Here is a 118851-nt window from a genome sequence, read left to right on the forward strand (position 1 = left end):
TCGGTGGCAGAGCTGGGATCAGAGCCCAGGCATCCGGCTCCAGCATCCATGCTTCCAGTCAGACGGATCCAACCAGTGCTGCCTCCGCAGCGGGCTTGGAAGACTGGGTTAATCTGTGGGAGTTCTCATTCTTCCAGCAGATCAAGAAAGCCATAACATGGCAGGTATCAAATGACAGGTCAAGGGCGGGGCCTTGCCTCCTAGGTGATTAGAAGCCCCTCCATGCCTCACTGCACACAGTAGGTGTTGATTTCTCTGAGCAGACGGTGACAGGAGGGTGCCATGCTCTGGGCAGAATGGACCAGAATTGGGAGAAGACAAGTTTTTCCTTACTGTAGCTTGAACGTAGACAGATACTTTCATGTTTTCTTCTGGATTACAGAGGTAACACAGGTACAAAAACAAAACCACAGAGGATATTAGCGATCATCCCAAATCGTTCCTTGCTTTGTAGGAACAGGAGCCCATCTCTGAGGACACCCTCAGAGACTGGATTTAGGGCCCACCCCTGGATTTAGATGGACCTTGAACCATGGACAACTTGAGCGCCTGGGTGACTCAGCTGGTTAAGCGACTGCCTTTGGCTCAGGTCATGATCCCAGGGTCCTGGGTTCAAGTCCCACATCACGCTCCCCCTGCTCTATGGGGAGCCTGCTTCTCCTTCTCCCTCTGCCTGCCACTGCCCCCCTGCTTGCGCACTCTGTCTGGTGCTCTCTCCCTCTCTGTCAAATAAATACATAAAATCTTTTTTTTTTTTTTAAAGATTTATTTATTTATTTATTTGACAGACAGAGACCGCAAGTAGGCAGAGAGGCAGGCAGAGAGAGAGGAGGAAGCAGGCTCCCTGCCGAGCGGAAAGCCTGATGCGGGGCTCGATCCCAGGACTCTGAGATCACGACCTGAGCTGAAGGTAGAGGCTTTAACCCACTGAACCACCCAGGAGCCCCAATACATAAAATCTTTAAAAAAAAAAATCCAGGATGATTCTCTCAAAATCCTTAATTACATCTGCACTGGCCCTATTTCCAAATAAGCTCACATTCACAGATATTGGGGGTTGGCACTTGAACATATCTTTTGGGGGGATACATTTTGACTTACCACAGTCTACCCACTCCAAGATCCATCAGTAAGGGATGGGTTATATAAATTTAGATACATTCATATAATGGAATACTAGATTTGGGGGGGGAAATGGAAAAAAAAGCTCTTTATAGGGGCACCTGGGTGGCTCAGTCGGCCTTCAGATTGGGTAATGATCCCAGGGTCCTGGGATTGAACCGCAACCGCAGAGGGCTCTCTGCTCAGTGGGGAGCCTGCTTCTCCTCCTCCCTTCGCTTGCTGCTCCCCCTGCTTGTGCTTGCTCTGTTTGTCAAATAAATCTTAAAAAAAAAAAAAGCTCTTTATATAGTTGAAAGGCTGAGCTATATCAAGGGTAGGCAGCAAGGTACAGAATACGGCGTAGATAGAATATGCTCTTTTGCATAAAAGGGAAGGGAAAGCTTTATGAGCATAAAATATCTCTGGAAAGATACACAGGAAATAGCACCCCACAAGTTGCCTACACGAGAGACTGGGTGCCTGGGAGACAGAGATGCTGGATACCAGGAGATACTTTTGTAACTTTCTGAATCTGAACCATGTAAATAAACCATCTTTTCAAAGAAAGGAAGAAAGGGTGCCTGGGTGGCTCAGTGGGTTAAGCCTCTGCCTTTGGCTCAGGTCATAATCTCAGGGTCCTGGGATTGAGTCCTGCTTTGGGCTCTCTGCTCAGCAGGGAGCCTGCTTCCCCCTCCCCCCCTCCTCCCACCCCCCACCCACCTGCCTCTCTGCCTACTTGTGATCTCTCTCTCTCTGGGTCAAATAAATAAATAAAATCTTTAAAAAAAAAAAAAGGAAGAAAAAAATCTACATTTAAAAGGTCATTTGTTATATCAACACTCAAAGATACAGAGCAGAATGAGCATTTTAGTATCTTCTCATCTTATTATATATATAAGCAGTAAATAAATTTTATTTTTTTACAGATAGGGGCTTATTCTGTCTAGTGTTCTGAAACATGTCACTTAATAACTTATAACCATTTCTCCAGGCATTGAATGTTCTTCTCTAACATTTGGAATGATTTCATAGTTTTCCATTAAAGAAACCACCCAAGATTAGGTATGTTAGTGCTGGACCTTTCAGTCTTTCTCATTTTTTGCTATCCAAGTTGGATCTTATAGAAAGACTTTGCAAGTTACCTTTAAGATATCCAGTGAAACCAGTCAATCAGAATGCCTCGTCCTCTAAGCCTCCTGGTTAATGTGGTTTTACGGATGGTGGGCAGAGTCCAACCCAGCCCAGCACCCGGATTTGGCAGGCAGTTGGCCCTAGCAACCCTGGGGTGGCAATTCCAGTGGCTTGTTTTCCAGTTACCTGAGCTGCAGATTTAGAACCCTCTGCAGTGAGCAGGTGAGCCCCCGGCACGACTCCCTTCGGGTGACTGATCTTGGGGTTGCTGGGCCGAGCACCGTCTGGTTTTCGGGCTGGGTGACCAGTGGGCAGCAGTTCTGGGAACTCAGATGACCACTGGCCAGTCTGAGCTGAGCAGAGCCACTGACTCGGCACAGAGAGGGGGGCCAGAGGTACGTATGTGACTCCCCGCAGCAGGGTCCTGTGGGCTCTGGGATAAGAGGGTCAGGAGAGAGTCACTGTGCTTGCTGTCCCTTCCAAAGTCTCGCATCAGGTTGCATGGTATAGAGGAAAGAAGGTGGGGCTGAAAGCTACTGAACTCCCTGCTGTGTATCGTTGAGCAAGTGACTGTATGTACCTCTCTGAGTCTCAGTTTCCTCATCTGTAAAATAGAAATAATCCTAGAACCTGCTTCGTAGCCTAGATCCTGTGTCACAGAGCATCCAGAGGGGACGGAGGATAGCATGAGAAAATGGAAGCCAAAGCAGCCAGCACAGTGTAGTACACAGCCGGTGTAGGCTGCGTTCAAGGTGCGCGTGCTGGTGACCAAGGGACACCTGGCGGAGGCAATAGGAGGTCCGTTGGAAGGAGGGACAGGGATGGGGGCACTGGGAGGAGCACGCTGGTGTGAGGGCTCTGCAAGGACACGAGGATCAGCAGTGGACTGCGGAGGCCATGAGCCTGTCAGGGCCTGGGTAGGGACCCCGCAAGTCAGGGGACTCCAGACAGGGTGACACAGACCTGGGCCATGCTGGGGTGCCTAGGAGCCAGCTGTGCTTACTGGCAGACGTCAGCCAGCCCTCTCCTTTGTGCTCTTCCTCTCCCAACCTCACAGCTCCACCTCCCCAACCCCAAACCCTAGGGATTGACCCAAACCTTTCTGAACTCATAGCTCGTAGCCCTGGCCCAGGCCACAGCCTCACTTGTGCGGTCCCAGGGCCGTCAGGGCTAGAATGCCACGTTGGCAGCCTCAAATGTCGTTTCTCAGATACAAAACCCAGGCTCTTCTTTCACAAAGAGAAAACTCCTACTCACCCCCTCCTGCCCATCTATTGACTGTTTTCCAAATATAAAATCATCAAGTTAGGAGCACCTGGGTGGTTCAGATGGTTAAGCATCTGCCTTCAGCTCAGCTCCTGATGCCAGGGTCCTGGGATCGAGCCCCACCATGGGGCTGCCTGCTCAGCTCAAGCTCGCTTCTCCCTCTTCCTCTCCTTCTGCCACTCCCCCTGCTTGTGCTCTCTGTCATATAAAAAATAAAATCCTTTGAAAAATCATAAAACTAAACATGCTTTTTCAAACCAACCGCACCCCTCTCTCCGCCCTAGATTTTCAGACCTGCCCCCCACTTTGAAAACGGGTGATTTGATTCAATGCTTTGGAGAGCAGAGCGAGATTGAGCCTCAGTAGGCAGATAGAATCTACAGATCACAGCTTAGTTCCCAACGCATGGTTTCCTCAGAGGGCCTGTGAAGCTGGAGACTCTTGATTCCAGGGTTGTGAGTTTGCTACCCACTTTCCGCGCAGAGATTTCAAAGAAAAAAAAAAAAAAGAAAAGGCACGGTTTCCTCTGTGGTCTGATCCCTATCCCAATTGGGCAAGGCACATGAGTTTGAACCAAAGAGTGGGTAGCAGATGGGTTCTGCCATTTCACAGATGAACAAACTGAGGCCAGGGTGCCTCAGGCAAGGTTGCAGGGCGATCAGGAAAACGTTCTCCTGCAGTCATCAAAGCCTTAGTACTGTTATTGTGGGCTCTGAAGGCGCGGGGCGATGGGGCGGGGATTGCCCTCAGTCTGGCTGGCGACAGGCAGAGGCCAGAGCTTGAGTTTTAGACCTTCAAGGCCGGGCCAGGGAATATAAGCGAGACCACAGCGGGATTCTGCCCCTGAGTGTGGGGGCATTTTCTGTTAGGCAACAGGAGAGAATAATCCCTGTTTGCTGGATTGTCCGGGGCCCCAAGTGAGACCGCGCTGGAAAAGCCCTCAACCCAGTCCCCGCCGCCAGCTAGCGCTCCATAGTTTGAGAGCGCTGCCTGGGTCAGGTCTGCCGCCACCACGGGGCCCAGGGACCCGACGCGCCCTTCTCGCCGGGCTACGCGGGAACGCGGGCGGGCACTGGCACGGGTCCCTCCTGCGAAACGGCCTTCGGCTCCGCCCCGCCTTGGACACGCCCTTAGGCACGCCCCTGCCCTCAGTCCCCGCCCCCGCCAATGCTCCGCCCCGCCCTGCCCCGCCCGGCCCGTGCGGCGGCGGCGGCGGTGGCGGCGGCGGCGGCGGCGCGCAAAGGTAGGAGACCGCGGGCGCGCGCTTCGGCGGACGAAGGCCGCAGGGCTGAAGTGGAGGCGCGCGCGGGCGGGAAGGCGGGAGCGCGCCAGTGGGCGGGCCGGAGCCGTTGTCCCAGGGCCCTTGGGAAACCCTGTGCGGTCGCCTTGTCCCCGCGCCCCCGGCTCTGCGGGCATCCTGCCTGCCCTCCGCTCCAGACCCTGTCCCGGCTCTCGCGGGCTGGGGGCCGGGCGCGGCGGGGGCCTGCCAGGCTTGGCGGCCTGAGGTCCCGGCGGGCGCCCCCGTGACGCGTCCCCTCGTCCCTCCGGCTGGACCGCCGCCGGAGGCCCTTCCCCCCGTCCCCACAACAGGAGCTCCCGCGCTGCGGCTTCCTGTGGGCCCGACACCGTCCCTGCGGTCCTCGCGCGGGAAGGGATTTCGCCCTCGTGGCGACCCGACGGCGTGCAGAGTAGCCTGCAGGCCCAGAATGGTCAATTGAGTTGCCGAAGATGGCACAGTCTGAGCAGGGGATCTGGGCCCTCCTTGGGTTTCTCAGCGCCGGGTCTAGGGTTGGCGTTTTGAACGGGCTCCGTCGTGATTTGTATGCAAACGCAACAGGACTGTGTTCGGGCCAGATGTCTGTTCCCTTGGTGGCCAATCTCCCCAGCTCCCCCTGGAACTGGGACTTGTCTGGGGGACTGGGACATTGTGGGACAGGGTCTGTCACGGTACCTTCTGTCTGTTTTCATCGGAGATTTCCTCTTTTCCTTAGCTGGGCTCGCAACAGGTGCTTAATAAATAAACACGTCTGTGTTAGGAGCAGAGGGAGGCTGAGGCCAGGCTGGGCTCCTTAGTCCGGAGCAGGGTTCAGAAAATACCTCAGGAGTCAGAACCCATCGATCCTGAGGCTTTGCCTAACTTAGCTCTTCTTCTCCCCAGGCTTTCTCTCAAGCCCTGAGGATGAGGGCCAGCCCTTGGACACTAGGCACCCTTCCCACTCGGGGGTCCATCAGGTTTTTACGCTAAGTTCCTGGGATGCAGCAGGTGCTGGCCATGTGTTCCCTGGGGGTTGTTCTGGGATCCCAGTCCTGTGGGTGACATCGTTTATGGCCAGGACTTGCCCAATGTGACCCCCCGCAAAGCTCAGGAGAATTGTTTCTTTTTCTTTAATTTCTTTCATTTAGTTTCCTATATTATTACTTGTTTCAACATTCATTCATTCAACAGCTGTTCATGGAGCATTGGCTGTGGAGACAGCACTGAACAAAGCCAACTTGGTCCCTGTCCCTGGAGGAGATAGACAACATACATGTTAGATAGACAACATCCATGCCTGGCTACAGGCAGGCACCACTTGAGCTGGTATTTTTGAGTCAAGGTCTGGTTGACAAGCAGGAATCGGCCATGCAGAGGAGGGAAGAGCATGGCAGGCAGAAAAGGTGGCAGGTGCAAAGATCCTGAGGTGGGAGCATGCCTGGTGTGTTTTGATGAGAATCAAGGCCAGCATGGCTAGGGTGGCGTGAGCAGTGGGGGAGCGGGAAGAGGATGGTGAGGTGGGAGAGGGGGACTGAGGCCAGATCCGGCAAGCCTTGTATGCTGTGGCGGCACTTTGAATTTTGTTATTTTGAGTGTGATAGGAGGCTGTGTGTGTGTGTGTGTGCGTGTGTGTGTGGCGGGGGCATTGAGCAGAAGAGGGATGTGATCTCCATTGCTTGAGAATATACTGGAACTAAGGGACAAGAGTGGAAGCCAGCAACCTATGAAGAGCCGTCTCAGGGGCGCCTGGGTGGCTCAGTGGGTTAAGCTGCTGCCTTCGGCTCAGGTCATGATCTCAGGGTCCTGGGATCGAGTTCCGCATCGGGCTCTCTGCTCGGCAGGGAGCCTGCTTCCTCCTCTCTCTCTCTCTGCCTGCCTCTCTGCCTACTTGTAATCTCTCTCTGTCAAATAAATAAATAAAATCTTAAAAAACAAAAAACAAACAAACAAAAAAGAGCCGTCTCAGTGGTGCAAGCAAAAGATGGCGGCAGCTTATATTACACACACCCGAGACTCCTGGTGGTGCTTGGCACACAGTAAGCACAACATAACGGGAGCCATTGCTGTTATTGTCCAAAACTTTGGAACCAGGCATGCCTGGGTCTCACATGTGGCTCCAGCTCTTCATGTTGGTACCTTGGAGCAAGTTACTTAACTTCGCTGAGCCTTAGTGTTGTCATCTGTAAAGCGGGTAGAACAGTATCGGCATGACACAGCTGTCAAGAAGGTTAAAACAGGGGGCGCCTGGGTGGCTCAATCGTTAAGTGTCTGCCTTAGGCTTGGGTCATAATCCCAGGGTCCTGGGGTCTAGCCCTGCATCGGGCTCCCTGCTCAGTGGGAAGCCTGCTTCTCCCTCTCCCTCTCCCCCTGCTTGTGTTCCTGCTCTTACTGTGTCTCTGTCAAATAAATAAATAAAACCTTAAAAAAATAAAAAAAGGTTAAAACAGGTATGTACAGATGCAAAGTTATGGGCAGAGGGCTGGGCTCATGGTTGGCTCAATGTTTTTGTTATAATTTCTAGTCAGGATAGGAGAGTAAAGGCATAAGTGAGTAACAACATGGTGTGTTTGAAACTCAGGAATAATCTCTGAGGGACTTTTTGGCTGATTCCTGCCAGTGGATCTGGCAAACAGCTGGCTGGGAGGGTGGGCCAGAGCCCAGCCGGGGTGGGGAGGGAACAAGTGCAAAGAGTGTCTCCTCTGTATTTATTTGCCAAACCATGGCTGAGGTATGCCACTGTGTACCAGGCACAAGGTTCTAGAATAGATATTGGGAAAAACCAGTAACACCAGTGGTAGTAATGATCGAGCCAGCACTCACGCACTATTTAACAACATGTAATCATTAAGGTGATACCAGCTGATGTGACAGTGAGACCCCGAAGTCCCAGAGGCTTAACAGAAGTTTATTTCTCATTCATGGAAAGCGCTGGCGAGTGTTTGGCAGGTGACTTTCTACATGGCGACCCACGGACCCAGACCCCTCCAGCTGGTGGCTCTGGCATCCCCTAGGACCTCAGCATTATTTCCTTCCAGCTGCTGGACAGGGCAGGAGCTTAAACAGTCCCTCCTGCAAGGTTTTCATGGGCAGATCTGAAGTGGCACACATTCTACTTTGATTCTGCTGACCAGAACGTGTCACGTGGCCATATCTGACAGCAAGGGAGTCCCATTTTCTAAGAAGAATTGGAAGTATGTTTTGGTGAACACATAGCAGTCTCTGCCACACCACGTCCAAGTACACAGCTAGGCATGGACCACCTTATTGAATCCTCATGATAGAAATAGGCACCATTATCATCCCATTTTACAGATGAGGAAACTGAGGCTCAAAGAGGTGAAGTCACTGGCCCAGGTGGCACAGCTGGTGGGGAAGGATAGCCAAGACTGGGGTTGGATGCTGAAACTATAATGTCCAGATTTTTCCTATGAGGAAGTTAATCATTTGCTTCGAGGTTTGGCTGCAGATTCGGAAGACCTGCCTGCGCACACAGGGTTTAGATGTGATTTCTTGGCATCTAGAGAACCCAGTCAGACTCTAGGGGGAGAACTCTGGACAGAGCCCAGGGTTCTGGCATCCTGCTCCCTTCCCCTGATCCCTTAGGGCACTGGCTGGGGGAAGGCACAGAATAATGGCCAGTTCACTAAGCACATCTGGGGTGCCTCTGTGCCAAGTTGGGCAAGTGGGGGGGTGGAGGTCCTGGTCTAGGGGGTGTTTGTGATCCACCCCTGCTCTGGTTATGGGTGTGCAGCCTATAGAGGGGACTTCTGGAGGGTGTCTGGAGGTGGGAAAATGGGAGTCCTAAAGTTTTATAGTGACAGCTCTCTGCCCCTGGCCCAGTTCACTTTTGCCTGAATTTGGCCTTGCTTGCATAGCAACTTGATGGCGCTTACCTTTTTGGCCTGGTGCCCTGTTTCCTGGTTTTCCATTTGCAGAATGGATTTCCTAGTTGAGGGTGAGAGGTGAAGCCTGACCCCGACTAATGTGCACTTATATTGCACCTGCTGCATTCCCCAGTCTGACCTAGAGAGAGTAATAGAGTCTTTTTTTTTTTTTTAAGATTTTATTTATTTATTTGACAGAGATCACACGCAGGCAGAGAGAGAGAGATGGGGCTCGATCCCAGGACCCTGAGATCATGACCTGAGCCAAAGGCAGAGGCTTTAATCCACTGAGCCACTCAGGTGCCATGAGAGTAATAGAGTCTTAAAGGGAAAATGCCTGGCCTCGCCTTGGAGCATTTACAGGGTGGTGGGGTCTGCCTGGCCCAAGTGGAATGAGCTCTGGGCTTACCACTTCCCTGTGGCATGTCACTTTGAATGGGTGAGGCTCTAACCTCTCTAAGCCTTGGTTTTCTCACCTGGAAATGGGTTGAGGTAGGGACTTAATGAGGTAATGCAACTCTGCCTCCTCTGGGACATGGCACTTAGAGGGGCCGCAGGGAGCAGGAGTGATGCTAATGAAAACAGGACGGAAGCTGCCATCTGCTCACTGCTCACTCCGTGCCCACTGGGGGTCGATCCCCCTTAACCTTTCAACCCACATGATCCTCAGTGACTGTGTGGCCCAGGCTCTCAGTCCCATTTTAGAGATGGAGGAACTGAGGCTCAGAGAGAACCTTGTCCAAGGTCATACTTCCGAGGAGTGGAAGCGCTGGGACTCCCAGGTGACCACAGACATGCCGCTTAGTCCAGGCAGCTTCCCTGCCGGCAGGGCAGGAACTATGGGACGGGTGACCGGACCTCCGGCCCTGGGGTAGAGGGACAGGCCATGTTGGATTTTCAAATGAGTGCACTTGTTATTTATTGAATGCTCGCTATGAACCCGGCACTGAGTCACACGCTCTTTGTGCCCACATGGTTTTTGGTTGAATCTCCCAGACAACTCCGTGAGATGGGTGCCAATCATTCTCTGCATCTTACTAGGGAACGGTGAGGCTCAGAGAGGCAAAGTTGCTTTCTCAAAAGTACACAGCCTGTGTGCGTGTGCGCGGGGAGAGGCGGTGAGGGGATGGGGGGATTCAGATCGCTGGGTGTGGGCGATTCCAGAGCCTGCGATCCTTACCCGGAACCTCTTGTGAGAAAACGTCATCCCAGCGCCCTGGGAATAAGGGTTTAGCAAACCACGTGACCCCTGTCTGGGTCAGCAAAGAAGGTCTAAGACTGGCCTTTCCCGCCTCCTGATGCTGACCCCACTGCCTGGGCTTGGAGGGCTCTAGGACCCAGCAGCTGGGGAGGGTGGACAGTGTGTGTGTGTGTGTGTGTGTGTGTGTGTGTGTGTGTGTATGGGAGGGGTAGATCCTTGGCTCCAGGGCCCTCCTCCCCCTTCTCTCCTCACTTTTCTCGCCCACCTCCTCCCCTCTTTCCTCCCCTCCCCCTCTCCTTGCCAGCTCCTCCTCCTCTTCCCTCCCCTCCTCTCCGTTCCCGGCCCCTCCCCCTCTCTCAGCCCCTCCCACCTCAGTGGTCACATGGGGGCACCGCGGGATTTAAGCCTAATCTGCCCTGTGCTCAGCACAACGGTCTGGCTGTGGGATGGGCAAGCTGAGCTGGTCTCTGGGGCCCTGGAGAAGGGCCTGGAGGGGGGTGCCCACAGCTTGCCCCCCATGAGTTTGGGGCTGGAGGAACCTTTGGAGGCCCAGCTGGCACTGGAGACGGTTATCCAGGTGGGTCCTGAGGCCTGGGCCCACCCCGTCTAAGGCAGGGGAGCCTGGGTCTAGAAGGAGTGGGGGAGCGGTAGATGCCTCTTGGGGTCCTGGGGTGGGATAGGTGGGTTTGGGGTGCACAGGGGCCCCAGCTTGCCGCTCCCAGCCGGGCTGGGGGTAGAGCAGCTGTTCAGGGCTCAGCGGCTGTGGCTCCCCTATTCCAAGGTCCCATGGGAAAAAGGGCATCCCTGCTCCCAGACTGAAGGGTTGAAGTGACTTCTGCTAGCACAGTGGGATCTTCATCCATGTGGGGTTGGAACTGGACGGCCGCCCCCGACACTGCTGGCCCGATGGGTTTTATGAGTGGGCCATGCGTTTGGTTCACTTCTCTAGGCCTCCGTGGGGGCTCTTTCCCTGGGCAGGGGGCACACAGTCTTCCCATGGGGGCTGTTGGCCACTCTGACTCCCTGGCTTTCCTCCATCTGGGAGGTTTCCTGAGGGTTTCCTGGGCACCCACATCTTGGGCTGCGGGACTTTGTTCCTCTCCCACCAGACCAGGGAGCCCAGCGTCCCAAATCCCCTTCAGAGCTTCTCTCCCCCTGCCCTTCCCACCAGACCCTGGAGAGCGGCGTCCTGAGAGCAGGCCAGGAGGAGGGCCTGGGCGTGCAGGACCCGGCCCAGGACTCTCCCAGGACCGCCGGCCTGCCTGCCCGCATCAGAGAGATTGTCACCCGCCACCTCTCCCAGCCTGAGAGCCAAGGTGCCACTCTTCTTTCAACTTCCACAGACATTGCCTGCCTCTCCCCCCTCCTCATAGCCCCCTTCCCGTGGTCAGTGGCAATGGTGACTCACCGCGAGGCAGACACAACCCTGTGATGGAGGGACCCATTTCACAGATGAGGAAATAGAGGCTCAGAGGTATATTTGCCCAGAGTTGTTCCCCATGTGGTGCTCCTAGGCACCCCATCTGGTAGCCCATAGCGAAGATTTAGACCCAAACACCACATTCTCTCCCAGGGATGGTGTGAGCTGCCTGACCCTGAGACTACAGGGGAGGGCAGCTCAGCTCAGCTCAGGGCTTTGCAGAAGTCCGAAGGGTGGTACTGACCATTCCCTGCCCAGGCAGAGAGGCTGATGGGCCCTTGTTCTTCCCGGTGGGTGGCATCCTCAGCCTCCTAAGCGGTTTGAGAGTCTGGGAAGGGCGCCCTCCGAGCTGTGTTTGCAGCTCTCCTTTTCTTGGTGGTGTTGCTGCTGGTGTTCTGGCTGCAGTCCTTGTCCAAGCTCAACCTCCTTGGGAGGAACAGAGATGTTGGGGTCCCTAGGAGCCCCAGGCAGGGAGAGACTCAGAGAGCCCTTACCTCAGTCTGGAAGAGCCTAGAGGCTTGTGGTGTGTTGGCGTGTGTCCAGTTCTCCTGGGATGGAAGGGGAGCCCACAGGATGGGGGGGTGAGGGGGCACATCCACTTCTTCCTTTGGCTCTTCCTCCCTTTTCCTCCTCCTTTTTCCTCTTCCTCCTCCTCCCAGCGTGACCCATACTATCTTAAGCCCTGGCTTCAGAAGCTACATGAAGCCCTTCCCTTAAGCGAGGCCTCCCGGCACTCCTGGTCGGGTCTGGTTACCGTTCCACTCATTTGCAGAGCAGCAAAACTGAGGCCCAGAGAAGAGTAACAGTTGGAGAAAGAAGGAGCTAGTCCCTGCCTCCTAGACCAAGCCTCTCTCCGCACATTCCGGGCCTGCTGGGGCCACCCTTGCGCTGCGGTCGCGTCGGCTCTGAGGCTCGCTCCGGGGATGGATGTAGGGGGAGGATGTCCCGCTGCACCCCAGGGGAAGCCAACCTCATGCCTGCTGTCCCTCTCCAGCCCCGCTGCCCGCCCCGGAGATGGCATCCGTGCGCTCACTGCAGGAGGAAAACCAGCTGCTGCAGCAGGAGCTGTCCCGCGTGGAGGACCTGCTCGCCCAGAGCCGTGCGGAGCGCGACGAGCTGGCCATCAAGTACAATGCGGTCAGCGAGAGGGTGGGTGCTGCCTGCGGCCCGGGAGCTGGGCCCGGTGCTCCTCCGATACGAGGGCCTGGAGACAGCCGGGCCGGGCCGGGGCACTGGGCTGAAGGTGGGCCCGGAGTCAGGCTGGCCTGGGTGTCGATTGTGGCTCTGCCAGCGTGAGTGGCCTTGAGCAAATCCCTGTGCCCTCATGGTCTGTTTTCTGTCTTGGGGATGCTAGTGTGATGTGGGCTTGTGAGGAGTCGACCAGCTGATGGAGTCCAGTGCCTATAGCCAGGGAGTTTCATGCCTGCCTGTCCCACACCTGCTTGAGGTGGGGGGCACAGAGAGTGAGGACCCTGCTACCCCTCCAGTGTCTGGACATCCCTCTGTGCTCCCATGTACATGGGTCTTGGGGTTCGGCCAGCGGCGGCCGGACACTGAGGCAGGCAGGCTGGAGTAGGCACGGGCAGCGTTCCGCCGGCCCTCTGGGGCGGCCGCGGACCTTCAGCCGCTCCCAGTGGGGATGAGACCTCGCCAAGGAAGGAAGGAGAAGCCAGGCCAGCCTCCAAGTGCAGACAGGACTCCCATTCCCCAGGCACCTGTCCCCAGGGCCCAGGCCGGGACTGCGCGTTTTGGGTGCCTTGTTTTCTCTGGGCCCCCAGGCTAGTGAGAGGGGACACCAGGGAGTAGGAGCTGGTGGCTGGGAGTTGGTGAGAGTGTTGCCGGAGGGAGGGCGTGTCTAGGTGGGAGACGTGGGGGTGGTACCAGTCATCCCAGTAACTACGGTTTACTGACTCCCTCTGGGCCTGGCGCTTGCTGGGTGCTTCACAGTCGCTGCACCAAGAGAGCAGGCTCCGAGAGGGACAGCGCCGGGCTTGGGGTCACACAGCCTGTGAAGGCTTGGGCTGTTGACCCCCAGCTCGGGGCTGTGCTTTGCCGTTTTGTTTTCTGAGTGTAGGAAGAGACAACTGTGCTGGGAGTTCCAGGGGGGGCAGTTGGAAAGCTGGAAGGTCCTCCGACAGAGCCCCCTGTGCGCTAGGCAGAGCCAGGTTAGCCGAGGCTCCCCAGGCTGGGCCTGTCCCATGGGGGCTTGCCTAATTGCACTGGGAAGAGGGGCACACGTTTATGTGTGTGGTTGTGGGGGGTGCAAATGTCTTGGCGTTGGCCTGCCTGGACAGGCCCCCGACTTGTTGAGACTTGCGGAGGAGCAGGGTGGGGGGCCCAGAGTGGCCCCTAGCACAGGCGACAGTGTGGAGCTAGTGTTCCCAGGTTTTCAGGGGGTGCAGAGGTGGGGGCTGGCCCAAGTGCCCTGTTGTTGTGGGTGACGGGGCCTCGAGCCAGCCCTCCTCCAGTTTAGGCCCCTCTCATCTTTTGGCCACTGGCTCAGTGCCAGGCCCCTGGGGGACTATCTCTTAAATGCCAGCTTCTGACCGACAATGAAGTGGGCGCGGCACCCCCTCATTGGCAGGGGAAGAAAAGGAGAGATGGGAGGTGGCAGGTTTCTCTTCTGCTGAGACACAGCTGCTGCAGCTGAGGCTGCCTTGGTCCAGAAGATTCCCTCGTGTGGCTGGGCAGTCCCCTGAACAGCACCCTGAGGGAGCCGGGCGTCTCGCTTTTCTGGGTGTGAGGTGGTGTGAGTGAGGCGCCCCACCTGCAGGCAGGGTTTGGGTGAGAGCGCCCTCCATGCCTGTCCTGGGGCGTGGGCTCCCAGAGGACGTCGGAGCCTGGAGATCTCCCATGACAGATGCAGAAGCAGGCCCAAAGTGGGGGCTTGATAGGGTCGGTGGTGGAGCTGGGTTAAGGGCCTTGGTCCAGGGCTCTGCGGTCCTGTGACATTCTGTCCCTTCTGCCCTTGTTCCCGTGGTGCAGGTGGCAGGGCCAGACCTTGTGGCCGTAACTGTTACATGTGGGCTGTTTGGAGGCCCGTCAGTGAGGTTGTTCTGGCCCTTTCTTTCTTTTTCTTTTTTTTTTTTTTTTGTTCTGGCCCTTTCAATCCTATGCCATCCCTGGGAAAAGGTAGTGGAGGCAAGGTCAGGATCTGTGTCCTGTTGACTGCATGTAGGGAAACTGAGGCAGGGGCTCCCCGTGGCCTCCTCTCAGGTCAGAAGGAGAGCTTCATGGTCCCTGTGGAGGCCCCCTCCATCTTCCTGTCCCTGAGGAGCAGCTGTTGGGCAAGGCAGCTGGGAATGGGAAGGAAGGCGTGGCACGCCCCCTGGGCTCCCCCAGTGTCCATGGCAACCTGGACCCAGTGAATGAATGGCGGGTAGTAGGCAGCGGTTGCTAAGGGAGACAGTAAACTTCTTTCATCCTTAGCTTGGTGACCCCCTCTTTCGCTTTTGAATTACAAGTTAAACTGAAAGGCTGTTTTGTGAGGGGTAAAGTTTGTGCGAAGGGGCGAGGTGTGGCCGGGAGTGGCCAGGGCCTGGCTGTGAGCTGTGGTGAGAGCCGGTGGAACACCCTGCGACTGCCTGAACCCCCCCAAAATCACAGCAAATAGTGCCTGCTTCACACAGATGTGCAAACACACAGAGCAGGCCCCGATCAGACCCCACCTGGACACACAGAGATGTCACCTGGAAACACAAGTCCCCCATCGTGATACACACTGATTCGTGGACCACCCAGACGCACCACCCAGCCACACCACCGAGCTGCCCTGTCCCGCAGACAGCACAATGCATGGCCTCCCGTCTCGTGGACACACAGAGCCAGACAGAGGTACGCTGCATACCTGCTCTTGTGCAGAGTTGCTGATACACATGCTGCCAACACACGTGGAGCCCAGACACGCTCCCCAGCCCCACCCACTTACAGATCTGCCTCCAGACATAAAAACACATGAACAGGGGTGCCTGGGCAGCTCAGTTGGTTAAGCGTCTGCCTTCGGCTCAGGTCACAATCCCAGGGTCCTGGGATCGAGCCCCACATCGGGCTTCCCGCTCAGCGGGCAGCCTGCTTCCTCCTTTCCTCTCATTCTCTCTTTCTCTCTCACTATCTCTGTCTTGTTCTCCCAAATAAATAAATAAAATCTTTGAAGAAACAACAACAACATGTGAACACATGGGCGCTCACTGGGGTCCCTGTGAAGGCCTAGCTACAAAGACACACAAGGTCCCCTGTGGAGACAAATGACAAAGCACAGCCAGCGAGCTGCGCCCCCGATGGGCAACACACGTGGGATCTCAGTGCCACCGTACTCCGAGGGAGACACTGTGCCTGCCACCCTGGTCACAGGCCTGCAGCCCACCTTCCAGGCAGCAGCCCTCAAGCACTGCCCACCCGCCCCTCTTTATGGGTGGCACCCCAGTGGCCATGGTCGCCCTGCTCCGGCACTGACCCCAGCACACAGGGTGGGGTGGGCAGAGAGCAGGTGGTCGGTGGCTCGTCGAGGGACTCCTGGGCGTACTGGGTAGATGTAGGCCCAGAAGGCTGGCCTGGCCTGGCCTGGTCCCATTCATTAGCCCCGCGTGACAGCAGTTGCCCTTGCTGTTGGCGCCCCTGGGACTTGGTGTGGGAGGGCATGTGAGTGGCATGCCAGGCGCTGGGGAGGTAGATGGTGAGTGTGGGCCTGGGTCAGAATCAGCCAGGCTGGGCTGTCTTCCTCTTGGTTCTCCCTGGGCCTCGTCACACTTCTCTCCGCTCCCCCCTCCCTTCCCCAACAGCTTGAGGAGGCTGAAGGGCCCCCTGGGACCAGCGGGTGCCTAAAGGGTTAGGAGGCTCTGCCAGAGCAACGATGACAACAGTGCACACGCACCCAGGCATCCAGCTTGTGCTCACAGGGTCTGCTAATGAAGGGGCTGCCAGCTGCCCGGGGGCGGAGCAGGGCGCTGACAGCAGCTTTCCATAGACACCTGCCCTGTGCTAGAGTGGGTGCCTCTTACAGAGCGCTGTGTATGTGGGGATGGGGGCGTGGTGGGGAGCCCACCCGTGTCACCTCGGTATGTTTGAGACTGCCACTGTGCCTTCTGTGTGTGCGTGTCTCTAAGCTCAGATATGCATGCATATATTTTTGCCTCTGTTTGAAAGTATTCAGATGTGCTCATGCGATGAATTCATGATTCAACAAGCATGCCACTGCCACTCTCCTGGGTCTAAGATATGGTAGAGAACAAAAATCTGGCTTTTCCTGAGCTCACCTTGGGTGGAGGTTGGGGGACAGGGGCCTGTTGCTAATAACCCCCCACAGCTGGGTTAGGTGTTCAGCCCAGAGGCTCATGGTGCCCCCAGGCAAGAGCACAGAGGGCCTGTCAGGTTCCCCTCCCTGCCAACCCTCAGCAACTTTGTGTTTTGCATGCGCGTGTTCATGGGCCCGCCTGCATGTGTCCACCGTGCCTGATCTGTGTGTCCATGCGTGCCCAGCCTGTGTGCCTGCACAGCTGCGTTACCCTGTGCACGTGAGCGCTCCACCCTGGGCTTGCCCACGTATGCCTGAGGGCCTGTGGGTCTGGGCCCAACCTGGCATCCTCTGCAGAGTTCCGTGCCTGCCTTCCCCGGAGGCCCGGGCCTCTCACCCAGGGACCTTCCCTGCAGCTGGAGCAGGCTGTGCAGCTGGAGTCTGGGGAGCTGGAAGCGCCCGAGCCCAGGGGGCTGGTGCGGCAGAGCGTGGAGCTGCGGAGGCAGCTGCAGGAGGAGCAGGCCTCCTACCGGCGCAAGCTGCAGGCCTACCAGGAGGGCCAGCAGCGGCAGGCCCAGCTTGTGCAGCGGCTGCAGGCCAAGGTCAGGGCCACCCACTCCTGCTCCTGTCCCCCTCCCCCACCTTGCTTTGCTCTGCCCCTATCCCCTGGGGCTAACCTTCCACTCCGCACCTGTCCACAGACCCTCCAGTACAGGAAGAAGTGCTCGGAGCTGGAGCAGCAGCTGGTGGAGAGATCCACAGAGCTGGAGCAGCAGCGGCTGAGGGTGGGTGCCAGCGGGGGGCAAAGTAGCCCCTTCCCTCTGCTGGCCCAGGCTCATGCCCACTTATCCCGCCCAGGACACGGAGCACAGCCATGACCTGGAGAGTGCCCTTGTCCGTCTGGAGGAGGAGCAGCAGAGGTGGGGTGCGGCTGCGAGGGCGCAGGGCTGGCAGGGCTGTCTCTCCTGCCATGGGCCCACCAGTCCCTTTTGGACCCCCCAGGAGTGCCAGCCTGGCCCAGGTGAACTCCATGCTCCGAGAGCAGCTGGACCAGGCGAACTCAGCCAACCAGGCTCTGAGCGAGGACATACGCAAGGTGACCGCCGACTGGACACGCTGTCGGAAGGAGCTGGAGCAGCGGGAGGCGGCGTGGAGGCGTGAGGAAGAGGTGGGCATGGGGGTGCTGGGAGGCCAGTGGGGCCTCAGGGGCCCAGCCTGACCTGAGAGGTCAGTAGAGGGGTCCCTGCTGGTGGGTGAGCCCTTTAGCAGAAGTAAATAGTTGCTATGGTAAGAGCTGGCCTTGCTCAGCCCATACCACGGGCCCGGCGCGCATTTTCTCCTCTGTTCCTCACAATAACTGTGCGTGGTGAGTGCTGTCACGCTCATTTTAAAGAGAGGTTACGTAACCTGCCCACAGTGAGGCAGGGATGCCGCTGGTGGTAGGATATCTCTCTCTTTTTTTTTCTTTGACAGAGAGAGAGGTCACAAGTAGGCAGAAAGGCAGGCAGAAAGAGGGGGAAGGGGGCTCTCTGGGAGCCCGGTATGGGGCTCGATCCCGGGATCCTGAGATCATGACCTGAGCTGAAGGCACAGGCTTTAACCCACCGAGACGCCCAGACGCCCTCTCCAGCACTTTACGACCTTTGCGCTGCCTCCTGCCCCTGGAGGCGTTGCAACCCCGATTCCCTGTGCGGGAGGGAGGCGTGGGATCCCGAGCGGTACAGCCTCCAGTTCCCTTGTATGCTGGCCTGGGGCGCTGGCTCGGGGCGGGGGGGGGGGAGACCCACGTCCCGGTCCCGGGACCACCGATCTGAGTTGTGGGAGGAGGCGGGGCCGCGGCGGGGGCGGGGCCGCGGCAGGGGCGGGGCCGCGGCGGGGGCGGGGCTGTCCGCGGAGGGGGCGGGCCGGCCCTCACGCAGCACGCCTTCCCTCCAGTCCTTCAACACCTACTTCAGCAATGAGCACAGCCGTCTGCTCCTCCTCTGGAGGCAGGTTGTGGGGGTCCGACGGCTGGTCAGCGAGGTGAAGATGTCCACCGAGAGGTGAGTGAGGCCCGGGTGGCGGAGGGGCGGCCTGGGGAGACGCTGCGGCAGCTGGGAGACAGCCCCGCTTTTTGAGTTGGATTCAACTCAGCTCAGTTGAACTTCAGTCCAGCCCGACACACCTACTGTGTGCCAGGCTCTGTGGAAATGCAGAGACAACTAGTAATGTGAACGCCTACCACTCCTGGCAGTCAGCATTTGCTGGGTGTTTACAGTGAGCTAGGCTCTTTGGCCATTTTGTTTCTTCCGAGATCTACTGCGTCCCTGGGAGGTAGGAACTATAATCCCCATTTTACAGATGAGGGCACCGAGGCTCAGAGGGGTAGAGTGACCTTCCCAAGGTCACACAGCAGTAAGTAAGTGGCTGAGTCAGGATTTATAGCTCCTGCTTTTAATCCGCTGGACTGTTCAGCTTCTGCTACAGGACTTCACAGGCTCTAGTGATGCAAAGATACGGACCCCCAAAATTCTAGACTGAGGAAGTGAGTGGTGAGTGACATGGAAATAGAACAGAGAATATCCCAGATTCTAAGGAGGTTGGGAGGGTTGGGGAGGTCAAAGAAACAGTTCATAGAGGAGGTGGAATTTGCACTGACCTCAAGGGCTAGGTAGGATTTTAACCAGCAGAGCCAGGGGCACTCCAGGCAGAGAGAAGAGTGGGAGCGGAGGCTTGGAGGTAGGAGGCCATGGCAGTCGATGGGGCTGAAGCAAAAAGCAGGGGAAGGGAGGAGGTCAGGCTGGGAGAGCCTCAAAGGGCCACATCAGCAAGGGAGTGTGTCCTGCTTAATCTTTGAGCAGGTGAGACTGTGGGAGAGCTGAGGCAGGCCAACCCCTTCCTTTCCCTTTCTGCATTAAAATTTTGTTTAATTAATGATCTTATGTTAAAGTCATCGGATATTCAGTGTCCAGATTTCCAGTTGACACATTAGTGTCATAGATGATTCACTCTTTTTTTTTTTTTTTTTAAGATTTTACTTGTTTATTTGACAGAGAGAGACACAGCGAGAGAGGGAACCCAGGCAGGGGGAGTGGGAGAGAGGGAAATGGGCTTCCTGAGGAGCAGGGAGCCGGGCATGGGGCTCGATCCCAAGACCCTAGGATCATGACCTGAGCCGAAAGTAGACACTTAATGACTGAGCCACCCAGGCGCCCCAAGTCACTTGTTTTTATAATTTGTTTGAATTAGAACCCATAGATGCTCACCAACTGTGACTGGCTGACTTGTGTTTTAAGTCTTTTCATTTATTCGTGTAGGAAACTGGGATAGTTGGGGGGCGCCTGGCTGGCTCAGTCAGCTTGTCCCCTCTATTTCCTGTCAGTTGGATGTGAAATTTAATTTTCTTTTTTAAGATTTTACTTATTTATTTATTTATTTATTTAATTTTTTTTTTTAAAGATTTTATTTATTTATTTGAGAGACAGTGAGAAAGAGCATGAGCGAGGAGAAGGTCAGAGGGAGAAGCAGACTCCCCATGGAGCTGGGAACCTGATGTGGGACTCGATCCCAGCAGTCAGGGATCGTGACCTGAGCCGAAGGCAGTCATCCAACCAACTGAGCCACCCAGGCGTCCCAAGATTTTACTTATTTATTTGAGAGAGAGAGAGATAGTGAGAGAGAGCAGGAGCAGGGAGGAGGGGCGGAGGGAGAAGGAGAAGCAGGTTCACCGCTGAGCAGGGAGCCCAAGGCAGGGCCTGATCTCAGAACCCCAGGATCATGAGCTGAGCCGAAGACTAAGATGCTTAACAAACTGAGCCATCCAGCCACCCCTGGATTTAATTCTTTTTTTTTTTTTTTTAAAGATTTTATTTATTTATTTATTTGACAGACAGAGATCACAGATAGGCAGAGAGATAGGCAGAGAGAGGAGGAAGCCGTCTCCCTGCTGAGCAGAGTGGCCGATGTGGGGCTTGATCCCAGGACCCTGGGGTCATGACCTGAGCTGAAGGCAGAGACTTTAACCGACTGAGCCACCCAGGCGCCCCTGGATTTAATTCTTGATCAGATTCAGGTCTGGGTTTCAGGTACCACTTTACTTAGTTTCAATTTAAGATTAAATTTTTTAAAGCTTCATTGAGATATGGAGCCTCTGAGTGGCTCAGTTAAGCATCCAGCTCTTGGGTTTGGCTTAGGTCATGATCTCAGGGTTGTGAGCTGGGGCCCCATGTTGGGCCCCATGCTTGGTGTGGAGTTGGCTTGGGACTCTCTCTGCTCCCCCCACCTCAATAAATGAATAAATCTTTTAAAAAATAAAAATTTAACGTTTTACTTTTGAACAACTCACATATTCACACGGTTCAAACTTCAAAAGGGTGTACAGTGAAAAGTCTCCCCGGTCTCCATTTCTCTGGTCCAGATGCTTCCCTCCCTCCCTGGAGACAAGTGATATGACCAATTTCCTTCATGACCTTCCAGGCTTATTTTATTCAAGCAAATACAGCAGATCACACACATACACACACACACACACACTCTCTCTCTCTCTCTTTCTCTCCCTCCCCTCCCCCTTTGCTCCATACTCTTGGTGGAATTTCATCTTTGTGTTCTTGAAGATTCTGTCTTCACCTAATAGCTATAAGTGGGAGGTGGCTCCATATCAATGGCTTCCCCATTTTTCTTGGCTACAGTATTCGCCGAGGGGATATACCAAATTTATTTAATAGTAGCCCTCTTTTGGGGCGCCTGGGTGGCTTAGTTGGTTAAGCATCTGCTTTCAACTCAGGTCACGATCCTGGGGTCCTGGGATGGAGCCCCACTTCCGGCTCCCTGCTCAGCAGGGAGTATGTTTCTCCCTCTCCCTTTGCCCCCTCCTTTTTTGTATTCTCTCTCTGTGTGTCTCAAATAAATAAATAAAAATTTTAAAAAAGTGGTAGCCCTCTTGATGCACATTTAGTCTCTCCCCAGTATTTCTTCCATGAGCAGTGCTACAGGGGATCACCTTGTGCACAGGTCCCCTTCCTTGCATTGGGGCCATATCTGTAGGATCAGCTCTTATGGGTATAGTCGGTGGGTCAAATAGCCTATCCACTTATAATTGTCAGAACTCTTCCTAATTGCCCTGTGTCGTGGTTACACCCACTTACCCTCCTGCCGCAGGGCCTGTTTCTCCACAGTCTCACCTGCATTGTGTGTTATGTGACTTTTCTTTTTTCTTTTTTTGCCAACCTGTTAGTGACATCCCACTGTAGCATCCTGGGATAGTTTTAATTTATCCTTGGGAGCTTGCCCGCATCCCATGCCTATCCCGTGTTCTCTCCACCAGAGACCTGCTGCATTTGGGAGGGGAGCTGGCCCGGACCTCAAGAGCCATCCAGGAGGCGGACCTGGGGCTGAGCACCGGCCTGCAGCTGGCTGAGAGCCGGGCCGAGGCGGCCCTGGAGAAGCAGGCGCTGCTGCAGCTACAGCTGGACGAGCAGCTGCGGGACAAGGTGCTCCAGGAGAAGGAGCTGGCCCAGCTGCAGGTGCAGAGCAACCTGGACAAGGCCAATCTCAGTGCCAGGTGGGTGCCTGGTGGGCAGCCCAGGAGGTGGGCTGCCCCGAGCAGGGGGCTTCTGGGGATGCAGCGAGGAGCGGAGCCTGTTCACTGGCCACAGGCCTCTCTCCCTAGTCTGCCCCAGTCACCCCCTTTGTGACAGAGGGAGAGACTGAGTTTGGGGGGGCTCTTGCCCAGGGCACATTAATGAGCAGTTTAGCTGCTGATGCTAGAACTTGGGCTCCTCGCTCCAGACACCTGGGCGAGTCCCAGTGGTAAAGCAAATGGCAACCTCCTTCTCCTTTATAGAGGATCAGCCTGAGCCGCAGAGGGGAGGGACTCGCTCAAGGTCACACAGCCAGGGACACGGATGCTAGGGTCTCTCCCTGAGGTTTGGGAAGGCATGAAGGACACAGAGCTGGTGGGTTTGAGGAGAAGGTGGGGCGCGTCTTCCCTTCACCTCGGTTACTGCCCTTCCTCCAGAGTGACCGAGCTGGCCCTGACAGTGGAGCGCCTTCAGAACCAGAATCTGGAGAAGGATCGGGTCAACAAGGCCCTGAGCGAGAAGCTTGAGGCCCTGGTGAGATGTGGCTGCCCCTGAGATGTGGAGGATGAGATCGAGAGATAGACCAGAGCCCTGGATGAGGGTCATGCTTGCTTGGGCCACTCTTAGCATCCTGGGTAGGCTCAGTTTCATCCCTCATTCACTGACCCCTTAGTGCGTGCCAGGCTTGGTGCGAGCCCCTAGTGCGAGCCCCTAGTGCGTGCCAGGCTTGGTGGTGAGTGTGTTCGCCTCCTTCATCCTGTTTCATCCTCTCAGCAGCCCTGTAGCTTGATTCCCATTATACAGATGAGGGAGCTGAGGCCAAGGGGAAGTACTTGCCTAGTCTCAGAGCCAATGAGGTGGGGCTTGAACATATGCCTGTGCCCTGCTAGCCCAGGGCTCCTTTTCTCGGAGCTCGGCTGCCTTCCCCCGAGAGGGACACCCTTCAAGGGTATTGCTGGGTTGGTTGGTCATCCTTCTGTGTGGGGCCTGGCCTGGGTTCTTTTTTTTTTTTCTTTTCTTTTAAAGATTTTATTTATGTATTAGGGAGAGACAACACAAGCAGGGGGTGTGACAGATAGAGGGAGAAGGAGAAGCACGCTCCCCTTGGAGCAGGGAGCCTGATGTGGGGCTTGATCCCAGGGTTCTGGGATCATGACCTGAGCCAAAGGCAGATGCTTAACCAGCTAAGCCACCCAGGTGTCCCATGGCCTGAGCCTATGTCCGGCTCTCCTCCAATAGTCTGTGTGACCCGTATGGCGACACAGTGCCCCTCTGGGCCTGGACTGTTCAGTGGGGGCCCTGGGCCTGCTACAGGGTCTACCAAGTGCTGGCCTGTGGTCATGGCCTTAGAGATCTCCTGATGGGCAGGGCCTCCAGGAAGGGAGAGGACAGGGAAGCTTCAGGCTGGGCATAGAGCCTGACCACCGTTTCTTTGTCTCCCCGACATCACTCCAGGAATCCCTGCGGCTCCAGGAGCAGGCGGCCCTGGAGACAGAGGACGGAGAGGGTTTGCAGCAGACCCTGAGGGACCTGGCACAGGTGTGAGGTGGGAGGGAGCCTTGTACAGGGCGGGGCTCGGCCTGCCCGGAGCACCGCCGCTCTGGTGGCCTTGAGCTGAACTGCGAGTGGTTGGGGGCCCTGGGGACCCCTGTTGGACACCCCTGCTGGCTGAGCCTGGACTCTACCCTGAGGGGAGCCCCAGCCTGAGAGGGGAAGCCCATCGGTGAGAACGGCCCGATCACGGCTGGGTGATACATGGGAGACCTCACCGGGGTGCCGAGGGCTGTGAGCCAGGAATCGGGAAGACCTGTGGGAAGCTTGGAATGTGCTGCTGAGTGTGCAAAGAAGCCGGACACCTGGCCCCGGGACCCCACTGCCTCGCCTGGGCCAGCTAATCCGTGGCCCCCTCCTCAGTGGTCACCCTACCCCACCTCAGGCGGTGCTGTCGGACATGGAGAGTGGGGTCCAGCTAAGCGGCTCTGAGCGCACGGCGGATGCATCGGACGGCAGCCTGCGGGGGCTCTCGGGCCCCAGGACCCCCTCCCCGCCGCGGCGTTCCTCGCCGGCCCGCGGCCGATCCCCGCGCCGAGGCCCATCCCCAGCCTGCTCTGACTCCTCCACACTCGCCCTGATCCACTCGGCCCTGCACAAGCGCCAGCTGCAGATTCAGGTCGGAGGGGCCCCAGGGCCATCCAGGGCGGTGCCAGAGTCCTGGGGGTTGGGCTTTGGGCCACTCAGGGCGGAGCCAGTGCCCTGGGGGTGGAGCCAGAGTTCCGGGGGAGGAGCCCGGGCCTGAGTCCTGGAGTAGAGCCAGAGCCCTGAGAACAAGCAACTGAGTCAGGACCCATGGAAGTGACCCAGAGCGAGGAGGCAGATCTGAGCCCAGAGTGGGAGGTACTTGGGCAGAGGGCGGCGGAGCCTGGGGCAGAGCTAGAGCGCTGGTAGAATGGAGATTACTGGACAGACAGAGCCAGGACCCGGGAACCGGGAAAAGGCCGGGTGGGGGCGGGGGGCGGGAATCAATCTAGGATCAGAAGAGCTGGAGAACTAGGGACAGCGAGGAGTCTGGGGGAGAGTCAGAACCCGGATGCAAAGGGGAGGGGCCTGGGAGCCCCGGGGTAGTCAGAATCCGGGAGAGGACAGAGTGTGCTTGGTGGTTTGTGTGGGGCTTAAGTCAGAGTGGCCAAGGAAATGGAGGCTCCGAGCCATGGAAGAGCGCTCTAAAGGGCAGTGGGGGCACAGTAACCGGGAGTGGAAACCTAGTGTCGGGCCTTAGCCCCCCTCTCCTGGCCCAGGCCTGGGCTGCAGAGTGGACTGGTTGAGCGGAGTAGGGGGCTCCCCCGGACTCAGCGGTTCCCATGTCACAGGACATCCGTGGGCGCTATGAGGCCAGCCAGGACCTCCTGGGCGCCCTGCGGAAGCAGCTCAGTGACAGCGAGAGTGAGCGCCGCGGCCTGGAGGAGCAGCTGCAGCGTCTGCGGGACGAGACCAGTGGGGCCACCCAGGCTCACGAGGATGCCCAGCGTGAGGCCCAGCGTCTGCGGAGCACCGTGGACCTTCTGAGCAGGTGCCTGAGAGGTCAGAGGTGGGGGCCCGGATCTCATGCCAGCCCGATCCTATAAGCACGTGGTCATCACTGGCCCTGTATGTCTGTTAAAATTCAATTAAGCATTATGGGGGCTCCTGGGTGGCTCCATCGGCCAAGCATCTGCCTTTGGCTCAGATCATGATCCTGGAGTCCTGGGATTGAGTCCCGTGTGGGGCTCCCTGCTTCGCCCGGGGTCTGCTGCCCCCTGTGCCCTTTCCCCTGCTTGTGCTTTAGTAAATAAATACATAAAATCTTATCTTTAAAAAGATCTTACATATTTATTTGACAGAGAGAGCAAGAGCACAAGTTGGGAGACAGGAGAGCAGGAAGCAGGCTCGCCCCTGAGCGGCAAGCCCGATGTGGGGCTCCATCCCAGGACTCAGGGATCATGACCTGAGCCCAAGGCAGATGCTTAACCGACTGAGCCACTCAGGTGCCCCCAGTTAATCATTTTATTTTATTTTATTTTTTATTTTTTATTTATTTTTTTTTAAAGATTTTATTTATTTATTTGACAGAGAGAAATCACAAGTAGATGGAGAGGCAGGCAGAGAGAGAGAGAGAGGGAAGCAGGCTCCCCGCTGAGCAGAGAGCCCGATGCGGGCCTCGATCCCAGGACCCTGAGATCATGACCTGAGCCGAAGGCAGCGGCCCAACCCACTGAGCCACCCAGGCGCCCAACCAGTTAATCATTTTATTTTATTTTATTATTATTTTTTTTTTATTTATCAGAGAGAGAGAGGGGGAGAGAGCGAACACAGGCAGACAGAATGGCAGGCAGAGGCAGAGGGAGAAGCAGGCTCCCTGCTGAGCAAGGAGCCCGATGTGGGACTCGATCCCAGGACGCTGGGATCATGACCTGAGCCGAAGGCAGCTGCTTAACCAACTGAGCCACCCAGGCGTCCCCAGTTAATCATTTTAAAAAGTAAAAGTTTAGTCCTTCAGTTGTCCTCGCCACATTTTAAGTGCTCGATAGCCACACACAGCCATAGAACGTTTCGATCATCTCAGAGAGTTCTATGGACAGTGCTAAGAAATTACCTGCTCTTACCTGCCTGGTTATTTTTGTGTTTTGTTGTTGTGGTTTGCTGTGTCTCTTCATAAATGTAACCGCAGAGTAAAAATTTCCAAAAATGAAGGGAAAATAAAGACGTGGGCCCTCGTTGCAGCCTAACCCATGAATGCACTAGTTCTGCTTCCTGTGGTGCTTCTGGGTAGTGAGGCAGAGGACGCTCCCCATACACCTGCCGGGTGCCAGGCTCAGTTCCAAGTGCATTACGTGTCTTAGCCCAGTTAGTCTCCCCATCAGACTCACGCCGTTCGGAGCTGTGACTGTCCCGAGCTTGAGAAACTTGTCCAAGCTGACACAGGGGTGTGGCTGGGGGTAGAACTTGGAATTCACGTCCTTCTGGAAGCAAAACCAGAGCTTCCCATGCCTTGGAAGGAGGGCATTTCTGTAGTCGTGTACACAGTGAGCACCTCACTTTGCATTGTGCTGTTTTGATGTTGTGCTGTGTGGTTTTTCTCACGTCCTGCCGACCTTAGTGTCTAGTACACACCCAGGTTGTCACTTCGAGTGAAGAGGTAGGGGCCACGGAGACGATGCCAGCAGTCAGTCCTCAGCTTGAGCTGAAAACCCCAGCTGGCTAGGAAGGAGGGGTGACAGACACACTCCCCACCCCCGCTTTGTTGTGACTGCTGGAACTCGGGGAGAAGGCAGCACTCTGAAAATCTCCAGAGTTCCCGGTTGCTGCCCTGTCCCTCCACTGCTGGCTCCCACATGCTGCCGGCCTGTGCAGCAGGAAGGGTGGCATCTGGGCACACCGAGCTCTGTCTCCAGAATCGTGGGGCTTGGGAGGGTGGAAGAGCTGTAGGGGTATCTCCTTGTCCAATGGACTGGCACTGCCTGCGGGTCCCAGGAGCCTGGCCCGGCCTCTTCAACCTGGTGGGGTTGTTGGAAATAATGCCAGTGCCTCCATCCATCCTGCTGGGCCTCTGAGCTGGGGGGGTTGGCTGTTGGGATGTCGCCCTGGGGAAGAGTCGGCTCCAGGGAGATGTGGATGAAGTGAGTCACCCATGGAGGGGAGCAGGGAAGGCTTCCTGGAGGCACATGCCTTAGAGGTCGGAGGCTGTGGCTGAGGCTAGGCCCGCAGCTTGGCCTCCCTCCCTGGGGAAAGCAGCCCCAGTGTCCCTGACAGCACTCCCGGCTCTGGTCCTGCAGGGAGAAGGACAGCCTGGCCTGCAGCCTGCAGGCAGCCCAGCAGCAGGCCGAGGAACTGCGGCAGGAGCGGGAGAAGCTGCAGGCGGCCCAGGAGGAGCTGAGGCGCCAGCGGGACCGGCTGGAGGAGGAGCGGGAGGACACCGCGCAGGACAGCACGCAGGCTCGCAGGGAGCTGGAGCGCAGGTCAGTGGCTCTTCTTGGTCTCCTGCCAGGGCCACTGAAACAGACCGTGGGGCTCCCAATGGTGTTCCTGGGGGCTGGGGTCGGTGGGGGCAGACCCACGCCCCCTGCTGTCTGGAGGAATCTCCACGGCACCCCTCTGAGGTGAGGCCTTCCGACCAGCCCCATTTCAGGCAACAGGCTCAGACATAGACTCACTTCCTGGGATCAGAAGACCACTGTGAGGTAGGGGTGGGGGTGGTGACAACAGTCAGAGTTCAGATGACCGTGGTAATAGTCATATTGTAAATGGCAAGTTACAGGAATAGTGTTAATAATAATATTACCAAGTGCCAGACACATTTTAAGCGCCGACGTTCCCTTGTTCAGGCCTCATGGTAACTGTGATGTAGGACCTGTCACTGTCCCCATTTTGTGGGTGGTGAAACTGAGGCACAGAAGGGTCATGTAATTTGACCAAGGTCCCACAGCTAGTTAGTAGAAGAGCCAGGATTTGAACCCAGGCATTCTGCCTTCAGCGTTAACCTCTTCACCGTGCACGCCCTGCTTTCTCCTCTGAGGCGTAAGTCGTGGTGCTGGTTAGTACCTCGTGGTACTCGGTATCATTCACGTTTCTACCGGCTGTTGGAGGGGAGGTATGTCAGGCACTGTTCTAAGCACTTCGTGTTCAGTAGGTCCTGTATCCTTAAAACAGCTTCATGAGGGAGCTGTTACCCCATTTTGCAGATGTGAAAACCGGGGTCCAGAGTCACAGAGCCCGAAGCAGAGGGTTTGGCTGTTCTTTTGAGTAAGGCTCTGGCCTCCAGGGCTCCTGTCTTAGGCCCGGCCGGCACCCTCTGTCCCACAGCCACAGACAGCTAGAGCAGCTGGAAGGGAAGCGCTCGGGGCTGGCGAAGGAGCTGGTGGCCGTGAGGGAAGCGCTGAGCTCTGCCACGCTGCAGCGGGACATGCTGCAGGCGGAGAAGGCCGAGGTGGCCGAGGCGCTGACCAAGGTGGGACCCTCGGGGTGGCACCACCACTAACCCGTCCCTCCCCCAGGGCCCTAGGCCTTCTCACTCTGGCCGCAGACTGACCCCGGCGCCAGGCTGGCCTCGGGCTGAGCCCTGACTGCAGGCTGACCTCACACCCCAGCCACAAGTGACCTGCCCTCTATTCATGGTCCTGTCCTTGCCTTTCGACACGCTCCTGGGCCAGTACCTGTTTTTCAGGTCAGCCCGTCCCATCTCCAGATGCAGGTCCTGGGGACTGTGGGAGCCAGGCGTGCTGTCCTTGGTGGGTGCCTGCCCACCCCATAGTCTGGGTCCTGATAGTGCCCCCCTAGACCCCAGTCTGAGGGACCCTCTGGCCCTGGCCCTGCCCTGCACGACCTGGGGTCCACCTGCTCCCACACAGCTTTGCCATGTGTGGCTTTTGCGTAACTTCGAAGGCAGCAGGCCTTCCTCACTGGTAGTTTTCCGTCTCATGTCATGTCTTCTCTCACCCCCCCGACCCCACCATCTCGGAGGGGCCCCCTCTCTCTGCCTCTTGTGCCACCCCACACTCCTGCCTCCATCTGTCTACCTTCTCCCATCTCCCCGTCTCCGCACGTCTTTTCCTGCTTTTCCCCGGCTCCCTTCTCTCTCCGCCTCTCCCCTCTGACCATCCCTGGCCGCCCTGGCCCGGCAGGCGGAGGCCGGCCGCGTGGAGCTCGAGCTCTCGGTGACCAAGCTGAGAGTAGAGGAGGCCTCGCTCCGGGACTCCTTGTCCAAGCTGAGCGCCCTCAACGAGAGCCTCGCACAGGACAAGCTGGGTCTGAACCGCCTTGTCGCCCAGGTAGGCTGGTGCCAGCGGGCGCCCCCACCCCGGTGCCTCCCTCCTTGTACACCTCTAGCCCTGCACCTGTCTTGGTCACTGCCCCTCTGTCCACACGCCCGAGGGACCACCCTTTCTCCCCATGGGCCCTCCCCTGGGCTGGTTGGGGTGGGTGAGTGGTGCAGAGGAGGGGGCATCCTTGGTCCTGGGTGGGACCCCCTTCCATAGGTGGAGGGGCTGAGCCGACCTGCTCCTTCTGCTGCCACCCGGCTGCCGCAGCTCGAAGAGGAGAAGGCCGCCCTGTTGGGCCGGCAGCGGCAGGTGGAGCAGGAGGCCTCCTTGGCGAGGGAGGAGCAGGAGCGGCTGGAGCAGCTGCGGCTGGAGCAGGAGGTGGAGCAGCAGGGCCTGGAGGGCTCCCTGCGGGTGGCGGAGCAGGCCCGGGAGGCCCTGGAGTTCCAGCTTCCCTCGTTGCGCCAGGAGCGCTCCCGGCTGCAGGAGCAGCTGGCCCAGGTGGGTGTGGGGGCGGGGCGAGGGGGGAGCAGGTGGGAGGGGCTTTCAGGCTCCCAGCCCCCTGCGTCAGGTGCTGGCGTAACTCCCAGGCCTAGGAGCTTGATTCTGGGTTTATATCCAGCCCTCCCTTTCCTAGCTGGGAGCCTTGGGCAAGCTACCCAACCTCCTTATGCCGCAGTGTCCCCCTCTGTAACATGGGGCTAACAGTTCTCATCACAAAGGACTGTTCTGAAGTGTGCACCGTGTAAGTACTTGGTAGATGGAGACCTCACTGCTCAGTAAGAATTCACGATATGATACCAGATAGAGAATTTTTGAATTGGAATCTTAGACTGTAGAACACAGCTGGAAGGCACCTTAGGGCTTTAGGGATCCAGGGGCTAGGGGACTGGGGTTCCTGGGAAGGGGCTCTAGGGGATGGGCCATGGGGCATCCCCTAGATGGGGAGCAGGGCTCCAGGTCTCCACTCCGAGTCTGTTTTGTATATTCAGCTCCTCCAGAAACTTACCCCCAAACTGCGTGAGGACGCTTATGTGCTTTGGTACAAGTGTACGTTGTGGGTCCAGAGAGGGCTGTGACTTGTCCCAGGCACACATAGCACGTTGGGGTCCAGCCTGAGCTTGAACCCAGGTCTCCCACCTGCCTGGCCAGGGCGGGGTTGGGCTCAGGCTTGGAGTGCTGCTTGGTGAGCAGCTGGGAGATTTGGGGAGTGGTGCTCATAGTGCCCGGGGTTGGGGGGCAGCTCTCCCGGCAGCTGAGCGGGCGGGAGCACGAGCTGGAGCAGGCACGGAGGGAGACCCAGCGGCAGGTGGAGGCGCTGGAGAGGGCGGCCCGGGAGAAGGAGGCGCTAGCCAAGGAGCGGGCTGGCCTGGCGGTGCAGCTGGCAGCTGCTGAGCGAGAAGGCCGGACCCTGTCGGAGGAGGCCACTCGCTTACGGTAAGGCCCTTGGGCTCACTACCACCCTGGGGGTCTGCCCGGGGCCGCACTGTGACCAGCCACACCCTGGCATTGGTCTGCAGGGATGGTTACTTAGGACCCAGGCTTGCCAGCATGTCCTAGCTAGGGGCCCTGGCTTCCTCAGGGAGCGTGGGCCTGGCTGAGCAGGTAGGTTGGCACCTGGCCCACGGCTGGCCACGCCCCGGGAGTCACCGTTTCCTGGGGCCTGGGAAGCTGAGTCCCAAGGCCTCGGATTGTGTGTGCTGCAGCCTGGAGAAGGAAGCCCTGGAGAGTAGCCTGTTTGAGGTGCAGCGGCAGCTGGCGCAGCTTGAGGCCCGCCGGGAGCAGCTGGAAACCGACGGCCAGGCCCTGCTGCTGGCCAAGGAAGCCCTCACCGGTATGGGGGGGGTCCTGAGTTGGGGGTGGGGAACTCCAGGCTCCAGCCCAGGCTGTAACCTGTCGGGTCCTGGGGTCACCAGAAGTTGGGAGCACTGGCTTTGGAGTCTGGCTGACCTGAGTTCCAGTCCTGCTGCTGCCACTTAGATCCGAGCTTTCTCTGGCAAGCCTCCTCCCTCTCTGGGCCACAGGTTTCTCATCTGACAGTGAGCAGTGCTAACACTCACCTTCTAAGGCTGTTGCTAGGATGAGGCGAGAAAAGCACGGGAAGACCTTGGCACAGTGCCTGGCTTGGCCAGCGGTGGCTGTTTCTCGTCACCAGGGCACTTAGAGAGGTCTGAGTTCTCTGCAGAGCCGTGGACTCTCTCAGCCCAACCCCCTGCACAGCCCTGCTTCCCTCCACGTTCCCTGTCCAGTATCTGAACTCAGGGCTTCCTCTTGCTCAATAAGCCTTGACTAGGCATCTGCTTGGGCCACAAAAATTAGCTTTCCCGTCCGCATCTCCCTGGGCCAGACAGAACCAGGAAGGGAAATGCCGACAGAGGCTCTGGCGGGCTTCCTACCCAGGAGGTGGCTTTTAGATTGTCCACAGTGGGGGTGGCTTCCCCATGGTCACATCCATTGGTGCTGACAGCCCACCAAGCGCGTTTGTAGCCATCAGTCATGCGAGGAGATGCTGTATGGAAAGCTGTTCGGCTTTGGAGAATTGCCTGTTTCCTCTGAGCCTCCACTCCCTCCTCTGTAGGTTGGGCACGAGGTCAGCTACCCGAGTGTTACAGTGAATCTGCAGTGAGAGTAGCTCCCACGGGCTCACCCAAGAGTCTGAGCCCTCGTAAGCACTCAGTCCTTTATGGGGGTGATTGTATTTTGCTAACCTCCCTATCGAGGGAGTCTTCCCCTCATGTCATTTCTTTCCTTTGATGCCATCCTGGCTAGATAGGGAGGGGGGCGGGGCCAGTGGAATCATGTGGCAGATGGGGAATCGGGCCCAGGGAGGGTGAGAAGCTTCTCCAAGGCAGCTCAGCTTAGATCCCAGGTGGAGCCTCTCCGCTCTGGGATTCCGCCCACATGGCTCATCTGGCTTGAGTCTGCTGGCCCACAGGGAGGTTCTGACCCGGGCGTGTCACCTCCTCCTGTCCCTCCTGTGCAGGGGAGCTGGCAGGCCTACGGCAACAGATGACAATTACAGAGCAGAAGGCAGCTCTGGACAAGGAGCTGATGGCACAGAAGCTGGTGCAGGCTGAGCGGGAGGCCCAGGCTTCTCTCCGGGAGCAGCGGACGGCCCACGAGGAGGACTTGCAACGACTTCAGCGCGAGAAGGTTTGGGCAGTTGGTTGGGGCAGGCAGGGCTCTGAACCCATGTCTCCTCTGTGGCCTCAGAGAACTTATTCTTCTCACTCTGCATCGGTCCCCAACTCTGTGAAATGGAATTTCATCTCTGTTCCAGAGACCCTAGGGGCAGCTGAGAGAAGCCACTGGTTATGCCTTCTCAAACGCACGGTTGCCCAGGCCCCACATCGGGTTCAGCCCTAGCGAGCCTGATGCAGGTGATCCAGAGCCACAGTTGGGAAATGCTGACCTAACATACAGTAGGAAAGCATATTCATTTGCTAAGAAGTGCTGTCTGCCTATGAAAGACCACTCTGGAACCTGAGCACATAGAAGGACATAGAGCCAGGTTACTAGAAGACAGAACAGTGCTATCTAAGAACACTGGTTCTAGAATTTCATTGCCTGGGTTGGGACCTGATCTTGGCCACATCCTGGTTAGGTTCCCGGAAGGGCCTTCACGATCTGTAACAGTGGGGACAATGATGCTGTAGAGTATTGTGAGGATGAGGCGGGGTCATCCATAGAAAGTGTTTAGCATAGTGACTGGCATTTCATAAGTTCTCCACTATTATTATGGTCCTGAGATACCGTCCAGAGCAGGCCTTGGGGCAGGGCTGCATCTCACTTCTTGGATTGGGGCAGGTATGCATCTCACTTCTCCTGCAGGGGGCAGCAAATCACTCGCAGAAGGAGCACTTGTGTCTACTTTTCACTAATTGGTGGGGCCTAGGGCTGGGGGCCAGATACCTGCCTGGGACCCCGAGGGGGCCTATCTTTCTCTCTGGGTTCTACCTACACACCCGCCCACCCTCTAGGGAGCCAAACTCCTGTGTCCTCTCTGACTCCTCCTGTGCCTTCTGACTTGGCCTCCCTTTTTTTTTTTTTTTTTTAAAGATTTTATTTATTTATTTGACAGAGAGATTGAGAGAAAGAGAGAGATCACAAGCAGGTAGAGAGGCGGGCAGAAAGAGAGGGGGAAGCAGGCTCCCCACCGAGCAGAGAGCCCAATTCGGGGCTCAATCTCAGGACCTGGAGATCATGACCTGAGCCAAAGGCAGAGGCTTAACCCACTGAGCCACCCAGGTGCCCCCTGACTTGACCTCTTAATGTCATCAAATCTGCACTCGTCAGGCCAGCTGTTCTGCTGTCCCTGGTCACCTTTGTCCCTCACAGCGCACCCAGCTCCTCTCTACCAGAGCCCCAATCCCTGTCCCTCTTCCATAGCTTTGAACAACTCCTTAGTCCCAAATTCGGATACTCCTCGTCACCCTGACTTGAGGTTCTCTATTGCCCTGACTGTTCTCAGAATTGGCCAACGTCTCCTTACAGCCCACAGGGCCTGGTCTGGCCTGGCTGCTGCCTGTGACTCTGGTTCCTTTGCTCACTGTGTCCTCTCATAGTACAAGCTCCAGGGACCTTAAACAGTGCATCAGCTTCTCTCTAGCCTCCAGGCCATCTCTGGGGCTGGACTCTGGGCCTGGGGCTCTGTTTCTTTTCTCTCTTGACCTGGTTGACCACTGCCCATCTCTCCTTCGGGAAATGTTCTCTGACCCCCAGGCCAGGGCTGCTGCCACTCCCTGGGGCTTGCACAGCCCTGGTGTGTCCCCGTCACAGCCCTGATCACTCACCCCACCTTGTAGTTACCGGGTCACGGGCCCTGCCCCTCAGGGTCTGGGCTACAAGTGGATCTTGCTGCCTGGGCCGAACCTTGGGGGGGGTCACAGGTGCCTGGGTCTTGCCCACAGGAGGCAGCCTGGCGGGAGCTGGAGGCCGAGCGGGCCCAGCTGCAGAACCAGCTGCAGCGGGAGCGGGAGGAGCTGCTGGCGCGGCTGGAGGCGGAGAAGGAGGAGCTGAGCGAAGAGATCGCGGCCCTGCAGCAGGAGCGGGACGAGGGCCTCCTCCTGGCCGAGAGTGAGAAGCAGCAGGTTCGTGAGCCCTGGTGTGGCCTCCGCGGCTGCCTGAGGCAGCCCCTGTTCTGGAGCCAGTCCCTCCTCAGCCACCCAGCAGCTAGGAGCTAGGAGTCCCTCTCTGGGTCTCAGGGTCTTCGCCTGCAGGATGGGGGGCTCAAGGGGCATGTGTGAAGCATTGCTGAGTCCCGTGGTCAGCCACGCCTGGTGCATGGTGGGAACTCACCAAGTGGTGCTGCCTTCGTGACGCCATGAGCCCTTGCTCCAGGAAAGCGGACCCACAGTCCGCCATCCCTTCTGCCACAGTGGGCTGGCCTGGGTGCCCCCAGATCTGAGCAGTCCCCGTGAAGCCCACATGTATCAGTGGACCCTCCTTGGAGAACGAACTCCTATCTTACCCATAATGTCGTGATGGAGTCAGGCTAGATAGCATCCGTCTCCTCATTAGCCGTGTCCCCCTGAGCAAGTCATTTACCTCTTGAGTCAGTTTCCTCATCTGTAAGAGGGGAGTGGTGAAGGGCCAGGATTGTTGCGGCCAGTTAGGGAGATTTCTAAGTTGTGTCCATGTCCAGACCTACTATATGGCTGTTGTGCCCTTTTCTGGGGCCATAGAAGGGGTGTGTCTGCACTGCTGCCCTGGGTCCACCTGCAGTGACCCAGACGAGGTACCAAGCCCGCAGTGGGCACATTTCCCCGGGGAGGGTGGGGGCAAGGCCCGAGCATGCCCCCATGACCAGCCAAGCTCCAAGCCTCTTTGCTCCCTGCCTCTGCCCAGGCCCTGTCCCTGAAGGAGTCCGAGAAGACGGCACTGTCAGAGAAGCTGCTGGGCACGCAGCACAGCCTGGCCGCCATCTCCCTGGAGATGGAGCGGCAGAAGAGAGATGCTCAGAGCCGGCAGGAGCAGGACCGGGTAGGGCAGGCCAGGCAGGTGGGCCTCCATCTCAGCTGGGAGGCGTGGCCCTGTCTGGAGGGGCCCCGTGTCTAAGGGGTGGGGTGCATGACTGTGCCCTGGAGAAGCCTCTGGGCTGTGGGGGAAGCTTCAGCCCTTCCTTGGGAGTCCCCATCAGAGGGAGGTTGTCGAGCTGGGTGAATCCTAGCCTGAGGGAAGGAGCAGCTGTGGGGACAGCACTCACTGGGCATCGAGGGACCAGAAGGGCTGTCTGGCCAGGCAGCAGGAAGGGCCATGTTTGGAGTTGAAGGTGGACAGCTGAGCTGGCCCCGCCGGGAGCAGCCGGGGGAGGGCTATGGTGGCAGCAAGTTTGAGGAGCCCGCCTGTCCTAGAGCACCGTGAACGCCCTGACGTCCGAGCTGCGGGACCTGCGGGCCGAGCTGGAGGAGGCCACTGCCGCCCATGCCCAGGAGGCCAAGAGGCTACAAGAACAGGCCCGAAACCTGGAAAGGCAGCGGGAATCCTCAGCGCGTGAGGTGAGCTGTCCCCCCTCTTCCGGGCAGCGCACTGAATGCTACTGGGGCCTGGTCTGCTGGGGTCTGGAAGAGTGTGAGATTTGTCCCCGCATGTGAGAGCGATTGAACAGCCAATGCAGAAAGGAGGCAATAAGCATTTATGGAGTCCTTGGGGTGTACATGGGGGACTCAGGGCACTGGGCGGGTCCCAGGCCTCTTGGGTGTCCCTCCATTGAAAGATCCCAGGGGCTGATTATTCCAGGCCCAAACACCACTAACTCCATCATGCTTTGCGCCAAATCAGATCTCACACATGTGGTCTCAGTGGCTGCAGAGGGAAGTGGCAGGTGCCCGTGGCCAGGGACAGGAGTATGGGCTGGTTTCGGCCAAGGCCCAGCTGGAGCAGAGCCCGTCCCCTGTCCCGTGACGGCCTGCCACCCTCCCAGGCAGAAGAGCTGCGGACGCAGCTGCGCCTGCTGGAGGATGCCCGGGATGGGCTGCGGCGGGAGCTGCTGGAGGCCCAGCGCAAGGTGCGCGAGGGACAGGATGGCCGCGAAGCCCAGCGCCAGGAGGCCAGCGAGCTGCGGCGCAGCCTGAGCGAGGGCGTCCAGGAGCGCGAGGCCCTGCGGCGGTCCAACGAGGAGCTGCGGGCCGCCGTGAAGAAGGCCGAGAGCGAGCGGATCAGGTGGGGCAACACGAGGGGACCCGCCCCGAGTCCTTCACACTGGATCTTGTCCCTGGAATCTAACTTCATCCCGCGGTTCTGGGGAAGTCACACAGATGGCGAGTCTTTGCCCCTGGAGCTGGGCGTGTGGGGGGGTTTTAGGTGATTTTCCTATTTGAAAGAAAGGGAAAGGTAGCGGAAGGCAAGGTGACCCCACCTGTTGGGGTCACCCCAGAGACTAGCCCCAACCTTGGAGTCACTGGCCTGCCTCTTGTGGCCTTGGACCTGGCCCCTGGCCCTCCAGGGCTCAGCTCAGGAGGGGCCCTGTGGGCAAGTAGCACTTGGGGCATCTCTGGGCTGAGAGCCGGCCGGACGCACTCGAGGGATCAGGGAGCGGCCTCTGTGTAGACCTACACGCTGTACTTTTCCCGGGGCCAGTGGCCGCCTCTGACCTCTGCCTCCCCACGCCAGCCTGAAGCTTGCCAACGAGGACAAGGAGCAGAAGCTGGCACTGCTCGCGGACGCGCGGGTGGCCGTGGGCAAGGAGGCCGAGGAGCTGCGGGCCGGGCTGCGGGAGGTGGAGCGCTCCCGGCTGGAGGCCCGCAGGGAGCTGCAGGAGCTCCGGCGGCAGGTACTGACCCTGGGTTCTTGATGCTGGACCCGCAGCACCCCATTTGTAAAGCCTGGGCCGCCACAGCTGCAAAACCAGGGCCTTGATCTCTAACAAGTCTTTCCAACTTAAGAACCCCTGAAACTGTGTGCAAAAGTGAGTGTGTGTGTGTGTGTGTACATTTGTGTAAGGAGTCACTCCCCTTTCTCCCAGGAGAGGGTCTAGAGCTCTTGTCCAAATCTCAAAGCAGTCCTTGAACACCTAGAGGTACAGACCCGGCGAGATGGAACCGGAGCTGCAAACATCTTTTGCCAAGAGCCCGGCAGTAAATACTTCTGGCGTTGCAGGCCGCACAGTCTGTCATAACCACCCAGCTCTGCCGTCGGAGCAGGAAAGCAGCCCCACACAGCACAGAGATGTGTGGGCATGTGGTCCATTCCGACTTTGTGTCTGGACACCAAAATTCGAGCTTTTTTTTTTTTTTTTAAGATTTTATTTATTTATTTGTCAGAGAGAGAGAGGAGCGAGAGTGAGCACAAGCAGACAGAGTGTAGGCAGAGGGAGAAGCAGGCTCCCTGCTGAGCAAGGAGCCCGATGTGGGACTCGATCCCAGGACGCTGGTATCATGACCTGAGCCGAAGGCAGCCGCTCAACCAGCTGAGCCACCCAGGCGTCCCCAAAATTTGAGTTTTATATCATTTTTCACATGTAAGAAATGTTCCTCTTTGGTTTTCTTTTTTTTTTTTTTAAAAGATTTTATTTATTTATTTGACAGAGAGAAATCACAAGTAGGCAGAGAGGCAGGCAGAGAGAGAGAGAGAGGAGGAAGCAGGCTCCCTGCAGAGCAGAGAGCCCGATGCGGGACTCGATCCCAGGACCCTGAGATCATGACCTGAGCCGAAGGCAGCGGCTTAACCACTGAGCCACCCAGGCACCCTCCTCTTTGGTTTTCTTCCAGCCATATAAAAACAAGCCATTTCCAACTATTTAAAAATATAAAAACGATCCTTGGCTCAGGCCTTCCCAGAAGACTTGCAGAACAGGCGACGGTCCCAGTGGGCTCCTCCGTTCTACCTTGCCCAGAGCTAGCAAGGCCTGACAACCAAGTCCTCTTCATCCCCACCAGCGCCCCCGCCACCCTTTCAGCCCCCTTCCTGCTCGGTGGGAGTCCCAGAAAGCCATGGGAGTCCCCGAAAGGAAGGCATGTGTGTGCGCCGGGCTCTCGCTGGGGGCTTTAGGTGCTACCGCATGATCTCTGTTCCCTTCACTCTGGGCCTGACTCCCCACCTGCTCCTCTGGGGAAATAGGAGCTTAGAACTTACCTCTGCATTCTGCTTGTCTGAGATTGACTCCCAGTCTGCTGCTTGTGGGCCGTGTGACTTTGGACAAGTCGCTTCTCTTCTCTGAGCTTTAGTTTTCTTGTCTGTTCAATAGGGATAATGTTAGTACTTGCCCGTATAGAATTGTGTGAAGATGAAATGAGTTCGTACAGTTGAAGTGCTTAGAACAGGGGTGGACCCGTGGCAAGTACACCATAAAACTCAGGCATCCCTGCAGAGAAAGGGGCCAGCAAGCTGTGCCTCCTGCCCTCCAGAGTTCCTCTTCCGATGGGGGTCCGCCCCTCCCCACGGTGAGTGGTTATGATGAGGTGGTCAGTGGAGGTCCTCGGTGCCCAGGTGCCAGGCATGGCTGGAGCTTGGTGAAGTTACCTGGGGCAGGTTCCCAGTGGCTCTGAGGTGGTGTGGTGTTTGTGTCCTTAGAGCACTGGGTCTTGAGTGCCCCCCCAGGTCTGGGCCCGGCAAAGTATGGGGCAGAGTTGAACAGGCTGTCAGTATGCTGGGCTAGAAGGGCTTGTGGATGCTGAGAATGGGTCCGAGGTCCTCCCTGTGTCCGCTGTCTCTCACAGATGAAGATGCTGGACAGTGAGAACGCCAGGCTGGGCCGGGAGCTGGTGGAGTTGCAGGGTCGCTTGACGCTGGGCGAGCGGGCAGAAAAGGAGGGCCGGCGGGAGGCCCTGGGCCTCCGACAGAAGCTACTGAAGGGCGAGGCCAACTTGGAGGCCATGCGGCAGGAGGTACCTCGGATGGGCGCGGGCTGTGTGGATGGGGAGGGTCTTAGGAGACAGTGGAGGTGCCCTGTGCTTCCTCCCATCAACAAGGAGTAGGTGGGGACTCCAGTGCTGGAGTCACTCTGAGAGATCCCTGCTTAGGACTTGTCCCTGTCCCCCACTCTTGGAAATTCTTCCCCAGGTGTAATAGTAATAACTGCGAGAACTGTGTAGCAGGGGTGGGGAGGTGAGGGGGAGCTCTATAACTGGGTTTGAATCTCCCAGCTGCCTCAGGAGATAGGTATGCTTACTCCCATTTTACACAGACACCCAGACGCGTAGGCACACCGCTACCCAGGTCTGTCTGACTCCAAAGCCTGCGCTTTTTCCGTTCTGCTTTTCTGACTATTTCCCTGTAGTGAACCTACTGTCTGACCTTGACTGAGTCACTTGACCTCTCTGTGCTTCAGAGCATTCATGGGATGGGGGCCCTGGCATAGGTCCTGGCTTCCAGGTCCTCCATAAATGGTGGCTTCTAGTGAAACTCATGACCATGAGGGGTTGACTTATTCCCTTAACCAGAGTGCTCTGTGTGTGACCATGCACTCCATCAGAAAATAATTTTTTAGTACATGCCCTGTTGTGTGATTTATTGATAAATTATGTGCACAGAGAGGCAGTACGAGCTCATAGTTAAAAGTCTGTGGAGCCTGGGTGCCTGGCTTTGAATCCTGGCTCTCAACTTAGTAGCTGTGTGGCCTTCTGTTAAGTTATACAACTGCTGTATGCCTCAGTTTCCTCATTTGTAAAACGGGGATGATTCACAGTGGTAATTGGAGTTTTTTGCAAAGTATTTAGTGCCTGGCACTGATAAGCCAAGTGTTGGCTGTTAGTTTATTGCTAAGAAACTGTGTATTACAAGGCATATACACAGAAGGAAGAGAAAAATTCTGGCAGTTAACTCCCACACTCCCAGGGTTGTTCCTGCACATCCTGCCTGGGTGGGGACCACTAAAAACCAGGGGTTGTGCAAGCCGCTTTTGGGGGGGGTGGGCTCCAGGCTGGACCTGGGAGGCAGGGTGCCGGGTGGGGGAGGCCCTGCTGACCCCCACATCTCGGCCTTGCCTGTTACAGGTCCAGGGGGCCCAGAGGAAGCTGCAGGAGCAAGAGGGCGAGTTCCGGGCCCGAGAGCGAGGCTTGCTGGGCTCCCTGGAGGAGGCGCGCAGCGCTGAAAAGCAGCAGCTTGACCACGCCCGCAGCCTGGAGCTGAAGCTGGAGGCGGCGCGGGCCGAGTCCGCGGAGCTGGGGCTGCGGCTAAGCGCAGCGGAAGGTCGGGCTCAAGGCCTGGAGGCCGAGCTAGCCCGCGTGGAGGCGCAGCGGCGCGCAGCCGAGGCCCAGCTGGGCGGCCTGCGCTCAGCTCTGCGCCGGGGCCTGGGCCTTGGGCGCTCCCCCAGCCCAGCCCCGGTACCCTCGCCCAGCTCCCCGGCCCGGAGTGCCCCGGCTGGAGGTGAGCAGAGAGCAGAGGGCAGAGGGAAAGTTGGGCGGGGGGCGGGTGTGTGTGTCTTGTGGCGTCTCCGCCTCTGGCCACACCCCCGTCTAGTTCGGCCCCACCCAAGAGTCCGTTGGGGGCGGGGCTGCACCTCTCCTGGACGCTGAGTCTCAATCCCGCCCCCAGGTCATTTTCCTTCCCTTTGGGGAGCCTGAAGTTCCATCCCTTTGCTGATCTGTGCTCCCTTTGTTGCTTTAAGGGGGTGATGGTGATGCGTCTTAAGGCTCCTGATTCCGAGTCTTTGAGGCTCCATCTAATAGAATCGATGCTCACGGTCTCCCCATCAACACCCCATCCTCCGCAGTCTCCCACCCCTAACTTGACACACCTCCATTCTAGGCTTATAACATCGCAGCCACAACATCACAGCCAGACAGATACACACTTAGCCTGCAAGCCCTTCCAGCAACTTCGTCAGACATCCTTCCAGTCCCATTTGCTCCCAGGGACCCTGGGAATGTCAGCATCCACCTGGTCTCTGCCTGACCTAATCTTGATTCCTAGGGCCTAGAATAGAACTAGCACCGTCTTAGCCCTGCCGGCAGTTGACTCTGGGATACTGAGTGGTTCCCTCTTCAAAAGCACAGATATAGCCCCAGGATCACATTCATTCAGTTACTCAGTATTTATTAAGCAACTACTATGTGCTGAATACCACTGGACAGAGCAGTAGACAGAACAACTAGCATTTCTGCTCTTACGGAGTTTGCAGTCTAGGGATGAGAACCGCAGACAGTAAATGCGGTATATAAATGAAATAATGTTCTGGGTGGTAGTAAGGGCTCCGAATCCATAAGGACAAATGTATCAAGGGACGTTGCTAGTGAGAATGTACTTTTACCTGCCATAGAAGATAGTTGGCAGTTCCTCAGAAAATGTAGGATTACCGTGGACCCGCACAGTTCCACCCCTAGGTTATAACCCAAAGAACTGAAAAAGGGAACTGGAATGGGTACGTGTGCGCCCGTAGCAGCGTTATTCACGGTAGCCAAAGGGTGGAATCGGCCAGTGTCTCCATCGACAGATGAATGGATAAACAAAATGTGGTGTATCCATACAGAGGAACGTTATTCAGCTTTAAAAAGCAATGCCGGGGGCGTCTGGGTGGCTCAAGTCAGTTAAACGTTAGACTCTTGTTTTCGGCTCAGGTCATGATCTCACAGTCACGAGATCAAGCCCTGCATGGGACCCCGTGCTGAGCAGAGTCTGCTTGGGATTCTCTCTGTCCCTCTCTGCCCCTCACTGCCACCCCCACTCCCCACTGCTCGCACTCTCTGAAAAAGACAATGACATTCTGACACATGTTACAACATGGATGAGTCTTGACATTATGCTAAGTGAAAGAAGCCAGTCACAAGAGGGCAAGTGTAGTCTGATTCAGCTTATAGGAAATGCTTCAAAAAGACACATTTCATAGAGATAGTAGATTTGGGGTCCCCGGGGGGAAGGGGAGAATTGGGAGTTATTGCTTAGTGAGTACCAAGTTTCTGTTTGAGGTTGTGCACATTCATTTGCTTGGCCAAAACAAAGTACTGTGAACTGAGTGTCTTTTTTTTTTTTTTTTTTAAGATTTTATTTATTTGACAGACAGATCACAAGTAGGCAGAGAAGCAGGCAGAGAGAGAAAGGGAAGCAGGCTCCCCGCTGAGCAGAGAGCCCAATGTGGGGCTTGATTCCAGGACCCTGGGATCATGACCTGAGCCGAAGGCAGAGGCTTAACCCACTGAGCCACCCAGGCACCCCGTGAACTGAGTGTCTTAGGCAACAGAAATATGTGTCTCATGATTCTGGAGGTCAGAAGCCTGAGATCAAGGTGTTGGCCAGGCCGTGCGCCCTCTGAAGTCGCTAGGGAAGGGTCTGTTTCAGGTCTTCTAGCTGCCTGTAGTTCCTAGGCGTGTGGCAGCAGAACTCCAGCCTTTACATGGTGGCCTTGTGTGTGTGTCCAGATTTCCCCTCCATATTAGGACACTGGTCATGCTGGATCAGGGGCCCACCCTACTCCACCAGGACCTCGTCTTAACTAATTACATCTGCAACAACCCTACTCCCAAGTAAATTCACATTCTCAGGTACCAGGGGTTAGAACTTCAACCTATTAATTTTGGGGGGACATAGTTCAACCCCAGATAGGGGTGACTGAGAAGATTTAGAAACAGTGATGATAGACATACAACGATGTGAATATAATTGATGCCACTGACCTGTACACTTAAAGATGGTTAGAAAGCCCATCAAAATAGCTGCAGAAAAAGCATCTGATAAAATACAACATCCAATTATGATCCAAACTCTGGGAAAACTAGAAAAAGATTTCCTTAACTGATAAACTAGATCTTCAAAACCCTATAGCAAATAGTACATTTAATCCTTCTATTTAATATTGTTCAGGAAGTCTCAGAGGTCCTAGCCAGCACATTATGGTAAGAAACATAGAATTACCATGGTAAGGTTTAGGAAGGGAGAAACAAACTTGCCCCTATTTACAGATCACATGATTTTTCTATGTAGAAAATATAGGAAAGCTACAATCAGTTGTTAGAACAAATAAGAAACTTTAGTACGGTTGCTGGAAACAAGGTCAACATACAAAAATTAATTATATTTTATTATATCAATGGAAGCAGAGGCAAGAGGATGCTGGGGGCAGGCTGACCCCCTGCCCTGCAGTTCCGTGGTTGGCCTCCAGGTGCCACCCTGTCTCTGTGCGCACTGCCCCTCCCGCCTCTTAAAGCAAGAGTTCATCTTTCTGCCTGGAAATAGGGCTTTATTTACCTGGTTCCCCATCTCAGCTTGGGATTGTCCCAGCTTTGTGACCAAATGCCTTAACTGCTTTGAGTCTGTCCAGCCTATGCAGGGGGGACGTTGGTCCTCCTCAGAGAATTATCGTGAAGGTGGACGAGGGTGCCAGAAGAGCCCGGTGCCTGCGCTGCAGGGAGATGTTGCAGAGGTGGAGTGTCCACCTTTGGACTGGGTCCTGGGGGTGCAGCCCTCGCAGTGCTCCTGGTCTGGGTGGGGAGGCAGATCTCGGTGCCTTATGAGGGGGTGATGAGCTCACCCCAACCCAGCCTGGGCTTGGGGACACCTCTGGGGAGCAGGCCTAAAGGAATGGGCCAGGCAGAGAGAAGCCAGGGGGAGAGATGAGAAGAGGGAATGTTCTAGAACTTGGGACGTGAGGGTGATGTGGAATGGATGGCTTGTAAAAGTGAGAACGCCGTACTAGGGTGAGCAGCAGGGCCTCTGTGTGGTGGCAAGGAAGTTGGGTTTTATTCTGAGGGCCATGGGGGCTGGGAAGGGTTCCGCAAAAGGGGGAGAGCCCCAGCATAGTGCAGGAAGCTCATGTGAGCTGCTGGGTGCAGCAAGGTGAGTGAGGCGGTGCACGCAGAGCCCGCAGAGCCCTTACAGGCAGGAGAGGCCAGGGCTCCCGCACTGCTAAGCGTGCCTCTCCCCTAGGAAGTGGCGAAGGGCTCTACAGCCCCAGCCCCTTGGAACACAGCCCTGGGTCTGAGCCACCATCCCCAGGACCTGCCTCCTCCCCGGCATCCCCAGACCTGGACCCTGAGGCGGTGCGGGGGGCCCTCCGGGATTTCCTGCAGGAGCTACGGAATGCGCAGAGACAACGGGTGAGGCTGGGTGTGAGCGGCTGGAGAGGGAACCGGGTGCCCGGGGTCCTGCGGGATGCTTCGGGTTGTCAGAACCGAGGTCTTCCCTTCCCCCGGACGCTGGGGCCTCAGGATGAGCTTCGGGCCCAGATGAGCACCCTGAGTCGCCAGCTGGCCGAGATGGAGGCCGAGAGGGACAACGCGATGTCACGGGTGAGGCAGCTGCAGAAGGCTGTGGCCGAGAGTGAAGAAGGTAAGTGTCCACCCCTGGGTCTTTGCTCTGCTCTCTCTGCTCTTAGCAGCCACAGTGGGACCTGTGGGATTGGCCCGAACCACTCCTGCATCCCAACCCTGGCCACCTGACCTGAGTTGGGGACCTGTCTCCTTTGGGGCGCCCTCTCTGGTCAGCTCCACTCCATGTGTCCAGACTGGCAGACCCCTGAGGGCCCTGTGGTGGGTTGGGGGGCGGGCAGGCCAGGCGTCTGGCGGCCGGGCCAGGCCTGACGGGGCTGGGGGTCCGCAGCCCGGCGAGGTGTGGACGGCCGGCTGAGCGGGGCACAGGCACAGCTGGCAGAGCAGGAGGAGAGTGTGCGGCGCAGCGAGCGGGAGCGCCGGGCTGCCCTGGACCAGGTGGCTGCCCTGGAGAGGAGCCTGCAGGCCACGGAGAGTGAGCTCCGGGCCAGCCAGGTAGGCAGGAGCCGAGGGCCACAGGGGCAGGGGGAGTCCGTGCGCACTTCTGCTGCGGCTACGGGTCCTACTATGCCTCTCTGTTGCTGTCAGCCTGGGTCCCGGCGCCCTTGAACGTGAACATGACCAGCCTGGGACTCTGCCCAGAAGCACGTTCAGCTTCCGCACTCCCCTTCCTCCCAGGGGTCCCTAGGCTGTAGAAGAAGAGTCCTGGGCTTTTGAGCCCGATGGAGAAAAATCTGGATTCTAGTCCTGGTCCGGCAGCTTGCCTGCCCTCTCTCACTTTCTTCCTCTGTAAATGGGGGAGAGCAGCCATTGTCTCCTGGAGATGATGCTCGAAGGGTCTTAACGTATGGTGTTCGGGGGACCATTTCTTTTTCCTCTGTATAGCTATACAAGTGGTGCTCTGGGGTTTTTCTGTGTTTGGGGGTCATCTGCGTACATGTGTGTGTGTGTGTGTGTGTGTCTGGGGCAGGACGCCCTGGCCCTGGTAGTGACTGTCCAGGCCACCAAAGCCTTGAGCCTTTCTCACAGCCACAGATCCCCTCACTCCTTCCCCGCTCACTCCCTAGCCCTCCAGCCTTGCCCCCACAGCCCACCCCCTGCCTCTGGCTCCAGGTCAAGTTTGAGCTGGATTGTTATGTCTGTGGTTCCAGCTCTGGCCTTGGGCCCAGCCACAGGGGCCGCAGGAGGAGGCCAGGAACAAAGCTGGGCAGGGGCCAGCGTGGGGCTGCCGGGCCCAGACATGGCTGCATTGGGGCTCTGAGCACGGCGGCAGAGGGGCCGGGCACAGGGCAGGGTTGTGTCGGATGTAATGCGATGGGAATAGCAATGGAAGGGCCCCCGTCTGTCTTCCTGTCCTGTCCCCACTTCTCAAGTTTCCTTTATTGTCTGACCCCAAGCGAGGGGAAGAACACCATCCCCTAAAACCAGGTGGGGCCCAGGGCTCCTACCCGGCTCTGCTCAGGTCCCACAGTTGCAGCTTCTGGGCCTCTGGGGAGTGAGGCAGCAGAGCAGGGTCGCCCTGGAATCTGCATTTTTACCCTCCCTCCGTCCTCCCCAGGGCTCTGTGAATACTTTGTGGTACTCCTCCCCAGGCAGTGCAGTCTCCCACTATACATATTTGAAATAGGGCCACAGAGTGGAAAAAGAGAATTTTGGATCACAAAGCCTGGTACACCCAGCCCAAACCAGAACGTGCTCCGATTTTCAGGGCAACACATCCTACAAACATGTGGGTTGACTGAGGCCTCAGGAGGGTCACTGGCTGGCCGCCTCAAGGCTGCTCCCCACTTTCTCCTACGGGTCCTGAGGGAATTGAGGGTGTGGGGCGGCCGGGCAGCCGGGGCCTGACCCCTCCGCACCCCCAGGAGAAGATCAGCAAGATGAAGGCCAACGAGGTGAAGCTGGAGAGCGACAAGCGGCGCCTGAAGGAGGTGCTGGACGCCTCCGAGAGCCGCACCATCAAGCTGGAGCTGCAGCGGCGCTCGCTCGAGGGGGAGCTGCAGCGCAGCCGCCTGGGCCTGAGTGACCGTGAGGCCCAGACCCAGGCCCTGCAGGACCGGGTAGACTCCCTGCAGAGACAGGTGGGTCCCCACCTCCGCCTGGAGGCTTCTCGTCCGCACGCCCAGCGCCAGGTGCTTCACAGGGACCACGTAATACTCCCAACAGCCCTGTGAGGCATGCGTCCTCCTCATTTCATGGACGGACAGACAGGGGTTCAGAGGTGACCTCATCACCCAAGGTCAACATAACTAATAAGAAACAGACAAAATTAGAGTGTGAGACTCTCGCAACAGTGTCTAAGAAGTCTGTTTCCTGCCTAGGAAGCAGGTGGGACAAGTTAGAGATATAGATTCCACTCGTGTCCCTTTTTGCCTTGGCTGCCAGGAAGCTCAGCTCTAGAATGTTCAGAAACTCTGCTAGCCCTGCACAGTCACCTGCCAAAGTCAAGAACTCAGAACATTTCCAGGTTGTGGAGGCTGTGGTGGTTATTCTCTCTCTTCTATAGCAGGGAGGAGACCGTGGGGTCTGAGACAACCAGGTGGGTGGCACTCCAGGTGAGGGACGTTAAGCAGCAGGGGGCCAGGGCCCTGGTTGCAGTGGGCTGAGCCAGTGGGAGCACGTGGAAACAATGAGCATCAGTGATGAAGGCCGAGGCAGAGTGGGAGGGGCTTGGCTTGGGTTCAGTGTCCTTGCAGGAGGCCTTGGTGAGAGCAGAGCCACCTTACCGTCCTCTGTGTCCTCCTGCCAGGTGGCAGACAGTGAGGTGAAGGCAGGGACCCTGCAGCTGACAGTGGATCGACTGAGTGGGGCTCTGGTCAAGGTGGAGGAGAGCGAGGGGGCCTTGCGGGACAAGGTGCAGGGCCTGACCGAAGCCTTGGCCCAGAATAATGCCAGCCTTACCAGCACCCAGGACAAGAATCTGCACCTGCAGAAGGCCCTCACTGCTTGCGAACATGACCGCCAAGTGCTCCAAGTACGGATTCCGGGGCCTGGCTCGGGGTGGGCTCAGTGAGAGTTTGCCATCAAGGGCAGGCTTGGAGGGACCCTGACAGAGAGTCAGCCACTGGGGCCAGCAGTTGGGAACCCTAGGGAGCCAGTCAGTGAAGCTTGGAGCGGGGGTAGGGCAGTAAGAGAATAAGTACTCATTGAAGCTTACAGGGACCCAGAGGCAGGGTTGATGGGACAGAGCTGGGGTCTGAGGGGTCTCCACCTTATGTAGGTCCATGGGCCAGGGCTGCCATCTGCCTCGCCCCCCAGATAAGATTTTGGAGCTGTTTTATGGGCTGTGACCCTGACCCAGAGGTACAGAGTAGAGGGGAGCCTTTGCTCCCTCCTGGTACACCTGCCCCTGTCCCCCAGGAACGGCTGGAAGCCGCCCGTCAGGCGTTATCCGAGGCACGCAAGCAGAGCAGCTCCCTGGTGGAGCAGGTGCAGACGATGCGGGGCGAGCTGGCGGACCTGGAGCTGCAGCGGGCGGAGGCGGAGGGCCAGCTGCAACAGCTCCAGGAGGTGAGGGCCGGGATGGGCCCCTTCTGTCCCCAGGATGCTGAAGCCCTCCGGATGGAGTGGGGCCTTCCTTATCCCAACCTCATCCCTGACCTTGGCTCAGCCTCCCGTGGGGAAGCATGGTTCCTTCAGCCCCCGCCCCCATTACACAGATGCAGAAGCTGAGGGCCGGAGAGGCGGCCTCAGCTGATAGCTGTCTGACGGGCTTCGGGAGGCTTGGCCGCACTGGGGGCTTGCTGGCTTTTTCAGGTGTTGCGGCAGCGCCAGGAGGCTGAGGCTGCGGCCCTGCACACGGTCCAGAAGCTGCGGGACGAGCGGCGGCTACTGCAGGAGCGCCTGGACAGCCTGCAGGGCGCCCTCGGCCAGCTGGAGGTCGAGAAGCGGGAGGTGGAGCGGTCAGCGCTGCGCCTGGAGAAGGACCGCCTGGCCCTCAAGAGGATGCTGGACAAGGTGGGCTGAGCCTCCGGGGCCCTCCCCTGCCTTCCTCCGGGTTCTAGCTGGGGTTGATTTTGGCTGTGTGCCCCCCGCCCCCGGCCCCTGGTCTTGCTGCCTCTAGCCTGACCCCTCTCCCTGGGCCCTTCCCTCTTCGTGGGACCTCCCTCCCTCCTTCCCGGGGCCCCCTGATGCCCTCCTGCTCTCCCTGTGCAGGTGGAGCGCGAGAAGCTTCGTAGCCACGAGGACACAGTGCGGCTGAATGCGGAGAGGGGCCGCCTGGACCGCACGCTCACGGGGGCCGAGCTGGAGCTGGCTGAGGCCCAGAAGCAGATCCAGCTGCTGGAGGTTCAGCCCCTGGCCACCCTCTCTCTCCCGAGCCCTGGACCTGGGCCCCACCTCCCACCCTGCCCTCGGCCTGAGTGCCGAACCAGCCCAGGAGCTGCTGATGGCTCAGCCGGCCCAGGCTTCTCAGCCTCCATAACCCCCTGAGTCCGGACCCTTGGAGGGGCCAGCCCAGAGCCAGGGCCCGGAGGGAGGGGTCCTCCCAGCGTGGAGAGAAAAGACATGCCAGTTAGTATGTGAGCCTGTGTGTGTGCTCTGGGCATGTAGAGGTGTGAGTGTGCCTGGGAGTATTCTCGTGCATGTCTCCTGAGTCTTGTGCACGGACGTGGCCAGTGAAGTATTAGGAATGTGTTTTACGTGTGTGTGTGTCTTTCTGTACAGATGTCTTCCTGTCTGTAGATGTATGTAGGAGTGTTGGGCTTTTGCACATATGTGTGTGTCCATGTGAACACGGTAAGTGTTTACGTGCTTGCTTTTGTGCCTCTGTGTGCGTGTGGGTCTGTCTCTGACTACATCTGTGTGTGTGCACGCATGCATGGGTGCACACCTGTCAGCGGGGCTCACTAGGTACCCTGACCCAAGATTTGCAGACCAGGTGGGCCAGGAACATGGGAGACAAACAAGGGTTTCTCCTGCACCCCCTGCTTGCACTGACTGCCCCGAGGGGCCTTTAGGCTCCGGGAGGTGCCTGACAGCCCTTTGCACGCGCACACGGCACACGTGCACAGGGCCAGACCCCTGACCAGCTGCCACTCCCACAGGCCCAGGTGGCAGCCCTGGAGGCCCAGAGCCCGGCCCGGCTGGAGGCCGAGGAGCAGCAGCAGCAGGAGCTGCAGCAGGAGGTGGAGCGCTTGCGCAGTGCCCAGGTGCAGACAGAGCGCACGCTGGAGGCGCGGGAGCGGGCCCACCGGCAGCGGGTGCGGGGCCTGGAGGAGCAGGTACTCGGGCCCCTCCTCTGGATGTGGAAGCGGGGAGGAGGGGGGGAGGAGCAGCGGAGGGCTGGCCCTGACCTCCGGTAGAAGCAGTCGCTGGTCTAATCGGGGACCTATGCTGGTATCCGTCATGGCCCGGCACGGGCCCAAGTGATGTCACTGGAACTCTGGCCCCCTGTGGCTCTGCTGTCCTCGTGGCTGTCCCTTGGGGGGCACAGGTGGCATAAGCAGCCCCAGCCTAGGTCATCCCAATGACCAATGACCCACCATAGAGAAAAGGGGACCTTTTCCCTGAGAGCAACAGCAGAAGTCCCGGGGGTGATGCTGACTGGCCAGCTTGGGTTGCAGATCTCTTCCCAGCTGTCCCCGACCGACCTGTGCATGGGTAGGCCAGGCCTGGGTCATGGGTCCCCTGAGTCGGACTAGTACCAGGCCTGGCTCCATGATGCGAGTGGGGACGGGTGGCTCCTGAGGAGATGCGAGGAGCGGTCAGAAGACAGCCGGCTGCCGGCTGCCGGGTGAGACGGAATGGGAGGGGAAGGAAGCAGCCTGGTGCTTCAAGAGACCCGTTTTTTCCTGAAACAGGCAGGATTGGGTCCCTTGTGGGGCCCTGGCTGCAGCCACCCCCCATCCTCCCAGCCCCACCTTCTTCATCAGTCTGGTGGCCTGAGCCGCCACCTTCTCTTTCTTCTCCAGGTGTCCACACTGAAGGGACAGTTGGAACAGGAATTTCGGAGGAGCTCAGCATCCTTCTCCCCCAGGTCCGGCCCCGCGGGGGAATGAGCCCCTTCCTGGTTGGCATCCTAGAGGACAGCCGCAGCCGGGGCAGGGCCGCAGCCCCCATCTGCAGGGTCCGCTCAGGCCCCCGGCCTGCCAGGCCACCAGAGCTTGGTGGGGGGTGGGGAGGAGCCAGGTGGCAGCGCTGAGGGCCAAAGGCTGGGGACTCGAGGAGCAGCTTTATGGCCTCACCCGTGGGTCCCACCTCAGTTTGGTTCCCCCCCCTGGGATGAGCCTCCAGGTCCTGGGAGAGCCTCTCTGTGTGGCTGAGCCGAAGCCCAGGGTAAAGGAGACCCCCCCTTGCCTTTGGCTGGCCGTGGGGCATGGGCTCATGGGCAAGAGGAGGGGAGCCTGGGCTCCCCCAGCTTTCCCGAGCTCTCTCTGCCTTAGTTCCGAGGGTTTGTCAGGAAATTCCTCAGAGTTCAGAGTCCCTGTATTTTTATACCTTTTTACAGTGTTAACGGTTCAGAACTATTGTGTTTTTTTTTGTAGCAAGGAGACCTCATTTTCTAAAAACGGTTTGTGTAGACGTGTCTCTTCACTTCTGCACCCGAGAGACTGGAGGGGCCAGGAGGGGGACACCGGGGCCTGGGCCGGGAGGGATGGGGCCCCTGGCCAGGGGTACACAGGGAGAAGGGCTGTGGCACTTCCCAGCCTCCCAGGCTGTCGGCCTGGGGTCGGCTCTGGGGTCCTATGCCACCCGTCCCAGGCAACAAATGCGGCTGTGACCCAAACTACGCTCCTTCCAGCCACAGTGCTGTGGCCCCTCCTCAGGACGGGGTCCCCGGAGCACAGGCAGGCGGTCCAGATAGTGCAGGCCTGGGAGAAACCATGGGGTCTTGTCCTGACTCCAGCAAGTGAGCCTGGCGAAGCCGTACAACCTCTCGGAGGCTCGGTTTGCTTGTGTGTAAAATGGGCACACACCTTGCAGGGGGGTCATGAGGAGGTTCGTGTGCGAGGCACTTGGCGTCGGCGAGAGACATTCCTCTCCCCCCTGGAGGCCAGTGGAGTCAGGCTCTGCCCCAGCTCTGCCACCTCCAGCTGTGGACTCTGGGTGGGTCACTGATGCCCCTGGGCTTCTGGTCTGTTGGACAGAGACATTACCAGGCCCCACCACGCAGGCCTGTTGGGAGAGTGTGCTGGTCAGACAGGGGGAGCCGGGTCCTCGTGTGCTGGTCAGAGGGAGGCATTCTAAGGCCTTGGCCTACTTCTACCCTCTAACCATCAGCCTTCCCCGCCCAAAGGTGGGTCTGAGTCCACCTACCTTGACCTCCTGCTTTATATCCTAGACGTACCTTTATGCCTGCATGTGGGAACTCAAGCCCTCACCAAGCAGCCTGGACAATAAAGAAGCTGTATCTCCCCCTCCCCGCCATGACCCACAGACCCTGGGTGGGGAAGATGTCGCAGTCCATCTTTCTGGGTGGGTCCGCTGGAGCCGGTGATCAAGGAGGCAGGACTGGGACCGCAGAGGCAAGGCCATAGGTCACCCGAACCGTCCGTTGTCCCAGGGGGCCAGGCAGCCTCTCGATGAGGACAAGCAGTGTTGGAGGTAGCTGGCCACCTGCCCTGTCCTCCCAATCAAAAAATGACCGAATCTTCTGTAAAAACCATTTTAATTTTATATAAAACAAAGGTGGTCTATGCCCGGGAACTGTAGGAAACCCAAGCAGACCAGCTGGGGTGAGGGGCATAGCCTACCTCGAGGGGCTGGGGGGCCGGGGGACTGTCCTCACAGGGACTGAAAAGGCACATCAGAGGCCCCGGTCCCACCGAGAGACCTGGGATGCCCCTCATCTGGGGGCGAACACTGGACAATGGGGAGCCCCCTGCCTCGTGTTCCAGGGATGGCCGCAGGCTGGAAGAAGTGCCTGAGACGAACCCCCGGGGCCACAGTCCACTAACTTTTTACAGAATAAAAGGCATGTGAGGCTGGGGAGAAAAGCACCAGGTCAGGCAGGGCCTGAGGGCCCCGGATCCGAGGAAGGTCCAGGGCACGGGGCTGCCAGGTCCACCCTAGCAGCCCCCGCAGCTCCTGGCACAGGAGGCCGCCACGGACTGACATAGGCCACTGCTGGCCATGACGCCGCACTTGGAGAACTTGTCCCGACACAGGTCAGCTGCGGTGGGGCAAAGAGCTGGGGTCAGGGTGAGGCTGGGTGATGGAAAACCACTGCCCCTGCCCCACCCCATGGCAGGGAACGTTCCAAGGCTAAGCAGCCAGGAGGGAGCTCAGGGTCCCCCAGCAGTGACCCCCGGCACAGAACATGTGCTTCATAACCACTGGAGGCGGAGCAGGGAGGGGTCTGGGGGGGCAGGCCTTCCTACCTCGAAGGAGCTCCTCATGGGCACAGACCGTGCGGACACAGATCTCCCTGTTGACCACGTACACGCGGCGGAGGCTGGGGACACGGAGCCGGGACAGTGGTGTCACCCCACCGTCACCCAACCCCACTGGGGGGAGCCTGCACATCCTGACCCTGAGGTCAGAGCTCAACCAGAGTCGAGTTCAACTTCAGGATTTGTGCTTCCCTCAAGTCCTACCTCGGCTGGGTGCTGCTGCCCACCCTGCGCCCAGCCTGCCTCCCCGCCCCACTGCCCTGCGTGTGCTCACCTGTAAAAGCAGACCTCGTTGAGACACTGTTTACAAGGCTTGTGGATGGAATAGAGGCGGGTGCACGGGTACTGTTCCTCCCGGCAGTCTGGGTGATAGGCGGGATCAGACGAACGGCTGCAGCCTGGGACCCTGTGCTGGGGCGCGCCCCCAACACTGCCCACCAAGACTGGCTGTCCTATGGGGGTCTAGGTCCACCCTGCGCCCTCTGGCCGGGGACGCACAGGAACAGGGGCATGCACAGCTGCACAGATAGCATGGCTGAGCCCCCAGGGGCTGCCGGGTTTTATACAATGTATTTATATGGGCACAGATTTGCCACCACACTTGGAAGTCTGGAAGCTCAAACCCAACCACGCCCACACGCACAGGGTCGCAGAAGCATACACCAAGGGCAGGGCCAGGGCTATGCTGACTCGCAGGACCACACCCTAACACTGAGCTCAGCTGGGGGAGAGCAGCCCTCACAGCCTGGCTCCCTCAGGCTTGTGGGGGCAGCACGGGCTCGCTTGGCTGGCTGGGGCTTTGGCTCCCCTCTTGGCATCACCTGCCATGACCACGCCCAGTGCTACCCTCCCCTTCCCGGTGTCTGGGGGGTAGAGGGCACTTCCTGAGCCTACGGCTAAGCCCAGGGGCAAGGGGGCCCCTCAGAGCCGCCCGAGGGGCCCTGGAGTTGCTGGCCTAAAGCAGGGGCACGTCTGCAAGCCACTACCCTACCATCTACCCGGCAAAAGCCAAAGGCCTGGCTGTCTCTGTCCTACCAGCGCCGCACCCCACTCTACCCCAGCTTGGGGGGCCGTGCCTCCGTTTCCCCTGCGGTCGGGGAAGCTCTTACCCAGAGGCCCAGGCTCCGTGGGCTCTGTCTCCACGTTTCCTGGAGCTGGTGTTGGGAGAGAGGCCGGCAGAGATCACTGAGAGGGGTCTGTCCTGAGGACCTGCCCCAGCCCAGCACAGACCTGCCCCTCCCACGGTTCACAGGAGCTGGCAGCCTACCTACGGTGGGGACCCCGATGACTTCCTGTTGGACTTGCTGCTGGGACTGGAACTGGAACTGCTCCGCAGGGGGCCGGGGAGTCACCTCTGAGATGGGGGACGATCAGAGGGTCCACTCCATTCTCTCCAGTCCCCACCCAGCTGCCCACCCACCTGACCTGCCCCGCTCTACGCCCGGCCTTTACCTTGATAATCATAGTAGTCCGCGTTCTCTGAGAACAAAGACAAATACGGAATTGTCGGGGACTGGGCTAGCTCTCAGTCCCAGGGGCCAAGAAGGTCACAACTAAACCCAGGACTCCCACCCCCTTCCCACCGGGTTCCCAGCTGAGTCAGGCACACCCTGGCAGGGTGTGGGGAGACCCGGGGAGGGCAAGGCCCTTACCTATCTGGTCACTGTAGTGGGTGTACTGGACGTGGTCTGGGAACGGAGGCAGTGGGTCTAGGTCGTATTGGCCCTGAGCCAGCAGGCCTACCATGAGGAAGCAAAGCATGAAGGGGTGCCCTGCAGGGAAGGACAGCAGGGGCCCCAAGGCACATCTGGGGAGGATAGGTAGAAGTCCCAAGGGCAGGCAGGTACGATCTTAAGATTCTACACCCAGACTCATTCATCAAGCATAAAGGCCCTTACACTCCCTGTTCCCAAGTCACCTTACTGAGTTTGGGGCTGTCCCCTCCGTGTAGCTTCCTGACTATTCCTGGAACTCAGCATCCTCCTGTCTGCCCCAGGGCCTTTGCATTTGACTTTCCCTAGGCCTACAATCTTGGTTAACTTTTCTTCCTTCAGATCTCAACTAAAAATTCAGTTCTGCCAAGAGGTCTTCACTGGCCCAGCCACCCTCTCCATCCCATTCTTCTGTTTATTTCCATCATAGCACTTGGCACACTGACATTTGTCACAGGGGCTCGATACAGCAGCCTCCCGTCCCTAGATGGGCAGCAACGAAGGCAGGGATGTGTCTGCCTGCTTCATCACTGTATCCCCAGGGTCTAGGCCCATGCCTCGCACATAGTAGGAGCTCAACAAATACCTGTTAAATGAATAAATGTTAGACCTGGCAGGGCCTTGGGGGTCACTCCACAGTCAAGATGATATAGGGTGGTTGGGTCCCAAATGGGTCTAGAACCCAGACCTAGAGACTCCCTACCTTGCGTGCTTCTCCCCGCTTACACATCAGTTCTCATTAGAAGAAAAGCAGAGGCTCCTGGTGCCTGGGTGTGTGCCCAGTCTCCAGAGCCCCAGCCCGGCTGCTTCTGTCGGGGGGTTAGGATGAGGGCATGGGATGCCCCCGACTTTGGAAGGGGTTGGCCTGTCTAGTTTGTGGTCCAGAAGTCAGGAGGCCCTGCGACCCAGGGAGCTGAGTTCTGGCCACAGGGCACAGTGAAGGCTCACTGCCAGCTCCCACCCTCGCCCATCCCCGGGGGGGAGCCCCCATCCCCGCCAGCCCCAGGAGCCACTCACCGGGCAAGAACAGCAGGAAGAGGTAGGCAGCTCTCATGGCTCCGAGCTGAGGCCGTCTGGGCTGGTGTCAGGACAGCTAGAGGAAGAGGAGGGGAAGCTCACTCATGGCCGAGGAGCCCACCTCTGCTTGGCCACATCTAGCCCAGAAGAGGAGGAGGAGGAGGAGGAGACACTCGGACTAGAAGCCAGGCATAGGGAGGGCCGGGAGTCGGGTGGTGGCGGGGGCAGCGGCCTACGGAGGGACAACTGCTGTCCCTGTGGCCCACCAGGTGTTCATGTCCCAAGGGACAAGGCCTCCAACCTTGTTCCAGCGTTGATCTTGCGAATGGATAGAACCCACCCTGCCCTTCTCACCGGGGGGAACTTTCTAGTCCCCCACTAGCCTGACTCCACTCTCCTAACCTACAGCCATGCCCATCTTCTAACTCAGCGCCTTCTGGTGTCTCACGCACTAATGTGAACCCCTGACCCCAGGTCCAACTTCAGGACCCCGGCCCGCTCAGCCACCATCATAGCAGGGACTCCGCAGCGTCCGCCAAACCCACCACCTGTTCCCAATTAGCCAGAGGGCCCTGAGTGTCTTGCTCTGCAGGAAACCACATGCATGCATGGGCCCCAGGGGCCGAAGGGCAGCCAGGCCCGGGCAGGGCTCCCACCCCCAGAAGATTCCTCTCCTGCCAGGCCTCCGGGCCTCCTAAGACCTGGCTGTCTACATCACAGACTCACGAGACTAAGGTCTATTTTGTCTGCAACGGCAGGAAGCACTTAGGGTGGAGTCTGAGGGGAGTTTCTCTGGATCCTGGAAGGGCAGCGCTGAAGGGACCGTGATGTCACCCAGCCCAGGGGTTCTGAGCCCCCAGCACGGTGTGATAAGTGTTGTGCGGGTCCTAAGTGGTCCTTAGCCTTCCCCTGGTTCTTAAAGTTCAAGAACAGCAGTGTCTGCCCACACCCTGGGGTTGGCAGTGTCCACGGGTCCCCATGTGCCGTCCCGGCTCAGTGGGAGGCAGTCTCTGGACTACACTGTCATCCTTCTCCAGCGGTGCTGGGCGACAGTCCAGGGCTCCCCCATCCAGGAGGGCCCCTCCCACCACAGCAAAGAGAGTTCTTCCAGACAGCTAACTGGACACCTGCCTGCCCCAGGGCATCTAGGGAGAGGGAAGGAACCGTGGGCACTGGTCCCTCTTCCCTCCCAGTCCTGAGCCTTCTGGGACCCCCAGCCTGGCTCATACACTGGCCACCCCCTTCCTTGCTGGGGTGGGGTGGGGTGGGGTGGAGGAGATGAGGCCCATGACTCAAGCGGCCCCAGAGGCAGGGTACTCTGGCTCCCTACAGTCCTGTTCTGAAAACCCTCAGCCTCTCGCCGAGGGTTTTCAGAAATACCGAAATACCTGGAGCTCTTTCCCGGTAACTCCCCACAAGGCCTCACTAGCCCCTCATCGTCCCCACGGACTGGTAGCAGCCAGGCCAGTTGGAGCTGTCACCACCACTCAGGAGGAGGCCCTGAGCTGGGGCCTAAGGGGCTTTAGAAGTGGGGTGGGGCTGTCTGTCCCCCAAATCCCTCCTAGGCCTCTCAGCCTCCTGCATGGACTCTCCCTCTCAGGGAAGGTCTGGCACTCAGGCCCAGGCTTATTATTGCAGGGATCCCCCAACCCCGGGGCGCCAAACGGTGTGGGAGTAAGGCATCCTCCTTCCTCTTGGGGGGAACATATCTCCAAGCACCTCTGTCTAGACTATGGATTCTGGGGTGTGGGGGAGGAGGCTGAGTGCTGCTTAGGAGGCCCCTTCCCCTTCTGGGGACCCCACGCCATGCGACGGTGGGCAGGAGGGGGATGAGCGGGGCCTCCTCAGAGCCCCCCAACCCCATGCTCCCCGGGTAGGGAGGAGGCTGGCTGCGGAGTGGCGGGGGTGGGGGGGGGGGGAACCAGATGTGGCCGCGCACAGCTGGGAACAATCAGCCCCGAGCTCGTACGTAGGCTCCCCGCGCCCTCCGGGTCTCGGGTGTCCCTTTGTCTCTCCGCGGCTGTGGCCCAGCGGCTCCGGCCGACGCCCCCCACCCTACCGTGGCCGTTCAGTCTCCAGGGGCAAAGGAGAGCCACCCCCACGCCCCGACGCCCCAACTCGGGCTCCCCCAAACTTCCCCAAACTCGGGTCCCCCTCCAAGCGACTCCCCCCAAGTGCCGTCTTAGCTACTGCTCAGATGGCCCTGGGTTCAGGAAGCCTGGCAGCCGGCCCCAGGACCGGGGTCCTGAGGAGCCCCCACCACAGCACCCCCCACCGGGGTTCCCTTAGTGGCCCCCGCCGCTCCGGGCGCCAGGCCCGCGCCTACCTGGTCGGGTCACTCCGCCGCCCGATCCGAGTCCGCCCGCGGAGCCGCCCCTCCGCCCTCTCCGAGCCCTCCTCCGGGCCCCCGACGGCTCGGCGCCCGCCCTCCAACCCCGGAGCCGCTGGGTCCTAACGCGAGCTCTGTCCGCTTTTCGGGCCGGCGGGGCTCCAGCCCGCTTCTGGGGCGGCCCTGGGGGAGGCGCCCCTGGCGGTTACCCTCACATCAGCTCAGACTTCAGGTGAGCAGAACGTCTTCCCCATCTCCTCGCCATATCTGGGCTGGGGTCTGGTGTGAGGTGGGTTTTGGAGAACGTGTTACCCCATTTCACAGAGGAGGAAACTGAGTCCCCTAAAGGGGATTCACCCACAGCCGCGCAGCTGTCCCCTCTGGCTTCTCCTCGCTTCCAGGACAGCCTTCCTGACCTGCTTTCCCTACTGCCTCTCTGGTTGTGCCTTCTGGGTCTCCCCAGCCAGCTCCAGGGTAGGGCTGGCTTGGAGAACCAGCACTGAGGTCTGTGCATGGACCATAGGCTACCAGGCCTGGCCTCAGGAATGTCCCCAAAGCAACAAGGATCCAGGGAAGATCCGAGTCCAAATTCATCCCTCCTGACCCTTTCCCAGGCCTGGCTCTCCAAGAGGTCCCCCTCTGGGCAGAGGTCCAGCATCCTTCCATCCCTCAGGGTTCCTTGCTCCCCGCCCCTGCACCCACCCCTGCACCCACCCCTGCACCCAGCCCAGCACCAAACTCAGCACCCAGTCACTGATCCTGCGCACTGGTCCAGACTGTGGTGGAAGCCGCCATTTGCTCTTGCTTGGACTCTGTAATAATCTCTAATCTAGGTCCTCTCACATGGGCCCTGCCCTCCCTGACCCACTGCAGACGCTGGCCCCCTTCTACTTAAAGCCTTTCACTGGCTTCCCACGGTATCTGGGGAAAAAGCTAAACTTGCCTGTGACCGCCTACCCCCAGGACCCCACCCTTCATCTTGGTCTGGCTCTGCCTCCTCATTCCCTGCCTGGTCTCCCAGCAGCCACATGGCCTTTTGGCCGTCTCTCCCAAAACCCTTTCCTCTGCCTGCCCCAGGACATTTGCACAAGCTGTTTCTTCCTCCTGCAACACTGATGAGGTCCCCACCTCCTTCAGGGGATAGACCTAACCCTCCCTTCCTCAGAGGAGCCTTCCTTTTCTTCCTGTTCGGCCCCTAAGCACCTTCTGCTTTGTGACTCATAGCTGTCCCATTGCGCTTTGTCCGTGGCCATTTGAATTCTGCTCCTCTCCCATGGGAGCTTGGGGGGCTACATGAAGACAGCCACTAAGTCTGTTCTTGCCCATCTTCTGTTTATGCTCATTAGGCACAGTGCCATGCGCAGAGCCGCTGTTCAGTAAACATTAAGGGAATGAATGAATATGCCCTCAGTCCTCCTGGGGCCAACTGGCTGGGGTGGGGGACAGTGCTGGCCCCTGCCTCTGGGGCAGACCTTTTCCCTGACTTGCCAGGGGAGCCTCGGCCTGAGGTGGCAGCTCTGGCTGGGAGAACATAGGATCTTCTTGCCCCCCAGTCATGCACCCCACAACTGCCTGTCCCTTAAACTCCGAAGCCTATTAGAGAGAAACTCTGTATGTCCCAAGCATCCTTTGTTCCCTGGCACTGGTTTGTCAAAGGAATGAATGAATGAATGAATGAATGAGTATCTGCCACCCCCTCTCCAGGGTCTATTACAGAATAGCAGGGACTTCTGTTACCTGGAGCACAGCCCTTAGCTGCTGCCAGGCCCGAGTCCACTAGGGGAGGAGGGGAAACCACCTGGCAGAAAGGCTGTTCCCTTCACTCAACAAAAGGGGAAACAGAGGCCCCTGAGCTCCCCACTCTCGTGTCCTGGCCCCCAGATCCTCTCTGCTGCTTCTCCCCCCTCCTCTGGCCCTAAGGACCCAAGCAGAGGTGGCAGCTATGCGAGGAGGGGGTAGTGGGTGTGGGTACTCTTCTTGCCACGACCCTGGAGGCTCACTCCTTCCCTGCTGGCCTCTCCCACCAGGTTACATGCTGTCCACGGGCAGAGACCAAGTCTCTAGTATATTGTGGTAGCACCTGTACCGGGCACATGACTGCCCAATAAATGCGTGACTAAATTGGCTAAGGGTAGAGCAGGGATTCAAACCCAGGCGTTTCCCGGTGTCCTCCAGCCTCCCCTTGCCCAGCACCTACCACCCTGAACTATTGCTGATTGACACCCCCATGCTCGGCGCATGTCTGTGGACACGCCTCGTACTGTAAATTGCTTTTTCACACCTCACATCCCTTCTCTGCGGGTTGATTCCACATTGACCGAGCTCCTGCGAGGGCAGGCCAGGTTTGGCACCAGGACTTCCGGTGATAAGGTCGGCGGGGGTGTGCGGAGGGCAGGAAGCAGTCTTTCTTTCCTGCTCTCTCTGGCCCTGCCTGCACGGACAGGCCAGATGACCAAGTTGCCTCTCCAGAGTGGGGCTTGGACAGTGTCCCACTGGTGGGATGAGGTCAGAAGCACCCACCCTTCCCCGGGGGACAGGGCACGTGGTTCGGGTTGGGAGATGTGGGCTCAGAGCCCGGATTTTCATCCGAGAGAGGAATCAGACCACAAACTTGTCCCGGGATCTGGGGCGTGGGGGGGCAGAAGGGAACAGTCCCCATTAAAAGCCTCGGAGGCACTGGCACTTGTGGGAGGCATGGCCCTTCTCTTGCTGACCCACAGGATGGAGGAGCCTGGATGCTGGAGTCCAAGTGATCTGGCCCCACCTCTGACTAAGTGTGTGGCCTCGAAGCCTCAGTTTCTGTATCTGTAAAATGGGGATGAGACTGATGCTTTAGTGATAAGGACTGAAGGACACCACACACAAGGTGATTAACAGGGCACCAGGCATGCGCTCAACCCGGAAACCCCATGTCTGTCCGATGAACACACGGAGGCCCCGAGAAGGGGGTCGCCCAAAAATCTGAAAAGTCAGGGGTGCCAGGAGCAGACACGCACCGGGCCCCCCCCCAGCACCAGACACCCGGTCCGTGGCACCACGTGGGAGACAGGCTGCACCAGGAAAATATTTTGACTTTTATTTGCTACACCGACAGCGGCCCCGAGGGGGGCTGGCGGCTGTCGTCTCTACACGGGCATCTGAAGTGGGGGACAACAACAGCATTTCCCCAGCGGATGGCAGGGCAGGCTGGGCCGGGCAGACTCGGGGCGGGAGGATGACGTCTGCCAACCTCCGGGCCGCGGGAGCGACGGCGGTGGCGTCTCTGGAGATGCATCCCGGGTGGTGGCTCAGAGGCAGGGAAGTCCAGTGTCCGGGGACGGAGAGGAAGTCCAGTGTCCGGGGGGCCGAGAGGCCTGCACTACCTCACCGGCCCGGCGGGCGGCGGCCAGGGCTGCTCGGCCAGCTCCCGTTCCAGCTGCTTGAAACGCTTCTTCGAGACCCTTTTGGGCCGGAGCCGCCGCAGGCAGGCCGGGAGGCACTGGTCCAGCACGCTCTGCGGACGACATCGAGGGTGCAGAGGGCGGCTGTGGCCCATCCCCGAAACCCCCCTCCTTCCCCAGCCCAGGGTGAGCCCCACCTCCAGCATGAAGGCCCCCACGAAGTTGAAGGCCACCAGGCCCAGCAGCAGCAGCTTGAAGCAGGTGTCGGCGATGTTCCTCAGCGCCAGCGGACCTTGCAGGAGGCCAGGGACCAGGAGGAGGCCCACGAGGATGGAGGCCAAGAGCGCCAGGGCCCCCAGGAAGGGCACTGGGGGTGAGGGTGCGCATCAGGCGGGGGGGCCCTTGCCCCCTCCCACGCATGTCCGGAGGGGAGAGTCCGCCACCCCAGGCCACCGCAGCCCGTCCCTCCCCCACCCACACCGGCCCAGCCTCGCGGTGGCACCGTTGGTGTAGAGCGGCCGGCGGAAGGGCGCCCCCTTGGACACGGCTGCAGCCAGGATGAGGTACTGGAAGCTGGACAGAGAGAAGACCACTGTGTTCTCGTAGTTGGGCAGGTTGTCTGGCGCGGGCACGGTCTGGTTCAGAGGCACAAACCTGGGGGGGGCGGTCAGTGCAAAGATAGGGGGTCAGGGAGCACATGCGCAGGGGATGGGGCGGGGGGGGTGGGGTGGGGGATCTGGGAGCCAGGCTCCCTACTCACCAGGGTTGGGCCACGGTCAGGAAGTAGCCCCCCAGCTGCACGCCGGCCACCAGGGCCACCTGCAGCAGCAGGCTACTCAGCACAGGGATGCTGAGCAGGGCCCCGGGTGGCCGCGCCCGCCCCAGCGCCAGCGCCGGCCCCGTGCGGCTCATGAGCACGGCCACCGTGGTGGTGATGACCAGGTCGATGGCCAGGAACTGCACATCCCCCAGGTTGGTGTTGATCTGCCGGCAGGGGAGGGAGGGCACGGGAAGATGGCAGGGAGGCACCGGCCCTGCCCTCGAGAGTCTGATGGGGAAGGCCGGATTCCTGCCCAGCAGCCCAACTGGGGACGGGGTGGGCAGCGCCCTCCTACTTCTGGGGAAATCGAGTCTGATGGGGGAGACGCGTGCTGGCTTCAGGGAGCCCCCTTCCAGCGCGAGGGAGAAACCATTCTTGCTGACCCTTTGGACACCTAAACCTAATGGGGTCAGTTCCTCCTGTCCACAGGAAGCTCCCAGTGGGAGGGTGCTCAGGCTCTGCCTTGCGGGGCCTCTGGTCACCAGAGGACACCGTTCTTAGTGGAGGCAGGGACAGATGCCAGCCAGCTCGAGATCTGCATTGCCCCTCAATCCCCCTCACGTCGCCTGCTTTCCATGGGGCCAAGCCACGTGCCCTCAGAGCAAAGCTGGGAGATACTCTCTGAGTAGACGCGATGGGCATGACCAAGTCTGGACCAGAGCGAGTGGGGAAACGGATGGGACAGTGGGACAGGAGCAGCGGCCCCGGCTCTGTGCGACTCCTGCCTCCGTCCCTGCTTGGGCTCTGTCTCGGTCTCCCCCGCAGACAAGAGCTCCTGAGGACAGGGACGACACGTTAGCATAGGACAGCTGTCCCTGTTTCTGAGGACCTACTCTGTGCCACCACCCAAGGCTCAGGAATTGTCCAAGCCACGCGGCTAGAGTGTGGCAGATCGGGATCTGAGGCCACACCATCCATTCCAGAAGCTGCTGGGCTCCAGGCACGGGGCTGAGTGTCCCGGCTCCGGGCCTGGTCCAGGCAGCGGGCTCCGCCCCACTCACCGTGTAGAGGATCAGGACGGAGATGAACTGGGTCAGGCTGTACAGGGCCATGTACTTGAAGACGCTGAACGAGGTGTCGAGGGAACACCGGCCTTCCCTGGGCGCAGGGTTGGGGGCGTCAGCGGGCCCAGGCTGGCCGACGGGCCCCGAGGGCACCCCCCCCCCCCCGCCGGCCCCTGCCCACCTCACCTGATGACCGTGGGCACACACTCGATGCTGGCCATGCTTGAGGTGAAGGGCGAGACGACCGAGGCCTCAGCCTGGGACAGCGAGATGCCCACGTCCGCCGCCTTCAGGGCCCCGCAGTCATTGGCGCCGTCCCCGCACATGCCCACGCGGTACCTGCGCGGACGCGCGGCCTGTCTGGAGCGCGCCTGCGGCCCGGGATGGCGCAGGGGCTCCGGGAGAGCCTGCTGGCGTCCTCCCGACGGTGGAGAGGACTCCTGAAGCCTGCGGTGGGACGCGGGCACCCCCACCCCCACTGCTAGCCCCCCCCCCCCGCCAGACCCGCTAGCCCCCCCTCCCGCCCACTGGTACGCACTGGAGTTTCTGGAGCTCGCACACCAGCTCCGTCTTCTGCTCGGGAGCCATGCGGGCGAAGACCGTGCCCTGGACCAGGACCTGAGAGCACGGGAGGAGGGAGAGGCTGAGGCAGCTGCCACGTGGGGGTGGGAGCTGTGAGGAGGGGGCGGAGCACGGGGAGGCTTAGGACGACCAGGGGTGCTGGGGGGGGGGGTAAGGGGGGGCAGCCCTACCTTGGGCAGCAGCTTGGGGAAGTGCTTCATAAGGACACCAAAGGTGGACCCGCTGAGGGCCAGGTGGCTGGATCGGGGGTCCGGCTCCACGGTGTAGCTGGCGGCCTGATCAGGATCCTGGGGGCCCAGGAAGCTCAGCTCAGCTTCCCCTGCCCACACCGGAGCACTGGGGCCGGGGTCAGGTAGCACAGGGCGGGGTCGTCGGTGGGGTGTGTGGCTGGAACCCCGGCTCGGCCTCACCTTAGCCCCGTTCACAGCTGCGGAGGATTCCAACGGCAGGAGCTCGAGGGAGGCAGGCTGGCCTCGCTCCGGGGGGGTGGCATGGATGATAAACAGATGCTCCCGGGGGCCCACCATGCCGCAGCCCTGGGCCACCGTGACTGCTGTCTGCAGGTTGTCCCCTAGGAGCATGGGGGCAAGGTCAGGGCCCAGCTGCTGTCCGGGAGGGCTGTCCTCACCCTGACACTTAACGGATGGGAACACTGAGGCCAGACACGCTGTCTGCCATGACTCTGGCAGGTTCATCAACGGCTCTGAACCCGCCTTCATCACCTCTAAAACCAGGCATCGAAGGACTTAGGAGAAAGTGGAGATCAGGGCTAATGTCCCACATACCCTACTTAGTGCTGCAAGACCTTCTGGAAGGTGTGTGCAAGCACTCCAGAGTGGGGAGGACAAGGAGAAAGACACAGACCCACCAGGCCCCCCAGCGTCACCCTAGCTAGAATCTTTTTCTTGCTCCATAAAACTGTCACCACTTTCCAGGGTGACATAATTCCCCCCATTTCCTACAGGGGGCACTGGAACCCAGAGAAGCCACGTCATCGCAGGCAAGAGGCTGGACCCCAGGCTGCTTAGCCTGGGGGTGGGGGGGTGGGAGGGTGCATAGGGAGGATGAAGGCAGGGGTTGGGGGTGCCTAGAGGTCATTCTACTCCCCGGGGCCTCACTGTCCTTATCTATCAAGCGGAAGGACAAGGGCCACTTGGGAGGGATCCCGTGAAGACCCATGAGACATCTAGAAGGGACCTGGCCTGAGGCAGGGATCCGAAAAGAAGGGGTGCCTCTGTCCACGATGGTGGAAGGGAAGGCCGCCCTCCCAAGCCAGCCTGTGGCCCACAGGCACCTGTCACCATGACGGTACGGATGCGGGTCCTCCGCAGAGCCTGGATGACTGCTGTGGTCTGCGGCTTCAGCAGGTTTCTCATGACCAGCAGCCCCAAGAGGCTCAGCTCCTGCTCCAAGGTGTCCCTGGAGGGTGGGCGGACCCAGGTCAGAGGTCACAGGGTGGCTCAGGACCCTGTCCCTGCCTCTGGGCAAGGCTCTCTCCCCTAACACCCTGCCCCTGTCCCCTGCCACCCTGGGGGCTCCTAGCAGAGAGGACCCCCCTGCTCCGGCTACGCCAGGGCCAGAGGCCCAGTCCCCGGGGGGTGGGGGACAGCCCACCTCGTCAGCTGCTGAGCAGCCTCCAGGCTGGGTGCCACGGGCAGCGGCTTGCTGGCGAGGGCCACCACGCGGTAGCCAGCAGCCGTGTAGCTCTGCAGCCTCTGGGCGAAGTCCAGGGGCACTGTGGGGAGAGGCAGGTGTCACCAGGACAAGGGCCGGGGGCTTACCCCGTTCTGGGCCGGGGCGGCCTGCCCCCTTCACCTGTCTCGGGCTTGCAAAGGCCTGCCACCAGCTCAGGGGAGCCTTTGACGTAGGCCTCGGGCTGCGCGGCTCCCGGCCACGCCACCACCACGTTCATGCGCTGCAGGGCTGACGAGAAGGGGAAGCGGCTGAGGATGCTGACGGGTACTGGGGGCTCCTCCTGCAGAGATGGGGGGGCAGCTGAAGGGCCGGCGCAGGGAGCCCACCCCTCCCCCCACACACCCCACCATGACTCACCACACCCTGCAACTGGGGCTCCTGGAGTGGGGGTCTCATCACCGCCAAGACTTGAGTCCCAAAGGCCGAGTCGGCAGCCGGCCCCTCCTCCAGGACCTGGGAGGCAGGCAGGGAAGGTTGGCCTCCGCCAGGATGGCAGTGGCTGGGCCCACCGAGGGAGGCGGCGGGAGACTCAAGTTAGCCTCCTGGAAGCCCTCCTTTGTGGGAGAGCGGAAGTCACGGGCTGTGGAGTCGGAAGGACCCCAGTTCAGACCCTGACTTTGCAGCTCACAAGCTGCAGGGGGACCTTGGACAAGTTACTCCGACTCTCCCCCAGCCTCCGCTTCCTCCCTCTGGGGCAGGTTTGGAAGCTTCCCTCCAGGGCTCCAGGGGAGCGCCAGCCAAGGCCTGCACTGCAGAGCGCAGACACCAGGTGGGGGCTCCCACGTGGCCCGGGCCATTGTTGTTAATGATGGTGGCACAATGATGCCACCCAACGTCCTGGCACGAGGACCAGGCAGGGCCAGTGAGAGCCCAGCTGCCCAGAGCCAGGGGCTGACCTGCTCGGCCTCCTCACCCAGCCAGTCGATTCCACCATCTTGAGGTCCATGGGGTCGCCCACGGGGATGTCCTGGAGCCGGCTGAGGGCATGGCAGGTGGCCAGCGCTCGGAGCAGGGGCCCTATGGGCAGGCGGCGGGGCTCTGGCACCAGAGGCAGGAACGCCTGCCCTTTCAGGGGTACCACGCCCATCACATCCAAGCCGTCCTCCGTGAGGGTGCCCGTCTGCAGGGGGCAAGGGATGGGCCAGTGATGAGTCCCGGGAGGAGCTGTGTGTGCCTGCGTGGGGCGCCCCCACCCCAGGCCAAGTGGGGGCCGTGGGAAGCCAGGGAGCCTGTGCAGGAGCCAGAAGCGGTCTCTCTGCCAGGGTGGCCCTCCCCAACCCCCGCCTCCTGTATTGGCACCACTGCCTCCAGGAAGTCTTCTGCCCCTGCTCTGGGCTCCTACCCATGACCACTCTGTTACCCCCCCATCACTTGTCTGATGGGAAGCCAGGAAGGAGGCCTGGCCACACTGTTTCAAAACTCCCTGTGGCCCCCAGTGCCCTCAGAATCATTAAGGTCCGAACTCCTCAACGGGGCTCACCAGCCTCTGCCTGACCAGGGCCCCAGTTGCCTCGGCCTGGCCCCTTACCCCCTGCTCGCTGTGCCCCAGGTCTGTTCCTCCAAGGAGCCAGGCTGACCGCTCCCCAGCCCCTACTTCCCCTGCCTCATGTCTCCAGGAACAGCCCCCACCCCTGCCCCGAGGTCACAAGGAGCCTTCCTAGATGCCATGTCCTGAAGGGAGGGACCCCACGGTACCACCCTCTCACGTGACCCTGTTCACTTCCTTCTCCAAACCCATCACCACCTGCAGCTCCCTGTGCCCCCCAAGTCACTCATTCTGGTGGGGTGACATCACCCTGGGGGGTCTCTGCTGGGTCTCAGTGCTGAGAGAAGCCCCAGGGAGTGACTAAATGACCTCAGACGGTCTGGGCTTTGTCTGCCAGACCCTGAGCCGGACATGCGTGGGAGGGGGCAGGGGGCGGGGTCTCTGAGCATTTCCGCCCCAGGACAGGATCTGGCACCGAGCTGGCCCTCGGTCAAGGTTGCCAACTGAGGTATACAGGTGTAGGGACCTGGTCGTGGTAGAGTCCCTGGCCCCCGCCCTGAGGCCCCCACCTTGTCAAAACACACCAGCTGGAGCTTGCCCCCCAGGTTGATGCGCAGCGGGTGGATACAGAAGATGCCCTGACTCCGGAGCCGGCTCTGGGCGTAGAGTGTGCACACGGTCATGGCGGCCGGCAGGGCGGGGGGCACCACCACTGTCACCAGGTCCAGAGCCCGGATCACGATCTCATTCAGCGGCATCTGGCAGGAGGCACGGTGAGCACCAAGGGCCAGGCCGGCCCAGGTCCCCACCAGTGGTCCCCGCCCCTCCCCGGGGCCCCCGAGGCTCACCCGGTTGCGGTGGAGGATGAAGATGCTGTAGATGGTGCCGAGGAGAGCTGGGGAGAACAGCAGGGGACTCAGTCCGATTTGGGGGCTGGGCTTTGAGGGGTGGGGCCAGCCAAGGGAGTGCAGGGGGCCCCCAGCTCACCCAGGACTGAGAGGGCAGCCACGAACTTCATGCTGTGTTTGTAGAACTTGAAGTTGATGGGCCGGGGGTGCAAGATGGAGCTCACCAGACCTCCTTTTGCTGTGCAGAACCCTGGGAGGAGCCGGGGAGGGGTGGAGTGGGGAGGGTAAGCGTCAGGGCAGGCCCTCCTCCCAGCCCCTGCCCTACTCCACACCTGGGGGCTGTGAGACACTGCTCCTGGGATGAGAAATCATCCAGGCTGGGGTGACTCTTGATGGCCCACACACCTTGCCCAGCCCTCACAGGGTTTAGCGAAAACAGAATGAGTGGACACCATCTAAAAAGTGGGCGGTTTCACTTAAAATCCAGGTATGTGGCTTCTGCTGAAACACTCAGACTGGGGGACACTAGGTCCCATCCCCACGTGACAAGAACCTCTCAGAGTCGTACAGGGCTATTCCTGTCCTAAGGGCTGGGCTCCCACTTGCTGGTCACATCCCTGACCACGTCGTCCGGCCACCCCAAGCTGGGGGGTGGGACTCTCCTGCCCTGCCCAGGGTCGTGAGCCCGGCATCCCTCCCTGTCCCTCCCCGCTTCCCTGACCCCCACCTGTTCGAGTCACCACTGCCAGGACGTGGGGTCCGACGAATGCCCGTGCCTGCAGGACGAGGGTCCCACAGAAGAGCGTGTGCCGCCGGTGGGTCTCTGGGCAGTAGGGCACGGGTCCCTCCGGCAGGGCTGTCTTTAGTACTGGGACGCTCTCCCCTGGGAGGGATGTGGTAGGAAGCCGGTGAGGGGCCTCCACGCCACCCCTCCCCACCACCCAGACAAGGGTTAAGCACACTTAACTCTTGTAACCATACGTGCGGAAGTCACTGCCCCCATTTTATAGAAAGGGACACTGAGGCTCAGGGCAAAGGACATAAAGACACAGCCAGACAATGCGGAAAGAGGTGTGCCAGCCGGGTACCAGGGGGAGCCCGACAGTGTGGGTGCGCACGCCTGCACCCAGCCGGGGGAGGGGGCGTGGGGAAGGCGTTCTCACTCTGTTGAGTGAGATTATTTTATGACAAGCAGTATTATTTTTATAACTCAAAGCAACACACCAGGGGCAGGAGCAGGAGCAGGAGCGCTCAACTTCTCGGACGCCCTGAGCGCCCGAGGGGTGTAGGATCAGCAACTCCAGAGAGCAAAAGGGGAAGAAAAACCTCAGAGTACTGCTGCGAGGCCAGGGGCCTGATGGCAGGGGCAGGAGCTGGAGGCGGCCGCTGACCTGTCAGAGCGCTCTCATTCACCACACACTCGCCAGCCACCAGGGCCGCGTCGCAGGGCACCAGCCCGCCTTCCTGGGGCAGCACCAGGCAGTCTCCGGGCACCAGCTCGCTGCAGTCCACCCATTCCTTCTCTGCAGGCAAGCGGGGGCCTCAGCACGGCCCAGGGTACCCCCAGCCACCTCCTCGAGCTTCCCTTTCCCTGCTCTCACCTCCCCCGGGCCGGCACACACACACTCGCGCCGACAGCTGCACCATGTCCCTCAGAGTCTGGCTTTGCTGTGGGCAAAGGGGGGAACGTAGGGAGTGGCAGGCGGCGGCCCCATGGGGGGCCCACCTGCCCCATCCCCTGCCCCGCCCCCACCCACCTTTCTGGTCTTGTAGATCGCCAGGCAGATGGACGTGGTGGAGATGAGGAAGATGCACAGGGCGTACGAGTAGTAGCGGTCGGCCAGCCAGAGCCCGATGCTGAAGGCCTGGAACCCATAGTATGGGTTCAGTGCCTGGGGGAGGGGCGGGGAGGCAGCATCAGGGCCCGCGTCCCCGGGGTGGCTAAGCCCCTCCAGACATCCCTGGAGCCTCCGGCTTCTTGGATCTGAAGAGGACACGGGCATGTAGATGCCAGGCCCCCGCTAAGCCCGTCCTCTAAGGGTCATCCGGTGGAGATGACAATTCCAAGTTCTATTTTACAGATGAGAGCACCGAGGCAAAGAAGGCTCCTCCAGTCACTGGCCCCGAACCACACAGCTCCCCAGGGGCTGCCTGGGATTCCCATCAGGCCCGACTCCAGGAGCCAGTCTCCCTCTCATGGGCGTCTGCCTCTGGCTCAGAGCGCTGGGACGCCCAGTGTCTTCTAGGGTGTCTGCGTCACTGGCCCCTCTCTGTCCCCTACGCCACATCACCCCTCTGAAGCTTGGGATCTTAGCATGTGAACTGAGTGCCTCTACTTGTGTGGCCGCCAGAGGGTCAAGGTGGCTCGGGGGCAGCAAGGCCCGGGCTCTGTGGCCTGGCCTCTCGGCCTCCACTCCCAGCACCAGCCCGGACCCCAGCCTCCAATTCCTTGGGCTGAGTGGATGCGCCTGGGTTTGAAGAGACTCTCCCTTGTGGAGGAGGGAAGAGTCCCTATCAAGTGACCCTAAGACAGCAAGCCCCCGGCCAAGGTCACACAGCCAAGCCAGAGCTGGGTGAGGCCAGAGCTGGGGCGAGGCCCAGGGCCAGCCCTACCTCGTCCACCAGCAGCTGGGGATAGGACTTGACCGGGACACTGATCACGTTGGGGCCGTAGATGGTCTTCCTGTAAGAGAAGCGGCCAGGCGAAGAGATGGAGGGCGCAGCGGCAGCTGGACCCTCCAAGGGCGACAGAGCTCCTCATCTTACCGCCCGGGGAACCGAGGCCCGGAGAAGGCAGGGGACGGGAAGACCACGTGTGCAGGGCGGTGCCCACCTCACGGTTTGGTCCTGGAGGCTGAGGCCGGAGCAGGAGCGGTGGATGTCGTTGCAGGTGCGGCCGCGGTCCAGCAGGCTGGGGGCGGGAGGGGCGGGTAACTCATGTGGGCGACGCTGCCTCCCTGCCCCATGGGACTCGGGGCTCCAGGCCCCTTCTGGGCCACTGAGCTCCTGGGCCGGGGTGGGGGGGGGGCAAGTCCCTCACTGACTCTGGATTTAACCTTCTCCTGCCCGTCTGATCGGGCCCCAAACCACCTCGCCGCAGAAGAACACCGGGCGAGGATGAGAATAACGAAGAGTGACAAGAATCGCTGTTACTGAGCCACAGGGGGACTCTTTCCAACGATGATGCTTCCGGAGGTGACTTAACCTCTCTGTGCCTGCTGCCTAGCCTGCAGCGCGGGGATGGTGACAGCACCTGCCACATTGGGCTCCGGCGGAGGGTGAGAAGCCACACAAAGCACGTGGCTGGTGCCTCCCCACGTCCCCGTGGCACCCACCTCTGCAGACGCAGCTCCGTCTACCAAGCACCTGGGAGGCGGCAGAGCAGGGACGAGCCCCCAGACGGACGGTCCGAGTCCAGAGCCTGAGGTCTGAGTCAGCGTTTCCACCAGGCTGAGCCAAACTTTGGGCGAAGCTTATGTGTTTACGTGCTTCCCCCTCAAAAAAGCCTGAGGAGGCAGGGATTCTCTCTATGCCCTGGTTACAGACAAAGACCCCGGGGCCTGGGGAGGCTCAGTGACTGGCTCGCGTCGCAGGGGCACGGCTGAGCGGGGCGCTCATGCCAGGCCACAGCCCTGACCCTTACCTGACTTGGCAGAAGGCCTGTTGGCTCTCGATCCAGACGTAGCGCTGCCCTCTGAAGAGGTAGTACCGCAGCGTCCGGTGCTGGGCAGGAGAGAGAGGAGGCTGGGGGCAGCCGCAGGGGGGGGGGCGGGGGCAGAGCGGGGGAAGAGGGGAAGAGGCCAGAGTCACAGGAAAGAGGCAGGGAGGTTTGGGTGTGTTAAGGTGGTCGGGTGAGCATCCTGGACACTGGGGACATTGGGGACAATGGAACTGGAGGTGCCCTCCCATTGTACAGAGCATGAAACTAAGGCCCAGGGAGGGTTAAGGACTTGCCCAGAACCCAGCTGTCCACTCACTGCCTCTTTGCTCCTGCAGAACTGGGCAGTGTCCTTCCACGCACCCTCTGGTACCGTCCCCACCGCCGCCTGGCTCCGGCCGTCCTCCGGGCCCTGTGCAGGCAGCTCCAGGCTGGGAGGAGTGCAGGGACGCTTGGGGAGGTCTGGAAGCTGATGCAGCACCTCCCCACCCCGTGGAGCCTCAGCCCCTGCCCCGGGGTGGGAGGCACTGCTGCCTTTGTTCGGAGGCTTGTGGACAGGAGCGAGCGGGGAGCAGGGGCTTCTGGGAGGGGTGACGGGGCTATCTCACCTGCCCTCGCTGACAGCCTCAGTCTGCACCTGCACAGTGTACAGCTGCCACGAATTATCCTGGAACAGACGTTTGGACTTGCTACTAGGAGAGACTCCCCCCCCTCCCACGTCCGACCCCGCCACCTGGTGGCCCCTGCCAAGGATCAAGGACCTAGGTGATCCCCTTAGGAGCCACCCTCTTCCCCTTCTGCCCACTGCTCAGATGGGAAAGCGGAGATCCAGAAATGACAGCCTGCATGTGGTCCCACAGAAAGTCAGTGGGCGGATGGGGCTGCGACTCCACGCCTGATCCCCTGCCACCCCACCCTGTCCGACCCTGCCCCAGCGCCACTCTCTCCAGCACGAGGCCGCCTCACCTCTTTGTCTCTTATTTCGATGACGAGTGTTTCTGCGCGGGCCAGGTTGCAGGGCCGGAGCCGCAGCCGCACCCCCCACACCGGCTTCCAGCGGAAGAGCAGCAAAGGGATCCCCGCCATCATCCAGACCACGATGTGATAGCCTATGACCCTCCAGGGACTGCCACAGTAGCCGCTGAGCCTCTGCGGGGCGACAGACAGGCCCTGTGGGGGCGGGGCGCGGCGAGGGCTGGGAGGAAGAGTGGGGCGGGGCCAGGTGGGGGGGCGGGGCCCAGGGGGTGCAGGGGCTCCGGGCCCACCTACCACGGATGAAACTGAGGAGCTGAGGGGATCTACAGATGTCTCCATCGTCAGGGTCCCATAGCCGGTGGGCGTGCTGCCCACGAGAGGGCTGCTGTCTGTGGGCACAACGGAGAGAGGTCATGGTGGGGGGCGCTCCTCCCTCTCTCCTGTCTTCAAACAAGCATCAGCATTTTGTGGCCCCTATCAAAGTTGCGGTGGCTTCTGCGCAGCAGCGGTGGTCAGGAAGGAGCCGGCGGGACTGTTTTGGACGTTGCTGTCCTGCTTGCTATAACTGACCTGCAACATTTGGGGAAAAGACAGTCCCCACTGCCTGCCGTTTCTCAGATTCGGAGAGAGCGCTTTCTTAAAACTGACACGCAGGGCGCTTGGGTGGCTCGGCCGATGGAGCATCCAATTCTCCATTTCGGCTCAGGTCATGATCTCAGGGCCGTGGCATCAAGCCCTGTGTCAGGCTCCGTGCTGGGTGCAGAACCTGCTTGGGGCTCTCTCTCCCTCTGCCCTCCCCACCCACCGCACTGTCTCTTTCTCTCTCAAACAAAAAAAACCTGGCATGTTCCCAGAAACCAGCAGAAAGGTTCCATTGATGGGGTCTTGCCTACAGTTATCAGAGCAGAGCTTTTGAGAAGTAGCCTGCTGAGACCAAGGACCAGCACTGAGAGGCAGATGGGAGCCGTCTGGACACGCAAACTGGAAAAATGCGGCGGCAGGTGGCACAGGTCTTTGCAGTGTTTTGGGTCCTTGCCCTGAAAAGCTTCAGGTGTCGGTGACAGGACCAAAGGCAGTCAAATCTTTGATGCAGAAGAGCCCAGGAAAGGGACTATAAGACTATTCAAGACAGTGGTATTTGTAGCTGGGTGAGACAAAGGTTCTGGTAGGAACCAAAGTGGCGCTTTCTGGTTGAGTGAGGATCCTGGGGCCACGGCCGCGAAGGGACACAACCACCTTGGGACCTGGCTGCCCCCATGTTTCCCGGCGGTGCCTGATTCTGAAGACTGAAGAATGAAGACCCCAGCTTGCTGCTGGAGCTGGCCGTTAGAACGAGGTCATGGCCAGGAAAGCGGTCTTCACCTGTGATTATGGGCTTACACTTGGGAGAGGAACACTATGGGAATGAGGCAAGCGGGAAGACCACAGGTTATTTTATTTTTATTATTTTTTAAAGATTTTATTTATTTATTTGACAGAGAGAGAAATCACAAGTAGGCAGAGAGGCAGGCAGGGCGGGTGGGGAGCAGGCTCCCCATTGAGCCGAGCGCCCGATGCGGGGCTTGATCCCAGGACTCTGAAATCATGACCTGAGCCGAAGGCAGAGGCTTAACCCACTGAGCCACCCAGGTGTGCCGCCACGGGATATTTTAGATGGAAAACCACGACCTCTGTATTTCTGCTAATGCTGGCAGGACCAAGGAAGACTTGAAGTAAAAAAGAAGAAAAGCATCGCTAGGGGGCGCCTGGGTGGCTCAGGAGGTTAAGCATCTGCCTTTGGTTCAGGTCAGGATCCAGGGATGCAGAGATCCCTGCTCAGCGGGGAATCTGCTTCTGTGCCCCTCCCCCTGCTTGTGCTTTGGAGCTCTTGCTTGCTCTCTCTGTCAAATAAATAAATGAAATCTAAATAAAAACAAAAACCAAAACCAAAACCACTGCAACTTTATAAGCTGGTCTGATAGACCCAATGGCTCAAAGCTTCATGGGTCTGTTATCTGACTGTTCCGGGGTTCTCGCTCACAGTGTCTTGTTCCCTTGTGTGTCTGGTTATCCCTGGCTGGGTGTGGGTGTGGGTGGACAGGGCCTGGTGAGCGCCCTGAGCTTCCACAGCCCTCACACACCCAGCTATCTGCTTCCTGGGAGCTCTGAGGCCCACTTTTGCATCCGGTCCCCACTCAGAGGGCACAGATCAGGGCTGCTTATCCTTGTTCAACTCTGGTGCCCAGCAGAGTCCTGGAAGCAAGGAGATGCTGAGAAGATGAGTCTGGACTGAGGAGATGTCAGGCCTGCCTTTGACAGCAGCCAGGAAAGGGGCCCCCACTCTCAAGGTGGGATGGGGGACGGAGGAGCTCAGCCAGTGTGGAGGGGCGGGGGGGAGAGAGGAGGGGTGAGCAGAGGACAGAAGCCGCTATGTCCCAGCTGAGCATGTACTAGGGTTCCTTACTTAACCTTCTGCGGGCAAGGCCTATCACCCCCATTGTACAGATCAGAAAACCGAGGCTCTATTGCAGAAATTTTGTTTCCTCCTGTCTCCCCTACGGCAGAGCTGTGGTCCTGGCAGGGCAGGTGGACAGTGAGTGTGCTGGGGCTACAGAAGACCTGGGCTCACTATTCCCTGAGACACCCGCAGGTGCCTGGGCTCATCCCCAGAACTTTGGGAGCGATGGCAGCAGTGCTGGGCACCTACAGGCTTCATAGGAGCCTCTGGCTTCACTTAGGGATGGGCGCGCCCAGCAGGTGGGGGCAGGCGCCAGGTTTCTGAGCTCCTGCCCTTTCCCCTCCCCAGCCAGGGCCCTGCAGAGCCCTGACCTAAAAGTTTCCACCAACAAGTCCGGAGTGTCCCAGGCCACTGCCACTGTCACAACATCCCGAGCCCCTCAGCTGCTCTGTTCCCAAACACTTGGGCTTCCCCGCAGCGTTCAGGACACTTCCAAAAGCCCACTGTGAGCAGGCTCTGCTCCTGGCCCTTTTAAATGTGGTTAACACACCAACCCTGCCGCATGAACTCCATTATTATCTCCTTTTTATAGAAGAAAATGAGGCTCAGAGAGGTTGAGCAACTTGGCCAAGCTCACACAGCAAGGACACGGCCGTGTCAGGATGCAAGTCCAGGCAGGTGGACTCCAGCGTTGGTTTTATCCCTCTGTTGCACCACCGGGGAATGCTTGAGCACTGGGGCCTCCTGTCCCCATCAGACCAAGCAGAGTCTGTGCTCTCCCCACACAGTCCCCACATCTCCACATAACGATGGTGACCATAATTACAACGGTAATGACCTTAATCAGAGCTGCCAACAGCCATTAAGCACTTCCCAGTGACAGGGCCCACTCTTAGCCTCCAGACGAATTAGCTCATTTAACCCTCCGGCAACACGAGGAGGGGGACTCCTTTCTCTCATTTTACAAAGGAAGGAACCGAGGCTCAGAGAGACAAAGACCCCCCCACCCCACCCAGTAAATGGGGGGGCCAGGACCTGGGAGCCGGATCCTGCTCTTTACGGGGGGGGGGGGCGAGTGGGCTACCAGGGCTCATGGCCTCACCTCCCCAGACCTCTCTGAACTCATGATTCAACAGCCCAAGCCACGCCTCGGGCCAGGCCCTCCCAGTCCTCTCGGGTGACTCAGAGAACAAACAGAGCCACCAGCTCCAGGAAGAGGCCAGTCCCTGGGGAGAACACACACACACACACACACACACACACGCACGCACACGCACACACACCCCTGTAGCTTGCAACCAGGGGGTTCTCTGGCTGGTAGCGGGAGTGGCAGGCCAGATCCGCCTTCTTCCCTGGGGCTCTGACGGACCCAAAGCCGGGTCCCCTCTCAACTCTCGGGTCCTGGCCCGGTCCAGCTTGTGAGTGCGGCTTGTCAGGGAAGCATTTTCTTCCCTTCCTGACAGCGGCCTGCGCACAGCACACAGCAGAGGGCCCTCTGCCAGCTGCGGCAGCCTGGGAGGGGGTGACTCGCTCTGGCTCCCGGCCTGGGGGAGGGAGCAGCAGGCCTTCAGGGCAAGTGACACAGCCTGGCAAGCTGGATTCTCAGGTCCTTGCCACCAACAAGCCACAGACGTCTCTTGCGGTGGCCCAGTTGCTAGTGGAGTCCCAGCTGTCCTTTCTTCCAGAGTCCTCCACCGGCCCCAGAGACCCGCTCCACGAGCAGGGCATAATGGGTTGTGTTTTGGCCCTGAGGGCTGGTCTTGGGGGTCTCCATGGCTTTGGGGTTCTAAGGGGTTGACACAGGCCAGGTGCTGTTCCAGGGGCTTCGATACATCAACTCAGTTATTCCTCACCCACACTCTATGAAGAAGGTACTACCTGTATCCCTATTGTACAGATTAGGAAACTGAGGCCGGGAGAGGTGAAGCCAGGGGCCCAAGGGCCACAGAGCCAGTGAGTGGTAGGATCTGGATCGAGGCAGCCTGGCTCTCAGGTCCACGCTCCTAACCACGGCACCCCCATCCTCACGGCTTCCTCGCTGGGCCCCTGGTTCTCTTAGAGGCAAGCTGTGTTTTGGGAGGCAAGTGCCTTAACATTTCTGGGTTTCCATTTCCCCTCACTAGGAGCAGACCCCCGAGCAGCTGGCACACGAGGAGGTATGAGCGGCGGCTGCCCCCGGGGAGGCGGATGCTCCAGAGGCCTGGGCCTGTTTCACGGGCAGCTGCCAGCTTCCCTGCCAGAGGTGTGGCTCGGCTCTGACCCATTTCTCAGGCTCTCCTCCATGTCCCTATCAGCCTGTCCAAGTCCACCGCCATGCCCCTGCTCCCCTCGGTGGCTTCTCCCCGGCTTGCTGCTGGGCAGGGCACGGGGAAGAAGCCCGCATGGCATGCTGGGCCCCTGGAAGCAGGTCGCTTCGGTGGTGCCAATCTGCAACCACCCTGCAATTTATCCCATTTTACAGGTGAGAAGACTGAGTCTTGGAGAAGCAGTTGCTCCTCCAACTTGTCTAACAGCTGGGAAGGGTCTATGTGGCCTCGGCCACACCCACCAGCAGCCATTATGCCATCGGGCCGGACCAGGCGTCCCCATCCTGCCCACAGTACCTGGCACGTGGCTGGGTCTCAGGAACCATTTACTAAATGAGCCCCAATGTGTGCACACCTGCACACCTCGCTCACAGAAGCCAGATGCGGAGGGGCGAGCCTCTTCGGGAAGGGCCCTGCCAGAGGTCCCTTGTGCCACCCTCGTCTGCTTGCTTCCCCCTCGATCTCAACAGTGTTCCCTCCGGGACGCGTGTCCTGCAGCCTATCACACACCCCTCACTTCCTTAGGGAGCACGCTCTCCGAGTCCACCGTGGGGGGAAGGACAAAAGAGGGGCTTGAAGGAGGATGTCACGTCTGTGGAAAACGAATCTCTCGGCAAGGTCAAAGCTCAGCGCTCTCTCTCTCCTGCGGGATGACCCCTGTCAAAACACTAGGAAGTGCTGGTTTGTCTCCAGGCACATTTCAGTGGCCCCAGGGATGGCGCAGGAAGGTCAGGACTGGGTCTGATCTTTCAGGAACACCAGCTCAGGCTGGCTGCCGAGCCGGCTAGGCGGAAGGAGAATACTTTTCACACTGACTGCACTGCTCTTCTGAGTAACAGGGACTGATCACCCGTGACCCTCTGAGGAGGGGCTATAATCAGCTCTCTTGACAGCAGGGGAAACTGCCGGAACTTCCAAGTACCTGGCCCAGAGTCAGACAGCCGGAAAGCAGAGAAGCTGGAAGTGAGTGGGTCAGAATGAACACATTCCCTAGTTCATCCTCACAGCCACCCTATGAAAAGTATGGATTTGGATCCCATTTACCAGGAGGCACATCTTAATAGGTCCACGGTCGCACAGCTGCGGGTGGTCCAGACTAGACTTGAACCTCCCCTGACTCCAAAGCCCGGAGGCCATGCCACCAACTGCAGAGGGGAGGGGCTGCAGTCAAAGCCATCTGAGAACCTCTTGTTTCCTGCGGAAGCCCAGCTTCCTGCAGCTGACCTGGCAGTGGCCCAGGGTGGTAGGGGAGCCTCCTCCCTTGCCTGTGCTCCCCCTGCAGCCAGAGGCTCCTCTCCTCTGCCAGGCAAGGGGGGTGAGGAACAACCTGTGAGTAGTAACCTGAGCCTTAGGTCTGGAGTTCAGAGGCCCTCTCTCCTCTGCTTTCCCCCCTCCCTCACCAGGGTGCACACTGAGCTTCGGGTTGGGTTGGGGGAGAGAGGTGGAAGATGGGGAGGGAAAGAGCAGAACTGAGGGGTCTGCCTCTGTAGACGATGCTCAACCTTTGGTGGGCGCTTTGCTGAGGTCTGGGGTCTGAGTGACTGCCATGGAGATGAGACCTTCCTGGAGAAGAGAGGTCTCCCGGCTCCATTCCCAGCCCGTGGGATTTAGACTCCGAAAAGGGTGGGCCTGGGACACAGGGTCTGGACTGGGCAACATGCAGAGTGTGGCCCTCAGACCTGGGTGTTGTGAGGCTTCCTCTGGGGGCTTGAGGCAGATCAGGAGTGGCACTTGCATCCGGGACACTCTGACTCAGGGATCCGGGAGCCCTGGCTTCTACAACCCCCATTCATTCATTCATTCATTCATCCAAGAGGAGTACTACCCAGAGGCTGCGGATGCAGCGGCCTCCATGGCTCTTCCCGGACCTGGACATCTGTCACTGCGGGAAGGAGTCCAGTGGGCGTGGGGCATCTCCCCGCGCCCCTTCCCCCGCGGACCTCCAATCACCCTCCTGCACAGCGCCCAGGGCTGCAGGAAGGCGGGGAGGGGCCGGTTCCAAGCCCCGCCATACCCGGGGCTCCGGTCCTCTCTGGGAACGCCCCGTGCCCACTCCCCCAGACGGGGGCGGGGACGGGGACGAGCGCGGGGATGCCCCCAAGGGTTGTTCCCCTGACCCGCGAGCCTGCGGTGGGGGTGTCGCGTGGCGCGACGACGGGAGGCCCAAGAACCGCGCCCGGTACCGGGCGGCCCGGGCGGCCCGAGCTGCGCACTCACCTGCGCTCATGCCGGCTCCTCGCGCTCATCGCCGGCCCCGGCGCTGCGGCCCGTGGCCCCGGCCCGGGCGTCGCGATGCCCAGCAGCGGGGGCGCGAGGCAGGAGCGGGAGGCTGGGGGCGTGGGGCGGAAGTCCGTGGGGCGCGAGGCGGCCCGGGGCACCTGCTGGAGCCGACGGCTGGGAAGGTGCCGCAGTCGGGGTGTGAGCGCCGCCAAGCCCCGCCCGGCCCACTGCGGCCCCACGTCCGCCCCGCGCGCGGGCTGCCGGGACTCGTAGTCCGAGCCGCCTGCGCCGCCCGCCGGCGACAGACACACCCTGGATGCGGCGCGCTCAGGGACTGCGACTCCCATCGCTCAGACACAAGAACCCACAGACACACACTATGAGACAGCAGCCCTCGGACACACACACGCATACAGAGTCACACACACAGGTGACACGTAGAGACAACGCACCGTACACAGAGGCGCTGTGACACTCGGAAGCACAGAGACAAGCGCCGCTCCGTGCCCTGTAGACCGGAGTCAGCCCCAGCGGCCCACCGCGGTAGCTAAGAGGTCTGCCTACGGCTTTCGGCTGGCCTCCACCTTTCCAGGCTGTGTGACCTTGCGCAAGTCACCTAACTCTCTGGGCCTCCTTTCTTAACCTAGGCGATGGCAGTGACATCCGCGATGCCTGCCTCATAGAGTTGTGAGCCTCACGTGAGGGTAAAGGTAAAACACTTGGGACAGCACCTGGCACGGCTTGATAAACGCCAAAGAAGGAAGACACCTGCGCAGACACTCACAGACTCCGACATGTGCCTGGACATGGGGAGCCTCTGCAGTGAGGTATGGGAGGCATCTGAAACGCCAGAGGGAGAGCCGGAGGGATAGCCTCGCTCCCAGAAGCCTCCCAGCGTGACTGCGGGTACCCCTGCACAGGTGGGACATATGGAGGACACCTTGTCCCTGTATGCAGTGTGGAGCACACTGCCCTGTCCTGACAGGTGCAGACACAGTGTCCCCTAACCTGGGGTTGGTGGCTTCTGGACTAAGGACTTCCAAAGGCCGACTGTGAATCCAAGACCCCAGGGTCTGGGGCAAATCAGGGAAGGATCATATTAGGGCCAGGATAGGACTGGCCCTATTCATTATCCATCCAGCGTGACCTGCGCCATGCCAGGCCCTGTTCTAGGAGCTGAGAACAGGACGGTGAATGGGACAGACACCGGGAGCAGCCAAAAGGAGGCAGAGGAAAACTCCAGAAATAATAAGCTGTCATGGAAAGGGCTGGAAGGAGCCAGAACTTTGATGCAGGGGTAATGGTGCAGGATAGACTCCAGAAGGGAAAGCAGGGAAGGCCTTGACAGTACTGATGAGGGAGCAGGAGGCTGGCTGAGGACAGAGCAAAAGCTGGCGCCTTGCACCGCCTCTTCACCGGCTCCCCTCCATATGTGTAGCATTCCTCAGGCACCCCTGATCGCCATAAAACGATAAATAGTTAACTTGCAGGGATCGCAATCCTGCAGAACAGGAATCTCCATTGCTCTACAAGATGTCCTAGAGACCTAAACAGGGAGGTTACCTTACCAATAGCACAAATTTCCAGAGGCAAATAACTCTTGGTTCCTGAAGCCCTAATGTCCCCCTCCCACCATAAACTGGAGGAGACTGGAGTAGAAAGGAATGTAAATGATAGCCAGATCATAATGCCCCACCAAGAATCTCCCAATTATCTTGATGTTAATACCTGACCTAAAGACAACATTGATCAGGCCATAAGGGCAAGGTCTCCCCCCGGCACCTTGTAGGCCCTCCCTAACATGTGAAAACTCTGTTGAAATCTCCCGTTCCTTCACCACCTCCCCCCAACCGTGGGGTATATAACATGCCCACCTTCACAACCCGGGGCAGCAGCTCTTCCTGCCCACGGGTCCTGTCCCCGTGCTTTAATAAACCACCATTTTGCACCAACGACGTCTTAAGAATTCTTTCTTTAGTCGTCGGCTCCGAACCTCCTCACCCCACCGAACCTGACTTAGGTTCTGGGACTTCATCAGTACCAGATACATGGCAGGAACGCATGCAGACATTTGCTAAAGGAGAAACGCTGACAGCACTTTCTGATGGGTGGCATGTGGAGTGCAGGAGTGTGGCACTGGAGACGCTCCAGGGGTCTGTTTTTTGTTTTGTTTTGTTTTTTAAGATTTGATTTATTTATTTGACAGAGAGAGAGATCACAAGTAGGCAGAGAGGCAAGCACAGAGAGAGAGGGAGAAGCAATTTCCCTGCTGAGCAGAGAGCCCGATGTGGGGCTCGATCCCAGGACCCTGAGATCATGACCTGAGCCAAAGGCAGAGGCTTAACCCACTGAGCCACCCAGGCGCCCCCAGGGTTCTATTTTGAGCGGGGTCGGGAGGACAGGGGGACAATGGAGCTGCTTGCTGAGCTCTGGCAGCTAGACCACCTGGGGGTGTGGCTGGCTTCACTCCTTTGAGAAGTGCTGTGTCATCTGCTGATGAGATTCGTAGTGTGGGCAGGTGACTTCTCCGAGTCCCCATGTCTTCCTCCAGAGCCCAGCCTCACGCCTGACGGACCTCTTGCCTGGGGAACCCAGACCCCCCACAGCAAGCAGAATGGCTGGGTTCAGAGAAATGGCTCGCTAGGATGGCCTTGCCAAGAGGCAGTGTGGTGCGGGGACCGGAGCTGGGCTGTTGCCCCAGAGACCTGGGTTACGATGCGCATCGGGTGCTTTCTAGCTGGATGAGCTTTAAAAAGTCACCTTCTCTCACTGAGCCGCTCTCCTGCTGTGGAAGACGGAAGCCATTCAGAGGGTGGAAGGAGATAGCAGGTGCTTGGGGGAAGCTGGTCGCTTTCTCTAGCTCCTGGTGCTGGGCTGGACGCTTCATAAGACAAGGGTCTCAGGGATCGCCTGCCACATTGGTCCCCAGGGCTGGGCTTTGAAGAGGCTCCGCCCTCCAAGCCATCTGGGAAGGAGCTGCACCTGCTGCCCGGCCTGTTGCCTCGACCCACAGGAGGACAGAGGAAGCTTCTTTCCAAACCACAGAGGATGTGGAAGGTCCTGCCGTCTGCTGGGGTTACCTTTGGGGAAGTGGCTCTCTCAGTGTGGTCCTCTGAGTGGTCTGTGGGTTGGGCTCCAGTCACCTGTGGGTTAGAACCCATCAAGGAAATTTTCCTTCAAGTAGAGGCTCCCTTGGGGGTCCCCCAGAGAAGGACATAAAATATGCCTGGTCCAAGTGGCCAAAGGTTTGTCAAGTCACTAGTGTGAACCTGTTTTTTCTGGAGCATTGCCTTACTTCTCCATTTCGCCAGTTTCACTAGATTTTTGCAACAAAAGTGGATTTTCTCTTCTAGTAACAAACCCCATGACAGGATGATGCCTGTCTGGACACAAAAAAGGGGTGGTTTCAGCAATTTGTCTTGTAGTCTCCTGGGCAAGGAGAAGGATCTGAGAAAATTTGGGTGTTGGGGTCTGTCGCAGCACTCTGAGCCGTGTGACCCCAGAAACGAGCGCTCAGAAAAACCATCCTCTAGACGGGAGTTCCCTCGCTCTGGCCGGAAGTCCTGGGTGGTTCTGTGACCCTGAGGGGACCTTCCACGCTGTGGGAATTTAAGACAAATCCGCTCAATTGTGTTTCTGGAGCATTTGCTCTACCGCAGGCTAGATGCTTTCCCGTTTGTCTTTATTTTCTTTGGAAATTAGTATGTTAAATATTTATTTAAAAAAATTTTTTTAAGTTTTTTGAGGTATAAAGGATTGTCTTCCCTGAGTTCACACATCTATCAGCTCACATATTTACTTTTCGGAAGGGTTGAGAACTCACATTTATTATTTTCTCATTTGGAATTGAGCCACAGTTCTTCTTCTTCTTTTTAAAGATTTTATTTATTTATTTGCCAGAGAGAGAGATCACAAGTAGGCAGAGTGGCAGGCGGGGGTGGGGGTGGGGAAGCAGGCTCCCTGCTGAGCAGAGAGCCTGATGCAGGGCTTGATCCCAGGACCCTGAGATCACTACCTGAGCCTAAGGCAGAGGCTTAACCCACTGAGCCATCCAGGTGCCCCTGAACCACAATTCTGAGCAGTGAATGCTATTAATTCTTATTTTATAGATAGGAAAACCGAGGCACAGAAGTTCAACTTGCCCAAAGACCAGGGAAGAAAAGATGGCTGGGTCCTGTCTTAGAGAAATTTGAGGAATTCCACAATATTATTTTTGTGAATGAAGGCACATTGACTGGACACGGTCAGGGCCACAGAAGTAGCATAGGGACAAAATACCCTTTGTCTACTCTAGTATGGTTTTTATTGGAAAAGTCTTTGTGACTGTTGAGATGGAACGTTTGCCCAAAATCCAGGGGAAGATTAAATAAGCAGTAAGTGCAACCATGGATGGGTCACATGTTCCCATTTGACCCCAGTCTGAGACATGGTGACAGTGGCTGGTAGTCATGGATTTGCCAGGTGCAGAAGCACATCATCGGTGGCAGCTCCCAGGACAGGACACTGCCTCGTCCCCGGAGCCGGTGGCGCAGAGCTGGCATTCCAAGCCATGACGTCATGCATGAGAAAAACCCTCTTTCTCTACCCAACAAGGCACGAGAGGCAAAGTCAAATCTTATGTGGATCCAAGAACTGGGACCTTCCCAGGGCCGACAGAGGCGGAGAGTGTGAGCGGGCGTGGAAGGTGTGGGGGCTGCCAGGGTCTTTAGGTTCCCACTTCCTGAGGACGGGGTACCATGTCGTCTTCCAGGACTGGTCAAGAATTTGAGATTGGACACTTCAGGGCAGAGACCCTGTTCTGAATTTCTCATGAATCAGTGTCTGCTCCTTTTTAAGTTGGTGACTTGGGCTCCTGGGTGGCAGGGAATACATCTTACTCATCTCTACCCCTAGCGCTTAAACTCTCCTAATAATGGAGACGAGTCCTTCTGAGCTGTCCCTTCTTAAAGCCAGAAACGCTCATTAAGGTTCATCCCGGATGAGTCAGGCGTTTATCTTAGCCGCCGGCCTCGCAAGGGCAATGCACAGGGCTTTGTTTCCCCGCTGATCTCACGGCTGGGGGCGAAAAGAGCCACCTTGGAGTGCTCCCGCGGGAGAGGAGGGTCAGTCACCGTGCACCTGTGCCACAGAGCTTTGAAACTGGGGTTCGAAAGGCTCAAGCGGAATTTAAATCACACACACAGGTAGATCTTTATTAGCATCAAAGAGGCCCTCCGTTATTGTGGGGTGAAAACAGAAGGCTGCTGTTATTCACAACAGCTAAAAAGATGTGGAAGCAACCCAAGTGTCTACTGCGGGATGGATGAGTCCACAAAATGTGGGGTCCACACCCAAGGGAGGATTCTTCAGCCTGAAAAAGCAAGTTCAGGGGCACCTGGTTGGCTCATTTGGTGGGATATGTGACTTTTATTTTTTTAAATATTTATTTATTTGACAGAGAGAGACACAGTGAGGGAGGAACACAAAGGAGAGAGAGTAGCAGGCTTCCTGCCAAGCAGAGAGCCCAGTGTGGGGCTCCATCCCAGCACCCTGCCATCAGGGCCCGAGCTGAAGGCAGGCACTTAACGACTGAGCCACCCAGGCGCCCAGGGACATGTGACTCTTCATCTTGGGGTTGTGGGCTTAAGCCCCACGGTGGTGTAGAGATCATTTAATTTTTGCTTTTTGAGTATGCACAGGGTCGGGGCGGGTTGGGGAAGGGCAGAGGGAGAGGGAGCGAGAATCTCCAGTGCCCCCTGCTCAGCACAAAGCCCGAGGCAGGTCCTGATCAGGCCTGAAATCTATGGTTGGATACTTCATGGACTGAGCCACCTAGGTGCTCCTTAAAAATAAAAACTTAGGGGCGCCTGGGTGGCTCGGCGGGTTAAAGCCTCTGCCTTCGGTTCAGCCATGGTCCCAGGGTCCTGGGATCGAGCCCCGCATCGGGCTCTCTGCTCAGCGGGGAGTCTGCTTCCTCCTCTCTCTCTGCCTGTCAAATGAATAAATAAAAGCTTAAAAAAAAAAAAAAACAAAACTTAAAAAACAAAAAAAAGGCAAGTGGTTCTAACAATAGGCTACAACACGGAGGAACCTTGAGAATTTTATGCTAAATCAAGTATTTACCAAAGACAAAATACTGCCGGGCTGCCCTCTCAGGAGGGAGTGTCAGTCCTGCAAACAGAAAGTAGAAGGGTGGTGGCCGGGGCGGGGCAGTCATTTCATGTGGACGAGTTTTGCAGGACACAGAGTTCCGGTTTTGCAGGACACAGAGGTCTGGACGGCGCGGGTGGCTACACAATGATGCGAACGTATGTCATGCGGCTAACAGCGCACTTAACGATGGCTAAGGACGGACCTTTGTTACATGGATGTGACTGTAGTAAACAAGGAAATATGGGAAGTGGACAGGTTAGATCACACACCGCTTTTTTCCTAGGATTTTAAGATTTTATTGAGGGAGACGGAGCGCATGTGTCAGGGGTGTGGGGGAGGGAGAGAATCCCAAGCAGATGCCACACTTAGCCCGACATGGGGCTCGATCTAACGACTCTGCGGTCATGACCAACTGAGCCACCCAGTTGCCCCGTATCACACCGATTTGGAAGGGAAAGCTTTCTGTGTGCCCATTTGTCATGATGGAGAGGCCCCTGGAGGTCAGCCGTGGAACTCAAGGCCACAGCTGACCCGGTCACTGCTCCGTGTTGGGAGGCAGCCAACCTCGCCTCGGTAATTCTAATCCTGGAGTCTGCATAAGGACAAGAGCCAACAGTGAGCAGGCAGGAAAGTCTGTTCCCACAGCTGTGGGTGAGACGGCCAGTCACCCACCTCCCAGTACAGACGGACAAACGGCGAGACTAGAGGAACCCACCCAAGGGTGTGGAGCCGGGAAGGGGCACAGGGAACCCCCTGCACATTCCCGGGTGCAGACGGGCCCCGCCCCACCCCCCAGGGGCTCAGCAGGAGCCGGCCCCTCTCCGAGGACAGGGACTCTTCCTTCTGGCGCCCGTGCATTCCTCTTCAGGCAGTAAAAGGAACAGGCTTGCTTTTTTGTTAATAAAGTAGAATAACATTTATTTATTTCTTAAAATCTTTATTATACATGCTGTATTCATAGAAAACCAAGACCTCTGAAGGGACTCGGACTGGAGATACAGCACGTCTAGCCGAGCTGGCTGTCATGCTGAGTGTGGGACCAGTTACACGGACGCCTTCTTCCCCTTATAGGTGGCCATCATTTTCTTGATTTCAGCAATAGCTTTGCCTGGATTCAGCCCCTTGAGAAAAGAGAAGAGAATTGATACCACCAGGTGAGTGAGGCCGAATGAAGAACCCAGCACCTTGGGCAAACTCCCCAGTGGGACAGGGACAAAGCAAGGTGGATGCAAACCTCACCCCTCCAAAGCCAGGGGGTCGGGCTAGGGCTCTCCCGCCTTCACCTGCACTGGCCTCCTGGTTGGTGGTGAGAGCCTTGCCCAGGGCTGACAACACGCCCCCCCCACCCCTGTGTGCACACGCATCCAGAAGAGGGCGGCTCTTCCACGGCCATGGCCAGTGTCCCAAGCAGCCAGCTGCCCTTGGATGCTTACACATTGCCCAGGGCATACACACGCCCTCCTGGGTGACCCGAGCCTCGTGGGTGGCCCCTCCCAAGCGCCATCAGCCGTCTGGCCCACACTGGTTCTGCAGGAGGCACCACAATGAAACCCTGCGCAGACCTGCCGACCGCCTACAGGTAGGCAGACACGTGAAGATGTGAAAAACAGACAAGGGCCCCTCGGAGGTTAGAAGAGAGTGCCGCGTTTTAGCAGGACAGCTCTAACCCTGACGCTTAAGGGTGTGGGAAGAGGCCCAGAAGATCCCGAGCAGGAAGCAAAGTCTGTCGCCTCTAACACCCAGGAACTGGCCAAGGACGCGTGGCCATGCCCTCTGAGGGGCAAGAAATTCAGGGCCGAGTTTGTACACACACATCGTCAACACGCACGCAGAGAAGACTGAGCAAGGAGGGGAGGGAGAGGGGACATTTGTAACAGCTTTCTCCCTGGTGCCAAGCGCCCAGCTCTGCCTGAGACCAAGCCAGCTCGGCCCCCTGGTCCTGCCCAGATCTCCCCCCCCAGGCCTGGCCCTGGGAACCCCCTGCCCACAGACTCCCCAGGGCCTGATGCCCTCTGGTGAGGCCCAGCCCCCCATCCTGGGCTATGCGGCTGCTGCTGTGTGCCCTGCGGTCCCCGCACAAGGCCACCGCCCCCTTCTGCCCGCTGTGGTGTGGTCCAGCGCACCAGGATGCCTTCCGCGGAGACCCGCAGGCCGACGTGGACTCCGCGACCTGGAGGCTCCAGGCGGTGGGGAGCTTCGGTACGCCGTCTACTCTCCCTCACTCGGCATAGTCCATGCCGGTGCCCGCCTCATCCCACCCAGCTGGGAAGCTTTTGTCTGTGCAACTCAACCGCCAAAAAAAGCACTTCTGTGGTGGGAAAAAAAGTGTGTGGAAAGGAGGAAAAAAAGAAAAAGAAACGAGATCTTCAGAGAGAAAGGGAGCGAGGACACTCTTCAAAGACTGCTCCAGAATGGTCTCCCAAGTAAATTAAGGGGAAAAGGCAGTGTGAGACGGAACAGGAGCGGCGTGCGTTCGTGCACAGCATGGAAACGCCGCAAGGGCCTCCGTGGCGCCCCTGCCCACCCCTGTTTACCGCTGGACCTCGGGGGTCTGTACCCACCAGCACGTCTGGGGCAGCAGAAGAGCCGGGTCAGGGAGTCTGGGGGGCTGCTTTCCTGGCCCTGCCCCAACAGTGACCTCAGCAGGTGGCTGGCAGCCCACCCCCCGTGCCCGGGGCTCAGCGTCCCCATCTGTGGAAGGGACCCTTCCAGCTCACACAACCCAGGCCTCGTGTAGTCCCTCAGGTCACAGAAGGCCTCTGTCCCTGTCTGCTGCGAAGGCACCTGCCCGGGAACGCACCTCCGGAGCCCAGACCGGGCTCCCGTGTGTGGGCCCAGCTACTAACGGCTCACGCATGCCAGGCCGGAGCCTGTGCTCTCCCTCACCAGGGGCCCCCCCAGGCCCCACTGCTGGCCAGTCATGAGAAGCACCGTGAGACAGGGGGCCCTGGAAACAGTCTCCAGGCAAAAAAGCAGGGAATTACCCAGCCTCATTTCCTGTTTAAGCTATGCTATCTCCCCCCACCTCCTTTTTAAAAATTCCCAACTGGTCACCCTAGAGTTTTCCATCTTGCTGCCTGTTCCCTCGCTGCCTCTCTCAGGGACCCCGCTCTGCCCCCAGTCTCTGCTCACAGGGCAGCCGTGTCCGGAGCCGCGTGGCCCTGGGCGCTCCCTGCCCACTGAGCAGACCAGGGTCGGCACCTGAGCGGGGGGCAGCCAGGCCACAGCGGGCCATCCTGCTGGCGTGAGGGCCCCACAGGCAGGCTGAGAGATGGGCAGTGGCGGGAGCCGAAGTTCAAGGGGAGCGCAGGAAGGGGAAGATGAGCGGGATCGGGGACAGTGTGGAGAGAGCGAGCCCTGACTCAGGGACACCGGGGACAAAGGGGCTGCTGTGAGAGCATGACACGCTGGCAGCAGCGTTGCGAGCGGAGACCCTGCGACACGGAGCAGGGATCCAGTCCCCACAGCTACCCGCCTTCTGCCACCTCTCGAGGCTCCTACCCAGTCAGGGAGAGCGAGGACAGGTTCCTGCTTGTGGACTCCTGGGGCGTGGCGACTCCCCCGGGCCCGTGTGTGCCCCGCAAGGAAACCTTTCTCCGGAGGGGGAGGGCCCGAGCCAGTCTGGTCCTCCCAGCTCAGCTCGTCTGGGGGGACATGGTTCTCCAGCCCCTCTCCCAGAGCCCCGCAGGCAGGGCTGGGGCCCGCGTACCTTGGGGCAGGTCCTGGTGCAGTTCATGATGGTGTGGCAGCGGTACAGGGAGAACGGGTCCTGCAGCTTGGCCAGGCGCTCCTCGGTGAAGTCGTCCCTCGAGTCAATCATCCAGCGGTAGGCCTGGGGAGGGGGCCATGAGCCACGCTGCCATCCCAACCGGCCCGCTCAGAGCCCCGGGGGAGCAGCAGAAAGGGAACCTCAGCTGAGAGGCCTGTCTCTGCTCTGTGGTTCCTGCCATCTGTCAGGGAGCGTCCCTCCTCGAGAACTGCTCTCTACGACGGTGCCCCCCACCATGGGGCGCAGCACCCCGGGTACCCGGGCGCTTCATCACATGTCATCAGGCATCGTCTCATTATCTCAAGGTGCTCACTGGCTTCCTGCCCGGATTCTGAGTGCGGGAAGGCAGGGACGGTGTCACTGTCTTCACAGCACCAACCCAGGTCTTCTAGTAGACCCATGACTTAGGAGATCTGTCAGGAGACCGTACGTCTCTTGGTCAGTCTGCCCCCGGGGCCTGGCTCGCAACGGCCGAAGGCAGGCCGGGCTGCTCGCGCAGTGATGCGGGGGCCGCTCCGTTCCCCAGCAACTCACAGCGTGGGGGGCAGAGGCCCACTGTGCATGCGCCTCGTTATTCGATCTTTTGTGTGGACGGAGATCAATACTGCTAAGCAGTCACACAGCTTGAAACTTCCCTTTTCGTGGGAAGACGAGAAATGGGAACTTGCTTTTTCGAATTGGGAATCTGTGAAAAGCACTGACCACAGATTGCAAAAGCACAGCTTTCTGGGAACGAAGGCAGTTTCTCTGCAGTGAACTACACACGTTCGCACGTGCACGGAAGAGCAGTGCTGCCTTCTTGTCAAGTAACCCCGAAGCCCAGGACTCCAGGCTTTCATTAGCCTGGAAACCAGTTCCAGCCTTAGAGCTGGGAAGCTGCCCCTCCAAGACCTCTCTCTCCCCTGCTTGCATGTCAGACACCCCTGTCCGAGGGTGCTGGGTGGCCCCCCGACAGATGCGGTCTGCGGGGGGTGGTGGGCGAGTGGGTAGGCAAGAGCCAGCTGCATAGGGGATACGTTTAAACACCTGCAAGGCCTATTTTATCAAAAAGCACGCCAGCACCCCTTGGGGTGGCCTGCAGCACACAGAATGAGTTATTTTGCAGGCGAAGATTTACTGAAAGCCAAGTGAAGACAGTCCTGGTTGTAATGGATGCCCGCTGGAATGCTTGGTTTCCAACAATATACTGTCCTCTTGGACTTCAAATTTTTTTTTTTTTTAAAGATTTATTTATTTTTGGGGGGTGGGTGAGGAGGGAGGGGCAGAGGGAGAGAAGCAGATTCAACCCCCCATGTGGAGCCCGACGCAGGGCTGGCTCGGGACCCTGAGGTCAGGACCTGAGCTGAAGCCGAGAGTCAGCTGCTCCGGTGACTGCTCCAGCCAGGCGCCCAGGCCGCCTCAGCGTCAAGTCCCCGTAGGGCAGCGAGGGAGCGTCTTACCTGCATGAGAACCGCAGGTCCCAGATACTTGTCTCCGTTCCACCAGTAGCTGGGGCAGCTCGTGCTGCAGCAGGCACAGAGGATGCACTCGTACAGCCCGTCCTGCGCGCGGGGGAAAGGGCAGTCAGGATGCGCACGAGACGGCCACGTCTCCAGGTGACAGATCATGATGCTGGGGTCGAGGTGAGAACAAAGCCCCCGCCTGCGAGTGAGTTTCCCTGGCAAAGTCTTAGGGGTGGCTCGCAGAGATTATCAGGTTCATGGAAAATGTCTTGGAATTGAATGTACGTGTCTGCTGGGTTAGAACCCAGAGCTGGCACTTGCTCTCTAATAAACACTAACCTCTCAACTGTCTAAAAAAACCATGAAAAAACCAACCAACCCACCCCAAATACCCTACCACCGAGAATGCTCACTGGGAGCAATGAGGAAGGACCTGCTAACTGGGCCATTGAGGAGTCTACCCTGGTCTCTGCCTGCGCTGGCAAGGGGACGATATCTTAAATAAGCCCCCTGTCACTTTCCCTCATCTGATCATCCCAACAACCCTATGCTACGGCGTGAGGACTACTGGAGTTGCAGACAGGTTAGGTTATCGGTCCAGAGTCACACAGCTGCAAGCAGCCAGGCTTGCAGGATGCGACCCAAGTGGTCCAACTCTGGAATACCTCTCTGCACTAGAACCCTGCCATGCTGACTGAATCTGTCCAGCCAGTTCTAAAAAACCAGACATTCTAATTTTGTGAAAACCAGAAACTGATTAAAAGCAGCAAGACAGAGGAGCACAGTGACCTCTGACTGTAACAGATGACACAGAGTTGACAGTCATGACTGTAACCACGAGTCAAAACCTCTGCTCTGTTCAGAGAGTACGTGGGAGCGTACACTTCCCCACTGGTCTAGAACGCACAGGGCGCCAGGCTCAAGATCTTTCAAGATGGTCATATTCTTTGGTCCACTTACAGAAAAACCTATTAACAAGAAAAGGAACTCACATTTTTGGCCAGAACTTGAAAGATCAAGATGTTTATCCAGCCTTATTCGTAACAGTGAACAACTGGAGAGAATTTCATTGTGCAATAGTAGGTGGACGTTACGTAATGCACAGTGCATCCAACTGAAGTAGCAGAAAGCAACGTCTGGGCAAATGCTCATGAAGAATTCGTAAGAACACGGGAAAATGCTCACAGTGACGAAAGTAAAGGCAGGACACAAAGGCATATTTACATTTGATCCCAGCTACAGGAAAATGTAATGTAGCATATGAAAGAAAAAAACAAAAGTATCTGTCCATGGACATTATCCTTGGGTGCTGGAATATTACAGATTATTTATATTTAAAAATAGTTACTTGTATTTTCCAATCACCCACAGTGACCATTATGGCTTTTAAAACTGTGAGAAAAAGCTATGCTCAGCATACTCATTTAAGGAAGTGAAAAACGCTTAACAAATTTTTGGTATTTCAAGGTGTAAACTTGGATCATGTAGAAAACGTGCTCAGGGAGACTCTTTGTGCCTTAGTACCGCGCACCCAGCAGGCGGATCCTAGCTGGGGTTGCCTACCGGAGGAATGCAGGAGGGTGAGGTGGCCCAGAGACCAGTTCCAAGCCAACCCTGCGCAGTCACACCCTCTGTGCGAGTCAGGACTGCCAGGTAGAGTGCTGTCCCAAGGACAAGGGACTCCCGACACAGGAGAAAGCTGCCTGCGCCGTACCGCTCTACCCAGAGCGCCGGCACTCCCACAAGGACTGTCCTGTCTTAATTCCATAGGGAAGAGGAGAGGGCCTCAACCATCTGACGTCTAGAAGGTACCGGGCGTTTACTCATCCACGTGCCTAACACATACCCATAAGTAACCCGCGCCAGGGCCTCGGGACTCAGGAAGGAGTAAGACCCCACTGCCGCCCCGGAGGAACGTAGGACACGCAGACACGCGGTCCCCTTGGCTCTGTGCAGTCACACTGTCCATGCTGTTGGGTGTTCCTCCCACTGCTCCCTCCCCACAAGGACACTGGAAGTGCCAGGACTGCAGGTACAAACCAGAGGCTTCTCCAGAGGAGGGCCAGAGAACGGGACCAAAAACCTGAGAATGTTCACTCTAAGATGTCCCAGCCTGGACACCCGAGCGCCAAGAGAGTGACAGGCTGTCACCGCCCCACCCGGCAATCCCCCGGACACTTGGCATTAGGGAAGCACGGCACGGTTCCAGCGCCCGACGGGCGGCCACCTGACACAGGTTGGAGCACGACTGCCAGGGGCTGGCACGTGTCTGACGCGGCCACTCTGTTCAAGAGCAGCTCTGACAGAGCTGTCGCCTCGGCAAGACCTAATCATTTGCATACAGGTTTCCCCTGAAACAACCATCTTGCAACATGGTAATCATCTGCCCTTCCAGGCAGGGCAGCCGTGCTCCGGATCCCTGGTCCACGGGGGGGGGCCCTTGTGGGATCACATGACCCCCTGGCCCTGAGAGGACGGGGTCTCCTCGGACAGATGCTCTTGCAGTTCCTTTCCAGAACACACTCCATAAACGGTCTGCAGCGTCCCGTGCTGCTACTCCCACCCCATCCCCCCAAGCCACGCTTCCTTGCAAGGCAAGACAATAAATGGGGACTAATGACCAGTTTCTCACGATCTTCTATGGACTGTAGATACTGCTGCTTGCCCTCCTGCGACTCGTCCTTCTTCTTCAAGTAAGGCTCGATGGATTTGTACTGAGCGTAGAAGTTGCTCAGGTCCTGAGGTTAAGAGGAAGACATCGAAAAGAAGGGTCAGAGTCTACTATCACTCCCCAGCTTTCGTCTGCACCCTGTTTCTGGGACGCGGCCCACTTCCCCATCCCACACCAGCAGAGGTCTGACTCTCTGCCCCTGGCGTGGACCCACACAAAGATGACAGGAGGAGAAACAGTCACAGGCGTTATTTGCTTCTGGGCAATCTCTCCTCCACCCACTCGGGAAACCGTGCAATCCCGCAGCCCTGTCGGGGAAGGCGCTCACACACGGGGAGGCAGAGACTGAAGTACGTGCAACAACCGGTGCCTTCCCCGCTGGTATTTTCCACATGAATTCTTTGTAGTTAACGGCCAAATTCTTCATTCCAGGACTGTTCCAGCTCTAAAATCCTATGCCCTGTTATTCCCCAACAATCCTCTCCAACGAGAGGCTGGAGAATCTTCTAGGCCTGTTTATCTTCTACCGTTCAAATTCCTTCGTTAAACTCGGGAGGAAAGCCTGCCCCAGCGAAGGGCAACACATCTCTCACTCACGCACACCTCTTCCCTTCTCCCCCCAAATAAAAAATGGGTTGGGGCGAGTGGGGGAGAGAGTGGGACGGGGGAGGCAGAAACTCACGGGAACAAGGTCCTTTATCACATACATATGCGGAAGAGGGTAGATTTTTGAGACTTTGCTGAGGTTGGTGTCGATCCTTCGGGTGCAAGCCAGAGTGTTGCCTCCGTTGATGTTCATGGCACAAGAGCCACAGATGCCTGAGAGAGAGAACGCATTTAGCACTTCCTCACCCAGGGCCCGTCAGTCCAGCTTCAAACTCTTTTTTCTGCAATGTCGTTCCCCCACCAGCAGGAGCAGTGGCCGAGGTGCCCCGTGGCGTCTTCCTTCTCCATCTTACTGCCTGGAATACAGATCTAATGACAGTAGCTCCAAATGCCGTTTTGTGACCATGAGGCAACCCGTTTGTGGAACCTACGCGCTACAGGCGGTACTGGAGACAGAAGGGGATTGGGGCACTGTGGGCATCACGGACTCCCCACACCAGTCCTCATGCATTTTAGGAAATAAATCAGCACCCCAACCCCTTTTTAAAAGGGACCCTGTTATTGGTCCTCAAACTGTGACAGAATGGACCCACAAGGAAATTGACTCTGTGCTGGTCATCTTCCAGCTGAGGCCTGGACACAGATAACCCACACACAACTCTTATTCTATTGTCCCCACTGAACTAGCAGCACAGCAGCTGCCTTGGGGACACGACACCCACAGACCACCTGAACACTGCCTTGCCAGGGAGAAGAATGAACTCACTTACGTGTAAGCAAAATAAACCAAGCAAAAATAAGGTGTTGACCAAGGACCCTGAAAATGACACTTTCCTTGCCGTGTATGGGAAGTTCCTCGGTATTTCAGAGTTTAAAGAGGACCAAGCAATCTGAACCCACTTTTCTGAAGCTGTTTTTTTCAGAAATGTGATTACTTATGAGACCTGCACTGGGCTATCATTTTAGGAAGACCACCCCCTCTTCTTCTGTAAATCTTTTTTTTTTCTTTCTTTTAAAGATTTTACTTGAGAGAGAGACAGAGGGAGAGCACAGAGGGAGAGTGAGAAGCAGATGCCCCGCTGAGCAGGGAGCCCGATGTGGGGTTCGATCCCAGGTCCCTAAGATTGTGACCTGAGCTGGCAGATGCTTAACCGACTGAGCCATCCAGGCACCCTCCTGTAAATCTTAGTGTAAGTGTATAAGAGACAACAAAGACCCATCATAAGCAAATACTCCTAAAGTTTCCCAGGAGACTGAATGCTATCAAAATATTTACGTGTGCCCAGCATCCAACCAGAGAAGTATGCTCTTGTAAGAAATCAAATACAATTAAAAAAAAAAAAAATCCAGTGAGTCTTCTCTGAAAAAGGCTCCCATGGAAATTCTCGTAACAGTCAATGAGGGAATCAAAAGGAGTGGCAATCAGTAATCCTGCCTCATACTTTTTAGTCCAGATGGGTCACATCCTATGTTCTTGGCTCTGAAAAAGTCTTATGGGAAAGGTTACTGAAAAGCATCTCTATTTCCTACGTTGCCAGGACATACATGGGAAGGCTGGTATTTAATTACAGCTGAGGGTTCCCTAACAGCAGGACTCAGCACGACTATCATACTATCTGTCAGCGTTTGGTACACTAACTCTCATCCTCTACAATTAGCTGAATCAAAGCAGATATCTTAGCAGGACTGAGATACTTGAAATGTATACAGCAGAACACAGGCAAAAAGTGACAGGCCAAGACCTATAGTGATTTTTCCCTTTCTGGAAGAAGCTTCCTACTGGTTGTGGCTCAAGCGACCCTGTTTGGTTTGATCCCAGGTTTTGCAAGCCTGGAGAGCCAGCAGAGTGTACCGCCTAAGCGCAATTCCGGAATCTGACAACTCTGGCTGACTCCTGGCTCCTCACTATCTGCGTGCTTTTTGGAGTCCCTTAACCTCCCTGGGCCTAAATGCTAATAGTGCTGGTCTAGCCCTGTCCACTGCACAGAACAGAGCCTGCTACACTGACGGGGCTCTATGGCCGTCAGGACCCCTCAGCCCTGGTGCCATCCCTCTGTGATTTTTGCTCCGTCCGAGCACAGCTGAAGGATTATTTACGAGTTTTCTTAGAATCAACTCATTTTTACTTAAACTTATATTAAAAAACTAGATCACTGTTCCAAGGTCATTAGTAATTATATTTTTCTAACATGTCACCTAAATACACAGCTATTGCCATGAAAAACACTGCCTGCCTGTGAACACTGTCTGAACTCAGCTCCTGTGGCGCCAGCAGCACACCGCGGGAAACACTGTTCCCACCCAGAAGGGTCCTCCTGAGCAGCTGCTCTATACACATGGACACACATAATGCTGGGAGCCTGGGGGGGTGCACTGTACCCCAACTAGAAACTCTCCACTGTCTCCCCCCACCCCCCTCCTGTGAATGAACTCCGCAGGGGTGCCCTGGTGGCTGCCAGCAGGCGGGAGAAGCTCCGGATGGGAAGGAAACACAGAAACCGGAACCCGTACTACACGTGGAATATCTGGCGCATTTACCCAAGGAAAGGGAAGCGTAATGCCCAGCAAGGTCCCCTGGCAGAAGGCCAGCCGGTCGTGGCAGGCCCCGGACCAGAGCCCAAGCATTTGAAGCCTAACAAGGAAGGAAATGCTTACCTTCTCTACATGATCTTCGGAAGGTCAAGGTAGAATCAATTTCATTCTTAATCTTGATTAAAGCATCCAACACCATAGGACCACATCTGCCCGGAAACAAGAGAACACCCCAGTTGTACTGACGGAAGTTCAGGGTCCCTGCTGCAGTCCAGTATGATCCGAGATGCTGCACACAGTAGCTGCTCTTCTCATCCACTTGGTTTTCTCAGGGCACACTCAATTTTTTCCACGCTTTTGTGTGTATTCCTTTGCATTTTCAGCATGGCGGAGTCACACCGCGTATGCATTTCTAGGAAAAGAAAAGCTACAGGAGACAGTCTCCCAACTCGACAGCGCTGCGAGTGTCCACCGGCGTGGGGGCAGTGAGCGGGGGGTGGGAAGGGCCGCAGCACTGTGCCTGGACGCTGCAGAGCAGGCCTGGCGTCTGGGAGCCCGGGCAGTGTCCAGGCTTGGACACTGACCAGGTTCTCAGCAAACCCCTTCCTCAGCTCCCCACCTGCAAGGCAGAGAGCAGCAGCTGCATCTCACAGGACTACGCTGGGTGAACGGACCTGGGAGAAGATGAGGCGGGGAGCGCCTGCTCCATTTGCTTAGTTTAACGCGACTATTATCCTTGAGGGTGCAGTTCTGTGGAACGGCTCAAGCTCTCTGAGCCTGCTTCTTTCTTTCTTTCTTTCTTTTTAAAGATTTTTATTTGTTTATTTGACAGACAGAGATTACAAGTAGACAGAGCGGCAGGCAGAGAGAGAGGGAAGCAGGCTCTCCGCTGAGCAGAGAGCCCGATGCGGGACTCGATCCCAGGACCTGAGCCGAAGGCAGCGGCTTAACCCACTGAGCCACCCAGGCGCCCGAGCCTGCTTCTTTCTTATCCGTAAAATAGAACTGATCTTTACGTCACAGGCTTGTTAGAAAAATACCTAAAAAGCCGCACTTTTCATGGTAGCTGGCACACAGACCAGTGCTCAACAAACCTGTTTCTGGCCGCTGCCCTGTGTACTTCCCAGGCATGGCATTTAAAAACACACGCCCCCTTCCCCAAACAGCCTTTAGCATGACCCGGACTTTTTTTTCCCTAGCTTTACTGATCTCATGGCCAAGGTGTGGATTTAAGGTGTTTACCAGGAGAGTGTGGCACAGAACTGGGCGTGTCTGTTGTGAAATGATCACCAGGATGAGATTAGCTACCTTGCTGTCAGGCAGTCTATCTTGCCAGTCTATCTTGCAACGTGTAAATACCCCACGGCCCTATCTTTGCTAAGATCAGGAACTGTGACCTTAACAACCTCTGATATTTGAGGAGGGAGAAGTGTTGTCAGTGTTTTTAATGGGAGATCTCTGAAAATCATAGTGGCTGAATTATGTCATAAAATCAGAGATTTTTCTGCACTCACTGTTAACTGAAAGTCTGCTCTGTGCCAGGTTCTGGTCGGGATGCTGGAGGTGCACCAGAGAACAGAACACATGAAAATCCACGCCCGCGTGGCACATTCCTTCTGGTCAACCAATGCCGGAAACTGTCCACTGTGTTCTCTGCCCCTCTACTTACAGGATCTGGGAATGTTTTTTTAAAGGCAGTTTTTTCAAAGCTGTGAACCTTTCACCTGCTCACCAAATATGTAGCTTCTGGAACCGAGCAACCTTGCAACATGAGCTGGGTGTCCCACATTGGAACTCAGTGTACCTCCATGGAGACAGTGTCAGATCCCTCCTCAGACTCTCCCAAGTCCAGGGTGTCCCCTGTGCTCCGAATGGCTGGCTACAAATCAGAGATTCTCACGATCCCTTCCTTGCATTTGGTAATTGCTACAGAGGCTCACACAACTTAGAGCACAGTTAACTTACTAGACCATGATTTAGTAGAACAGCCAAATGGAAGAGATGCATAGAGCCATGCCCTCTCCCTACAACTCCACGAGTTCACCCACCCAAGTTCTCTGAACCCCACACTTCATGAATTTTAGCAATGTTTCAGTGACAGAGCGAGCACATCAGGGGGAGGGGCAGAGAGGGAGAAGCAGCCTCCCCACTGGGCAGGGAGCCCAACATGGGGCTCAGTCCCAGGCCCCTGAGATGATTACCTGAGCCAAAGGCAGACGCTTAACTGACTGAGACACACAGGTGCCCCCCAGGCCAATTTTCTGTCCCTGATACAATAAAACTAAAAATTCACATCAGAAGCAAAAGACTCTGAACTACTTGAAAATTAGAAAGCACTCTTTTAAATAACTGCTTTATTAAGGAATAATGTAAAATATTGTTAGCTGCTTGGAAAATAAAAGCATTGCAAATCAAAACTTACAGAATGAGGCTAAAACTGGATGAGTTAAATTCATTAGTAATTTTCAATGATAAAATTTTTTTTAAAGATTTTAAAGATCACAAGTACGCGGGGGAGCGGGTTGGGAGCAGGCTCCCTGTTGAGCAGAGAGCCTTCCGCTCGGGTCATGATCCCAGAATCCTGGGACCCCAGCTCCATGAGGAGTCTGCTTCTCCCTCTGACCTTCTCCCCTGTCATTCTCTCTCTCACTCTCTATCAAATAAATAAATAAAATTTTCAAAGTGCCACAAACTTAGTGGCTTAAAACAGCATGGGTTTATTATCTCCCAGTTGTGCAGGATAGTAATATCCTAAGAGGAAGAGGTCAGTTTAACGATGTAAGCATTTAAATCTGTGTTTCGAAAAATTGCCTTTTTCAAATTGGGTAATTTGAAAATTGGGTAATTCCACTATCCAAATTAGAACTCAAATAGCCAGTTGCTGGTTGAGGGCTGTGTGAGGGAGGGGGAGGGTTAGCATCAGATAACAGATTTGTGGTATATATTTAGGTCTTGTCCAGGCTTTCTGGCTCCCAAAACTGCGGAAGGCAGTTGCTTAACCAACTGAGCCACCCAGGCCCCCGTTTGTGGCACTTTGATGGGACAGAAATGGAAAAAATAATAGAGGTACAAACTGTTAATATTTTCGCTACATCCCTCTCGTCCTATCACCATTCCAGCCAAATCTGTGGTGTCTACCCGCTCTACCCATACTCCTAGGCGTTTGTGGTCTTCCGATTTGGGGAAAGGAAAGACATTTTTCAAAAAGTTGTTGTTCTTGGTATTAATTTTTTCTTTTTTCTTTTTAAGTAGGCTCCAAGCCCAGAGTAGAGCCCAACATGGGGGGTTGAACTCCAAACCCTTAGATCAAGACCTAAGCTGAAACCAAGAGTCAAATGTCTAATTGACTGAACCTTCCAGGAGTCCCTGGTTATCTTTCTGAATCAGACACGCACCTCATTCTTATTTGAAAAAGAGAGGATAAATTCCAGACCACCGAATGGTCTGTTTTTAAACCTTCCAAGGATGCAAAAAGCATGTCCCTCAATCAGATCAAGAGTTCACTTCCATTTATCAAATACCTAGCTCTCACACAGATACTCACTTATTCAAATCAATTTCGTAAGTTTGCATATGGGGTTTATCTCCAGTCTTGTCTGGGTCCCATCGGTAGATGGCAAATTTCTTGATTCGGGGAGCTGCAGCGGCAGCTGTCTGGGCCCCCCGGCAGGCCTGCAATTGAAAAATTCAGCAAGAGTAAAAAAAATATTAAAATTGCAAGATAAATCCTGTGCGTTGCTGGCACTATGAACTTCAACACTGGATACAAGCCCACGCATGACTGACACACAGTGTCTGTATGCACAGAGGGGGAAGGGCAGAGGGAGAGTCTAAAGCAAACTCCCCGACGAGCACAGAGCCCAACGCGGAGCTCTGATCCGTAACCCGGAGACCACAAGCTGAGCCACCAAGGTACCTCCTGGTAAGAGTCTTCCTGAGAAAGGCAGTGAGTCATTTGATAATCCAACAAATACTAATAAGCATCTAGCACATACCAGACAAGGTGCCGGGGGCGGGTGAAGCAGCACATAATGAAACGGTCTTTGCCCTCACAGAATCTACTCTGTATGAGCAAGAAAGAAATTTAATTAATTTATTTATTTGACACAGAGTGAGCACGTGTGTGCACACACTAGCGACTGCACAGACAGGGGAGCAGCATTGAGGAGAGGGAGAAGCAGAATCCCTACTGAGCAAGGAGCCTGATGCAGGGCTCGAGCCCAGGACCCTGGAATCATGACCTGAGCGAAGACAGATGCTCAACTGACTGAGCCACCCAGAAGCCCCAGCATGAGAGAAATGAAATATTCTTTATACAGTATAAAGAGGGAAGAACACAGTAGACTTGTGCTAGGACGAGACTGGGTTAGTCCCCATAAGGGATATTCAAGCCGTGGCCCGACGCGTAGCGATCAGGGGAAGGAGTGGGGTGTATAAACGGAGGGAACACGTGTGGAGGCCCGGATGGGGGAGAGCACAGCACATCTGGGAGACCCTAGAGAAGTCCGAGCAAGGGAAGCTTGAGTAAGGATGGTGGTGGCAGATGTGAGGTCAAGATTTTGATTTTATGCTAAGAGCGAGAGGGCAGCACAAACAATCAGGTGGGAGACATAATCATGTTTATTTCGGAGAAGACTATCCCTGGCTTGAAGGAAGAACTGTCAGACAACACGTAGAGAAACCAGCAGAAAGCTACTGGAGTTGTCAAAATGAGATGCTGGTGCTTTTGGATTAGGTGTCCTCGTCAGTCTGGGCTGCCGTGACAAGATGCCGAAGCCTGGGTGGCTTAAACAACACTTGTTTCTCACAGATCTGGAGGCTGGGAAGTCCAAGATCAAGGTGTCAGGCAGACTTGGTGTCTGGTGCGGACCCTCTTCTTGGTTTACAGATGGCTGCTTTCTTGCCTGTCCTCATGTGGCAGAGAGATCTTGTCTTTTCCTCTTTTTTAAGGGCACCAGTCCTGTCCTAAGGGCCCCATCCTCATGACCTTATCTAACCCTAATGCCCTCTCATAGGCTCCATCTTCAAGCACCATCACAGTGGGGGTTGGGTATCCAGGTATGCATTCTGGGGGAAACACAAACATTCAGGGCACAGGAAAGGAGAGAACACATTTAGGGAACTAACAAACAGCCGAGTCCTGTTCTCAAGGATGATTCTATTCCATCTCCTGGACATTCCGTCTCTGCCAGCGGCTCTCGCACCAAGAGCCGCCCAGAACCCTGGAGTGCCACTGCAGGGACTGCTACGAGAGGGTTGGGTGAAGAGGCCTGGTCTGACTCCTTCCTTCCTACACCGGGACAGCTTCCTCCTATGAACGTATTTGCCACAAGGGTGCTATTGCTTAAGAATTTTGTATTTAAATTCATACTCATTTTTAAAGCCACTATTTATGATGAGCTGATGAGAGTGGCCATGACTGGAACCCAAGTCTGCCTGTCTGACTCCAGGATCCAGGTTCTTAAATACTGTCCTACCTGCTTATCTGTGAATATCTGCAGGTCTCTTCTCAGTTCTGTCTTCTTTTTATGTCTTAAATTCTTTGAGGGCATGTATACTAGAGTTCTCCTAATAGAATCAGAAGTATGTGTATTTACATATACATGTCTACATATGTATGAAAAAATATATACTTACATATATTTATAAGAAGAGATTTTACTATAAGGAATTGGTTCATGATTCTGGAGGATAAGTGCCAAGAGCTGTAGCTGGCAAGCTGGAGACCCAGGAGAGCCAATGATGTAAATCCAGCCCGAGCCTGGAGGCCCATGTTGAGCCAGGAAAGCTGATGATACGGTTCTAGCTCAAAGGACATCATGTTTAAGACCCAAGAAGAGTTGATATTCCATTGGAGAGCAGCCAGGCAGGAGAAATTCCTTCTTATTTGGAGGAAGAGGAGCCTTTTGGTCTACTTATGCCCTCAGCTGATTGGATAAGGCTCACCCTTATCCAAGGGGGACTTTTAGTTATTTGAGAGAGAAAGAGTGCAGAGTTAGAGGGCAAAGGGAGAAGAAGCAGCAGAGGGAGAGGGAGAAGCAGGCTCCCCACTGAGCAGGGAACTTGATGTGGGGCTCGATCCCAGGACCCTGAGACCATGACCTGAGCCACCCAGGTCTATTAATTTAAATGTTAAACTCATCCAAAAACACTGTCACAGAAATACCCAGAATGTTGGACCAACTACCTGGGCACCCTGTGGCCCAGCTGACACATAAAATTAACCATTCAGAGCACGGAACAGGTTATATTTTACATCTCCCAGCATGCCTGGTCCAGGTCTTTGCGTATCATCCTTGAGAACAGGACTCGGCTGTTTGTTAGTTCCCTAAATGTGTTCTCTCCTTTCCTGTGCCCTGAATGTTTGTGTTTCCCCCAGAATGCATACCTGGATACCCAACCCCCACTGTGATGGTGCTTGAAGATGGAGCCTATGAGAGGGCATTAGGGTTAGATAAGGTCATGAGGATGGGGCCCTTAGGACAGGACTGGTGCCCTTAAAAAAGAGGAAAAGACAAGATCTCTCTGCCACATGAGGACAGGCAAGAAAGCAGCCATCTGTAAACCAAGAAGAGGGTCCGCACCAGACACCAAGTCTGCCTGACACCTTGATCTTGGACTTCCCAGCCTCCAGATCTGTGAGAAACAAGTGTTGTTCAATTTATGGTTAGGAATAACTGAAGAAAAATGCAAAAAATTATATACTGGAACTTAAATTTAAGAAAGGAAAAAAGAAAAAAGCAAAACTTGAGCATTAAACTAATACAAACATGCTGTCCCCACCGCATAGCCCTTGAAAATCTTTCATCCAAGTGGAGGACACCAGGCAAGTCCCCTGGGCCCTACATGCGAAGCAGCGAGGTTGGGGGGGAGGTCGGTCGTCAGATCCTGTCAGTCCAAAGAGCAACCAGCAGCTGAGACCCGGTTTGTATGCAGACACATGCAGACTATCTCCCAGGCCAGCTAGTTCTCTTATAAGCTGGTAAAAAAAAGATGAAACTGGGAAGGTTAACTGTGTAACTACATTCTTAGAAACGTGATGGTCTTACCTACTGGCAAAAAAGTGTCCTGAATTAGGTGAGGCTGAAAATCTGAACATCAGCTCTCAGTATGAGAAAAGGAAACACAGAGAAAATATGAGAATGAAAGTGAAGATAAAGTAGTATTTTCCTTTATCACCAACCTGACTGATCAGCAGTAAAAGGAAAGTCATTTTTACAATTGAATGCCTCCCATTAGGGACTCCATCTTCTCCCCCTCCCCCCTTCTCTCCCTCTCCCCCTCCACCCACAGCCCTCAGAATTACAGGCAGGATTCTCTTCTAGTCCATTCTAGTTTATTTATTTTTAAGCTCTACAGGGGGCTTGAACTCACAACCTGGAGATCAAGGGTGAATGAGCCAGCCAGGCACCCGCTCCCCGCCGCCCCACTCCATTTTGTGAAATGGCAGAACATGTGGTTAGTGCCACCCTGTGGCACGTAAGACAAAGTGGAGGAAGTGAAAAGATCACTCGAGATACTCCAGCAGCTTTCTGCTTGCTTAGTGCCCCCACCTTGTTTTGGTTAGATTTAATGAGGTATAACTCATTACAATAAATTTTACCATTTTAAGTGTATAGTTTGATGAGTTTTAATGAAGTGGTATAACTCCTACTGTAATTATGACAGAACATTTCCATCCATCCAGAAAGTTCTCTAGTTTTCCTTTAAAATCAGTGCCCTACCCTATCCCTTGTAACTGATGTGCTTTCTATCACTACAGATTTGCCTGTTACAGAATTTCACATCCATGCAATCAGAGAATCTTGGGTCTAGCTTCTTTCGCTCGACATAATGCTTCCGGGATCAATTCAGTGTTGTGTATGTCCAGGATTTGTTGCTTTTTTAAAAAAATTGAACTTTTCATTTTGAGATACAGAATCACATGCGTTTCCAAGAAATAATGAGATCTCTCAAATCCTTTACTCAATTTCCCTCATGAAGACACTGCCCCAAACTACAGCACAACCCACGACCAGAACATCGACACTGATAGACACCGAGCATTCCCATCCCCACAAAGAGCCCCAGGACTGCTCTCTCAAAGCCACACCCACAGCCCTCAGGCCTCCTTCCCTTACTCCTTAAACCCCTAGCCATCACTAATCTGTCTCCATTCCTGTTAATTTTGTCATTGCAAGAATGTTATATATAAATGCGATCATCTAGTATGTAAACTTTTGGGATGGCTTTGGCTTTTCTTTATTCAACATAATTCTCTGGAGATTCATCCAAGCAGTGTTTCTTTTTTACTACTGAGTAGCGTTTCATGGTATGATGGACTCCCACTGGTTTAGCCATTCTCCCACTGAAGGACATTTGGGTTGTTTCCGGTTTTTGGGTACATGAATGAAGTTACAATGAATATTTGTGAAAATGTTTCCATTTCTCTGGGACAAATGCCCAGGAAGGTAACTTGGGCTGTGTGACAGTGACGTGGGTGGCTGCCCTCCCTGTGGTAGGTGGTGGGAGAAAGAGGGACAAAATGCCTTTGAAACACAGAACTCTTTTATTTTTTTTTTGGGCCAGAACATTAGTAAAGCTTGAACTTTCAAAAGAAGCTGGGACTTTGGAGTTGCCAACTCCAGCTCCATGGCTGTGAAGGCTGCTTTAGTAGTTCTGTCAGGGGGCAAAGTCACCCAGTCCCAGGAAACTCAGTCTCACTCCCACAAAGGCTTATCAAAGGTGACGGCCATCACCGGCCACAGGTCCTCACCTTGACACTTCTGATACTTAAGTCAGCTTCATATCCGCTCTGCAAAATACAAAGGTCTAGACTTGCTCATGCAGATCTTCCCCAATGTGATTAGGGTTTTCTCCCCCCCCCCAATCATTTAAATTCTTATCCTACGAATGATGTGAGACAAGAACAATGTGGGGGGGCATCAAAACAGAGTACTACCATAAGGCAATGAGCCCCAACATAAATTTTGGGGTATCCCAAAGTGTTACTGATTTTTTCTAAACAACTAATTTAAACTCGTTTTGTATATTTTATACAACACTCAGTAGGATAAGGGGGGGAAAGTCCAAGAGGAAGGAGAGAAGATATGGAAATCAAAACCACCAGAGGAGGTTGTAGTTCTATAGTGAAGGAACGGTGGACTATGGCAGCTGCGGTAAGAACAAATAAATTCGTGCAATAGAGAAATCTTTAAAATTTGTTACATGGGTGTCCTGAGAAGGGGGTGGGGAAGCTTCGATTCCCTGAGCCCTTACCGCGTGAAATGTACTAAATTGTCTCTAATCTTTACCACATCTCAACAACAAAAAAGTTTTATTATTCTCAGTTAAAAAATGAAAGTAAAAATCATACAACAAAAGAACCAGGATGCAAACACAGGTCCTTAGACTCCAAAGTTCCACCCTACACCCATTCTGTCTGGGGTGAAAATGCGAATCTGAACTAGAACAGCACGAAAAGATAATCCACCTTCACAAACAAATCTAAGAACACTCAACTCATACACTTAGCAAGTTCTTAGGCCCAGACCTATTCATTTGTTTACTTGCTCAATAAAGAATTACAGAGTGGCTTCCGTGTTCCAGGGACTGTTCTAGGCCCTGGGGATCAAGGGCAAAATACACGTACATTCTGATCCTCACACGGAGCTTGCAGGGGCCGGAGGCACACAGATAACACTGACCGTATGTGGGCTCTGGGGGTACGTGTAATGGGGGTGGAAGGGGACAATAAAAAGGAGGGAATGGGGGTCCTGGCTGGAATTCTACAGTTCTAAAAGGGGTGGCCAGAGAAGGCTTCATTAAAAAGGTAACAGTTGAGCAACACCTGAAGGAGGTGAGCAAGCCATGCCTATACCTAGGGCAAGAGCAAACTGGGCAGAGGGGACACTCTTGGGGTGGGCACCTGTCTGAGGAGCACCAAGGCCGTCAATGTAGTTGGGAACGGAGTGAGGGAGAGGGGCAGGAATGGCGAAGGGAATTAGGAAGTTACCAGGAGAGCCAGATCACAAAGGACCTTCTAAGGTCTTGTTTTTTTGTTTGTTTGTTTGTTTTGTTTGGTTTCTCTATGCCCATAATGGGGTTTGAACTCATGACCCTGAGATCAAGAACCACACGCTCTACTGAGCCAGCCAGGTGCCCCTAGCAAATTTCTTTAAATGTACTTGGTGGAGGTTGTATATCTGAGATTCAAACTTTGGAGTACATACATTAGTTTTAAAGGTTTTATTTATTTATTTTAGAGAAAGAGATAGAATGTGCAGTTAAAGGCAGAGGGGAGAAAACCTCAAGCAGACTCCATGCTGAGGGGAGAGCCCCATGTGGGCTCCATCTCATGACCCTGCGATCATGACCTGAGCTGAAACCAAGAGTCCAAGGCTCAACTAACCTGAGCCACCCAAGTGCTCCCCACTTTTGGTTAATTAAGTAAGCTCTAGGTCCAAATGACCCCGAGATCAAGAGTGGCATGCTTGACCGACTGAGCCAGCCAGGTGCCCTGGCCTTGTAAAGATTTTTGCTCTTACGCTGAGTAAGACGAGAACTACTGAAGATTTTGAGCAGAGGAGTGACAGAGTCAGACTTAAGCTTTGGAAGGATCATTTTGGCTTCTGTTATGAAAATCAATCAAAGGCGGGCGCCTGGGTGGCTCAGTGGGTTAAGCTGCTGCCTTCGGCTCAGGTCATGATCTCAGGGTCCTGGGATCGAGGCCCGCATCAGGCTCTCTGCTCAGCAGGGAGCCTGCTTCCCTCTCTCTCTCTCTGCCTGCCTCTCCATCTACTTGTGATTTCTCTCTGTCAAATAAATAAATAAAATTAAAAAAAAAAAAAAAAAAAAGAAAATCAATCAAAGGCAAAAGCAAAAAAACTAGGTAAGAATTGCAGTAATCAGTCATCAGCTATAAGATGACAATGGCTTGAACTAGGTTGGTGGCTGTGGATGGCAGAAGTGGTAAAGTTTTGAATAGGGTTTTTTTTTTTTTTTAAAGATTTTATTTATTTGACAGAGAGAGATGACAAGCAGGCAGAGAGGCAGGCGGAGAGAGAGGAGGAAGCAGGCTCCCTGCTGAGCAGAGAGCCCGATGTGGGGCTCGATCCCAGGACCCTGAGATCATGACCTGAGCCGAAGGCAGCAGCTTAACCCAGAGCCATCCAGACGCCCCTTGAATAGGTTTTAAGAAAGAACTGACAAGAGCTCCTCAGAGACTGGATATGAGAGCGTGGCAAAGAGCAAGGACGACTCCAGTTTCTGGCTCAAGCCACGCAGCATAAAGATGAATAGGGAAATGGGGTGGTAGCTGGATTTTTATTTATTTATTTTTAAACAATAGGAGAGATTATAGCATGCTTGCGTGCTGCTGATCTGTTGGCGAGGGAAACACTGCCAGTGGAGGGAAGGGCAGATTCCCTGGAGAACTATCTCTGAATAAGCGATGGGATACAGAGCGCGAATGAAGGGTTAGCCATAGGAGTCCTGCTCATTCTCCCACAGTAACATGAAGAAAAGGAGAATACATGGGCAGAAGTGCGGAGCTGGGAGCAATTTAAGTTTTTTTTTTTTCCTTGTGGTCTCTCCAGCAATTTATACTACAAGCTCAAAGAGGATCCTTCAAAGGCATTTCTACCTTGATCTATAAAACTGAGTATTTACGGCTGAGCATGGCCTTCTAGAAAATCTCAGGTAAGATTAACTCCATAGTTTATAACTGATTTAAGGAAGGTGCCAAGACAATTAACAACTGGACTGAACCAGACTGAAGAGGATGAACAGAGTGAATTCTGGATCATGCTAAAGGCTGCTTGTTATTTTTTTCTTTTTTTAAAAATTTATTTATTTGAGAGAGAGAGACAGTGAGAGAGAGCACGAGCGAGAAGATCAGAGGGAGAAGCAGACTCCCTGTGGAGCTGGGAGCCCGATGTGGGACTTGATCCCAGGACCCTGGGATCATGACCTGAGCTGAAGGCAGAGGCTTAACCAACTGAGCCATCCAGGCGCCCCTGCTTGTTATTTCTTTAGGAAACCTTCCTTAAGGAACAGGCTTAGAGCTCAATAGAGCAGACAAATATTTGGAAAAGAAAGATGTGGAAATGGGAGAGGAGGAAGAGAAAGAAGTCTGCATAAGCCTGAGTAAAACAGAAGGTGCAGGCTTGTTTCCGAAATGTGTGAGTGGCACTGGTTTAAATCCAAGCTCTACCACTTAGTAGCTGTGTGTTCTTTGGTAAACTACTGAACCTCTCTGATTCTATCTCCTCTTCTGTATAAAGAGAAGGGAATATTAATATCTACCTTGTAAGATTAAACTGGAGGGTCAAGTGGCTAGCACAGACCGTAATATAATTTCTGCTTTTCAACACTGGCAATATCATCAGTTTCTGTATCATTCTGATGGGCAGATAGGTATCCTAAGACCTGCCAGTGCTGAGCGCAATGATATACACAAATGAGAGAAGGCGCTACTTGCCCTAACGTTGTTCACAATCTAAATGAAGAAATAAGGCAACACAATCAGTAAATACATTATAGCCAAACACTTATAGGCAAGAACTATGATTTGCGCGAGCAGACTAATGCATAAAAGATATTCAGAAGGGAAATCCTGTATCTTAGAGTTCTAGGAACCTGAGTATCACCTTAGATAATACACCAAGCTCATTATTTGATTCTTTTTTAAAAGAATTTTAAGCTTTTTAAAAAGATTTATTTGACAGAGAGAGAGCGCCGCGCACGAGCAGGAGTTGTTGCCGGGAGAGGGAGAAACCGCCTCCGCTTGCAGACACTTAACGACTGAGCCACCCAGGTGCTCCAGATTATGGGATTCTTTGAGGTGGTTTTTACGGGAACGAATGCACATTCCTAAGAGCTGGAGAGGAGGGACTCTTCAATTTCTCTGCCCTCAGGAAACCCTGCCAACGGCCTCACCTGGAATTACGAAACTGACCTATGAAATTAGCCTTCTCCTCACTCATTCACGTAAGAGGGACCTTAGAACTCTTCTCATTGGTGGGGCTCTCACAACTTCACTGCTTGCTCAGCAACTATAAAAGGAACTGGTAAACAAGGTCATTATTAGTCATCAATTTAACGCTCAGAGGGCTTGAACTTGAGGCTCTGGTAGGCGGTCCTCCTTCCCTATCTCCCCTTTTCCGAGAGCCTATAAAATGAGTTGTCTGAGTTCACAGCCAGCATACTGGAAAGAGCTAGTACCAGAAGACAGGCCATACATACTGTCTGATAGGGCCAGAGCAGTATTTAGAGGGAGATATCCTCACCTAAGCGCAAGAAGGGGAAAGGAACTAGTAATTCATGGTTCACCTGTGTCCAGATCTGTGCTAGGAGTTTTTCTCATATCATGTTAAAAAAAACCTGGATTTAGGTCTATCAGTTCTTGGCCATGATATTCTGAACAAGTACAATTTTCTTTCTGGGGCCTCAGTTTTCAAACTGAGGAGGTAAGAACTGTTAATTACCCACCTGCAGAGGTTGTTGAGGAGCCCAGAGGAGGAAACAGACTTGAAAAGAATTTGTAAATTTTTAGTCCCTTATGGGTGCAATGGCAATTTCCCTCCCCCTTACAAACAGCCCCATTTAGAACGCAGATCAGAAGCGTGTGGTTTCCTGACCATACAAGGGGGGTGTGGGGAGACGTACCACTGCACACCCAGTAATATAAACAAATACAGGAAGGCAGCGCCAAGCTCTGTACCTAGGAGATCCATGCCAAAACTCGCGCTCGGTATTGTTGTATGCCCTTTAGAGACAGAGACATTGAAGAGACACTGAGAGGAGGACACCCAGTCTTTCCCGCAGCCCCCCGCCAGAGGAAGGGCCCAGTCCGTATTTACTGAGCCCTCGGTCTTGCACGCTGGAGGAGAGACCTCCGTTCCCAGTTCCCACCCCTCCCACTCCCGCAGGTCTGTCTCTCCCACAGCGGCTAGTTTGAAGACACAGAAAGAGCTTAGAGCCCAAAGGTCTGGATTATAATTCTGCCTCCAACAGTGTTACTCGCTTGCTATGTGACCTTGGGCAACTTGAGACACCTCTCCGAACTTTTTCCCCGTATCTTTAAAAAAAACCGTCTCCGCCTTGACAACCTCCCAGGCTGCGGCTAGGCGCAGAAGGATAACGGACAGGGATGCTCTAGGCCCAGACCCGAGCACTACGCAGCGGGAGCGGGTCCTCCCCTTCCCCGAGGCCTTGCGCTGTGCTCGCTCGGCAACCTTCACGGCCCCTTGAGCAACAAGCCGCCCTCATCCCTCTCCTGCCTGCCCTCTCCCTCCCGTCCCGCACCTCACCTGCAGGCAGGCTCCGCCAAGGGCTGCAGCCGGGAACCGGCGTTTCAAGGAGACTCCGACCACCGCCGCCATCTTGGCTTCTGACGTCGCGCCCCACCCCTTAACCCCGAGGTCGCTCTCCGCCGTCGTCCCACCGAGCACCGCGGCGCCCAGCCAGCGTCCACCCAGGACCCGCTAGCCGCGCTGGAGCCGTCGAGTGGGAGGCGGTTCCTGTTTCCCGAATGGGCGGAGGGAAGGCGGAGAAAGAAAACGCGAGCATGCGCAGTTGTGCGTACGCGGCGCATGCCCACTTGGCCTCCCGCCTTTCAAAGGTGACCTTCCCAGAAGGGGGCGGAGTCTGGAAGGGAGGGTGTTGTAAGAACCCGGGCTAAGACCGTCGGGTGGGGAGGAGCCCTCCGATCTGAGTCCCGTCTCCGTGTTAGCCTCCTTCCTTCCTGAAGAATTGTCAGTGGTACCACTCATCTCTTAGTGATGAGCTTATTGGCTTTAGTCAGACAGTTGTCAGACACAGTGTGTTTGCCCGAGACTGTCCTGATTTCTGCATCCCGAGAGTCCTGCATCCCAAGAAACTCCTCAGTCCCAGGCAAACTGGGAGGGTTGATGAAAGAAACGAGGGGATGTCAAAGATGACATCCATCCATCCACCCACCCACCCACCGATCCATCCACCCGCACACCCACCCACCCACCGATCCATCCACCCTCCCGTCCGTCCATCCGCCCACGCATCCAGCCGCCCATCTGAAGATACACCAGCAGCACTGCTCTGTGTTGGGCGCTGGGTCGCTGTTGTGAGTGAGCAAGTCAGGCACAGCTCCTGCCCTCACCAGGTTTACTGTGGGATAGGGACGCAACCAGGCATTCACGCCTCAGCGAGCTTTGCTCTCTGTAAAATAGTGGGGAGAGGGGAGCCAGCCGTTGGTGGCTTACTTAGCCATATAGCACCAGAAACCATTGACTGAGCACCCGCGATATGTTTAGCGCTGGGCTCCATCATCTCACTTAAGTCTGCCAGTAGTCTTATGGGAGAAGTCCGTGTGTGTCCGTCTTCAGTTCAGTCCTCTCAGCTGCTTTCCCTGACCTCTCCGAGGTTCATCTCACAGCCTGCCTCCCTCTGGAGGCTTGAGTACCTCAGTCCTCCAAGTGGCTTGGTCTCTTGAGCCACCTCTGGCAAACTTTAGGTAGGCAGTTGGCTTTGCAGGTATCAGTGTTTGTCAGTTTTCCCTTCTCTGCCTGCTTATTTCTAACATATGAAGGGCATCTTTTGACAGTCTTTGGTTTTCTCACAGATCATTGAGATGTGACTGGGGAAATTAAGAAGGCCAGACAAATTGGTTTGTTGGGGCTAAGTTTCTGGAGCCCTGAGCTAGAACCTGGCTACATTGGTCTGTGGCCTCATTAAAAGGAGGGATGTAGTGAGGCCACATGAAATAGCCTGGACCCCTGGGTCTAACCTCCAAACTTCTCAAGCCTGTGTGACCTTGAACAAGTCCCTTCTCATCTCTGGCCTATAGTTCCCTTGCCCATATCACCAGGGTGTTGGGCCAGCTGATGTAGGGTTCTGTGATTCTGGGGGTGCTGTGGGGTGGGGGCCATCTGGAGCGTAACTGTTGACAGGGCTGAGGTCACCTTAACTTTTCAGGGGCTGACCTGGCACAGGAACAGGGCTCCTCTGTGTCTGCCTCAAGGCCTCTTGGGCCACCCAACCTGGGTGAATTCATGGGAAGATTGTCACTGTCTCTCTAGCTCCTCCTGGCTGAATTGTCTTCTGAGATAAAGGAAGAGCGTCCTCTTCTTCTAAGGAATATGTTTCCAGAGAACTGGTACTGATGACTTTTTCATGATTTTTTCATCTCGAAGGCAGATTTTATTCCTAGAGAAGCGACTACCCTTTTACTTTGCCCAGGTCACCTTGGAAAAAGCAGTCTGAGGCCAGCAGAAGTGAGACCTTGATTTATGGAGGGGCTCTTGGTGCCAAGGGGCCCACACGCCCTGCAGTCACACCATTCCCGGGCTTCATGGGGATTTGGGGAGCTCAGAGTTATGGAGGAATAAATTCCTGGACGGCTGCACCTCCGCCCTGAACTTTGGGATTCCAGAAAGGCACAGCTGCAGGGCTTAGAAGTTTTCATGGCCTGCTCCTGACAGATCTTCCTAAGGTGTCCCCGTGGTAAGACCTGAGGTTTTTTTGTTTGTCTGTTTCCATTTGTCTAGTGAGTGAAGTATTGCTTTTCAACAGTTGGCTACGTGCTTAAAGTTTATGCGGAGCTCCATCACTTACAGATTTGCTTACATAAATAGTCTTCTAGTCCTCATAACAACCCTTCTTGGTTGGAAGAAATACCCCCATTTTATAGACTTTCTTAGTTTTTGGATAATGGGAAAGCTGAGCCATCTTGGTTGGGTGGGAATCTTGCGTCAGGAGCTCCAGTCCAGAGTTAAAAATTAAAACCAGGGGCGCCTGGTGGCTCACTCGTTAAGTGTCTGTCTTTGGCTCAGGTCACGCTGGGATCGAGCCCCGCCATCAGGTTCTCTGCTTGGCGGGAAGCCTCCTTCTCCCTCTCCCACTCCCCCTGCCTCTGTTCCCTCTCTTGCTGTGTCTCTCTCTGTTAAATAAATAAATCAAATCTTTTAAAAAATTAAAAAATAAAAATTAAAACCCAAACTATTCTGGTGTATCAACTATCATTTGTACAATCAACTATATTTCTAGGGTCTTGTGATTTAGGGCAACCTAGCTAGATTCCTCCCCAGCCAGAGGGCCAAGGATTTAGGGAAGATTTATCAGATAAGATCTAGGGGAGAAATATCAGATAATTTTGTTGCCTTGGAGAGTTATTTGTTTTTGAGAAAAACCCACCTCACCCCAGTTAATCTCTGTGGTGGCACTCAAGAACATTTTCATCCAAAATCTGGGATTTCATTTGCCTTTGACCAATGGGCTCTCTCTTTCATTTCTAGCTGACTTCTTCCCTTTGTCCAGCTGTCCCCTGAGCATCTCTATCTGGGTGTCCCAGTGGTCTCTGAAACGCAACCTGTCCCCAATCATATGTAACACCTGAGGCGTTAACAGCACCTCTTTTCTCAGCAACACTAAGTCAGAAATCTGGAGTGACCTCGACTCTCCGGCCTGCCACATCCAATCGACCACCCACCCCCAGCATGGCCTCCAGGTCAGCTGCCACGTCCGGCAGACTCACGGGCCCTGTGTATCAGACCTTTTGCAAACACTTGGGGTACACTTTCGTTGTCTAATCATGAAAGCAACCCCATGAGGTAGGGATTTCTGTCTTTCATTTAAAGTTGAGGCAGGGACTATGGGGCACCTGGGTGGCTCAGTGGGTTAGAGCCTTTGCCTTCAGCTCAGGTCATGATCCTGGGGTCCTGGGATCAAGCCCCACATTGGACTCTCTGCTTAGCGGGGAACCTGCTTCCTCCTCTCTCTCTTTGCGTGCCTCTCTGCCTACTTGTGTTCTCTGTCTGTCAAATAAATAAATAAAATCTTAAAAAAAAAAAGTTGAGGCAGGGGTTGCTCGGGTGGCTCAGTTGTTAAGCATCTGCCTTCCGCTCAGGTCATGATCCCAGGGTCCTGGATCAAGCCCTGCATCGGGCTCTTCCCCCTGCTTGTGTTCCCTCTGTGGTTGAGGCAGCTGAGCCTCAGAGAGGGTCAACAACTCACTTAAGTCATACAGCTAGGAGGTCAGTGTCCTCCATTAGGGTGATGCCTGGGCTCTATACAGGCTCCCCAAGGTTCCCGGGATCCTGGTGGTTGCAGCTACTCTGGTCCACCTGCAGAGGGAGCCGTGGCCTCATGGAACTGTCCACAGCTCCCTAATAGCCCTTTTCAACCTGCCCTCAGAAAGGGCTTATCTAAACCCTCCTCCCTCTAAACCCCACCATATAATTAGACATCTCAAAATATTCTGAGTGGGATGGGGACCATCATATGCTACAGACTTCTCCAATTTCATGAGCAGTCTCTATGGAAGTCCCGGAGCAAAAGTCACGAGCCACCTCCACTCCAGATGGGGTTGCGTTTCACACTGCTGAAGTCAGCTCAGCTGCTGGGACTTAGCAAATGGCCCAAAGCCTTCTGGGGACTGTCACGTTTCTGGGCCCTATAGCATCATACCATACCACACATACACACACAATTAGCTCACCCACCCCGCTAACCTCTGTCTCACTCCCCTCTGCCTGCCACATCACCAGCATACTCTCAAATTAGCAGTTAATTTGATCCTCTGGGTGTGTGCTTTGTAAACACAGTCCGGGGTAAAATACCCTTTCCAGCTGAATCTGAATTTTGAGCACCCCTTTCTATCAGAGAAGGAGTTGTGTCAATGAAATGTGAAAAATGCATAGCGGTAAATACTCATTGGTAGTGACTAGACATTGGGTCCCTGGGAACAGAACCAGTCAGACGGGTGCAAAAAACTAAAGCAATTTCTACCTTCTAGAGAGCAGGGAGGTGGAGTGGTTAAGTGTGCAGGCCTTTGGAGGTTCAAATGCTGCTTTATTGGTCTTTTGCTGTGTGACCTTGCACAAGTTACTTACTGTCTCTGTGCATTACTTTTATATTGTGTAATATGGGGGAAAAGAATTAGTCGCCTCACAGGCAGGAGTAAACGAATTAGTATCTGTAAGGAGCTGGTCAATCGTAAACTGTGGTGGGAAGCCCAGCTGGGGGAATATAAAGTGGAATAAAAGAGATTATGCTAGGAGCACCTGGGTGGCTTAGTGGGTTAAAGCCTCTGCCTTCGGCTCAGGTCATGATCCCAGGGTCCTGGGATCGAGCCCCATATCGGGCTCTCTGCTCAGCAGGGAGTCTGCTTCCACCTCTTTTTTTTTTTTTTTTTTTTTAAAGATTTTTATTTACTTATTTGACAGAGAGAAATCACAAGTAGATGGAGAGGCAGGCAGAGAGAGAGAGAGAGGGAAGCAGGCTCCCTGCCAAGCAGAGAGCCCGATGCGGGACTCGATCCCAGGACCCTGAGATCATGACCTGAGCCGAAGGCAGCGGCTTAACCCACTGAGCCACCCAGGCGCCCTGCTTCCACCTCTCTATCTGCCTGCCTCTCTGCCTACTTGTGATCTCTGCTTGTCAAATAAATAAATAAAATATAAAAAAAAAAGAGAGATTATGCTAATCAGGATAGAAAGACTTCAGCATAAAAATGATGACATGGGTTTCAGGCAGCTTTAAAAATTTTTTTAAATACATATGTAATTAAATTCTCGGGAAGTAAAAATTCAAGCAACATAGATAAAGTTTAAATCCACTCAGTCACACTTCCTTTTCCAGAGGTGATTACTATTGTCAGTTTCATGAGATTGCATTCATATCTTTTTCTTTGCATGTATATACATATGTATGTTTCTAAAGAAATCCATGGCTTTGCTTGGTGTTTTTTTTTTTTTTTTTTAATATTGACATCAAATGCTCTGTCTTGGAGCTCTTTCTTTTTTCTTTTTTGTTAAAGATTTTATTTATTTATTTGAGAGGGAGAGTGCAAGTAGGGGCAGAGGGAGAGGGAGAAGCAGACTCCCCTGCTGAGCAGGGAGCCTGATCCCACTCCTGGGATCACGACTTGAGCTGAAGGCAGGTGCTTAATGGACTAAGCCACCCAGGCACCCCAATATCTTGGAGCTCTTTCCATGTCAGTGCTCACTGATCTATTTCATCTATGTACTCCCAAATGTGTCAATGCAGGCATGTACCATGGTTTGATCGTTCTTCAGGTAGTTTCTTAAAAATGGTTTTCCTATTAGCTTAAGAGCAGTAAAAAAATATATATATATTACTGTCCTCTTTCTAAAACGCAGAAGAATTGATCACGTGGCTACAGCTATCCTGAATCTTCAGGGGGTCCCCATTGCTCAAACCCTTGTGTTTTCAGCAGGCTTTAGTCTATATCTTAGACTTTCACTATGATCATCAATTTTTTTTTTTTAAAGATTTTATTCATTTATTTGACAGAGAGAGGCATAGCAAGAGAGGGAACAGAAGCAGGGGAAGTGGGAGAGGGAGAAAGCAGGCTTCCGCCAAGCAGGGAGCCTGATGTGGGGTTCGATCCCAGGACCCCAGGGATCATGACCTGAGCCAAAGGCAGACGCTTAGCGACTAAGCCACCCAGGCGCCCCTATGATCACCATTTCTGAAACATGGCACACATTTACTCCCCCTTGTGTCTCTGCTCAGCTTGGCAGTGCTCCCTTCTCTGACCAGTCATCCATTCCTACACTCAGTCGACGCTCATCCTAGCCTAATGAACATGAGGGCCACCCTTGGTCACTCCCCTAGCTGGAAAAAATTATGCGTGTGAGCGTCTGTGTGATTCCAAAGGCTTTTGTACCTTTTTCGCTCCTCCATGCAGCAAATACTCATCAAGTCTCTACTCCATCAGTCTGCCTCCTGTCTGTCACCCTGACCTGGCTATCAGTTCAGTTCAGATCATGTCTCATGCATAAGGGTTTCCAAGGAGGAGAGATAACCTGGTTTGCCTAGGATGGTTCCTGTTTCACGCACTGCTATCCAGTGAAATTATTAGTAGCGCCCCCTTTCACTCTGCTTGAGGTGTGAAATCATATGATCACTTTAGTTTTATGCACGATAGATGCTTCCAGTAACTGTAAATTGGAAAAAAGAATGGAGATGGCAGATGAGTGAATGTAATTTGCTTCTCATGTTTGGAGATGCCCTCTTACTCTGAGCTAAAGCCTGGAGAGAACACACTATATTGTGGAGAGGCCATTTCACCCTGGGCTCTGGTGCCTTTGAGGGATTTATCGGAATCCTCTAATCCCCAGACAGAAGCTTGCAGGTGGTGGGACATTCTTGTTGTACGGTTCTAATGGGCCATGCTCAGAAATGACTGGCGTGAAAGAAACATTTGTGAATCAATGAGCTGATGACCCACTGGACTCGGGTTAGGAAGCTGCTTCTCAGACGGGGTAATCCAGAGCAGAGGTTCAGCGTGTGGGCTCTGGAGTCAGGTCACCCTGGTGGGAATCCTGGTTCCGCTACTTCCTGCTGTGGAAACTTGAGCCAAATCACTTCCTCCCTGAGCCTTAGTTGTCTTATCTGTAAAGTGGGGATAGTAACCTCGCGGCTCTGTGGTAGGGGGGAATCAGAGGCGATGAGGAACGTGAAATATCATGTGAAATCGTCTCTATTTGATCATTTTGACCTTCAAAACGGCTTTTTCACATAGTTCAAGCAGGCAGGTGCCTGGCACGTAGTCAGTGCCTAAGACATGGTGCCTATTAATACCTCCCACTTGGTTGGGCTGATCTTTCTGCTTCCGTTGCTTAGCCGAACAGACGTTTCTTTCTTTCATTCAAAATGCAATTGGGGCGCCTGGGTGGCTCAGTTTGTGAGATGTCTGACTCCCGATTTCAGCTCAGGTCATGATCTCAGAGTTGTGGGATCGAACCTTGGGTGGAACTCTGTGCTCAGCTCAGAGTCTCCTTGTCCCTCTGCCTCTGCTCCTCCTCCCCGTGCGTTTGCTCTCTCTCAGATAAATAAATAAATAAATAAAATCTTGAAAAAAAAAAAAAAAGGTCTTTGCTGAGCCCTATGTGCTAGGAATTGCGGGAGGAAAGTAGAGTAAGCCTTATAACATTTCCAGTAGCAGGATAGCGTGTAAGGAGAGTTCCAGAATGCAAGTCAGAGACAGGTCCATAAAGTTCATCTGGAGGCATATCCACGATGGACAAAAGGGGTCTTAGGTTATAGAGCATGAGGGGCCAAGGCACAAGCAGGCTCGACCTGAACCTGGTACTTTCTTTCCCGACTAGCTAGAGAAGCCCAGACCTTTGCTTTCTCAGCCATCAGGGCTCAAAAGGAGCCCGGGCTGCCCAGAGGTGAAGCTGAAATGGAAAGGCTGATTTCTCACAACAGCTAGCCTGGAGACAAGGCCGCAGAGCTGAGCTTTCTGCCTGGGCATGTCCTTATTCTGGCTGTCCAGCTGGTGGAAGAGATACCACGTGCTGTCATTTGATGTCACTCACTGTATTGAGTTACCAAAAACATTGCCCTCAGTCCCCTGGACCTGACGCCGCTTGGGTGAGGATCCTGGATATGTCCCCCTGGGCAGGCAGAATTCATCCCTGGTTGCTCTTTTTATTTTGG

At 56.3% G+C, this 118851-nt stretch overlaps 4 protein-coding genes and 1 non-coding gene across 14 annotated transcripts; 2 read left to right on the forward strand and 3 right to left on the reverse strand.

Annotated features, from left to right (window-relative positions):
* The first annotated feature begins 2372 nt into the window (after positions 1 to 2372).
* Positions 2373 to 50981, forward strand: CROCC (ciliary rootlet coiled-coil, rootletin). 8 transcript variants are annotated; one of them, XM_013048564.2, is made up of 37 exons: positions 2373 to 2454; positions 11010 to 11154; positions 12253 to 12407; positions 16905 to 17090; positions 17190 to 17273; positions 17347 to 17408; positions 17491 to 17656; positions 18424 to 18530; positions 21791 to 22027; positions 22484 to 22580; positions 23502 to 23585; positions 23983 to 24216; positions 24914 to 25113; positions 27356 to 27538; positions 28383 to 28527; positions 29201 to 29347; positions 29606 to 29836; positions 30579 to 30772; positions 31042 to 31169; positions 32319 to 32488; positions 34246 to 34425; positions 35183 to 35335; positions 35689 to 35832; positions 36258 to 36496; positions 36947 to 37106; positions 38992 to 39159; positions 40267 to 40639; positions 44132 to 44301; positions 44413 to 44533; positions 44804 to 44967; positions 46338 to 46553; positions 47222 to 47446; positions 47833 to 47982; positions 48229 to 48429; positions 48628 to 48759; positions 49518 to 49694; positions 50385 to 50981. In XM_013048564.2, the coding sequence occupies exons 3-37, from the start codon at positions 12273 to 12275 to the stop codon at positions 50469 to 50471; spliced, it is 5850 nt and encodes a 1949-aa protein (XP_012904018.1). In that variant the 5' UTR covers positions 2373 to 2454; positions 11010 to 11154; positions 12253 to 12272; the 3' UTR covers positions 50472 to 50981. The 8 variants fall into 8 exon arrangements, with proteins under 8 accessions (XP_012904018.1, XP_012904022.1, XP_044919771.1 ...); XM_045063836.1 differs by lacking the exon at positions 2373 to 2454 and adding an exon at positions 4705 to 4741; XM_013048553.2 differs by lacking the exon at positions 2373 to 2454 and adding an exon at positions 10183 to 10415.
* A 1083-nt stretch (positions 50982 to 52064) lies between these two features.
* Positions 52065 to 57945, reverse strand: MFAP2 (microfibril associated protein 2). Its single transcript, XM_004741373.3, has 9 exons — positions 57861 to 57945; positions 55535 to 55610; positions 54458 to 54544; positions 54258 to 54284; positions 54073 to 54159; positions 53915 to 53959; positions 53080 to 53167; positions 52794 to 52867; positions 52065 to 52585 (listed from the first exon to the last, which is right to left on the reverse strand). The coding sequence occupies exons 2-9, from the start codon at positions 55569 to 55571 to the stop codon at positions 52482 to 52484; spliced, it is 549 nt and encodes a 182-aa protein (XP_004741430.1). The 5' UTR covers positions 55572 to 55610; positions 57861 to 57945; the 3' UTR covers positions 52065 to 52481.
* A 2969-nt stretch (positions 57946 to 60914) lies between these two features.
* On the reverse strand, positions 60915 to 79508 carry ATP13A2 (ATPase cation transporting 13A2). 3 transcript variants are annotated; one of them, XM_045063839.1, is made up of 29 exons: positions 79272 to 79508; positions 72606 to 72700; positions 72303 to 72506; positions 71945 to 72003; positions 71656 to 71767; positions 71322 to 71401; positions 70512 to 70589; positions 70292 to 70361; positions 69436 to 69543; positions 69280 to 69346; positions 69070 to 69201; positions 68406 to 68561; positions 67818 to 67928; positions 67679 to 67725; positions 67400 to 67588; positions 66258 to 66464; positions 65702 to 65797; positions 65465 to 65624; positions 65264 to 65384; positions 64944 to 65068; positions 64060 to 64220; positions 63820 to 63936; positions 63606 to 63685; positions 63254 to 63406; positions 63065 to 63161; positions 62004 to 62227; positions 61746 to 61897; positions 61441 to 61610; positions 60915 to 61356 (listed from the first exon to the last, which is right to left on the reverse strand). In XM_045063839.1, the coding sequence occupies exons 1-29, from the start codon at positions 79279 to 79281 to the stop codon at positions 61222 to 61224; spliced, it is 3516 nt and encodes a 1171-aa protein (XP_044919774.1). In that variant the 5' UTR covers positions 79282 to 79508; the 3' UTR covers positions 60915 to 61221. The 3 variants fall into 3 exon arrangements, with proteins under 3 accessions (XP_044919774.1, XP_004741423.1, XP_044919773.1); XM_004741366.3 differs by having other exon boundaries at positions 69436 to 69570; positions 72303 to 72485; positions 79272 to 79507; XM_045063838.1 differs by having other exon boundaries at positions 69436 to 69570; positions 79272 to 79507.
* Positions 72778 to 72907, forward strand: LOC123387441. Its single transcript, XR_006601893.1, has one exon. It is a non-coding gene; the product is annotated as a small nucleolar RNA SNORA16B/SNORA16A family (small nucleolar RNA).
* Positions 79509 to 86296: 6788 nt separating the features above from the next.
* SDHB (succinate dehydrogenase complex iron sulfur subunit B) lies at positions 86297 to 110887 on the reverse strand. Its single transcript, XM_004741363.3, has 8 exons — positions 110718 to 110887; positions 99971 to 100098; positions 96550 to 96635; positions 93971 to 94107; positions 93239 to 93355; positions 90615 to 90716; positions 89116 to 89238; positions 86297 to 86527 (listed from the first exon to the last, which is right to left on the reverse strand). Exons 1-8 carry the CDS (start codon positions 110787 to 110789, stop codon positions 86450 to 86452), a joined length of 843 nt encoding a protein of 280 aa, XP_004741420.1. The 5' UTR covers positions 110790 to 110887; the 3' UTR covers positions 86297 to 86449.
* Positions 110888 to 118851: the final 7964 nt, after the last annotated feature.

This window comes from Mustela putorius, unplaced genomic scaffold (genome assembly GCF_011764305.1).
Source record: "Mustela putorius furo isolate JIRA1106 unplaced genomic scaffold, ASM1176430v1.1 tig00003853_pilon_pilon_pilon, whole genome shotgun sequence".
In the NCBI taxonomy this organism is placed as follows: domain Eukaryota; kingdom Metazoa; phylum Chordata; class Mammalia; order Carnivora; family Mustelidae; genus Mustela; species Mustela putorius.

Coding starts and splice junctions, on each gene's coding strand:
- CROCC (XM_013048553.2), top strand. CDS start 10,221: ATGGGGGCACCGCGGGATTTAAGCCTAATCTGCCCTGTGCTCAGCACA. Junction 24,217..24,913: donor AGCGCCAGCTGCAGATTCAG/GTCGGAGGGGCC, acceptor CCCATGTCACAG/GACATCCGTGGGCGCTATGA. Junction 32,489..34,245: donor AACGACTTCAGCGCGAGAAG/GTTTGGGCAGTT, acceptor TCTTGCCCACAG/GAGGCAGCCTGGCGGGAGCT.
- MFAP2 (XM_004741373.3), bottom strand. CDS start 55,571: ATGAGAGCTGCCTACCTCTTCCTGCTGTTCTTGCCCG. Junction 54,545..55,534: donor CTTCCTGCTGTTCTTGCCCG/GTGAGTGGCTCC, acceptor TCCTCATGGTAG/GCCTGCTGGCTCAGGGCCAA. Junction 53,960..54,072: donor CATCGGGGTCCCCACCGTAG/GTAGGCTGCCAG, acceptor TCCCAACACCAG/CTCCAGGAAACGTGGAGACA.
- ATP13A2 (XM_045063838.1), bottom strand. Junction 72,507..72,605: donor GCTCCTCAGTTTCATCCGTG/GTAGGTGGGCCC, acceptor CCGCCCCCACAG/GGCCTGTCTGTCGCCCCGCA. Junction 61,357..61,440: donor TGGGGGCCTTCATGCTGGAG/GTGGGGCTCACC, acceptor TGTCGTCCGCAG/AGCGTGCTGGACCAGTGCCT.
- SDHB (XM_004741363.3), bottom strand. CDS start 110,789: ATGGCGGCGGTGGTCGGAGTCTCCTTGAAACGCCGGTTCCCGGCTGCA. Junction 94,108..96,549: donor CCGAAGATCATGTAGAGAAG/GTAAGCATTTCC, acceptor TCTCTCTCTCAG/GCATCTGTGGCTCTTGTGCC. Junction 93,356..93,970: donor TGATAAAGGACCTTGTTCCC/GTGAGTTTCTGC, acceptor TCTTAACCTCAG/GACCTGAGCAACTTCTACGC.